This window comes from Sinohyriopsis cumingii, chromosome 3 (genome assembly GCF_028554795.1).
Source record: "Sinohyriopsis cumingii isolate HCF-2022 chromosome 3, ASM2855479v2, whole genome shotgun sequence".
In the NCBI taxonomy this organism is placed as follows: Eukaryota; Metazoa; Mollusca; class Bivalvia; order Unionida; family Unionidae; genus Sinohyriopsis; species Sinohyriopsis cumingii.
Genome location: NC_142963.1, coordinates 87854553 through 87998731, shown reverse-complemented (window position 1 = coordinate 87998731; position 144179 = coordinate 87854553). Strand labels below are relative to the sequence as shown.

Here is a 144179-nt window from a genome sequence, read left to right as displayed (position 1 = left end):
ATCGTAGACCAGCTATGGTTAGGGTGGTAAATTCACGATTGCCAGTATACAGGATGACTTACGGAAATGGATTCGGTGATGTTGTTCGGGGTTTATTCACAAGGATGGCCCCTAAAGCAATGCCAATTGCAAAACAATTATCGATGAAAGCAATGGATATTATTCGTGATAAAGCTCCTGGTGCTATTGGTAACGTTGCCAGTAAAGCGTTCTTGGCAATCAAGGACAGACTAGCACGATTAATACGAAGACCACCACCGCCAGTGAAATTACCCAGTACCGAAGTGATGTCCGCAAATGTCAGTAAAGTAATAAATCAAGCCGCAAATCAAAAACTAGCAGCGTTGATAAATCAAGGGGCTGAACAAATAAATACAAGTCTAGTGTCGGGAAGTGGTCTTCGTTTTAGACGATAACAAATTATAATAAAATGTTTAAACGTGAATCCGACACAGCGTTTGACATAGACGAACCGGTTCTTAAAAATGAATCAGTGCGTGATTTTCAGTATTATTCTTATGACGCACGAGAACCAAATCAACGAGGACGAATTGAATTGCAAGTTCAAGATACAAGCAGATATTTCTTACCCGCTGAAGCATTTATTGAAGTAGCAGGTGAAATTATAAGAGCAGATGATACAGAATACGGGGGCAATGTTAAAGTCGGTTTTGTCAATAACGGAATTATGGCCTTGTTTGAAAGCGCTGCGTATCTCATTGACGGAAAAAAAATTGAGTCAATTGAGAATAATGTTGATGTGGCTACAACAATAATAGGTTTGGCAAGATACTTCGATGATTATACAAAATCAGCTGGTCCATCAATGATGTTTGCTAAGGACACTTCTGATTTTCCTAACAATGATCAGTACAATATTAGACGACCAGGAAATAATGCCAATAACGCTGACGCTGATATGTGGCCGGTGGATCATGGTGCTAATACAGAATTTAATTTAGGTTTTCATACACGTAAATTAATGTTAAGTGTTGATCGTAGAAAATTTCCTTGTGCAATTCCGCTGTCGCATACATTTGGATTTTGTAGAGATGTCCGAAAAGTAATTTTTGGAGCAAAATATATGGTTGTGCTGTTTAGAAAATCTGATAATATTGATGCATTATGGCGACCCATAGGTGACGCTGGTAAAGTAGAAATAAAAAACTATCACTGTGGATGCCTTTAATGACTCCGGCAATCGCTGAAGAACAGCGATTACATTCTTTTATGGATCAAGGTGGTAAATCGTTGTTATCATGGCTTACAGTAACCACAGATGGTATTCAAAGTAATGATAATGGTTTATTTACATGGCATATAGCATCACAGCAGGGAGTTTCTGCACCGCGACATATTTTCATTGCTCTTCAAGATATAACACGAATAAACTCACAAACACGGAGTCATATGATATTTGACAAACTTGGTGTCTCTGAAGTATCTTTAAGGATAAACGGACATCAAGAACCATCTAAGAATATACTGTTAGATTTTAATAATAATCATGTTGCACGTGTATATCATCGTTTGACGAAATATCTAGCGCGTGATATAAATATCGATACTGGCTTGCAAATATCACAATTGGATTTTATGACATATTATCCAATCTATTACTTTTCACTAGAGCATCTTGATTTAACTAGACAATCTGTCGTTGATGTACACTTTCGAGCTAATGTGACAAGAGGGGCTATAGCTATTTACAGAACAATCGCGGTCATACTCAGCGATAAAGCAATGCTACTTGAGGGTGTTGGTGGGCGAATGAGAGTTATTGATGCACCAGTGGAAAACATGTAGACAATTAGACCAACCGTGTTTATTATAAAAATGTCATATAGTCACGTTAATGTTACTCTGACTCCTGGTCAGGCGAAAAAAATACAATCGAAAAACGCGAACGCATGTGGGACAACGATAACACTAACGCGGGATCAAATTGCTAATGGTGGCCCAAACAAGTTATCGTTGACTAAAACTCAACTAAATCACCTCAACAAAGCAAAGAAAGCAAAAACTGGAGTTCAGCTTAGTTTCGCTCCAAAAGCCATCAGCGACATGATTAAAACCGGTGGTATATTTCCACTTCTCGCAGCAATACCAGCACTGATAGCTGCTGCTGCCCCAGCTGTCGCAAAAACAGCCGCGTTAGGAGCTATTGGAACCGCTGCTGGAATGGCATTAAAGAAAGCAACTGGAAAAGGATATAAAAAAAGGGAGCGGGTCTAAGACTTCCAGGAACTCCGCCCTCATGGTATCCCAAACGCCGTTGACGCCGATATCAAAGTTTGCTTTACTCTATGCCGCTAAACAATTAAATATAAAAAAATTTCAGAGGTGTTTTTATGAGAGATCAGTTACTGAGACAACCGAATAATCCAGAAACTGGAATTATTAATCTCGATAACAGCGATGGTCCAGGAACTCACTGGGTTGCTTACGCGATACATCCACGTGGGATTGTTTATTTTGATTCGTATGGGTTAGCACCGCCAGTTGAATTTCTAAACTACGCGCAAAGTACTCCCATTCCAGTTTGGTATTCAACGCTACCAACACAAACATTAACCGATCCACCAATATGTGGCCGTTAAGTGATTAATGTACTTGACGCGTTAACAAAATCAACCAAACCGCTTCACAAAGTCGTCCACGAGTATACCGCGGACCGATTTAACATTTTAAACAATCTCTAAAGAATAATGGTTGATATTTACGGAAGATCTCTCATCGAAGCAAAGACAAAAAAAAACGTGGCGATGTAGATTTATCAAAATATGCGACCAAAGATGAAATCGACAATCTTTTAACGTTATCCGGGATAGACCCAGATGAGGTTGTTATTTTTCAGGATCGACATGGTAAGCTAAAAATCAGCAATATCAAATGGAATGACATAGTTCGCAGGGTTCTTGGAGCTACCCCGGATAACATCCCTGTATTTACTGACAGTGGAAAAATCAGAGACTCAAGTATATCGTTTACAACCATCAGAGATGAAATCATACAGAGAGTTGCTAATCGCGTGAAAAATATCGGCGACACAATGACAGGTGAACTCAACATGAACGGAAACAAAATAGTGGTTTTAAGAGATCCAACATCCGACGAAGATGCCACGACGAAAAAATATGTTGACGTTAACTACAGCACCGTTGACGATAAATTATCCACGTTGCGGGCCGAGTATGACGTTCACGTAAACGCGTTTGCAAGACTTCGCAGAAATTTTCAAAAAACCGATGAGGCCATAGATAAATTCTTTGGTACTCCGCTCACCGTTGACGCAAAACTTTCTGATATCAAAACTAACATTGACACAATCAAGAAAACGCTGGAAGATGTCGCAAGTGGAATTCCTGAGATTGTTAACAAAATTAATCTGATTAAAATCCCACCTGGTGTTACTCCCGGGCATATTACCAATATCGAATACACGGTATCATCTGGATTCGCAACATGGTCAGAACAAAATAATACTATCAAATATACCGCAACAGTCACTGGCGTGTACAGGCTGTCTGTGTTCAGTGCTGAAAAATTTGAGATATTTACAACATATCTTTGGAGGCATTCCACTGACAAGTTTTCCGGGGTTGTGACTATCATATTAAATAGCGGAACCGAAGAAACTTTTATACTGGAAGCAGCTGACAAGAAATTAACCGCAACATCTTACTGGTGGTATTTGGAATTCGTAGCTGAAACACCTCAATTGGTTACTGCGTAAAATAATAAATGGCCCCCTTAACGGAGTTAAGGACGACGATGACAGCATCAACAACAACATTAGATGCGCAACAATACAGATACGATCAAGTGCGCGAATGGCTGTCAGAGTTAAAAAATACCATCAACGAGTATACAACAAAAGTAAAAAAATACCAGAGACGTGTAATTATCCTGGATGCGTTAGTATACTCAGTATCCGCGTTAGTTGCATCCACAGGAGTAATATTATCAGCGCTAACTAAAGTAACAACTACAATCGCAGTAACAATATGCGTTTCATCATCAGCGGCCGGGGCTGGTGTTTTTAATCTAATCGCGAAAAAGATATCAACGTGCACGAGCACAAAACTGCACGACGCTGTCACGCGGCTAAACACAGCAGCAGCATACTCAAAATTGTCGTCGTTGATATCATCAAGCCTCAACGACGAAACAATATCAGATTCCGAATTCACGAACATGGCAAAGATATACGAAGACTACAAACAAGTCAGCCATTTGAAAACAACGAAAATGAATAATGACAGAATTACTTCAGCAGATAGCCGCAAATACAAGCCCCGTGAAAACGTCAATGATAACAGTAAGCTCGACCAAACCTGAATTCAGTATTAATTTTCCAACTGCGATTCCGGTAAGCGAGATCGCGGTGGCACAGTTGCGAGTATATTACAGCTGGCCCAATATCAGATCAAAATCATTTGGTGGATTACCAGCAAATAATTCGTTTGTGTTTGCAAATAAAAATAAACCAGATGGTACACCCGACTGGAACGTTGTTGGAATACCAACCGGCTCTTATCAAATCGATGAAATCAACGTCGAATAAAAAATATCACCGGGAAGGAATCCAAAATAGCAATAACCGTTCATGAACCAACGCTGTCTTCTGCAATTGAGATAAACTCTCCCGACTACGCCGTGGATATATATCAATCATCGATCAGAACAGTGTTAGGATGGCCTGAAATTCCACCGCCGACACCACCGCATCCATCTGAACCAAAAAAATCTGATTATGCCACGGATAAACAATCATATCACGATATTATCCTGTCATATAAAGATCGTTACTTGACATAAAAAATGCAACGGCTGGTGTTGATCTTATATTCGACGATAGGATTGATAATGCATCTTGGTATTTTATTTTTGGATACACTAGTGGTGGGGCACCTGAAAGTATGACTATTATTCAACTAAATGAAATTGTTGAATATTTTGCAGAAATTAATCGAGAACTTAAACGACAACAACAGCGACGACGGCAAAGTTTCCAAGAATATCTTTTTGATATAACAAGTTCACGCAGCGAAATCGTCACGCGGATTGAAATATTAAATCAGCTTGTATCCTACATGGAATATATTAACCGGCGAGTAATCGAGGTAACAATTAATGTTAAAGCGGTAAACATACCAGACAAACAAAATTTTTTAATTGCATATTCGATAAAAGAAGCTGATTTACCGAATTATAAATATAAAGCAACCGAACTAAGAAAATCAGTCAGTGATATCATCGATGAGTTCTTCCCTGATATACTCGCAGAATGGAGAAAAACGCTACCACCGGCAACTATTCTCCGGCACAACAGTGACCCAACAGGGCAAGTACGACATGTATCCCCGGAAATCGTAAATATAACCCCTGTGGTCGCGGTCAATCTTGTGTGTGATGTAATCGATGGCAGCTACAGCACGGACACGACAGTATCAAATCAAGCCCAGCAAGGATTTGTTCTTTATTCATTCACACCAAAAGATATACCACCTGGATTTCTGATTGTGCAAGAGCCGATCAATCGAGTCTATCTACGATCTCATAATCCACTGTTATTAAGAATAAATTTCAAACTAACTGACCAGTCCAGCCACTTATTGGATATTCGAGGTGAAACTATACATATTAATTTACTTGTGAAATCCTAAGGATCTCATCTTAGATTTTCTCAGGCGGATGTTAAATTTTGCACGATTCGGAAAGTAATAAGGTCGTCAAAATCATGCAAATTCAACGTTTTTCAGTAAAAAGAAAAAAATATTGAAATCTGCAAGTGCATCATAAGAAATTTATTTTTTACTGACAGACCTTGATTTCTAACTTAAATTAATCAAGCGAGTATCATATAATGTACCAACACGTGAAAGTTTTCATACACGACAAGCAAGTACTTGAAAACTACATCAAAAAAGTGTTTACACAGTTTCAAGTCGGCCCAGTTGATCTGGTTATTGATGTATACGGTAACGAAGACTTTTTATTCACACAATCGCAGTTGGATAAACTACAGCGAGAACATATTTCTATGGTCACGTGTGATAAAGATCAGATTCTAGATGATGCGCACTCTTGCATTAAATTTGATCCACTTAAGGAAATATTATCTCACTCATCAGACTGATACAAGTAAAAAATATATTGAAATCTGCAAGTGCACAAAAAATATTATTTTTTTTACTCGCATCACACGATTTTGTTAATTTCATAGGAGTTATTACTTGTCAAAATCATGCACATCGACTGATTTGCTAATTCTCAAGGGTATTTAGGTAGTCAAAATCATACGCATCGACTGATTTATTAATTTTGAAGGGGTAATTACTAGTCAAAATCGTGCAAATTATCTGATTTGCTAATTCGGAAAGTATTTAGCTAGTCAAAATCATGGAAATCGACTGAAATTCACAGGCAAGTATAATAATTTTATTTTTGTGCACGGGCAACAGTAAAAATATTTTATTTATATATATTTTGTGCACATCGACTAAATTGCTAATTGTGATAGGGTATTTGCTAGTCAAAATCGTGGAAATCGACTGATTTGCTAATTCTGATAGGGTATTTACTAGTCAAAATCGTGCACATCGACTGAAATTCACAGGCAAGTATAATGATTTTATTTTTGTGCACGGGCAACAGTAAAAATACTTTATTTATATATATTTTGTGCACATCGACCGATTTGTTTATTCTGATAGGGTATTTACTAGTAAAAATCATGGAAATTGACCGATTTGTTAATTCTGATAGGGTATTTACTAGTAAAAATCATGGAAATTGACCGATTTGCTAATTCTGATAGGATATTTACTAGTCAAAATCGTACACATCGTCCGATTTGCTAATTCTGATAGGGTATTTACTAGTAAAAATCATGGAAATCCAGCAATTGTCAGTGAAAGACAAAAAATAAATATTGAAATCAGTTTTTTTACTTTCGATTTCATTTCCACGTACTTACTTGATTTCCACGTACTTGATTTCATCAAGGGAGTCTAACTTTCATTTTCGATCGCTTCACGATCTGACATAATTTTTCTTAATTGTCTCACACGAGAATTAATTATTTTCTTTGATTCATATTCAAGAGACAATTCCGACCTAATTTTTTCAATTGCACAAGACAACGAAACCTAATCCTTTATTCGTGTTTCTTCTACTGTGGCTAGTGATTGATACATAGCCGTCTGAATTTTCTTTATAAATCTATACTGAGCCGGCAGAATATAACTTCCTTGATGTGTATCCTCTTGCAGTGTTTTAAAATCAGAAATGATTTTTTTCAGGATTTATACCGTCATGTTCTAATTTTTTAATAGCAACAATTATATCATTGATATTTCGTAATACATTATTTAGTATATTATATATACCAAATATTATATATTTAAAAGAAAAATATTTTAGACCGAAAAATAAACAGTAGCTATGATGAGCGGTTATCAGTCATGGATCCCTGCACTGGCCTGTGTGTCTTTCATGGGAGGCCTTTGTTTGAGACTTTTGTCTTTGTTTGAGACTTTTGTCTTTGTTTGAGATCTTTTTTTTTTGATCTTCTCGGCCCCCATGACCGTTTCTTTTAGCCAAATATTCTTTATGTGGGGTATCCATGTGACTTAGAGCTTATGGATCCACGCTACTGTTTATTTTGGGGCGCCAGCGAAACGAAATGTCTGTCTGTGCATGTACACACACCTCCAAGATCAAATCCCGGGGCAAGCGCAAAAGACGCACTCACCACGGTATCTGACGTGATGAGAGGGGGGTGTACATGGGGCTGCTGCTGCTGGCTCCCCACTTATATAGGAAAAACCCTATAAATCGGTACCGTCGACAATATGCCCGTTACGAGACTCGAACCGCCGACCCCTTGACAGAGTCAAGGAACGAAAGTCAGCCGCTCTACCACTTGCGCCAATGACTCTAATCTACTGATATAGGATTTTAAAATTATTATATAGTTAACCGTTTACAGACAGTTAACAATTTGTAGCTGAATTTTAATTCTGAACTGGATTTTAATTCTAAATTCTAAACATTACCCGTAAAAAAAGCCTACCTGTACAATTCTTGATTTTATCAACAGGGAAGTGTTAACCTTACTGACGCAGTATGTATACAATAAGACGGTTACGCCACGAAACTATATGGCTGTAAAAAAATAACTGTATACAGTTCTGTCGCGCTGGATAATATATTATCTGTAAAATAAGTAATAATGTGTGTTGCACAATCTCAAGGGAGTATTGCGCAATCTCATGGAGGTAATTGCATCATTGACTTTTACACAATCGCTGCAGAGTCATCTCCGTTATCTGTATCTACATAGCAAAACGAAATCCAGCTTCCAAACCGGTATGAAAACGATGATTTGGACACTTCATCTGCAACACGCTGGACCGAACGCGAGTGAATACAGAAATACTTGCCAGCCGCGCCCATTAACTGAAAAAGTCTCTCTTCGCCGGTCGCTATATTTAAAGATTGAACCCCTCTCTTTCCAATGCTCTTAAACTGACCAGTATTACCAGACTTACAATTCTGGCTTTGCGTGACAGCTCTTAGATTGGATAAAGAATTATCGGTTTTTTCACGATTGATGTGATCGATCACAAGACCGTCTTTGATCACTCCAAAGAAACATTCGAATACAAAACGATGACAGTAATAACTTTTCTTGCCCCAAATGGCAAATCTAAGATACCCAGTATTATTAGCAACACCAACTGGTTTCTTCAGCCTACAGTGTCTAACTATTCCATTACGATTTGCTTCATAATCCTTGATGATGGGATGTCTGACAAATTCTTGGTTCATTTTATATAATAAGATCATTTGTTTAAATTATAATTTGTCTGAAAACTTATTTAAATAATCCTCTTCACACGCTATAACTCTACCCCTGATTTTGTCAGGGACAGAGTCTGGTATTTTTTATCATAATATCTTTTGAGCTCCCCGTATCGCTTACCACCGTTGCTCGAACACAACTGTGTTTTTTCTCAAACTCCGACACCACATCGTAAGCAGGGTATTGGACCTAAGCTTCCATTACGAACACATTGTGAATGTTGCTCGCAGAATTCGTTTACGCAGGATTTGCCACATGGAGTCACAAATACTACCTTAAACCACTTGCACCGATTTCTTGTTTGGGATATTGTATATATAATATTTTTTATTTAAATGTTTGTCTTAATTATATATGGATGAGTTTGAGAGATTATCCAGAATCAAGCCCTGGAAAGCTTCTAGATTTCATCTTGACAGACTAACCCCTGACTCGCGGAGGCGAGCTCTGACCGATCTGATTGATATTATCAGAGGCGCCAAAAAAGAATTTCGTGATGATGGAGCATCTCACGTGTGGTCTACATTCAAAATTGTACGCGACGACTCTGTCATTGATGCTACAATGAACGGTGCACGAGCGAAAGCGATTATCGATTACCCCAATCAGAAATATCTTTTCAGAATAAAGTTTATTGTGCAAGCAGATTCCGATAGGTGGATTATCCGTGACAAACGTGACCCTGTCCTTGCTAATGGAAAAACCACTGTATTAAGTAAAAATTTCAAACCAGGAATGTTGACTGGGATTGACAGACCATATTACGCTCGATTGTATCATGTGACCGCGGTTGTTTATGGAATTTATCAACTAAATGATATACCTAACATTAATGATCTTGCCCCGATGAGATTTTCAAAGCTGAATTGTGTAGCCGAGCGAGTAACAGAACATTTTAAAAATGCCAAGCGTGGAAACGATTTAAATGATCTGCGACGTGAAAAAATAGCGAAGTGGGCTGAATTGATCAAGGATACAGGAGCGTCAATAAACGATGTCGCTGATTATCAAGTAAATTAAAATTTCCAATGGTAGTAAAAACGTTAACGGGGGAGGTCTTATATGAATCAGCGAATAAGGGAAATGGAACACCAATTGAAATTATTGATCATAACGCTCATGCTTGGACCAACGCAGTAACAATATTTCCACGAGATCGTGTTGTGAGATATTACTCGTCAGAGAACTCTGGGAAAAATTCCCGGGAAAACATATTTGATGCTATCAACCGGATAAGCAGAAACGATCCCGTGTCAGTGTGGTTGTTTAAAAGTTCCGAAGATGGCGAGTATGATCAATTTGTAACACCTAACGGTGAATTATATCGTAAAAAATCTCTGCACGAAGAAATGAGAAAACTCTCACAGAGATATTCAGAAAATACTGAGCAATTATTAACTAATTGTTTTACAGTTTCGTCAGTTGCTGACCACGCCGCGAGAGAGAGAAATTCATGGAGACCAACACGCGCTGAGTTTCTCGAAGATGTTCAGGCGAGTTGTATTGAGTATGGACATGGCGGTTTGTGGAATATCGAATATGACCACAAGGATGTCATTTCCGTGGACATTGTCGCATGTTATCCGGAAAGTTTTCTCGGGATGGGCGAGTGTAACGAATACTTTAAAAGGTTTGGTCATCCTTGCCATGAGATGGTAAGCGTATCAGTTAATGGTCCATTACCCGATTTCCCCCTGACAGGATTCGCTCGTGTAGTGTCGTTTGAATTTGCTATGAATCTTCATCCGTGCTGTTATGTTTGGTTTGTCAGACACTTCTCGGAGAAACGTTGGGCACCAATTGTGTTATTACGATATATGATTGGTAATAAAATATTGATATCGTTGACGGTCACTGAAGCGATTATATCATATCGGCCGCAGACTTCGGTTTGGTTACCAACACCGGAGCGTATCAGTCTCGATGAAGTAATTGAAAAATACAAGCAGGAATGTCCAAACGTTTCTGCTGATGTCATTGTTGTTGATGCCCCTAATATTCTTAGGATTAAACTCAGCAACAGTGAAAAAACAGCAAAGGATCTCGGTAGAAAAATAATCGGTAAATTTACTCAGGGTGGTGCATATGATCATAAACGGCATCACTCACGATTGATTATGGATGATGTTGAATTAGATTTTATAATTGCTGATGCCGCTGCGAGAAATAATTTTTGTAATCGGGAAGATGCTTACTTGTCTGACGGAACACGGTTGGGCACAATTGTTAGTTACATTAATGGAGAATCTCCTCAGTATACACATTTAAGATCTTCGATGCTAGCTTATGTTTCTATAAATTTGCTATCGATGATAAATAGATTTCCTCACACCGCAGTTAGATTTGCAACAGATTCATTTTACTTGAATAAAAAATATTTAGAATTACTGGCTCGTTTCACAAGCAATGATGAATCATGGAGTTCGTGGAGATAAAAAAGGAAATGCTACATTGTTATTGTGAATCCGCGGATGTTGCGGCTAAAGCTAGTAATCGCAAATCAGAATTATCAGAATTGTCGTCGGAGCCATCCGTGTATGATCCAGTATCCAGACACAAAACGGTTTATTTGAACGGGCTGGGTGGGTCTGGTAAGACAACTCGGGTGATCGAATTATTTCGACAGAAACGCGATGATATGATTGTGCTAACACCAACACACAGACTTGACAGGGAGATGAAACAACGAGGAGTCAATTCTTGTACTTATCACAACTTTTTCAAATACAGCGGCGGCACATGTACTCCAGATCGAATGGGAGAGAAATATATTCCAAAGATCATCATTTGGGATGAAGTGTGCACAGTGTCGTTGGAAACACTAAAAACATTTCTCAATTGGTTGTTCTTGAAAAATACAGCTGTGATAATGTGCGGAGATCACGGTCAATCGCCACCGTTTGTCGAACCATCTCCACACGATTGGCTGAAGAGTTTTGTTGATTATTACTCGGAGGTAACTGATGATTATATATCTCTTGATGCAGAATTAAACGAGTTCAAGAAGTTAATCAGACTGCAACGGAACAAAATTCAATGTGAAATAGCGCGTAAAATAATTTCAGAAACTTCTATGAATGACTTTTGGGAAACATGGAGACCAAACGATTTAATAGTGGCAGGTAGAAAGATAGTCAGAGACACACTTCAACAGCGGTTGTTTCAGTTACACAAAGAGAAATTCCCAACACTGCCAGTGCCGCTGTGTTATCGACCAGCTGATACGCGACGGCAGAATATTGACGTTGATATCCAGGACCCTTGACAGAGTCAAGGAGGAAGCAGAGTCTTGTGTTGAATGATATTGTCGCAGTTGATGTCAATGTTGCTGAGGATGCGCTGCACGCTGACCAATCTCCGTGGACGCTAGGATACGCAATGACGATTCACTCATTACAAGGACTGACTATCACTGACACAGATGTTTGGATCGTTGATGATCGCATCGAATGGTCGAACTTAGTTTACTTAGCGGTGTCCAGAGTTAGAAGATTATCTCAACTGCGAAGGATGATCTTAGATGAGTCAATGACCGATAAAATTAGCGACAATGACAAGTGCAACGACGATATATTAAGAAAAAAAATGGCTGGTTATAAAAAAAGCGACAAAAAAAAATAATCGCGACTTTGATCTTGACGCTGACTTTATTAACGCGCTGAAACAACAGCAGAATAATCACTGTGCGAGCTGTAATTGTGTAATGTTGTGGCAGTATTCGAGTAAACACCCAAGACAATTTATCGTAGATAGAAAAGATAACCGTCTTGGTCATACACGACAAAATGTGATGCTGACCTGTCTTGAATGTAATCGACGTCGTGGTGCTAGTTAAGTGATCTCGGCGGTAATTGTGTGTCTTCGGGAATCACTTGTAATTGCTCACGTGTAAATCCACGTTGAGGAGCAGATGAATCCAGTCTGTAGATTGCTGGTCTACCAGTAGATCTTGTTATGCTAGATATCTTGTGTGTCGTGATGCTCCAGATAGGATCAGTCGCTCTTTTTTTACCGCCTTCAAGTTCACCGGGTTCATATAAATATCTTACAGTGTCATTGCCCAGCACCGGTTGCGTTGAAAAATCACGTCGTTGTGCGGGTATATTCTTTTTGGTCATTACGTTAATAGGTTTCATATTGGTTGTTCGAGTAATTCCATTATTTAATGCAGTTATCACGCTTGGTAATCTTGCAACCCATTCACGAGATCTCTTGTCTTGAATGAATTCCTTCGCGTATTGATATCCAAATAACCGCTCAGCAAGTGTTCGATTAAATCGTTCAACAATTGCCTGATCACGATGAATCTCAGTATGCCCTCGTCTGATGTTGACATTATGTTGTTTCATCAGCGATGATACTGCACCCTGAAATTCTTTGCCAGGATCAACTTGTAACAGCTGTGGCCATTGTAGAGGTTCTCGTTGATAAATTCGTTTAAACACATCGGCTACTTCAGTTGCTGTCTTTGTAGACAACGGTTCTGCTTCTTTATATCTACTTGCAACGTCAACTACAGTTAGCACATACTTGTATGTTATTTGACGTCTTTGGATTTTAACGGCATCATGTGGTAGAAATAATATATCAACTTGATGAACTTCATTAGGAACACTGACATTGAAATGTGCAAAGTCAATTTGCTTAGGCGGTGGTAGGTAAATTTGCCATATTGCCTGTTTGGATAACCATTTTTTAGCAGTAACACGCGTAACTTTTCCTGCTTCAGCGAGTTTACTAATCGCTGCGGTACCCTTCCAGCATCCTCTTGGGGAATAATAAATCAATTCCATTTATAAATTACCAGTACCTAGCGCTAATTTACCTTTCATTGCAGATTTTATTAACCAACTAGCTAACCTTTCCTTGAAAGATTTATCAGTGATGGAATTTAGTGCATGAATTAATTTCACATCTGCGAGATGTCGCTGCTGCAGATTATTACTTTTATAAGCTACATCATGAGCATGACACGCTTTATCAATAGCGTTTATTGGTTCCTCTCCTGGTTTTGGTTGGTCTTGGTTGTCAAGTCTGATATCAAGTCGGGTTCCAGGCCCGCAGTAATTATATCTTGGAAGATGTTTTTCTCCTGGATATTTAACCCACGGAGTTCCAGGTAATTTTCCTAATTTTGCTGCAATATCACCTCCGTGTTGCTTTTTTTACTTGACTATGGCTTATTGCCCGAGGGAATAAATTTAAATTTTTTGTACCGCATCGTTCACACTTACCAGTAACCGCTGATCTGTTATTTTTTGTTGTGATGGTTGTTAGATCACCTGTTGGGGTACGCTTCCTGCATTTCACACAATATAAATTCATATTACTTTATATATTTTCTATATGGAAATCATTGACTCTTCTGCAACAAGGAAACGAGAACAAGTTAAGCATCATGCAGCGCTACCAAATTCTGTTCGTATGATTATTATAGGTCCATCTGGACGTGGCGAGACGCAGTTGTTACTTAATTTAATAATGAAGTGGATGAAGTGGGATAAGTTGTATTTGGTAGCACCTTCAGTTGATGATCAACGATGCTACGGTGTGATAAAGGATTTTAATGAAAGCGCAAAATCGTTAAATGAGAACGGAGACGATGTTGTTGAATTTATCACCGATATTGATGAAGCACCAAGTATTGATGATATTGATGGATTTATTAATAATTTAGTTGTTTACGATTATGTAATGTTGGATAAACAATCAAATCCAGCTAGGATATTTTCCAGAGGTAGACACAAAAACACAGATGTAATTTATGTAACCCAGCGGTATACACAAATTCCTAAAGTGATCAGGGATAACTGTAATATTCTTACTGTGTTTAACGTAGTTGATACTCACATGTTACGAAATATTCATCAGACCTGGTGTAGCGGTGACATGGACATGAATAAGTTTAAAAATTTCTTTAGTGTTGCTCAATCAACCCCGCACGAATTTATAACAATAAATTTACATGATCCTCGAACACGATATCGAGTAGGTCTTGATACGATTTTTGGATAATAGCAGCAGAGAGGGCGCGGCTCCAAATTGTCACCGACGATATCGCGTTTTTCCTTCGGGGTATCGCAAAGAAAAAACCCATCAGCGATAACCGGGTAAGCCAATTTGTCATCGACGGAGTTGTCTTACGCTGGATATCGCGGTTTTTTTTTTGTTTTTTCGCGATCTCCAAGGAAGGTGTATTTTGCGAAAATACGGGTGAACCATTTAGAGCTTGTCCACCCTCTCTGCTGCTGTTGGTAATCATCCACAATCTGAATAGTGTCGTTGATTTCCTTCCATGGAATCTGTTGTATCACGACTTATAAAGGACGTGGCATGGCAGCAAAGTTTTATACACTCTTTTTTTGAAGGTAATAAATGTACTTATTGAACAAAAGCGGCTTTACCGTAACAAAATTGTTTAGTCACTAACTCACACGCCACATGTCGCAGAGAAGTTTCCTCTCGAACCAAGATTTGTTCGTGTAAAAGATTTTGGTAATCCGCTAACTCTTCCGTTGGAATTCGGTGTACTTTGGTCACATTGTAAGCAGAATGATTGGCATCCAAACCTTTATGAATCTCGTGTGATTCATCAATGTCTAACCATTGGAACACTTTGAAATGAATCAGTCCTCTGATGCCAATCAGGTACCATTAGTTTGTTCCAACACTGGTGACGAAAAAGATGCAAGTGTTCTTTGCGTTTGACTTGTATTCTGACAAACTCTCGGTAAATGTGTTCTCTCAACTCCACAGACAAACCACGAATTGTCTCTTGTAAAGTATCCATCAAGACATTACGTCGATCCCACTAAAGGTAGGTAGTGACAGTGCGGAGACTATCTAGCATTATCCAGGTTAGCCGAGTCGTTCTGCTCTCACTGGTGAAGTGACACACCTCAACTGAAGCACTTGACTTTATCACCTTCGCCCAAGAAGACAATTCCAGTTCTGGCTAATTCTTCGGGGGTAAGTCCTCCAAAATATTTTAGGTCACTTTCCTTAGAAGGTTTGGAAATGACTTTCAAAGTCGCAGTATTCAGACAAACACACAGGGAACGAATATTCTTCTTTCACAGGCTCATTTCGAGGAGGGTACGGTGAAACCCGAAGTAGTTTGCTCAGGCATAGTATACAACTATAGGGTGGTAGCCGCATGGTTTCAAGTTGAGGATGACATTGACTATGAAAACCAGTAGAGTCCACAAAAAAGAGTGGCATTTCTTTCGCATCTGTCAGGTTTGACACGCACAGCATCACTTTCCATGGTAGGTGTTGTAATAGTAGTAGCCATAGCGAAGTTCGCATGACGTCCTACTGAACTGATGAGGTCACAGCGTACAGCATCAATGCAATCGCAAGGCAAAGCATTGCGCGTCGCACTCCACTAGAGAATCATTGAACTTGAATTGTGTCCGTTTGAAACGATTCACATTTCTCGCTTGGAAACTGTAGTCACAATGAACTATCGGTCTTAGACGTTTTCCCTTTTTATATGCTGACCAATATCGACGTGTCCGTAAGGTAAACTGAAGTCGTTGGGAAGCCACACTCGCTTCTGGTACAAGATTTGATAGTTTTTCCAACCTCGACTAACGTTTTGGTGTGTGTCTAAACGTACAATCTTGTGCGGCTTGAGTTTAATGCCAAATGTAGGAGGCTTCTAAGTTGTTCGGTGCGCGTGTTGTCGGGGTCATAGAAGTAAGCATCAGGCAAATGGGGTAAAACGGTGTGTTGATTGGCTTCGGTATTGAAAAGTGTGGCCATTTCTGTCATTCCAAATGTTTTAGGCATTCGACTCCAAGGCATGGCCAAGTTACTCATATAATCTTTAAACTGCACTTGTCCCACTAGCATGTAAATGATTTTGGTTCCATTCAAAAAGCGACTTTAAGATGTTCGGTGCTTTGTTCCATATAGCATTTCAGAAGAAATCGTCCATCGTATCCCAAGAAATCATGAGCCATCACCGTGGCATAGCGATGGCAATCTCCGTAACGTCCGATGTCCTCTTGACTCCACGTCTCCGATGTCCTCTTGGCTCTCGTCGATAGGGTTTAAGATCCATTGGGCAAAATCGGCCAGCGTGTTAGGTCCTCTAAAGATTTTTTCACGCCCTCCAGAAATCTTGCTCCAATGGCGGCAATGAATAAAGATAGGCTATTCACATTATAGGCTATTGGGTGCACTTATCGCACGCTCGATGAGCTACGCAGAAATTAGTGCACTCCAGAATTTAGCAAGACAAATTTTTTATAAATTAAGAAGACAAAGTTGTTCCTTCTCTCTCTCGTGTGCACGAGCACGTTTTGTTTTATAATTTATAAATTTACTGCAACACAAGGATAAACCAAACCACATATTACAATGAAAAGTGTTGGCAATCAAATTAAGTATCCCGTTAACCTGAAATAACGTTATGATTGTGACAGATTGCAGTTTAATAATGGTTACATATACTAATCTGGCCAGGCCCTAAGATGTGCGGGGCCCAAGGCAGCAAGCGATAAGCGGGGCCCCAAGCAAAAAAAAATTGCATTGCGGAGTTGATTTCCTGAAAGCACAGGGTCCAAGGCGATTGCCTTGTTCGCCTTGCCCTAGGGCAGGCCTGATACTAATTATTGCTACAGCAAAAATAAATCACATCTTTCATAATAAGTACATGTTAAACCTGCAATTTTTAAAGTCCTAAATAGATTTGTGCTGGTTTCTTTTGGCTTTCAGGTCTACCCTATGTCCATTGCCACAAACGTATGAGTTACAATCGTGAATGTGTGTGTGTGTTCTCCCCGTAAGGTCTATTTAACCCTTTTTGTTACATGCACGATAGTCAACCTACTCAATTTGGTACACACGAAGTTTAAAAAAAACGAAACTAATCACACAGATTAAAACCATTTATCAAGCTATATATATATATATATATATATATATATATATATATATATATATATATATATATATATATATATATATATATATATATATATATATATATATTTGTTGTTGTTGTAGGGTTTAACGCCATTTTTCAGCACATGATAGGCTATACATGGCGGCCAGTATTAATGGTGGAGGAAGAACCCAGAAAAACCCGGAAAGAACCACCGACCCACGAGAAGCTACTGGCAAGCTTTCTCACATATCCACATTAGCCGAATCCGAGACTCGAACTCACGCAGACAGAGGTGAGATGGCAGTGATCCGTAACGGAGAGCGCTTTAGACCACTCGGCCACTCGGGGCCCCATATATATATATATATATATATATATATATATATATATATATATATATATATATATATATATATATATATATATATAAGAAATGCTACCATTGAATTCTTCGTATACCTCTCTCTCTCTCTGACTATCAATGTGTTTGTTTGTTTTAAATTAAGATCTTTGTGCCATATTTGATAATGGTCGCAGCAGTAAGAGTGTAGGTCGCAGTTATACAAGTACTACAACTATTACAAATCTGGCTCCACTTGCTGATGCACATACTCCCTACCTACACATAGATACATACATATATACTTACATAGATACATACATACATACATACACCTGATTAATACAACAGGGCATCGTATGTAATCTTCGTAGGTAAAATGAACTAAGCAAGACCTGGCTGGCCCACGCGAGTCGAATCGGATTTAATTATCTGAGTGGATGGGAGCCAACTTTTCAAGGTTTAATATGTCTTCCCTTCCAGAAAGTAAAAGATGCCACTCGTGATTTTGCAGTTTGAAGGCTCTCTCTCGCGCGCGTGTGTGTGTGTGTGTGTGATTAGGATTTTTAACATAGTTTTTAAAAAAATTCAGTCATATCGCTACGATGTCTGCAGTGTGGCAGTTTACAGTGATGTCTAACACTGGGGCATCATGCCGCGGACAATTTATTCCATTTGATCCACGTCATTATTAGATTTAGTAACAGTTGTGTTTTACCAGACCCGGACGGCCCAATTATAATCATTCGGACAGAATTTGGTAGCGCTGGATGATGTTTAACCGGTTCCAGCGTTTTTGTTGCCGAGAAGTCAGTTACATCCATATACTTATAATATAGACTTATATTGTGTGAAATGCAGGGTGCGCACCCCCCACAAGTGGACTAACAACTACAACTACGAAAAATAAAAGACAAGCACTTACGAGCAAGTGTAAACAACGTGGTACAAAAAAATTAAGTTTATTTCCACTGACAAATCAACTGGCAAAGTTATTAAAAAAAGGGGGTGATATTGCCTCTTCGTTAGGACAATTACCAGGAACTCCGCGGGCCAAATGTCCAAAAGAAAAACATCTTCCATGATATAACTACTGCGGTCCTGGTACCAAACTTGACATCAGACTATATAACCAAGATCAGCCAAGGCCTGGTGAGTATCCAGTAAACGCTATTGATAAATCGTGTCACGCTTATGATGTAGCTTAAAAAAGTAAAGATCTTCAGCAACGACATATTACAGATGTGAAATTAATTCATGCGTTAAATTCCATAAAAAGTAAATCTTTCAAAGAATCATTAGCTGATTGGTTGGTAAGATCTGCAATGAAAGGTAAACTAGCATTATGAGCCGGTAATTAAACAACCGATAATTATTATAATGGAATCGATTTATTATAGTCCAAGGGGATATTGGAAAGGTCGAGCAGCGATTAGTAAGCTCGCTGAAGCAGCAAATGTTACACGCGTTGCTGCTGAAAATGGTTAGAACGACAGGCAATATGGCCAATTTTATCTACCAGCACCTAAAACAATTCAACATGCACATTTTGATGTCAGAGTGCCAAATGAAGTTCATCAAGCAGATATTCTATTTTTACCACATGATACTATTAAAATTGGAAGACGTCAGTTAACATACAAATGCGCGTTGACTGTCGTTGCTGTTGCAAGTAGGGATAAAGAAGCAGAGCCATTATCAACGAAAACAGCTGCTGAAGTTGTATCTGCTTTTGAGCGAATTTATCAACGAGGACCCTTACGATGGCCACAACTATTACAGGTTGATCCTGGCAAAGAATTTCAGGGTGCAGTATCATCGCTGATGAAGCAACATAAAGTTGAAATACGACGAGGACACACTGCAATTTATCGCGATCAAGCAATTGTTGAACTATTTAATCGAACACTTGCTGATTGGTTATTTGGATATCAATATGCAAATGAAATAGTTCAAGATATGAGATCTCGCGAATGGGTTGCAAGATTACCAAGTGCCATAGCTACATTAAATAATGAAATTACTCGAACAACTAACATGAAACCTATTATCGCGATCACAAAAGAATATACCTATACAACGACATGACTTTTCAAAACAACCAGTATTGGGTAATGTTACTGTAAGATATTTATACGAACTCGGTGAACTTGAAGGCGGTAAAAAAAGAGCAACTGATTCTATCTGGAGTATTAAAACGCATAATTTTTTTAGCTTGGTAAGATCCACGGGTAGACCCCCAATCTACAGATTAGATTCAACTGCTCCTCAACGTGGATTTACACGTGAACAATTACAAGTAATTCCTGAAGACACACAGTTACCACCGCGATTACACGCAAGACAGGCTAACATCGTATTTCACGTGTATGACCAAGACCACTATCTTTTCTATTTACGGTAAATTGTCTTGGGTCATTACTCGAGTATCGCCACAACATCAAAATGTTACAGCTCGGATAATGATTATGTTGCTGCTGTCTCAGCGCCATGACAAATTCAACATCGAGATCAAAGTCTCATTTGTTTTTTGTCACATTGTTTATAACCAACTAATTTTTTTTTTATTATATCGCTGTCAATAACATCATCAATGGTTTCTGTAACGTCTATGACAATTTTCTGCAGCTGAGATATTTTTCTGACTGGCGACACTGCGAGATAAACTAAGTTCGACCATTCGATACGATCATCGACAATCCAAACAACTGTATCAGAAATAATTAACCCCTGAGATGAATGAATTGTCATTGCGTATCCCAGAGTCCATGGAGTCTTGTTCGCGCTCAGCGCATCCTCAACAACACTGACATCAACTACGACAACATCATTTAATACGAGATTCTGTTTCTCAGTCTGTCCTGGAATATCAACGTCGATATTCTGTCGTCGTGTATCAGCTGGTCTATAACACAATGGTACACGTAGATCTGAAATTTTTTCTTTATGCAACTGAAATAACCGCTGTCGAAGTGTATCACAAACTATCTTTCTACTTGCCATTATCAAATCATTTGGTCTCCACACTTGCAGAAAATCGTTCATAGAAGTTTCTGAAATTATTTCACGCATCATTTCACATTGAATTTTATTCTGTTGTAGTCTGATTGATTTCTTAATCTCCCTTAATTCTGGATCAAGAGATATATGATCATCAGTTACTTCTTCATAATAATCTACAAAATTCTTTAGCCATACGTGCGGAGATAACCCAACAAACAGCGGTGGTTGATCATGATCGCAGCATATAACCACAACTGTATTTTTCAATAACAGCCAATCGAGAAACATTTTTAATGTATCTTTAGATACTGTGCATACTATCAAAAATGATGATTATTTAGTAATTGTGCAGTTTTCTGCGATGAACATTTCTGCACAAGAGTTTTCATTTCTTCGTGAAGAGATTCTTTACGATATATTTCGCCGTTAGGTTGTACAAATTGATCATATTTTTCATTCTCGGAACTTTGAAATAACCATACTGATTACAAGATAGTTTTTACTTATTTCGTGAATAATATCAAATATGTTTCCCCAAGAGTCTTTCTCTGTGGGGTAAAATCTTACGGTTCAATTTCGTGGAAATATTGTTACTGCGTTAGTCCACGCATGCGCATTATGATCAACTATATTTATCGGAGTCCCCCCCCCCCTTTTTTTATAATGCTTCGAATCGTGGAAAATCTCTCATCTTATCATTGCTACTTTTATTGGGAATTTCAGTGTTTTTGTAACTTAGCGACATCATTTATTGTAGCTCTGGTATCATTGACTAATTCAGCCCATTTGTTTATTTTTTCACGTCGCTGATCCGTTAACCCATTTCCACGTATCGCGTTTGTAAAATGTTCGATTACTCGTTCGGCTACACAATTTAGTCTTGACAATTTCATTGGCGCAAGATCATCAATGTTGGGTTTATCGTTTAGCGAACAGATTCCATAAATAACCGCTGTTATAGGATACACTCGTTCGTAACATGGTTTATCTATCAATACCAGTCAACATTCCTGGTTTGGAATATTTTTTACTTGATACAGCGGTTTTTCCATTAGTAAGGACAGGGTCACGCTTGTCACGGATAATCCACCCAGCCGAATCGCTAGGATTGTCTGTTTCTAATAATACAATAAACTTTATTCTGAAAAAGTATCTTTCATAGTTGAGATAATCGATACTCGTTTTCGCCCGCTCATCATTCATTGTAGCATCAATGACTTTAGCATCGTGTATAATTTTGAACGTTGACCACACGTGAGATGCACCATCCGCGTGAAATTCTTTTTTAGCATCTCGAATATTATTAATCAGATTATTTGTCGAATCAGCTAGAGCTCGCCTCCGCAAGTCAGGAGTTCTTCTGTCAAGATCGAATCTGGCCTCAGGAAACTTCGTTCCCCAAGTCTCGATTGTAGATAATCTCTCCACCTCTTACATGTTATATTTAAGACAAGTATTTAAATTAAAAATAGTATATATATATATATATATATATATATATATATATATATATATATATATATATATATATATATATATATATATATATACAATGATCCAAACAAAGAACCAATACAAGTAGCTGATGATAGGGTCTGCAACTCCTTGTAGCAAATCTTGTGTAAATGAATTCTGCGTGCATCGTGGAAGTCTAGGCCCAAACCCGTGCTTACGGTGTGATGTTGGAGTTAGAGGAAAAGCGCAATTATGTGTGCAATGTGGTGGTAAAAAATATAGAGAACTAAAACGATATTATGATTTTAAAAATATCAACCCTGTGATTGTCAAGGACCTTGACAACGATGATGAAGTTATAAGAAACTCCGAATACTATATGGCAAAATTTTGTAAAATAATAATTTAAACAAATTATTATTTAGACAAATAATATTATATATAAAATGGAGCAAAAAGAATTTGTGAGACATCCCATCATTAAGAATTATGAAGCATCTCGTGATGGTGTAGTCAAAACTGTTGGTGGAAAAAACTAGTCGGTGATGTCAGTAATATTGGTTATCTAGTGTTAACAATCGAAGTGAAGAAAAGGTATTACTGTCATAGGTTTGTATACGAGACTTTTCACGGGGTGATCAAACACGGTCTTGTGATCGATCATATTGACTCAGATCGCAAAAGTATCTCTTTGGATAACTTACAAGCTATCACAAAGAGCGAGAATTCTGCACGTGGTAATACTGGGAGATGTAGAACATTTGCAAGAAGAGTAGTTAAATCTGTAAATACAGAGGCTGGTGAAGAAAAAATATTTCAATCAATAAATGCAGCTGGCAAGTATTTCTGTATTAACCCGCGCGGGGTACAAAATGTTGCAGATAATATATACAAATCGGCGTTTTCGCAGAAGTATGAACAATGGATTTTATTTTATTATGTTCCAATCGTGCTAGACAGAGACAATGAAGAGAGATAACTGCAGCGGATATGTAACGCGGATAATAGAGTTATCGATATCTCCATTGACTCTGCCAAAAGGGATAGACTTCACAATAGTATTGGTTTGTAAATAAATATTTTTCTTTTAAATATATATTTAGTATATAATGAACTATGAAAATATCAATGATATCATTTCTGCAATTAAAACATTAAAACATGACGGCATAAAAAATATCTGATGAACTAAATCCTGTAAAAATATTTCCGATTTTGAAACATTGCAAGAACGTCAATTCGAAGGGGGATACACACTACCATCAGAATACAAATTTGTAAAGCGAATTCAGGGGGCCATGTTCCAGTCGTTGGCTATAGTAAAAGAAACTGAAGTGGGGGAATTCGACTCTTTCTCTCACTCTCTCTCTCGTGCAATAGAAAAAATTAGTTTAGAACTGTCTCGTGAATACGAAGCAAAAAAGACCATCAATACTCGCATAAGACAATTAAGAAAGATTATATCAATAAATGAAAGTTAGGGTCATTTCGTGAAAGTGAAAGTGTGAATCAGATTCATCTTTTTTAGTCGATTTGTCGGTATAAAAATATCCTCTGAATCAAGGAGGGAATTATTATGCATTTTTTCCGCCTATTTTCAAGTATGTGTTGTCCTTGACACTCTACGATTGAAAATCCTTAGGATTTTACATATAAATTTATACTTAGCATTTCGTTTCTTAAATCAAGCAAGTGGCCCTTCTGATCAGTTAGCTTACAATTTATTCTTGATAATAGCGGATTATGACATCGTAGATAGACCGGTTTAATCGGTTCTTGTACAATCAGATTTCCGGATGGTACTTGTGGTGTAAACGTGTACAAGATATACCCCTGATGAGCCTGATTTGATTTTTCAGTATTTGTCTGATAACTTCCATCAATTGCATGACAAACAAGATTGACCGCGATCGTTGAGGTTATATTTACAATTCCTGGTGATATATGACAGCCTTCACCGTGTTGATTATTGTTGTATCGGAGAATGTTATCTTGTCGAGGCGTTACCTTTTTCCACTCAGCAAGTATTTTAGAAGAAAAAAAATTCATCGATGGTATCGTTGATGGATTTTCTTAACTGGGCTGGGTTATTAACAGGGAAATTAAATGTTGGTAGATCAGCTTCTGTTAGCGAATATTGATTAAGAAATATTTGTTTGTCCTTGTTGCTTGATTTAATTACCGCCTGCACACTAGTTTGACTTAAATAATGAAAAAAGGACATAATTTGGATTAATATTTTTTTGTCCGATGATATTTTTACGATCTGATATTATGTCAAAAATATACTCTGCGAAACTCTGGCGTAATTTTTCTTGATAGTTTTTATGCTCAAGCTTAAATTCATCTAGCATGTACATAATATTTTCTTTTTCATAAGAACCCAAGCCCCCCATTTCCAATCCAGATGTGTTCTCTCAGGAACAACAGTACCGTCGTACCTGATGAAAGTCGTTAAATCTTGAGAAGTAAATGAAAACTCCGAATTAAGACGTTGAGAATCAATTATACCAATAAATTCTCGAATACTTCTGTAAAATCTAAAATATGTCAACTCGAATTCATCAGTTGTAAAATCAGCCCGTGTAGGTTCAGGTGGTACCGGAGGCGCTAGTGGAGCAACTTCAGGCCATCCTAACACGGTTCGGATCGATATCTGATAAATATCTACAGCGTAATCTGGCGAATTTATTTCTATCGCGGCAGATAATGTTGGTTCGTGAACCGTTATAGCTATCTTGGATTCCGTTTAGTTACCGATTTTATTCTACGCTGGAATTCATCAATGAGTTTTTCAATTTGTTAAAGTCCCGTGGGTATTCAAATAACCTGCCAATCGGGTGTTTCATCTGGCTTATCTTTATTTGTAAATACTAACGAATTATTTGACTGCATCCCACCGAATGACCTTGATCGGATCGGATCCTTTACTGGAATCGAGGTTGTTAAATTAATACTGAATTCAGGGTTGGTTGAGCTTGCTGATATCATCGTGGTTTTCAGCGGGGTTGTATTTGCGACAACCTGCTGAAGTAGTTCTGTCATTATTCAAACTCCCATGATTTAAATCATGGTTTTCTAAATCAATTACTTCATTGTATATCTTAAGCATTGTGTCAAGTTCAGAATCTGATATCGTTTCATCGCTAAGGCTTGATGATATCAATGACGATAATTTAGAATACGCGTGTGTTGCTGTGTGTAATTTTATAGAATAATCGTGCAATTTTGTGCTTTTGCACGTGGATATCTTATTCGCGATAATATTAAAAACCTCAGAAATCGTTGCTGATGATAAAACACATATTGTCACAGTTACTGCTACCGTTAATGGTGTTATGGCTGATAATACTACGCCAGTACCGGCAGTGATAGCAGATACCGAGTATACAACAACATCAATGAGAACCGCACGTCTTCGATATTTTTTTTTTACTTTCGTTATATACTTGTCAACGATGGTTTTTAGCGTTGTTTGCCATTCCGTACTTGGTCATATCTAAAGTTTTGAACGCTTAACTATGTTAAGGCCATTATTATATTTTACACAGTAACCAATTGAGGCGTTTCAGCAACAAATATTAGACACCAGCAGTAAGATGTTGCTGTTAATTTCTTATCAGCTGATTCTAGTATAAATGTTCTTCGTCCCCGCTATTTAACACAATAGACACAACCCCAGAAAACATATCGGTTGAATGACGCCACTGATATGTAGTGTATATATTAAATTTTGAAGCGCTGAACACAGATAGTCTATACACACCAGTGACTTCCGCGGTATGTTTGATATTATTCTTTTGCTGTGACCATGTTGAGAATCCTGATGATATCGTATATACTACGTTGATGATCTGTCTGTGGGGAATTTTAATCAGATCACTTTGTTTTACGATATCAGGAATTCCACTTATGACATCTAGTGTTTTTTTTTTTTTAACTCGTTTCAATGCTCGTCTTGATATCAGAGAGTTTCACGTCAGCAGTCAACGGGATGACAAAGAAAATTTATACGAGTGTTCATAAACATATTTACGTGAACGTCATACTCGGCTCTTAGCGTGGATAAATACGGTGCTGTAGTTAACGTCCACATAATTTTTTGTTGTGGCATCTTCGTCGGATGTTGGATCTCTTAAAAAAACTATTTTATTTCCTTTCATGCTGAGTTCACCTGTCATTGTGTCGCCGGTATTCTTCAAACGATTAGCAACGCTTCTTGCAATTTCATTTCTGATAACCGCGATTGACATACTTGAGTCTCTGATCTTACCGTCGCTGGTAAACACTGCAATATTATAAGTGGTAGCACCAAGAACTCTACGAACTATGTCATTCCACTTGACATTACTCGTTTTTAAAACGCCGTATTTATCCTGAAAAACAACAACTTCATCTCTGTCAACTCCAGAGAGGTTCATATTATCAGCGAGTTCATCCTTTGTCGCGTAATTTGACAAATCTATTTTGTTGATTTGTTTTTATACTTTTAGTAGTATCGCCGCGGGATTTTCCGTAAATATCTACCATTATTCGTTATGATGTAAACTTGTATAATTGTGCACGACTTTGTGAGGTGGCAACGCTGATTTTAATACAGCGTCGAATACAGTAATTGCTTCACGGCCGCATATTAGTGGATCGGTTAGTGTTTGTGTTGGTAATGTTGAATACCAAACCGGAATTTTATACGGCGTAACATAGTTGATAAATTCCTGCGGTGGACCCAACCCATACGAATCTAAATAAACAATTCCACGGGGATCAATCACGTATGCTACCCAATGAGTTCCTACACCGGCACTATTATCGAGATTAATAATACCTGTCTCGGTGTTGTTTGGTCGTTGCGGTAACTAATCGCGCATTAAACACCTCTAAAGTGTTTGCTGTTTAGTTGTTTGGCAGCATCAAGTAAATCAAACTTTGACATAGGTGAAAAACTATCGTTTTTCGACGAAGTGTTCCTGGAAGTCTCAGACCTTTTCCGTTTTGAGGATGAGTTCCCGGAAGTATTAAACCTTTTCCTGTCGCTTTTTTAATGCCATTCCACAGCAGTTCCAACATTACCTAACGCATCTGCTTTTGCAACGGCTGGTGCTGAAGCAAGTATCAATGCTGGTATCGCCGCGAGAAGTGGAAATATGCCGCCTGTCTTAGCAGTATCTTTAATGGCACTGGCGGAAAGTTCAGGTCGTATTCCGGTTTTGGATTATTTGGCTTTAATAAGATGCTTAAGCTGACGTTCTGATAACGATAATTTATTTTGACCACCTGTAATCTGACTGTTTGTTTAGCGTTATTGTGGTTTCGGATTTTTTTACTAATGTGGATTGTAGTTTTTTAATCTGACCAGGAGTCAGACTGACACTAACATGATTGTTTGATGACATTTATGATGATACTCATATTTTTAAATCTGCGAGCGATTACATGTTTGGAACACTGCGCATTGTTAAAAACAATGTTACATATTTTTCACTGGTGTATCAACGATTTTCATTCGACCACCAGCATCTTCAAGCAACACTGCTTTGTCGCTGAGTTTGACCGCGATTGCACTGTATTCAACACTACCAACCGTATTTACGCTGGCTCGAAAGTGAATATCAACAACAGATTGTCTGGACAAATCATGATGCTCCAGCGGAAAGTAATAGATCAGATATAGATTTTTGAAATCTAATTGTGATATCTGTAAACCAGCGTCTACGTTTTGATCGCGTCCCATAAATGGCATTAACCGATGATTCACGCGTGCTATATGATTTTGTTCATAATTCAGTAGTATGCTTTCCGTAGGTTCTTGTTGTCTGTTTATTCGTAAAGAAACTTCACTGATTCCAAGTTTGTCAAATATCATATGGCCACGAGTTTGTGAGTTTAATCGATCGTGATTTTGAAAAGCAATGCAAATATATCGCGGTGCAGAAACGCCTTGTTCTGATGCTTTATGCCATGTAAATTGTCCGTTAATGTCAGTTTGCATGCTATCTGTGGTTACTATCAACCATGACAGCAATGATTTACCACCTGAATCCATAAAAGATATTAATCGCTGTTCTTCGGCGATAGCTGGAGTCATTACCGGCATCCACAACGAAAGTTTTGTCAGTATTACTTTACTAGCATCACCAATAGGTCTCCAGCTAGCGTCGTTGTCGGTGGCTTTTCTCACAAGAGTAACCGTGTGTTTAGCTCCAAAGATAACTTTCCTAACATCTCTACAAAATCCAAAGATATGTGACAGTGGAATCGTGCATGAAAAAGCTCTACGGTTTCCTACCAACACTGCTCGGCGCGTTGTAAATCCTAGGTTGAATTTTGGATTAGCACCATGTACAACCGGCCACACATTGGTCGTCTTATATCATACTGTATGTCGCTAGGATGGTCGGAAGTGTCCTTAGCAAACATCAATCTGGGACCCGCTGATCTTGTAAAGTCATCAGAGTGTCTTTCCAATCCTACTTTAGTTGTGGCAACGTCGACGTCTTTCTGAATTGTTTCAATATTTTTTCCATCAATCGAGTATGTAGCGCTGTCAAACAACGCCATGATGCCGTTATTGACAAAACCAATTCTAACATCATTTGCTTATACAGTATCGTCTGTTTTTATAATTTCACCTTCTACCTCAATAAAAGCATCAGCCGGTAGAAAGTATATACTTATATCATGGACTTGTAAATCAGTCTTTGCATGTCGATCTGGTACTCGTGCGTCATAAGAATAAAAGTGATAATCACATACCGATTCATCCTTGAGAACTGGTGCGTCCATGTCAAATGCTGTGTTGGACATGCGTTTGAACATTATCATCTGGCGCCAGCGGGGGACAAATTCCCTGTCACCTACAAGTAGTACATTCGTACAAGAGGAATTACAAGCCATTCCCGCGAATATACATTTAGCATCCATGAACATGTTCGGTGCATGATCGTGTACATGCAAGTGGTAGTTTCATCAGGAAAAAATCATTGCTCGGTGTCCAGCATGTACAAACTTATCTTGGTGATGATTCTGCTGTGTGCATGAATTCACGTCAAAACAGAACACACTCCACGCACATGTCGTGCTGGAGATCCTTTTGCACATCCATGCATGGGACTTCTTTGGTTTTCTTTGCTTTTGCCGGATTCTCCGGATCCACCCAGGCAACTGCAAACAAGTACATTTTTGGGTTCAGTCCAACAAATTTCTTGATGGGGTTGCCTGCGTACTTGTCTTTAAATTTATCCATGACGTTTTTTGTTGGTGCTGCTGAACAGCGAATGGTCTCTTGGTTACTCGCTGTCTCAAGTTCGTAGGTAAATGATGTTGTACTCATGTCCGTGTCGACTTGCATCAGTAACGAGTCTGTGTCTGTGTACAACAGCTTGATATCACTGTATTGTGCTTTAATCTTACCATAATAAAACTGATACACAAGCAGCTTAGACAAATCCAGCACTGATACGTTAACATAAATCTTCTTTGTCAACTTCAGCTTGGTTGTTTTCCTTTATTGTGTGCGGTAATGAGTAAGTAATAAATTATCTAACTTCAGTCAAATGCCGGGTCCGCAATGAGCCTGCAAAGTTTGTATTTTTCACTGTCCCATAGAAAATCGACGCAGATTTACTTTTGTAGATGTTCAAGTGCATGAGTTTATCTAAGTCTTGCTTGATTTCGTTCGTGACATCCGTTTGCAGATCCGTATTCATCTGGATGTAAGGAGCTATCCACGCATATTGATGAAACCGTAGCACCCAGTGGACTTGCACACACATATCCAACTGCAGACACAAATGCAGGTTTCATGTTTATGCTGCTCTCTTAGGAATGCATTCTGTTTTTGGAATATAAATCGACCTGTGGAAAGGCTTGTGTGGGGAAATTTTAACATGAACTTCCACACATCTGTAAAGAGTCCATCCTGGATCTTGTCAGGCGTGCTTATCAAACATCACAAGGATCTCTAAATCACCTTTGTTGATTTCATCAATGATGACATCGGTGTCTTCGCTATTCAAGACCACAATGTCAACACTATGAAGGTGCCTGGTTAAGACTTTAACCCTGTCGTTGTTTGAGAGTCCTGTAGACGTGCATGATGTAGTCAAGTTTTCTAAAAAGAACAATATTGACCTTAAACCCATACATGGACATGAGTGTCGTTACGCCCATATGATGTGATGTTGATCTGATTCATGTATGCATGTTGAAATAAGTTCTGTGGCGTTCTTGCCTGGTTTGCTGCATGTGGGATGATTGCTCTGTAATCTTCGAAAGCACATGTTCTTGTGCAACTTTAACTCATTGGCAATGATACGCGCCAGTCTCAGTGGTGAAAGTTGCTAGGATATGTCCGCGGTTTTCTTCATCAGCATCCACACATGCAATTTCAGCGCTTTGTATAAAGTTACTTCATGATTTGACGCGGATTATCTGAAGGAAGTCCTGACATTGCAGATACATCAACTTTTGCTGCAACTCTAGGTAATCTTAATCCTTGGTTTCGCGCAAATCGTTCGAGTTTCACAGTAGGCAGAACTCTAATATAATGAAAAACATTGTCCAATTGTTTATTCAGCAAATGGATTCTTTGTTATATCCTTTTTCCTTTACCAGTACCAGAAACCGCAATCACCTCAATCCTGGATATCATTTCATTAACTTCTGTCTTTTTCTTCGGTTTTTGACCCTGACGATAACAACATTCGTGCTGACAATCTCTTGTTGGTACATACGATAATACTCGTGTACACATCCACATGGTTGGCACAAATGATTGTACGAATGAACTCTAATGCCACATTGCAGACAGTTGGATACCAGTTACCAACAAGTAACAAAAGTGAGTGTGATTCGCACTTGTATTCATAATGGCATGTTCTACCACACTGGCCAAAGAATAAACCATCACATTTGTTATGTACCTGTGCCATTGAGCTTTCTATATACATGATGATTCTTTCATAGCATTTTTGCCATTGTTTTTCTTTTGGTTGACATTATTTTATCTCCTTTCGTACATTCAGTGGTAGATGGATAAAGTCAGGTGGATAATCCAGCTGAAAGGTTGGAATTCAAGGAGTCCATCATGTGACATAGAATATTTTTGTTTTATGGTAATTTAAAATTGTATAGCATTATTTGTGTTTGCCTAGCATTATTTGTGTTTTACCTAGCATTATTTGTGTTCATCTAGCATTATTTGTGTTTACCTAGCATTATTTTTGTTTTACCTAACATTACTTGTGTTTACCTAGCATTATTTGTGTTCATCTAGCATTATTTGTGTTTACCTAGCATTATTTGTGTTTACCTAGCATTATTTGGGTTTTACCTAGCATTATTTGGGTTTTACCTAGCATTATTTGTGTTTACCTAGCATTATTTGGGTTTTACCTAGCATTATTTGGGTTTTACCTAGCATTATTTGTGTTCATCTAGCATTACTTGTGTTTACCTAGCATTGTGTTCATCTAGCATTATTTGTGTTTTACCTAGCATTATTTGTGTTTACCTAGCATTGTGTTTACCTAGCATTATTTTTGTTTAACCTAGCATTACTTGTGTTTACCTAGCATTATTTGTGTTCTTCTAGCATTATTTGTGTTTTACCTAGCATTATTTGTGTTTACCTAGCATTATTTTTGTTTTACCTAGCATTACTTGTGTTTACCTAGCATTATTTGTGTTCATCTAGCATTATTTGTGTTTTGCCTAGCATTATTTGTGTTTACCTAGCATTATTTTTGTTTTACCTAGCATTACTTGTGTTTACCTAGCATTATTTTTGTTTTACCTAGCATTACTTGTGTTTACCTAGCATTATTTGTTTTACCTAGCATTATTTGTGTTTACCTAGCATTCTTTGTGTTCATCTAGCATTATTTGTGTTTTATCTAGCATTATTTGTTTATCTAGAATTATTTTACTTAGCATTATTTGTTTTACCTAGCATTATTTGTTTACCTAGCATCATTTGTGTTCACAAAGCATTATTTTTTTACTTAGAATTATTGTTTTTACCTAGTAATATTTGTTTTACCTAGCATTATTTGTGTTTTATCTACCATTATTTGTGTTTACCAAGCATTATTTGTGTTACCTAGATTATTTGTTTACCTAACAATATTTGTGTTTACCTAGAATTATTTGTTTTGCCTAGCAATATTTGTGTTTTACCTAGCATTATTTGTGTTTACCTAACAATATTTGTGTTTACCTAGCAATATTTGTTTTACCTAGATTATTTGTTTTACCTAGCATTATTTGTGTTTACCTAACAATATTTGTGTTTACCTAGAATTATTTGTTTTACCTAGAACTATTTGTTTTACCTAGCAATTTTGTGTTTACCTAGCAATATTTGTGTTTTACCTAGCATTATTTGTGTTTACCTAGCAATATTTCAGCTTATCAGGAATTATTTGTTTTACCTAGCAATATTTGTGTATTACCTATCATTATTTGTGTTTTATCTACAATTATTTGTTTTACCTAGCGTTATTTGTGTTTACCTAACAATATTTGTGTTTACCTAGCATCAGTTGTGTTCATCTAGCATTATTTGTTTACTTTGAATTATTTGTGTTTGCCTAGCAATATTTGTGTTTACCAAGCATTATTTGTGTTTACCTAAATTATGTTTTATCTAGCAATATTTGTTTACCTAGCAATATTTGTTTACCTAGCATTGTGTATTACCTATCATTATTTGTGTTTTACCTAGCATTATTTGTTTTACCTAGCATTATTTGTGTTTACCTAGCATTATCTGTTTTACCTAGCATTATTTGTGATTACCTAGCAATATTTGTGTTTATAACATTATTTGTGTTTACCTAGCATTACTTGTGTTTTACCTAGCATTATTTGTGTTTATAACATTATGTGTGTTTACCTAGCATTATTTGGGTTTACCAAGCTTTATTTGTGTTTTACCTAGCATTATTTGTTTACCTAGCATTATTTGTGTTTATCTAGCATTATTTGTTTTACCTAGCATTTTGTGTTTACCTAGCATTATTTGTGTTTATCTAGCATTATTTGTGTTTTACCTAGCATTATTTGTGTTTACCTAGCATTATTTGTGTTTTACCTAGCATTATTTGTGTTTACCTGGCATTATTTGTGTTTACTTAGCATTACTTGTGTTTTACCTAGCATTATTTGTGTTCACCTAGCATTATTTGGGTTTAACCTAGCATTATTTGTGTTTACCTAGCATTATTTGTGTTTACCAAGCATTGTGTTTTACCTAGCATTACTTGTGTTTACCTAGCATTATTTGGGTTTTACCTAGCATTATTAGCATTATTTGGGTTTTACCTAGCATTATTTGGGTTTTACCTAGCATTATTTGTGTTTACCTAGAAATATTTGTGTTTACCTGGCATTATTTGTGTTTACCTAGCATTACTTGTGTTTTACCTAGCATTATTTGTGTTCACCTAGCATTATTTGGGTTTAACCTAGCATTATTTGTGTTTATAACATTATTTGTGTTTACCTAGCATTATTTGTGTTTACCAAGCATTGTGTTTTACCTAGCATTACTTGTGTTTACCTAGCATTATTTGGGTTTTACCTAGCATTATTAGCATTATTTGGGTTTTACCTAGCATTATTTGGGTTTTACCTAGCATTATTTGTGTTTACCTAGAAATATTTGTGTTTACCTAGCATTATTTGTGTTTATAACATTATTTGTGTTTTACCAAGCATTATTTGTGTTTACCAAGCATTATTTGTGTTTTACCTAGCATTATTTGTTTACCTAGCATTAGTTGTGTTTTACCAAGCATTTTTTGTGTTTATAACATTGTGTTTTACCTAGCATTATTTGTGTTTACCAAGCATTGTTTGTTTTACCTAGCATTATTTGTTTACCTAGCATTATTTGTGTTTTACCAAGCATTATTTGTGTTTACCTAGCAATATTTGTGTTTACCTAGCACTATTTGTGTTTACCTAACATTATTTGTGTTTTACCGTGTATTATTTGTGTTTACCAAGCTTTGTGTTTTACCTAACATTATTTGTGTTATACCTAGCATTATTTGTGTTTTACCTAGCATTATTTGTGTTTACCTAGCAATATTTGTGTTTACCTAGCATTATTTGTGTTTACCTAGCATTATTTGTGTTTAAGTACTACAAGTGTTATTACTAAGTAATGTGAAATGTCAAAATTGTTTAAATTATGCTGGTAATTTAGTTTACTATGAAATAACTTGTCCAAAGTGGTAATTTTTTCAAGGGTGGTTGATCATGTTTGCCCACTCCTGTGTCCATCTTGGGGTCAAATGTATGTTATGTGATTTGGATTTTTAATGTAGCTTTAACGTTTTTTCAGTCATATTGCTATGATGTCTGCAGTGTGGCAGTTTATAGTGATGTCTAGCACTGGGGCATCATGCCACAGACATGTAGCATGATGTCCCACCCAGTCACATTATCCTGACACCAGGCCGACCAGTCCTAACACTAACCTCTAAATGCTGAGTGCCAAGCGAGGTAGCTCTTAGTACCATTTTTGTAAGTCTTTGGTATGACTCAGCCAGGGACTGAACCCACAACCTCCTGCATCTGAGGTGGATGCTCTAACCACTAGGCCACCGGAACGGTCAGTCAAATGTCTAAATTCAATGCTTCATTGCTTTAAACACAATTTCATGATTGTAAACATATGACTAAAAGATACAAAGAAAAATAAAATTATGATGAGGAACAACAAGTGTTAAACTTCCTTACTGGCATATAACCATCAGAAATTCTCAACCAGTGAATGTTATGTTTTAACAAAAAATACTGTAAAATAAATTCATACTTCTGCCTTTTTTTTCCTTTCTGACTCACTGTTTGGTCAACTATCTTCATTTTTTGGTTCATTAATTATCATTTATATTTGTTCATTTACTTTAATTTTCATAATTTAGGCACCACACTGAAAGTATGACAACTACTGTTACTGTGATTATCCTGTTACATGTTTAATAGCAATTATTATAACAAGTGCAAACGATGTTTTACAATGCATTTTACCAATGAAACAGAGTGGAGAAACTGACTGAAAATGCTAAAAAATGTTCTAAATTGATTGCTTATATTTGCCTTTCTTTGTAGATTTAATTTTTCAAGCTGTAATAAATTTTTCTGTGATTTTCAGAAAGTGCCCCAGCAACAAGGCTGTATACCAGCATCATTTGTGTAATGGTTACTTGTATTTGTATGTGAATAGAATACTGTTCATGCAGTGAGAAGCTAAACCATGGTGGCATAACAAAGAATTCATTTACCTATTTGATATTTGTTCATTGGCTTGTCTCAGTTTTTTTTATATAAACACAGATAAATGCACTACTGCTATCAAAAATGAATCAAACGCATAGATGTTGTGAAATGTAATGGCTCACATCAAACCCAACTACTGTTATACCATCCAACGCAATGAACTAGATGATTTTGTTAATTACAACTCATACAAATAATGTGGAATTTATTTTTCTTGCTTTTATATATATATATATACATACATACATGTCTCTGTCTGACAGAAAAAGATAATTTATTTCTCCCAGCTGAACAAGTGAATTTCTGTCCTTCTGAATATGAATCAGTCTTTGAATCTTAAGGCAGTTTGAGTCCGACTATGAAAGGCCTAATATCCAACATATTAAGTTTTTAAAACATTCTCCAGTCTCCTCAGATCCACAAATTTCTAAGTAACACTAATGATTACATGAATATTATTATAGCCATAAGCTGGGGTCTACTCTTGTCAGAATAAAGTGGTGCACTGCTTTTCAGTTATATATTGTACTAAACATTGGCTGAGAGCTGCAAGTGTTCATTCAAAGCCATGTCAACTCTTTGATCTTTATAGCTAAATAAGACTTAAATAAACAGTAGTGCTAGCACTGAGTGATAGTTTTCTGAGATTTTTAGCCCTTTACACATGTTTAAACAAGTCACTGGTCAACTTCTTTGTGTATTTTGCTGCTCCTGTGAATCAATATTATTGAAAGTTCTGAGAGTAAAATAGTATCTTGGTAATTGTTTAGGAATCATAGATCCCAAAAGCCAAAAGTGTTGAGGTTTTCAATGATAACCATAACTTGCACACTGACAAAATACTTACAGAAAATAGATCTTTCAGCTACAATCTTAAAAGATTAACCACGTAAAGCTACAAAAGAATTAAAAGGTTAATGACACTGCTGGTTGGTAGTACATTATATTGTTATGACTCTGGGTCTTAAATTATGTAAATGAAAGTGTGTATGTGTAATTTGGATTATTAACATAACTTTAACAATTTTTCAGTCATATCGCTATGATGTCTGCAGTGTGGCAGTTTATAGTGATGTCTAGCACTGGGGCATCATGCCACAGACAGGTAGCATGATGTCCCACCCAGTCACATTATCCTGACACCAGGCTGACCAGTCCTAACACTAACCTCTTAATGCTGAGTACCAAGCAAGGCAGCTGGTAGCACCATTTGTGTAAGTCTTTGGTATGACTCAACCAGGGATTGAACCCACAACCTCCCGCTTCCGAGACGGATGCTCTAACTACTAGGCCACCAGAGCGGTGACAAACAAAAGTAACAAAGAAGTTTGTTTTATTTATGTTATCACTTATATAAAAACAGTGTATAGATATTTTAAACTATTGTATACATGGCTGCCAACCCTCCAGACTTGCAATTAGTGAAAAGAGGGATAAAAATTAGTGGATTTTGAAAACAATTAGTGAAAAATTATACCATGACACTAGCTCCATCCACTTTGATGGTCAGTACTGCATTATATAAAAATCCCCCCAAAAAACTAAAACATTTTATTTACACTGATTACATGTACTACTATATTAGCCAAATTTTACTGATATACACAAACTTCATGCTATTTGTCATGATATAATGCTATGACAGTCTTTAACTTCCTCAATCAAGCCATGGTAAATTTGTTTTCAAAACAGTTCAGGCTTCTTGCCTGCTGTTTAATCTTGGTGACTAAAACTGTTGCAAATTTTCAGCACCTAAGGAGGCACTAAAGTTGGTCTTATTTTTCCTTACAATAGGAAATACTCTTTCACTGTCACTGTTGCTGATCTCAACTGAGAAAGGCAGGTTATGTTCAACAAGAAAACTTACAAACATTTTTCCAATATCTATGTGCTTTTTGCAAGCTATCTGCTTTTTCACACTGTTCTGTCACATGCTCACAGGAAATCGTAAAGCTGCTTACAATTTATCTGTTATAGATGTATTATATAATATCATTATATAGTATATGTATGACATGTAAATTGTAAGCAACAATATGAGCCTCTATGCACATTCCCAATTCTAAAATTCACAGCATACTAGTGTACGAAAAGCATAATGTACATCAATGTTTGATGGCTGAATGCAAAGCCAATTTTTGGTGTACTCGAATCTATATTTCACTTTTTCTTGAAAACACCTTTTTCCGTGGAGGTGAAAACATTTTAACAGTTGTGTAGCGTAATTATGAAATGGTATTAATCCACAAGATGAAACATTAAACAATTAATGATTAGTGATGTCCGCATCCACGGAAAAATATGAACTCAAGCAAATTATGATACATGCTAATCTTTCAATATTTCATAAAATTCATACAGTTGAAAAAGCTGTCCTTATTTGGTGTTTGTTATTAAAAAAATTATAGTTGATATGAGTATGTACAAGTGCCATTAAAAAAAATCATTTGGGTCCCCAGCTTTCTTCACGAGTAATTGTAAAACTTCTGTTCTAAATATAGATTATGTCCTTTACAATGCTTGCTACAGGGCAAACTGTAACAACTGGATATAGTTCTAACATCATGACCAGAAATACAGGACCATTATGGGTATCAGTGACCACTGATGCTATTTTGAATAGCACTTTACGAGATACAATTTTATTCATGATTTAAGCCGATTGTAAAATCAGGAATTCTTGATTTTTTTTGCATGGGGCGTGAATCCATGAATCGCTATCAAGAGTCGTGAGATTCATGCCAAAATCGTGAGGGTTGGCAGGTCAGTTTCATATTACAGTCCTACCCGTTTATGTCGACATCCTCGGGCCTGAGGAAATATTGTCAACATTGGCAGATGTCGAGTTAAGGGGGGGGGGGGCTGAAAAAAGATACAAGTTAAATTCGTCAGAAAGGGGTGACCTGCTGTCAGTGAGTTGCATTTACACTTTGATAAAACAAACAATAGAAATTTTGAGTACATTAAGACAAAACCAGTGTGAAATACACTTTTATAATGACAAATTACATTTTGGTTACTTTTGTGTAATAAAATCCACAATAAAATATTGCATCAGTCACATCCTGATAAGAAAAACATTCACTACAATATTCAATGTCAGCATTAGCACATGGTTGCATAGTTGTTATTTACATGCTTCAAGTACATGTACTTAAATTGGCTTTGATTTTGGTCATTCTGTTCCCATCTTATTGAGGCTACTAAGGGGATGGGGCTATTCACAGGGAAATGAAAACCTGTCAACAAGATGGTTTAAACAGTACATGTATTTAGTTACAGAAGTCATCGTGAAAAGTACATAAAAGCAAACAAGATATGCAGCTGATATGATTAATGAAGGCATAATATTGTATACATTGACACATGCTAATGAGGTATTAAAAGAAAATGATTCTTACAATACAATACTGTAACAATGTCAGCTCAAGTGGTATACAATTAAAATACATATCGGAGATAACAAGTTATGAATTCTCTCAAAATACAAACACATGTAGCAGTAAAAGATTTGAATGAAAATACATATACATGTAATTGAGATTTTTATCTATAGCATAATCAATGAATAAAACTACAATAAAATTTAATTGAATTTATCAAGGACCCAACTAAAGCCTGTATTTTTTATATCTGGCTGCGACATTAAAGTTTGGTGGCAAGATCAACTAATTGTTGAATAAAGTACAGGTCGGATCTGGCCGCTTGCCAACATCAATGATTAGGTGGCAAATTAAAGCCTGGCAGCAAGATCAACTAATTGTTGAACAAAGTATGGGTCGGAACTGGCAGCTTGTCGACATAAATGATTAGAAAACAAAGGATCTGTTCAAGCTGAGACCATGGGCTTCTGTCGACATGTACGTCTATTTTTTTTATCTCGATGTCGACATAAACATGACAATTTTGGTAGTAATAGTAGACCAAGGAATCGGGACTTTGCTTTTTTGTCGAAATAGGCGGCTTGTCGACATAAGTGATGTGGATATAAGTGGGTAGGACTGTATATTAATATTTCTATCAGCTTAGCTGTATTCTATATTTTTAGATTTATAGTGTTCATCGCACTTATTTTCTGTTCTATTTCCACTCAATCCAGAAACAGAACCAGATCAAACTAATTTCATAATTAAGACTTTACACAGCTTCTATTTTAAAACTTGAATCTCTGTGTTCACAGACATACCTCTTTCATAAAAAATGATTTCATGCTGAAGACTTCGTGTTTTGCTGTATTAGCTGTAATGGGTGTTTTCTTCCCCAGCTGCACGTGACCGAAAATCACTCTCTCCCATTGCATGCAAATCAATATCCTTCTGGCATAATTTGCATTTTGCAAAGCTCTCATAATCCAAACACAGTTTAAATTGGCAGCCAGACATTTCAAAGTGTACAAATGATTCAAATTTAAACCGTGGCTACATCTGGGCTTCATACAATCGGAAGTTCAAAATGTATGACTGCACAGTGGCCAGATGTGGAAATTTCCATTCCGTCAAAAACTTAGCAAGAGATTGTTTTGTTATGGGGTTTTAAATTTATATTTTACTTGTTTCTTTTTATTTAACTCTGAAAAACAAAAACTATTAATTCCTTTTGGTTTCAAGAAAATCAAGGCTTTTCTAGGTATCCAGACAATATTTTGAATTTTCAAAGTGTTTTCAAGGCCTTGAGGGACAAATTCATTTTTCAAGGCTTTACAAGGTTTTCAAGGTCTGCACAGACCCTGTCGATATCACATGATGATTCAATCCAGAATGTCTTTGAATGAGTTCACAATAATTCAAGGTAGTGTGTATAAATCCAAAAGTGAATGAGCACTTTAGTTATTTCAATGAATATTTCAAAAAAATATATTCCTCTTGAATTATATCTCAACTATAAATTCTGATCAAAACTGATCCACACAGACTGACTTAAAATATGAATGAATAATTTGTTTATCAAGTCCCTATTTAAACACATTTTTGCTTGACCTTGATGTGAATGATTTCAATGGAAAATTCCAATCTAAATGTAAATAAGACTGGGCCTAGAATGTTCTGAAATCAAACGCTATGTAAAATTTCTATCAGCCCCACTCACTCGATAACTCGCGCCCATATAAATCATAAACCTGCTAATAGCACAGGGTAAAGCGTAAATCCCATTTTATAAAACCAGAAAATACCTAAAAATTGATCCTTGTTGTTGAACTTTTAAGAAAATCACGATCAAAATTGGTAACTGAATTGCTCATATATCGCTCGTTTTATGGTCAAAAATGGTAGATATAGATAGGACCTGGAAATTTTAATCAACATTATGAAATTAGCAACTTTTAATAAGAAGTCATATAATTTGTTACAATTTCTTTCCAAACAACATTCTTAGTACACCATAATTAAAGATATCCAAAGAAATTTTTATAAATGAATATGTCACTTACACCTAGTGTATGCAGTACATTAATATTTAAATACCAATTAAATAATTTTTATTATGTGAAATTTGTGTTTTAGTTCTATCATTTAGTTCCTCTTAAGTGTAATCATCATAAATGCAATGTGTATTTAAATGTAAAATGTGTCAATCTACTATAACAGCAATTTCTGCGGTTGTATGTTGGGTGAACTCACTTCAGTTGATCAATCGAACACTGTCATGAATGTTATTGTGTATGTAACATAACTAAACTACCTTAAAATAATTGACTCCTTCATAACTGTGATCAAAGATAGCTAGGCAACCAAGTGAAACAAATACTTAGTAAAATAAAGAGTTTGGTTTCATAGATAACAGACCATTGTGGGCAAACATGTTTCAGAGAATTTCTGAAATGGCACTTGGAGACATCCTCAAGAATGATAAGAAGTTTCACTATTACTTCCAATGAGAACACAACATCAATACTGTGCTAATTGAACAATACAAAAATTGAGTTTAGACATAGACAATTGTCTCACAAAATAAATGTCACTAGTTTCTAAAAAAAATATATTTGGTGGTGTATCAACAGTTAGTCTAGTTCCTTGCCATATTGGCACCCTACTTGGCACTATACTATTAAATACCACTCTGGGAACCAGACTAATCAACAAAACAAACAGCAGTGATGTAATACACATGTTTTTTTTTAAATACACGTGATGGCTGTTGAAACTAGTTGGATCAATATTAATGATCTTTCACATGTTGGACATTTTGAAAAGAAATGTAATTTATACAGAATCAAAAACAACTTCATTAGAAAAAACACATCATTAACAATTATTATCGACGTGATTGTAAAACAAAGATTCAGTCATTAAACACCCAGATCCATCCTCACCCCGTTTTTTAAAAATGTCTAGCGAATTTCTGGGAGGTCCCTCGGTAACTTGTGCCCTCGCTTACAGTGCAGTCTATGTTTGTGGACCCGATGTGCTTGAGTTATTGAGTGTGTGTGTGTGATTTGGATTTTTAATGTAGCTTTAAAAAAAATTCAGTCATATATACAATGTCTGCAGTGTGGCAGTTTATAGTGATGTCTAGCACTGAGGCATCATGCCACAAACATGTAGCATGATGTCCCACCCAGTCACATTATCCTGACACCAGGCTGACCAGTTCTAATACTAATCTCTTAATGCTGAGTGCAAAGTGAGGCAGCTGTTAGTACCATTTTTGTAAGTCTTTGGTATGACTCAGCCAGGGATCAAACCCACGACCTCCCGCATCTGAGGCGGATGCTCTAACCACTAGGCCACCGGAACGATATGTGCGGTCTATGTTTCTGGACCCTGTTGTGCACAGTTATCTAGGTAGAGGTGTACAACTTACAATCATGGACAAAAGTTAAGCATACAATTAAATATACATAACACAACAGAGGACTGATCTATATTTACCTTATTAACTTATATTTATTTAGATAAAGTAAGAACTATGTTTTTTTACAGGTGATAAAAGTGAAAACCTCAAAATGAGAATTGTTATGCATGAACCTTATTGCACTGCGAAGTTTTTATTTTACATTACAACCATAATATGTATTTATGTGCATGTTAAATTTAACCCACCCCACAATAAAGCATGCTGTATGTTTTTTTTATTTCAAGTTCTTCCTGAAGAATTGTGGAATTTAAATTTTGAACACTGAGCTTAATCTAAAAACACTTTAATAATGTACCACTAATTCTTAAAAATCTCAAAAACGGAAATAAATAAAAGCAATACAGCATATTACAAGCAATGCATTATAATGCTGATTACACAGATGATACAGACCAAAAAATTGACCCCCAGATACACAATTTATTTTCTGCATAAATCTATCAGTTATCCAGAGAACCAATTATCAGAACAAAATCTGTCTTCTTATGAGTTCAGATTACTGATGTCTGACTGTATCGATTCTCCAATTTGAAGCCTTTACATTGACACAACTTGATGCATGTTAAGAAAATTTTCTTGCCAGCATTCAAGAGGATTCTTATTGTGTTCTCTGTGAAAGCATGTTCCATAAATGAACTTTTGTTGTGAAATGTGGATGCAACTTGCAGTTGGTAAGAAGTGGTGCACCAAAACTGTGGTACTGAAAAAAAAGCTACATTTCTTTTAGGATTGATCTAGAATCCCTCTCTTTTAAAAAAAGACACAAGATGCAAAAATTAGATGTACTATTGTACAGTCTGTTATAGATTTAGTCAAATATATAATAAAATTAGAAAGGAAAACAAAAAAGCCATTCAGTGCCTGTCATGATTTCAAGAATACTGGCATACAATTAGTTATCATATATTGGGCTGGTGTTGTGTTGGAAAATGAACATAAAGAAGTTAAGAGCCTTGTTTCTGTTGCTTTTCCCAGCTGTCCAATGCAGTGACGAGGTCCTCATCATCCAATTCCCCATCATCTGTATCCTGGGCAAGCTGCTTCATAGCAACCTCTGAATCACAGGAGTCTGAAAGAAATTAAAACATTTTAATTAACATTTTAGTACCTGAAAATTTTTGTGAATTTATTATTTCAGCTTACTGGATGTCTTAAATATCAACCTGTGGCCAGTTTTGTCCATCTGCACATTTAAGTACATGTATATGCTAATGCATGCTTTTATTTTGTATGCCATATTACATACGTCCTTCTATTAAAATATATTTTCATCTTGTTTCAATATAAGTTTATTTATTTGAGTTACACATAAATACTAATGTTTTAGGTTTGTCTGAACCATTTGCAGGCTATGTGCTTTAATAATGTTTTGGTTTATGAGAGTCACATCTGTATTAAACTCCATAATCATGTTTCAGTTTTCAAAGAGGTTTCATTGTATTTAGTTTATCTCAGACCTGCCAACCCTGATGAGTCCATCTCAGTAAGGCAGTTGATTTTTTTCCGTAAGATTGTCCAGTTTTCAGTAAGGTGTAACAAAATATCATTAACTGCTATTGTAATGCTGGAAAACATAATTAAAAGTTTGATGCAATGACTATAAACATTATGTTCAAATGAAAGGTTTGTAAAGTACGTGTAGACTTTATTTACCAGAAGTACAGTTGCACAAACTTTAGTTCCAAACCCTATGCAGCTCAATGGCTTGTTGCTATCTCTCAACTTGACATAATTCTTGGAAATACTTTTTCCATTTCACATGACAATGGCAATCATATCTCCCACCACAAGACATACTCAAACTGACATGAGAGATGTCCAATAAATGTAATTGTGTCCATTCCAGCTTTTATTCACAAGAATATGAATACTCCTTTTTATTCTTCTGTGTTGATTATTAATACTTTTTTTTAAGCTTATTTTCCCTTTCGTCTTAAACATGCATAGCATTCTGGATGCCATTTAAAAAAAAAATATAATCAACAGTTTGATCATGCAAATGCTTTGCATCAACAAACAGGTGCAGTTTAAAGCATCTGTAGTGCTGCTGTAAAGTTAGTCTGGTTCCCTGATTTATTTCACTAATCCTAATATGAAACCTGGATCCATATCAAACACGGATGAATCGATTATCTGGATTTTTCAGCAACTATAATTTTTACATAATTTTTGCTTGTATGCTGTAAGTTCGTATTTTAAGGGTAATTTTCGTAAGATTTATGGCTAAATCATAAGAGTTGGCAGGTCTGTTATCCTACTGAAATTAAAGAAGGAAAATTCCATAGTCAGAAAAACATTAGTTTACTGAGGTATTAATTTTTAGATGTACTACTGTCTTAGTTTTTAACACACATTAAGTTGCATCATGATGATACTGGTTTACTAAGGTTTTAATTTTTAGATGTACAGTGTGACCCTGCTATAACACGATGGTTGTAGTCCATATAACCTGATACTATTATGTATCAAACTGTGTTATAACAAACCAAGTGAGTTAGCTGAGGAAAATTATGCATATACCAAAAAATGGCAGAGGAAGGGAGTGAGGGGGGTAATAAAAGCATGTGCTAAAATACACGCTTTTGATTAAATGAAGACAAAACTAGTCTGAAATGCGACTGTATATCGACAACTTACATTACTATAGTACAATCCATAATGCATTACATACTGTACATGTATATGAAAAATCCATGAATACAAGTATATATCACATGTTATAAAACTCATGCATCAGTCACATCTAATTAGAAAACACAAATAACATACGTAAAATAATGGTAGTCTTCATTTGATCTATATCCCATTGTAAACAAACAGTTGTACAATATTGTTGCCAGTAACAAGTGGCTATTGATGTTTACATGCTACATGTACTTAAACTAGCATTGATTTTTGCAGGTGGAGACAGCTATCATCTTGCCAAGGCTACTCAGGGGCCTTGATTTTTGTAGCTGGCAACAGTTATCATCTTGCCAAGGCTACTCAGGGGCACAGATTTTATTTGCAGCTGGAGCCAGCTATCATCTTGCCAAGGCCACTCAGGGGCCTAGATTTTTGCAGCTGGAGACAGCTATCATCTTGCCAAGGCTACTCAGAGGCCTAGATTTTTGCAGCTGGAGACAGTTATCATCTTGCCAAGGCTACTCAGGGGCTAGATTTTTGCAGCTGGAGACAGTATCATCTTGCCAAGGCTACTCAGGGGCCTAGATTTTTGCAGCTGGAGACAGTATCATCTTGCCAAGGCTACTCAGGGGCCTAGATTTTTGCAGCTGGAGACAGTATCATCTTGCCAAGGCTACTCAGGGGCCTAGATTTTTGCAGCTGGAGACAGTATCATCTTGCCAAGGCTACTCAGGGGCCTAGATTTTTGCAGCTGGAGACAGTATCATCTTGCCAAGGCTATTCAGGGGCCTAGATTTTTGCAGCTGGAGCCAATATCATTTTGCCAATGCCACTCAGGGGCCTAGAGTTTTGCAGCTGGAGACAGCTATCATCTTGCCAAGGCTACTCAGAGGCCTAGATTTTTGCAGCTGGAGACAGCTACCATCTTGCCAAGGCTACTCAGGGGCCTAGAGTTTTGCAGCTGGAGACAGCTATCATCTTGCCAAGGCTAGTCAGGGGCATAGAGTTTTGCAGCTGGAGACAGTATCATCTTGCCAAGGCTACTCAGGGGCCTAGATTTTTGCAGCTGGAGACAGTATCATCTTGCCAAGGCTATTCAGGGGCCTAGATTTTTGCAGCTGGAGACAGTATCATCTTGCCAAGGCTACTCAGGGGCCTAGATATTTGCAGCTGGAGACAGCTACCATCTTGCCAAGGCTACTCAGGGGCCTTGATTTTGCAACTAGAGACAGCTACCATCTTGCCAAGGCTACTCAGGGGCCTAGATTTTTGCAGCTGGAGACAGCTATCATCTTGCAAGGGCTACTCAGGAGAAATGAAATGTGAACAAATTAAAAAGTTTAACATCTTCAATTACCTTGATGGACAGATATCTATGGTTTCACAAGATTGGAAATTTAATTTGCACTTTATGCCACTATTGGTGATCATAAGCATAAATGTTTTTCATGAAAAAAGTAAACGTCTTCCAGTCACTTTGGAAAATGTAACAATCCATCAGATTCCATTGCTTTTATTTAGGTTTAGTGCTGACTTCCTCTGATGAAATGTGTTGTTTTTATTGAAGATTGTAGTTGCTTGCTTTGATAAAGAGTGCATGTGTTATTGAAGTCACCACTAAAAGACAACTTTAAAACATGGAGACTGATTTCGTTTTTGTGTAGTATTTCTACAGAATGAATGGCACTTCAAAGGTGTGATCCCTAAATAAACTTTTACACATTATTTTTCATACTTTTAAGAAAAAACATTTTGTATGTACAAGAAAAATACATGCAAATGAAATTTCAGGAGCCATGCCAAGATCATCTTAGATTAGAATTCATATGCAATCTCTTCCCCAAAACGTAAACGTTTTACACTTTATTTTTTGTACTATTAAGACAAAAAATATATTTTTTCATGGATGAGAAAAATACATGTACATGAAATTTCGGGAGCCACATGATGATTGTGCTATATTCATATCTGTGTTACAATGGAGTATGCCATACCAGGGTCACAATGAATTAGTGTATTAGTTGTTTACACACATTAGGTTGCATCATATATATTAACATAAATATTATTCAAATGTTCTGAATGATGAATTTGCAATGCATTAAATCAGCCTGATAGAAATGTATAATCTACAATGATTCTTTTCTGCTCTATGGGTGAGGTTATGATCAGATAAAACTATTCAAAATATGTTAATAATAGATTTTAGTGAACGACTGTCACATACATCTTGCTCTATAATCTTGAAACTGTTTGAGTAAAAAGTGTGACAGTCTGTAACTCGGATTATGAAGTCAGAATCATCAAATTCAAAGGATCTTTTATATCTCCACCAGCATGCCAAATTTCAATTATGTAAGTAAAAACCAAATATTAAATCTGATTTTTGGTTTTGAGCCTGAACTTACTCAAACAGTCTGTAGAATTTAGGGCAAGAGCTGGAGATCATAAAACTGAGTTTGAGCATCATCAGCCAATTAGAAATGAGCTTTCAAAAGTAATGTGATTTGTGAGTGGTTGAAACTAAATAACAAACTCAAACTCATGCTCAAGCTTGAGTTTTATGAATTATTGGCTGATTTTTCTGTCTCTTCTTTTGATTTTTAACCTACTGCCATGCATGTTTATGAGATCCTTTGGATCTTAAAACTTAATTTTTCAATTAGTCATGGAAAAATCCACGTCACTGCCATAAATGCTCAAACCACTGATAGTATCTGAACATCTACTCTCACTACAAGCAATACTATTCAACTATAAAAGGGGCAAAAAGGTCAAATTACAAATGGAATATTGACTTGGAAGTTTACACTTTAAAATATTAAATTACCTTTCATAATCCTTACTTCTATAAGCAAACATTTTGTGTTTGTTTCTCAAATCAGGTCAGGATTAAACTATTCATATACAGTATCACTTGTGAAGATTGTTATATCTTCTATTTCGATAGTAATGTAACATTGTCCATCTGGGGAAAACAAACAAGAAGCAGATTAGTGAATTTATGTCTGCTACATAATGTGTTTCAAACCTCTGACCTTCACATTCAAAGCAAAACCCTGGGAGTGATGTAACTAGGTAACAAGTTTATCTCTGTATCTGAAAGGGCTATAAAACTCGAAGAACAAGGTCAGTGCTTCTACTGTCAACCATGACCCTCAACATATGACTAATAATGTGATACACAAAACATCTATTCAAGGAAGCACTATTTTAATAAATTTCATCTCTACCTCAAATAGCCGTAGTTTCAGGAGGATGAAAAAAAATGAAAATGCAAACCAATGACCTTGATGTTAAAGCTGGGGCTCTAAATACAGTAAGCAGCATGTACTTTAATAATGGTATTTGCCAGTTTTGTTGATTTATCTAAAATGACTTTAGATGGAGTGGAAATAAAATTATGAGCTACTGATGGACATAGAGACAAATAAATATATAGACAGTATAGGTATTTATATAGAATACCACATGCCAACTTTTGCCATAAAAGTGGGGACAGAAAAGTCTTAAGGTGGCTACTGACTAAGAGAATCACCTCTGGCTTTTTCCTCCACATAGCTTCTTTCCATCTCAGCAGTTGCATTTAAAAGGTCTTCATCTTCCAAATCAAATTCAAAGTCTTCAACCTCTGAGTCAAAAAAATGCACTGGCAGTGCCGCCTCTGGGATAGGGTAACCTAAACAGAAGGAAAACAAAACAAAAAATGAATGAAGAAAGTGAAAACTGTCTTTATAAAAATTTAAACATGTAATATCTATCAGACAGGAAAACTAAACACAAGTATGGTAATTTGTGTCTTCTGTGAAACAATTGATGTCATGGGCAATCCATGATAGTTTTGAATAAGGGTCATAACTTTCAATCAAAAGAGAATAATTCTGACAATAAAATTAATCATGATTAAACAGTGAAATCTATCCTGAGGACTGAGCTATGAATGACCACCTGTCATTTCTGACCACAACTGTAATGCACAAATCAATTTTATTATTTAAATGTACTGTTGTGAGTGACCACCTGCAGAACATGAATAGTAACAACAATTTTTAGGCAAAATATGCCTTTTAATACTGCTATGAATGACTGCATCGCAAAAGCTGAGACAAATACAAACTGCTGATCATACAAAACAATACTGGTAAGAATGACCATATCACATAGACTGAGACAAACACCACTGACCTTTACATAATCCTTTGCAACCATGACTGCTTAAAAAGTCTTCTAAAAAAAACCCAAGAAAAACCAACTGGCTACCAGTCTTTTAAATTGACAAGTCATGCAGGTAGTGTCATTTGTTACTAACTGTAAACCACATAAAGGCACATGTCACTTACTACCATTTTGTAGTGCCAAAATAAAGTGAATACCCATTGCAATTACCCTTCTTTCTTCAAAGGGAATAATTATGGATGTACCTAGTCAGTTTAAAGGTTTGTTTTGTTTATCTTTTGTGAAAATCTGCACAACATCAATAATGTCATAAAAAGAAATCTTTTTAAATGGCTTCAATGTGGCAGTTGAGTACACTGTTTGTCTTTGGAGTTAATTTAAAATGCCTGGGGTTAATAAGTTCTTTGTCTTTAATACTATTAGGTGATCACTGTTTTCCAGATATGACTGTCATTAATAAAGGGGTTGTGTCATTTGTTGCTTTTTTATGTTAGCGTGATTATAATCCAACACCAAGATGTCATCTCTTTGCTATAACAGTCAGTAACATCCTGTTTATAGAGTTAATCTATTTGTCTTCGGTGAATTATGCCTTTTTTTTTTTTTTTTTACAATGGACTACCTTACAGATAACTAGTGCAAAACAATGATGTTTGCAAATGGGAAAGACAGCAAAGAAGGTGTCGACACTGACAAAAACCCTGACAGTCTTTACAGGCAAGTTGTGTAATCCATGATGATTTAGATTATTCAGTTTGTGTCATCTACGAATCCAATGGAAGGTCTTTGATGACTTCAGTCACCCTTCATAACTGGCTGGCAACAATCAACAATAAAATTATGAGGAAAAAATCTGAAAATTTTCCTTATATTTATTAACTGCAGTGAAGACCTGATGCTCAGTTCAGCAATGCAAGATTGGTGTTTTTGCCACCAAATAGCACATAAAAATAAAGCCTTGTGATGCTGGGATCATTCAGGCTGTAACAATGAAAAGTTGGAAGGAATTGCTACAACACTTTCTATTCCAAATGGATGAGTCTCTACTGAATATAAAAATGCTGTGATTCTTGATGCCATCGTGTGGATTAAGTCTGTGGGGTGTGTTACAACATTCAAAGATGTTTAACTAAATGTAGTATTCCTGACAGTGTTCAAGACATGAATCCAGATAGAGAGGAGAGTGAGCAAATATGCATCCCTAAATGGAAACACTTCTGAATGTCATGGTATTGGAAGACTGCTGTTTAAGAACTTCCAATGTTATCTCAACAGAGTACAATCTCCATTACTCAATAGGGAACAAGGCATAAACAATGCAGATGTAATTATAAAATGGGTTAAAATGGACTCATTCACCCCCACTTCACTTAATGTATAAGTGTTTTAGAATTTCAGCACATACAGTCCTAATATCATCTATATAGCATTTGTAAAAAAAAAAGATTCCCATAAACGTACTGATGTTCTACTGGTTGAAAAGAATTTCCAGGAATTTCAGATAAGAACATTTCTTCCTTTCAACTGCTAAGTGTCAAAACCATATCTGATATTTGTCAGCAAGAACAATATTGTGGTAGACATAATGGATTTCAGATTGGCACTATTATCAATTAGAAGCAAGCATAAATCATTAGAAGTCTTTTGGTGAACCCCCCATGTCAGTACATGCAGCCATATTGGATATACAATTGGCACCATTTTTATTTAGGATCAACTAGGTATCAAAATAAATCTTTTGGTGAAAACCCCATGTTGATATGACAATCCATTTGGAAGAAGCAGACATAAAAATATTTTCGAGATGGCCACCATGATGCCATATTCAGACTTGGTTTGTAAAAATTTTATTAAGGATATTTCATAAGAACTCTTCTGGTGGAAACCCATGTCATAATGACTTTCCATTTAAAAGGAATTGCAAAAACAAGATTTTCAAGATGGTCACCATGGTGGCTATAATGGATGTTAGATTGGTACCATTTCTATTTAGGACCAACCAGACACCATAAGAAGTCATTTGTTGCAATGGTAATATGAATAGCCATCGAGGAGAAAGAGGGCAAGATTTTCAATATGGCCATTGTAGTGGCCATATTGGAGGTCAGATTGGCACCATTTTTTTTTATAGGACCAATCAGATAGTCTTTCAGTGAAGACACCATGTTGATATAACCACTCATTAAAAAGAAGTAATGATAACAAGATTTAGATGATAACTGCTGTGTTGACCATAATGGATGTCAAGTCTTTTTATGAAAATCCATGTTGAATTGACAAACCATTCAGGTGAAGCAGCGATAACAGAATTCCCAAGATGACACTGTGATGACTATATTACATCAAGGTATGAATGTATGCTTAAAGTTTCAGGACCATCCTCCAAGCAATTTAGAATGAGTAGTTGAACAATAAAGTTGTTCTAACAGAATGGTGGACAACAGACCATCCAATAAGCTCTCCTGATCAATGATGAGCTAAACAGCTAAAAATGGAGATTCCCAAGTATGTTAATAAAATTGAATACGTAAATACTTCATATATTTCAATGAACAGTATTTATATAGGAGAAAAATCTTTTTTTTTCTACTCATACTTTTAGATTTGAAATTCTTCATCTGACAGTCTGGGTCATGACATTTCTGGTAATACATTCCATTTTGGAGGTCAACAACATACCTGAAGTGAGAAAAGTGTAGAATCAATTATCTATTGATAACATTTGCCATTATTCTAAACTCACCACTCTCTAACTTTACATTCTTTAGTATTTTCAAAATGTTAATGAGTAGGCCAAATAATCAACAAGTCTAACAGTTAGTCTAATCTAATGGCTTCAATCACTTAATGAACTGGTCTAACAGTTGTTCTAATCATAAGGGCTTCAATCATTTAATCAACAAGTCAAACGTTCTAAATCTAATGACTTCAATAATTTAATCGACAAGCCTAATAGCTGGCTCAATTCTAATAACTTCAATCTATTTAATCAACAAGTATAATAGTTGGTCAAAATCTAATAGCTTCTACCATTTAATGAACAAGTCTAATAGCTGGTCTAAATCTAATGATTCAATCATTTAATGAACAAGTCTAATAGCTGGTCTAAATCTAATGGCTTCAATTATTTAATCAACAAGTCTAACAGCTGGTCTAATTCTAATGATTCAATCATAAAATGAACAAATCTAATAGCTGGTCTAAATTGAATGATTCAATCATTTAATCTGTCATGGAATAAGGCAAGAAAATAATTTGGTTTTGCATTAAACGATAACAATGTGTATTTGATTTTGTCGACGTTTACAGAGTTAACTAGAGTAGCTTGTTTTATAACCTTGACATATAGTTACTGAATGAGTACATCTCACTGTAGGTTGCTTGTAGCGTGATGCCCATGTTTCTCAACATGCATGAGTACTTTAATCTTGGGTCTTCAGGGATGGTCCTGGCTTTTAAAAAGCTGTTGCCAAAAAAATCACCAACCTCAATATTTTGTCGCCAATTTTCAAAAAGTGTCGCCAGAACAAGTAGTGTACATTTTTTCAAGTGTTAATTTAGTCTATTAATGTAACAGGCAATGAAAATTACAAAAGATGGGTTAGTTAATACTCTAATTACAACAAGCATTAACAAAATGTTACAAAGTGTTACATGAAGATCCATCGCGATTTTAGGGCTGCCCACTTGTTGAGTGTAGTTTCAAAGTCTAATTTTTCACATCTGTACATGCTGATTCTCATTAAATTCTCGAGAGATGAGATGCAGAGTTTATTTCTGATGTCAGTTTTTATGAGGTTCATCTTACTGAATCCACGTTCACAGTCTACAGTGCTGACAGGTGACACCAGTAGTCTGTCAGCAGCCATGGCTAGCTTCACAAAGCTGGTAGTGAACTGCTTCCTAAATCCCAAGAATGATCACTGAATGCCGTATGAATTTTCTCGACAAGCAAAATAGGATCTCCATTCCCACGAATGAAACTTACATGAGTCAACACCTGGCAATATTGGACCGTATATATAAGCATAAATTCACACCCAATTTAGGGATTCTTTCACTCCTGTATTTTGCGAAATAAATAATTATTATTAATTATGCAAAACTGTTTTTTTTGTGCTATTTCTTGTTGCGGAGTTTAAGTCTCTGCAGCGGTAACACGGATTGATGGCAAAAGGAAAAGATCAATGAGTAAAATGCTGTACTGGTGACAGATATAATTGTGATTGAGATTTTTTCCATTTGCTTTGTATTTATACACAGTAGTCGGTACTTCAAAGGTTATCAGTTTTCTATGAAGGTTCAGCAAAACTATTGTATTGGTATATGTAAAAAAAAAAACAACAAAAAAAACCCAGAAGGATTAGCCATTCAATTAATTGTATCTGTTCTATTCGCGTCTTCAGAAGTCGGTCAGTTGTAGGTATAGTTCGGTAGCATGATTGACTGTATCACAGCATACAGTACTCAGCCCAGATGTCAGCATAAGCAGATTATGATGTAACAATGCACTGTAAAGATGGGGTTGTCAATACGAACAAAGGATCGTTTGTGTAACAGATTGATTCCAATGCATTGCTTAGTCAAGTTTGTGGCTTCCTTTCATTCTCCCTTTTAATTTATCCAGTCCAAATCCATGATTGTATGTACAAATTAAATAACCAAAAAGTCTGTCGTAAAAAAAATCTCCAGATGGGATATTTTTGTCGCCAATAAGGAAAAAAAAATCGCAATTTGCGACATTGGCAAAGCCCAGGACGATCCCTGGGTCTTGAACGCTTTGTTTTTTTTATATATAGTATAAATAGGAAGGTTTTACTACAAGCGGTACATCATCGCTTGGATCTTGTCACGAAGTGTCGGTTTGGAACCACAAAACTACAGCCATGGGGGTAAGTGACAACTGTTAAAATAATTTTGATTCCCTTGTACATTTATGCTTTTTAGTGTGTTCGTGACATACTTATTTTATTATTATAGTAAATTTGATAAAGCTTTGATAGATAAAATAATGTTTAACAGACAATTCACTGTTAGAATTTATTCCTTTTCACGTGTAGGACTCATAGTAGAAAGTCACACATAGAGTGCGGGTTTAATATATTTTTTTTGTTTGTATAAACCATTAGGGACATTGATATAATGTAATGGACTAAGGCATTTGTTGAGTGGATATTTATTCATTTCATATACATGTATTCTGAGTAAGTGATAGCGTATTTCGTATTAATATGCTACCAGTTACCATCTATTTGTAGCTGAAACTGGTGGAGGGCGAAGTGTAGGTAACCAGACTGGAACTGGTGGGAAGCGTTGTTGCACAAAACTGAAACTGGTGGGAGGTATTGTTGCACCAGACTGAAACTGGTGGAGGGTGTAGTTGAGCCAGACTGAAACTGGTGGAGGGTGAAGTTGAGCCAGTATGAATCTAGGAAGTTGAGCCAAAGTGGAGCTGTGATATTTTGTGCTTTTGTTTCCATTCAAAGTGGGAAGTTGAACCAGAGTGTACCCAGCGTGAGTCAGAACTATGATATTTTGTTTTGTTTCACTTTATATAGCATATCGGTTATACGAACCGTCCTCATCATTATCATTGGTAATTTCAACACTGTGTCATCATCATCTCAATCCTTGTCATTATCATTAGATATATATAGATATTTCTTTTTTTGTGAATGTGTGTAGCATGTGTGCAAGAGTCGGGTATTGCATAGATTGTTTCATTTATTATTTTGTGCCATCATCTTATCGTACAATACACAAGTCTCGTCATTCACAAACATTGTTTTATTCATTTAGTCTAATAGCTGGTCTAAATCTAATGATTAAATTATTTAATCATTGAGTTTCATGTTTTATTTCCTCCACTGCTTTTATATCCTATAATAAAATCATCTGAAATCTAACAGATTAAATATGTGCATATTTCTTTAATGAGACAAATATTAATCACTGTTAACACCCATAAAATATACCAATGCATTAATATGTTACAATACTAAAGTGACATTTTAGTTGGGTAAAAAATGTCAATTTCATGAAGAAATGTACCAATCTGTTTAATGCTGTTGTGTTTATTTAAATTTCTTCAGGTGAATATGACATCATTTTTGCGAATTTCCAAATTAAAATCCATTTCATTCACATATTCTTTCTCATTAGAAAAAGACCAATTATTTGTTTTTGAATTTGATATGGAATTTCTATTCTCTGACACATGCTCTTTAAAGTAAAGTAATGAAAACCAGTAAAATTAACTGATCAATTCTTAAATAAAAAGAGCTCAATCAATAACTGACACATGTCTGAATCAGCTCCTATAAGACATGCAGCAGTCAAATGGTGCTAGTTCACCAAAATTTGACCCAGCTCAGACATTATACCAATCTGTGTTGTTAAGTGTTTCTTGGATTAAAGTTACCTGATTAAATTATGTAAGGAGTACATCCACTACCACACAAATCCAGCTCTCCAGGGAATGTTTTAGCAGTGAAAGTGCTAAAATTTAATTTGCTAGCCAAGATGGATGTCAGGTTAAAACCTAATCCCATCAATTTGCTAGCTACTACTGCAATGGATTTGCAAGCTCCAGCAAGGATTTAGCTGCAGGGAGGGCTTGGGATGGCATTATGATTTGGTAATTGTTACTGAAGAAAGGCATTTACTTGAAAAATAGTTGGGTTTTTAAAAAAAACATTTCCTATTCATAATACATTAGGAGAATAAGGATCATAAAAACATTAGGAGAATAAGCAAGGAGTTAAATCCTCTTGCCCAGAGCTGATGGCCCTGTCTCTGGTCCCATAATGTACATGTAGCAACTCTAAATGTCATGTGAGAGGTCAGCACAATGTTATGTGAATGCAGATTGAAGAAATCCATTGGAAGCAGAGCAACTTATATCTCTGTGAAGCACTGCATAACCTTGGAAAGTAGCCTGTTGTACTGCTGATGTGTGACCCACAAGGTTTAACTATGCCTTTTGGTAGGGAAGGACTCTAAAGTAAAAGCTAGAGAATGTTAAACCTGACCTCCATCTCACAGCTTGGATGATGTCAGTTAGCAAGGAACTTAACCAAAATGTTATGCAAGTGGCGACTTCTCTAACCTTGTGAGATGATCTGTGCTGAAATTCATCTGGTCCAAGTTTAGTTCCTTATAAACAGAATAGATAACCCAACATATCCAGTACAAGCTGAAATATTGTTGCTTCCTTTTTATTCATAAGAATAAATGTGATCTCCCTCTTTTGATCGGTTTATTTCAATTCTGAGCCCTAACAGAACCCTGGAGTGAAGGAGCCAAGGACGATAAGAGGTTCAAAACAATGGACTGATTCCCCATGAGCAGAAACCTGTTCTTGACACTGAATAAAGGGGATATCATAAGTGATACTGAACTATCTTGACCAAATTTTAGTCCACAGAAAAAGGCATGTATCACACTGATCTTGCCTGCTTAGTTGAAGAATGACTAGTAAAAAGGTTTTGTAGCTAGGTAGAGTCAAAGAAACTCCAGACATTGTTTTGAAAGGTGCTTTATTCAGGTTGAGACATGCTGAAGTTCCCTGCCAACTACTACTGTTGTTGTTGTTGTTGTTGTAGGGTTTAACACAATTTTTCAGCACATGATAGGCTATACATGGCGGCCAGTATTAATGGTGGAGGAAGAACCTGGGAAAACCCCGGAAAGAACCACCGACCCGCGAGAAGCTACTGGCAAGCTTTCTCACATACCCACATTAGCTGAATCTGAGACTTGAACCCACGCAGACAGAGGTGAAATGGCAGTGATCAGTAATGGAGAGCACTTTAGACCACTCGGGGCCCTGCCAACTACTATGATGCTAAATGCTAAACTATGTCTGACATTATGAAAGGGTAACCTTCTAAAGTGATGGTGGCTAATTTCTTCTACTTGAAGGGCTAGAGGAGGAAGTTAGCTAACCAAGGTACTGAGGCTGTAAATGGAAAGATGTATTTCCCCAAGCACAAATGGAAGACTATTCACTATCACTCATGATTTTAAAAGTGGTGAGTCATTTTACCCAAATGATTTTGTCTACTTGTTCTGAGAAATGTTTTTTTTTTTTAAGGGCTTGTTCCAAGAATTACATGTGCTGGTTCAATAACTCTAGTTTTCAGTGGAACATCTGCATTCAGGTATTTGAGCAGGGAGGGAAATTTTTCTTGAAACATCTTTAAAGTTCAATCGATTATGATTGATAATTTTATCTAGTTGAGAGAAGCAATTAGGATGGGATAGCAATGATTTCTTAGATTTTTGCAAGACTGGGACCAGATGTATTGGGGGATAAATATATGCACCATGACTATCATTTTTGTCTCAGTCAACTTTACATTGTCGGAATCATGTAATATTTTACGATATTGAACAACTTCATATTGCATGCACATGCACCCAATAGTAGTATAGTGTATTGGGAACTACTATGTAAACAAATCATGTACACTCATGCAGTAGATGCTTTACGTTTTGGTTGATTAAATTCATTTCTGAATGAACTAAAGCAGATGTTTCCTGGTCTGCCACATACCAAGCTGACTTTTTTGGTAGAATATTTCAGATTTAGCTAGTGATAGATGCCAGACAGCTCATAAAATTGCTGGGGTCCCTACAAATAGCATGCACATGACAAGGTATAAACTGTCTTCTTTAGCTGGTAATAAGAATTGCAAAAAATATACTTAAAGTTTTACATCCTGAATTTCCTCAAAATGTACTTTTTTAGTTCTGCAAATCTGAATTACATGAGCTGTCATGGGTTCTAAAGCTTGATTACACATTTAAAAATTGTACTGTAATTTCAATTACATTCCAAGTGCAATAAAATCCTCCTTACTGCACTCAAAATGAAATAACATTCTATACTTTGATATTTACCATTGAAAGAATTCATTTTTCCCCACATTATAATTCCAAACAATCAATGTCAGAACAGAAACACACATGCTCAAATCAGATGTTACTTAATGTACAACTGACACAGATAAATCCAGTCCATTATCACAAAATTTAGTAGAATCAACAAAAATACCAAAATCTATCCATTCCAGACCAAACAGAGAAGTTGTTGCAATGCACATTCATTCACAATATGACTCTAAATTTCAATTATAAGTAGACAAAAACAACAATTTCTTTCAAAAGTGATGTTGAGTGCACGACTAAGTTCAGACTTAGCTGGGTAGAGTTATGTGCGCAATAATATTGTTGTTGTGTACTCATGAATCTGCGCTTGTGTATTTAGTTTGGAATACAGCATAAATTCAGTTACTTTGTTTCTTGTAGTGTATTTTTGTTTATATTATTAAGCGTTAGGTAGAATAAGAAAATGAGCATATAATTGAAAGGTTACTGCATTTGTATGTGAAAATATGAACTCGTTTTGTCAGATGGATGTACTGCATGACCTTGGGAGTGCAGGATATCTATCTGAAAAACTTGTTCATATTTTCACATACAAATGCAGTAACCTATACTACAGTTCATCAAAAGTATTTACTGCCTAGGTTTTTACATCTGGAACTGGAGAGATGACGGTTGGGAACATTGCATTCAATCTCATCACACATGTGGGAAAGAGCTTTGGAGATAGTTTACCCAGGGGTGTTTTATGCTGCACTGTTTTGCACATGCATCATATGAGAGACTGACTCCCAAGCATGATCAGTTGGGTTCTTGATGGAAGAGTCTTGACCATGTTCAAACTGCTAAAAAATAGCCATTAAAACAAAGCTGAGAATGGAACCTAAATCTACAACATTCTGAACCAGCTGAACAGAGGGCGGTTTTCACATTCCCAGGACTGCAATGTCACCAATGATAGCTAGAAAACTAGTGTGAAAGACAGGTGTATGGGTCTTGTAGAAAGTTAAGTTGAAATATGATGCAAGTCACCAATGTGACAAAAAAAGGTCATGAGCTGCCTCTTGAGACAATGTAGTATATTAATGACTTTACCAAACTCAAGTCTAATAAGTGACCATTGAAGGAACAGGTGGATGAAAGCAAAACTTTGGAGGCAAAAGCAAGAAAACCTCTATGATTCATGTATGGATTGCTGAATGCTCTCTGGACATTGTGGGTTCCAGAACTGACGGTGAACACAAATCTCTAAACATGGAAGAGCTGGTGACAAATGAACTGGTGAAGAAGGTTACATGGGATGGTGAACAATGCTGGGTGTCTGACAATGTTGGGACATGGTTATCTCCTGGTGTTTACTTTGCAAATCTTTGATGGTCTCTGACAAGTACTGAGCATTCTGGAATTAGGCATTGGTGTGGTCAGTACCAGGTTTCAAAAGAACTGGGACTGGTGATAGACCCATCTACTGCTGGTCAATGATATTTCCAGAAGTCCAGTACTGTATAGTGCAATACTGTTCACCAATTTCAGTGCTAGGTATACAAGGCACCCACGTCGGTCACCTAACTTCCACTTGACAATGAAATGACATTTTAATACTTGAGAGGGCTGGATTTGTGTGATAGTGGATGGTGTATTATGTTTGGGTAAGACAGATTTTCATGAGCTTTTGTCACTTACAACCCTGCAATGTAGTTCATTGCTTTCCTAACATCTCCGTTCTGCTATGTATTTGCTTTACTTCATGTTTCTAACATTACTCAAATAACCATGTTCATCAATTTAAAAATATGGTTTCATGAATCGTATCATTCTTGATAATAGTTCTCAAAATAATAGTTATCATTTCTATGCTACATTTACATACTATGCTACATGTATGTACTGGTCCCAATGTACATACTGTACCCAACATACAGTGCTATATGTTAAAATTGTGCCCATCTATATACGTTCATCTGTATGAAGTGACTCTAATTGTCTCCTAAAGTTTACAATGTAAAAAAAAAATCACACTTTCAACAAAATAAAGGTCATGCTATATAAATTAAATTGATGAAAAATGTTCAGTAGTTTTATTTTTAAAGATCTGTATTACACAGGATGCATATACTACATGTATCAAAATGTGTGGACTAAAAATTCCTTACATGATATTGTTACTCTTGTGCTGCCGTCCAATATTTTCGCAGTACCTGTATCTGACAATCTCATATATAAGAAGTTCCCCCTTTTGGAAGTATGTCCAGTGTCGAATAATGCCATCTGCTCCATTGTAGGTGATCAAACTCATGATGAAGTTATCAACCTCAGGATAGGGTGATTTTTGGTATCCATCTATGACTTCTGTAAGTAAATCAAAATTGTCACATTTACATGTTAAGTATTTGTGGCCACCTGAGAGCAGTGTACATCCAGATCTGCCACTGCATAATGCACCTGATGGTCAGTGTCTTTTTTGCTAATGATTTCCAGCATACATTGTACACCTGACCTGTCAGTGTATGATGTGTTTGCAAATCTAAGTCTACAGTTTGCAACTAGGTGGATGTTACACACAAATACTGTAAAATTAACAGCTGTCCCTCCCTATAAAGTGCTGCAGTATAACATAATCCCTGATATAATACAGGTAAGTTTATTCTATTTTGTTAATTCCATTTTTTTCATGTAATGTACCTTAGTATAAGATGACCACACACTTCTACTGCTTCCTTAAATGGAACTGTATTGAGGGACCATAGTAGAAACTATTTCTATAAAGAAAATTTGAACTACAGTCACTGTGTCATTTGATTGGAATATAACAAAAACAGTTACACAAAGAAGGACGTATGGACTAATACAGAAAATGCTTACTACATGAAAGTGATACCACCTGTCAGGGATACTCCAATTACAAGTATCACAAAGTAACCAAAAATTATTGACCAATGGTTCTCAATAACCTTGATCTTTCGTTAAAATATGCGACCTTAAACTAAACAGACTGCATACATTTTCTTACCAGACTATGACATTAACTTTAAATCCCAAAATTAACAGGGCTTTTTTCCCTACCTTAAGTGCTGGCTATCCAAGGATTGATCAAGAGACTTATTCTAGAACAAATGTTATTGTACGAAGCTTATATTTTTCTTCCCACAAAGACCTTGACCACTGGCCATTTGATCGCAAAATCAATAAGCTTCTTCCTTAAGTGCAAGCCTTCCACAAACTTTGGTCAAGGCATGTGGTCTCAAACTAAAGTTATCTTGCAAATAATTTTTCTTCAGTCACCATGACCTTGATCCTTGGTAACAACCTATAAGCAATCCACAAATTTTCATAAAGGTACTTTGTCGAGAACTAAAATATCTGTACTGAAACCATTTTTCATTTTTCAGCAACAGTGATGATGGCCTTTGACCTTTTCACCCCAAAATCAATAGGCTTCTTTCTTACTCTAAGTGTGAAACATCTGCAGAATTTAATCTTTGTCTGTGATGTCGCACTAAATCTATTCTCAAGGAAACCATTTTTCTTTTTTAAGTCAATAACTTTGACTGTTGATCTTTTGATCCTCAAATCAGTGTTCTTCCCTGTCCAAAGTGCAAACCATCCACAGAGTTTTGTCCAGGTCTGTGATGTAGACCTATAGTAATTGTATGGAAACCATTTCTCTTCCTTCAGCCACTGACCTTAACCTTTGACCTGACCTTAACCTTTGACCTTTTGGTTCTTAAATTTATAGGCCTCATCCTTGCCTCAAATGCAGGCTCTTTGTAATGTTTGGTAATGGTAGATGGTAAAGAATTAAATTGTTGTGGATATATAAAATAGGGAACAGCCATATAAGCTTGTTTTTTTTATTAATCCATTTTTGTTTTCTGTCAATGGCATTTCTGTTTTCTATTTCTATTTTATCAAGTCCTATTCACTTTTAATTTTTCAAAAACAATGTCCAAAAAGCTGGAGATTGTATTTCTGGATCTTCTCCATGATGTTCATTTTCTGGATAAGTGTTCCAGATGGCTTCTAATAATCTCCCAGTTACTTCCCTGTGTTCTTCTTTTCTAATTCTGCTAATAGAACATTGCATCAACATCAGCTATGGTGCATTCTGCTGGATAAATTGTGAAATAGAACCTTTGATTGCTTGCTTACGCCTAGCTGGAGACATGATTGGCTCTAAAAATATACCCAAACATTGCAAATCTAAGCCTACAGTTTGCAGCTAGGTGGATGTTACACACAAATACTGTAAAATTAACAGCTGTCCCTCCCTATAAAGTGATGCAGTATAACATAATCCCTGATATAATACAGGTAAATTCATTCTATAATACTACAATTATGTTAGTATTCAAGAATACACCACCAACCCTATTTTGTTATGGATGCCTATTTGATCGAATACATTGTAATATGTAATAATCATCGTGCCATAAGAATCAATAGAAATTAGGAAAAACCCAAAATTTACATTATGAAGTGATGCTGATGCTTGTATTCATAATTTATTAGAAAATCAAAGTGAAGCAAGATTAATTGCTGACCCAAATGTTTTAAGGAAAAAGAAATAAAATTTTATTTTGCTAATTTATTATTAGGCTAGGGAGCAGTCTTTAATTGCTGATTATCAAAGTGCTATGCAATTGTTACTACAGCTAACTATGCTGCCTCTCACTGTTTTCACATTATGCTCAGTTCTAAACACATTAAGACAGTTGCTTTGATGATTTAGCCAGTAGTTTGGTACAAATTTATACCTAAAGATTTCATGATGAAAGTGAAAAACACATAAAAACTAAATGAAGAATAATGTAAATTTGAAATTTACTTTTTATTTTTACTAATTAATTTTTAAAAATTTAAGGGAAAACAATATTCATGCCCACAGAAAACTGGATACAAATTCTGTTTAAAAATATTAATGATTGAAACTTTTGCAAACTGCTAGTGAAAACCTGTGTAAGTTTTAAGTAGGTTTCATTTTTTAATTCAATACACTTATGAAACATATATAGCTGCCAACCCTCCATGCTCACAATTAGTGAAAATAGGGATAAAAATTAGTGAATTTTTATATGAATTCGTGAAGCAATCTTCGAGTATGGGAATATTTGTCAGAACAAATGTTTAGCACGGTCTCCAGCTGATATAGGTGGATTGTGTTCAACAAGAAAACTCAAAAACAATGCTTCGGCATTGGTAGCTTGCAGGTCTTCCATTGATGGCTGTAAATATTCCACAGCTGAAATCTGCTGTGAGTTCTTAATTTTCCCAATCTCTACGTGCTTTTTGCTACCAATGTGCTTCCTCACATTGTCTCTGCCACCATGCCCAATGCTAAAATTTGTGGCACACAGCATGCAAAAAGCATGATGTATTTCGGTGTTTGATGGCTGAATGCATGGCTAATTTTTGGTATATTCGAAACTAAACTTCACTTTTTGTGCAATACATTTCTTTTTCCTTGTTGCTGAAGACATTTTCAAGATGTGATGCTGAATGGTAATTCAAATCAGTGTTTGCGGTGTGTGCTGGAGCAAAATTCCGGTTAGGCTCCAGTTTCTGTCAAACGCATTTGTAAATCTACTTTAATACATAAAGATTAAAATACGCTAAAATGCTTGCTACCGGGCCAACTGTACCAATCAGCTATAGTTCCACTAATATTGTGACCAGCAGTACCAGACTGATTTGGCAACTGCCGATGTCATAACTAGCGCTTAACGGGAAATTGGTTATTTTATTAAAGATTTAAAATAATTGAGAATTGGGGAATTCATGATTTTTTTTTGCATGTGTTGTGAGTTCGTGAATCTCTGAAAACGTTATGAAATTCATGCCAAAATCGTGAGGGTTGGCAGCTGTGAACACATGACCACAGTTTATGATGCTGCAGCCATTTCCTATTTGTTGTTTGCTCACCTACAAAAATGGGACATTTTTCCTCTACTACACAATTTTTGTGGTCTTACTTTTTGCTTCCATTACATGTGGTTCTGAACTAACATGCACGCAAGTTGTTTCAATAATGGACAATAATTTATCACTTATGTATGTTTGTAGATTTTTAAAAAAATAAACTGGTGGATTTGCAGTTCAAGTTGGAATATAACTTTAATAATAGGGGTTATGAAAAAAATGAAGAAAAAATGTTGAAAAATAACGTTTGGTGGAGTGTTTCTGAAAAATAAAATAAAGGTTACTGAGATCCTTGCTTACTGCCCTAATATATTGTTGAAAGAGACATTACTGCTGATATGCAACAATAGGCAGAGTATCAAATACATTTTGTTTGAAAAATTTAAGACCCTGGATAAAAAGAAATCATTTTAGCATTTCATTAGGTTAAAAGGCATATGATAGAATCAAATGCATTTAGGAAATACTATTAGGTCAGATCTTACAAATCAACTAAAGTAAAAGCAATGCCATTAGCTACCTTGTAATCTTGATGAAGAATTTGTGGACAAATTTTAAATTATGAGAAATGTGCAGCTTATATGCTGTATTTTTAAGAGACAGAATTTACATCTCTACCTGTGGACTTGCTGCTCTGGTTGGAATGTTTAGGCATACTTAGTCTGTTGGCTGAAGAATCATCTGAAGTAAATGTAAGCACCTTCATTCTGTCTGTGTAGCTGGAATAGATATTACACTACTTTTATTTTCAAGGTGGTGGTCCTGGATGGCTAAGTGGTCAAAGCCACTTGTATTTACAGATTATGGACATCTTACCTCTGTCCACATAGGTCTGAATTTTGGTTTGACTAATATGGGTGTGAGAAAGCTTGCCAGTACCTTCCGGTGGGTCAATGGTTCTTCCCAAGTTTTCCTGGGCTCTTCTTCCATAAAAATATACTTGCTGCTATGTATAGCCAATAATGTGTTGAAAAATGGTGCTGAACCCATGAAAAGATATTTTCAAGGTATAAACATTTCAGTTTCCAGTGATAATGATCAACTCTGAACAATGCAACCTCTCTAAGACAGCCACTTTTTGGCTTTCCTTGTCATGTTACCTTTCTATCTATCTCCATTAGCCTGTCAACTCCATTCAAAGAGCCAAAATTGTCCCAATCCTCCATTCCTTGTCTAAGTTACAGACAGAGACCGGGGGGGGGGGGGCTGGTAACTCACAAGGAAACAGAAACTAAAGATTTTTAAAAAACTTATTACTGGAGTGTGAATACATAGTGGCAATTTAATCATTTGTATTATGACTAATAATGTGTGTTGGAGAATCTCAAAACTCTACCACAAAGGCCCATTTAAACATAATCTAAATAAACATAATTAAATTTATAATCTGCATGCCTGGGTGTACAGAAGAAAAATTCAATCCTATGGTAAATATTGGTATCAGGAAAACAACTTTCTCTCCATTATCATTTTCAGAGAACATGTCTTTTGCTGTGTTGTTTTGTCTTACTCAAAGTCCTGGGATTGTGTGAAAGAAAATACCTTTGTATTATATATGTGCAGCATTGCCTGGGGGTTATATAGTCTCAATCTTGATGAGTTAAAAATACTGACTTCTGTTCACTCACTGCAGCATGCACAGAGCACTGATGGGAGGGGGGCATGTTTACTTCAAGTTCTCTAACCTTGAATTTGACCAGTACTTATGGTTATTATAGTAGGGTTCATACAAACTTTCAAAGACAACAAATGCAGATTTGTAAGATCTATTTTTGCTACATTTTGTATGCAAGTGATGTTATATGAGAAAACGAGTGCAAAATACTACAGTATTGTTTAATGATGAAATTCAAACTATAATAACCAAAAGAAAGAAACCAGGAAAACTCAACTATATCCGAATCTAACAAACTTGGACAATTTTATTTGTGATTATGAAAAGAAATTAGAACTGAGTTTATTTCAATTCTTAAATACTTTTAAAGACCTCAGGGTAATCTGTTTGATTTTCCCAAATTTTCAAGACCTTGAAAATTCTACCTCATTTTTCCCAAACTGTCAAAGACCGTAAGAACCCTTTATAGGGCTATTTTCCTTAATATGTCAAAATCCAGAAAAAAGTCTTGTTAGGATGCTGTCAACTTTACAGAAGCACTCATCAGTTGCAGAGATATGTGTGTGTTAGTGTTTTTTAAAAATATTTTTAACATAGCTTTAACAATTTTAGTCATTTATACTATGTCTGCAGTGTGGCACTTAATAGCAAAATCTGTGAAACTAGTTGCATTCACAAATAGGTCCAATGTTACACTGGGCCTCAAATCAACTCAGCAATAATATATGACCATAAAATTCAGCAAGTTTCATAGCAATTCACTCAAATCTGTGAGACTAGTTGCATTCACAAGAAGTGCAAAATATTTGTATGATAATGACACAGCGAGATGTAGAAAGAAAACTGATGAAGTATACTTCCCTTTGATGAAAAAAGTCTGATGTATTGCTCAGTCTTGTGTAAAGGCACAAAAGTGAAAAGTATTTTTGAGGTCTCTTGTAAATGCATGCTAACCAGGCACTAGTGAAAGCAGAAACTGGTTGTTTTGGTGTTAAAACAAGCCAAAATATGTGTTACAAATTTTTTTGAAAAAGGGATGGATTTGTGAGCTAGTGGATGTTCTTCTAACATATTCTGACTGGGTAATGTATTTGAAGAAGAAAAGTTTTGGAGATTAAATGAATGTAATCAGAAATACTGGTAAGCATACTTGGGTACTCACTCGACATTTGCTACAAGTGAGTCCAGGAAAACTGTTTCCAGCTGACTCTGGTTTAGTCCTACATGACTTTGGTAGGTATTCTCCAAGGAAACCACAAGAGGATTGTTTTTCTTCAACTTGCTTGATAGATATAAGCGGAAGTTCCGATTCTTTGTATAAACACCTGAAATTTGAACATTATGTACTGCTTTATGCATAAAACAAAAAAATCTTTTCCATCCAGATGATAACTGCTATTTAAGAATGAAATTTTCAAAAAAATTAAAACCGAAAATGGATAAACAGAACCGACATCAAATGTAGATTAGGATTTATAAGTACAGGCTACATCAAATATCTAATGTTCTTCCTTTCTTAATTGATTTCTTTTTCTTATCAATTAGATCACAATTAAACACTTTTCAATTTGTGAGCCGATGAACTATATGGTTAAAAGAAAACAAAAGTCTATCTTTTAAGTACAAAAAGATTACTCAAAAACATATTATACTGAATTTTCTCCTTGTGTTTGTCTGTTATTCTATAATAATAATAATAATAATAATAATAATGACCTTATTTAAAGAGGGTAACACGATTAGCTAAAAACTAATCTACCTTGAGGCCCTCATACAAAGGAATTTATTTAAGCTGCATCTGTGAAGCCACTAGATATACTGGGTTTGGAAGAAAGAAATAGAGTGGGCATTTCTAATCTCAACTGGAATACTATTCCAGAGCAGAGTTCCAGAGTATTGGAAACTTTTTTTTAAATAACTCCTTATTTGGTTTGGGAATTTTATACTGTTTGGTAGACATGGATCGCAGGTGGGGAGTATTACCAGGTAGCCTATACTGGAATAGTGATTGTAAATATTCAGGAGCACTATTATGAGATATCCTGTATATTAATTGGGCTTTTCTCAAACAGATTCAGTCTTTAATAGGTAATATTTTTAACCTACCAGCTAAACTTTCCTTCCTTTCTTTCTGGATTGATATTAGCCCAAATACTCTTTTTTGAAGATGTGCCAGCTTTGCTATGTTTTTATCATTTGAATTACCCCATACTGTACTACAGTAGTCCAAATAGGGTTGTATGTAACTGTTATAAAATCGTTTTCTGTGCCTTTCAGGGAGAAAATATCTTATCCTACTGAGAAGCCATAAACTTGAATTGACTTTTTTACTGATATGTTTGATATATTCAGTCCATGATAGGTTATTATCTACCAGAACACCAAGTAGTCTATCATGACAGACCATTTGCATATTTGTAGTATTTTTCTAATTATTAAAATAATGAGATACTGCAAACTCAATGGTTTGCCAGTGAACAAATATAAATCTGAGAAGAGTGGAACTTATGTCTAAGTCTGACAAATGTTTGGTAAATTAACCTTTATCCCACTATTTTAATGGCATTTAAACAAGTTTTAATTATTTCATACCTGTATCACAAAATAGGGTCTCATCATCGTTTTTATTTTTCACAATCAACATCTCTAAGTCTTCTTTGAAGAACTGGCTCCATAAAGCTGATAGTTGATCTTTTTCATCCTCCTTGCCCTCAACATGTTGGTTGTCCATGTCATTCTTCTCTTGGCTGTTCCTGTCACTCTGTGTTCCAGCAACAAATGTCTGAGAAGACTTTGGTCTTAAATAGCTCAATAGCTTGGAGAAAATGTAACATACAAAACTACCTAACGATTGGGAAAAAGAAAAGAAAGAAAATTTCCTGAATAATACCCTATTATAATGAAACAGTTAATTCAATATTCATGGATATTTGATCATTAATTATATTTTTTACAATTACTATTTTTAAAGGTGTTTAATCCAAAAATACTGGAACTTGAACTGGATATTCTCTAATTTGCTTGTGGGTAAAGAAAACCTATTGAAAATTGCAACTCATGTACTTTATTGACAGTATTAAACAAGAGATGCCACACAGCCTTAAAATCCAAAATACAAAAGAAGCCAAGATACTACAGAAACTTTACAATCTTATATTCCATGATACTAGAGAAGCTTTACAATCTTATATTGCAAGATACTAGAGAAACCTTCCTATCATACAGTCCATGATACTAGAGAAGCTTTACAATCTTATATTGCAAGATACTAGAGAAGCCTTCTAATCTTATAGTCCATGATATGAGAGAAGCCATATAATCTTATAGTCCAAGACACTAGAGAAGCCTTCCAATCTTATAGTCCATATAGTCCATGATCCTAGAGAAGCCTTCCTATCATATAGTCCATGATACTAGAGAAGCCTTATAACCTTTTAGTCTTTGATACTAGAGAAGCCTTCCAATCTTATAGTCCATTATACAAAAGAAGCCTTATAAACTTATAGTCCATGACATGAGAGAAGCCTTATAAACATATAGTCCACGATACTAGAGAAGCCTTATAATTTTATAGTCCATGATACTAGAGAAGCCTTCCAATCTTACAGTCCATGATACTAGAGAAGCTTTATAATCTTATAGTCCATGATACTAGAGAAGCCTTATAATCTTACAGTCCATGATACAAGAGAAGCCTTCCAATCTCATATTCCGTGATACTCAAGAAGCCTTATAATCTTATATTCCATGATACAAGAGAAGCCTTCCAACCTTTTAGTCCATGATACTAGAGAAGCTTTATAATCTTATAGTCCATGATACTAGAGAAGCCTTATAATCTTATAGTCCATAATACTAGAGAAGCTTTATAATCTTATAGTCCATGATACTAGAGAAGCCTTATAATCTTATAGTCCATGATACTAGAGAAGCCTTCCAATCTTATAGTCCATGATACAAGAGAAGCTTTATAATCTTATATTCCATGATACTAGAGAAGCCTTATAATCTTATAGTCCATGATACTAGAGAAGCTTTATAATCTTATAGTCCATGATACTAGAGAAGCCTTATAATCTTATAGTCCATGATACTAGAGAAGTCTTCCAATCTTATAGTTAATGATACTAGAGAAGCCTTATAATCTTTCAGTCCATGATACCAGAGAAGCCTTATAATTTTATAGTCCATGATACAAGAGAAGTCTTCCAATCTTACAGTCTATGATACTAGAGAAACTTTATAATCTTATAGTCCATGATAATCAAGAAGCCTTATAATCTTATATTCCATGATACTAGAGAAGCCTTATAATCTTACAGTCCATGATACTAGAGAAGCCTTATAATTTTATAGTCCATGATACAAGAGAAGTCTTCCAATCTTACAGTCTATGATACTAGAGAAACTTTATAATCTTATAGTCCATGATACTAGAGAAGCCTTCCAATCTTATATTCCATGATACTAGAGAAGCTTTATAATCTTATAGTCCATGACACCAGAGAAGCCTTATAATCTTATAGTCCATGATACTAGAAGCATTATAATCTTATAGTCCATGACATGAGAGAAGCCTTATAAACATATAGTCCACGATACTAGAGAAGCCTTATAATTTTATATTCCATGATACTAGAGAAGCCTTCCAATCTTATATTCCATGATACTAGAGAAGCTTTATAATCTTATAGTCCATGATACTAGAGAAGCCTTATAATCTTATAGTCCATGATACTAGAGAAGCCTTATAATCTTATAGTCCATGATACTAGAGAAGCATTATAATCTTATAGTCCATGATACTAGAGAAGCCTTCCAATCTTATATTCCATGATACAAGAGAAGCTTTATAATCTTATAGTCCATGATACTAGAGAAGCCTTATAATCTTATAGTCCATGATACTAAAGAAGCCTTATAATCTTATAGTCCATGATACTAGAGAAGCCTTATAATCTTATAGTCCATGATACTAGAGAAGTCTTCCAATCTTATAGTTAATGATACTAGAGAAGCCTTATAATCTTTCAGTCCATGATACCAGAGAAGCCTTATAATTTTATAGTCCATGATACAAGAGAAGTCTTCCAATCTTACAGTCTATGATACTAGAGAAACTTTATAATCTTATAGTCCATGATAATCAAGAAGCCTTATAATCTTATATTCCATGATACTAGAGAAGCCTTATAATCTTACAGTCCATGATACTAGAGAAGCCTTATAATTTTATAGTCCATGATACAAGAGAAGTCTTCCAATCTTACAGTCTATGATACTAGAGAAACTTTATAACCTTATAGTCCATGATAATCAAGAAGTCTTATAATCTTATATTCCATGATACTAGAGAAGCCTTATAATCTTACAGTCCATGATACTAGAGAAGCCTTATAATTTTATAGTCCATGTTACAAGAGAAGTCTTCCAATCTTACAGTCTATGATACTAGAGAAACTTTATAACCTTATAGTCCATGATAATCAAGAAGTCTTATAATCTTATAGTCCATGATACTAGAGAAGCCTTATAATCTTATAGTCCATGATACTAGAGAAGCCTTATAATCTTATAGTCCATGATACTAGAGAAGCCTTATAATCTTATAGTCCATGATACTAGAGAAGTCTTCCAATCTTATAGTTAATGATACTAGAGAAGCCTTATAATCTTTCAGTCCATGATACCAGAGAAGCCTTATAATTTTATAGTCCATGATACAAGAGAAGTCTTCCAATCTTACAGTCTATGATACTAGAGAAACTTTATAATCTTATAGTCCATGATAATCAAGAAGCCTTATAATCTTATATTCCATGATACTAGAGAAGCCTTATAATCTTACAGTCCATGATACTAGAGAAGCCTTATAATTTTATAGTCCATGATACAAGAGAAGTCTTCCAATCTTACAGTCTATGATACTAGAGAAACTTTATAATCTTATAGTCCATGATAATCAAGAAGTCTTATAATCTTATATTCCATGATACTAGAGAAGCCTTATAATCTTACAGTCCATGATACTAGAGAAGCCTTATAATTTTATAGTCCATGATACAAGAGAAGTCTTCCAATCTTACAGTCTATGATACTAGAGAAACTTTATAATCTTATAGTCCATCGAACCCATGACCTCCCATATCTGAAATGGGCATTCTATCCACTAGGCCACTGGAGCAGTTACGAGTAATCTTACAGCCTTATTGTCCAATATACAAACAAAGCCTTATGGCATTAAAGTCCATGATAAAGAAATGCCTTATAGCTAAATATACTAGAAGCCTTACAGTCTTATTGTCCAATATACATGAGAAAACTCACAACTCTAAAGTCCAAGTTATGTGAAGTCTTACAGCCTTATTGTCCAATATACAAGCAAAGCCTTATGGCTTTAAAGACCATGATAAAGAAATGCCTTATAGGTAAACATACAAGACAAGCCTTAATATTTGAATATATGCTGTAGTTACCTGCATGGCTGTTATCCTGAAATGTTATGCCTGGAATCTGGAAAACAAGATGTCTGCTGAACTTTGAGGTTGTGCTGAAAGCAAACAGTGTAGAGCTTGAAGAACAATTAATTTATTTAAACAGTATTTGTCAGAAATTGAAGGCATATTAATCAGTGATTCTAAATATAGGTGTAACAATTCATCAATATATAGTGATACTGTGATACTTTCTGCAATGACATGACATAGTGCATCGGTCTGTAGCACTGCGAGAACATCCCAATAAATTCTGCATTGTGTGACAATGTATCAACGAGGTAGCATCCAAGTGATATATCATATAAAGTTGAAAACAAAAAGAAAATTGATGAGCTTTATGTATCATAATTGAATCATGTTCAACATTGTTTTTGTAAATTACCAGTTCGGGAATGAAATTTGTAGATTTAATGTCATACAAAAAAATTCTGATCCTATAATGCTTTTCTAAGACCAAACTGTTGTTTGCAGATGGACACAACTTGTAGGCGAGAAAAGTGTACTATTACTATATTGATAGAAAAATACAAGGTTAAATTCAAAATTGTTTCACATATACTGCATATCAATATCGGATAAACCATAATATTCTTCCAATAAATAAAGATGAAGTTAGGTTAAAATTATGATAACAAAGAAGAGAATTTCAGACATACTCCCTTATAAGTTGTGTCTAACCGCAAAAAAAATGACACTGATCTGATATCACATAATGACACAGCAGATCTGGGTCTGTATTGTTTGTTTTACTGATTACTACTAACAAACAGGTCTGGGTCTGTGCAGATTGTGATGGTCTCAACTTATAAGCGAGTATATATGGTCCTTGGATAAGCTATTGTTGTTGTTGTAGGGTTTAATGCCATTTAACAGCACACTATAGGCTATACATGGCAGCCAGTATTAATGGTGGAGGAAGAACCCGAGAAAACCCCGGAAAGAACCACCTACCCATGAGAAGCTACTGGCAAGCTTTCTCACATACCCACATTAGCCGAAACTCGAACCCACACAGAGGTGAGATGGCAGTGATCTGTAATGGAGAGCGCTTTAGACCGCTCGGCCACTCAATGCCCCTCCTTGGATAAGCAAGTAATATTAATCCACTTTCTTGACAAGAACCAAACACTCTATTCACATACAGATACTCATGCAGACAGAAATTAATCTCTAAATGTGACCAGAACTTAAGTTCAGATACCACATATCCTTGATTAGAAGTCAGCTCCAATTGCAAACTGCATAGAAAAGCATATAATGCATCAGCAGATCTGGATTTATACAGCTTGATAGGAGTAATCAGTAAAACAAACACAGATCATTATGCAACAGCAGCTCAGAGCTGTGTGTAGCTGAAATCAACTTACAAGCGGGAATATATGGTATTTATGCAAGTAAATAAAATTAATGTACATGAAATTAAAGATTAAAAACCTGTCATTGCAGAGTTTACAGGGAAGATAGTCACCCGTAAATATAATATTTTGATTTTTAGGTGGCATTGCTACAGTGGTGGAAATAGGTTTAACAGGCAGATATCATACATTCACTTGGTGATTTCTGAGTCTGACTGACAATATCATACAATACCTTTTCTTGAGATAAACAAGAACTTACATTGTGCACTGAATAAAATGAAATATAAAAAAGATTTTTGCAAAAATTAAAATTAATAATAATAAAAAGAGGGATTTTAGCCTTACCTTGAGTCTAAATCAAGAATATATCTTCTGTCACATTCTATGCAAAAGACTTCTCTTAAGCATGCACAGACATACTGCAAAAAATGGGCAATGATTTAATACCGAAATTTATGAGTTGAACAATATCCAGGTTTTATGATTCTTTTTATCACATAATTTTTATTTCAGTAGAAATTATTGAGATATAAAGAATAATGAATAAAAATTTTTTCATTCTGACAGTCGCTGCATCTTTCATTTGTTGTGTTTAAAAAATATTAGCCCCAAACAAAGTTGAAATTATAGTAAAAGTAGATTATACTTTTTGGCAAACTTTAAATCAAAGAATAAACATCCATCTGAATAAACAGAACATTTTACAAAAGACAATATATTTTTCCAACACAGAATGTCAAATGCATGTGATGTCACATTGTTTGATATGGTACACAGTACCAGTTAGAGTAGGCCTACATCACATGATCAATGTCTACCCTGAAAAGTCACTTCACAAAAACATTACATTGTTGTGATATTCATGTGAAAGGAAGATTACTGGATGCAGAAATTCCCATATATAATGTAAAGTATTTGTGACCAGATATTGGCAGTATTTGATTAGGTAAACAAATTTCTTTTTGAGTTGGATTTGCATCACATATTTACCGCGCAAAGGCTGTGGTTAAATAAAGTTCAGTTTGTTGGGAGACCGGTTTATGTCCACAATCTTTTGTGAAATGAGGTGAGTTAATTTACGTCTGTAAGTTTACATCGGAACCATGGTTGTATATAGGGTGGATTCTACGTTACAGATGTACTGCTCCCCCCTCCACCCCACCTAATATCAAATCAGCAATACCATTTGTTTTACTTCTTCTTGTTGTTCTTGTCTTGGGGTTTTAGGCCATTTTTCATACGATGACATTGTTATTCATGATGTAACAAACCCCTGTGGGGGTAAATTGGCCATATTCAGAGATACAAAACCACTTTTTACCCAATTCTCTTTTGTGAGATGAATACAAAAAATGGACCAATCAGAATCACATATAGTGATATGTAACACGTCATATAAAAAATACAAAACTGCACATACTATAGGAAACCTATACGAACTTTGTGATAAATCTCTATTACGATCAAGAATATAATTTTTTTAAATTTTTGGACGATATTTGGTGGATTACACATTTTTGTTGTTGTGATTTGGATTTTTAACGTAACTTTTAACAATTTTTCAGTCATATCGCTACAATGTCTGCAATGTGGCAGTTTATAGTGATGTCTAGCACTGGGGCATCATGCCACAGACATGTAGCATGATGTCCCACCCATCACAATATTCTGACACCAGGCCGACAAGTCCTAACACTAACCTCTTAATGCTGAGCGCCAAGCGAGGCAGCTGTAAGTACCATTTTTGTAAGTCTATGGTATGACTCGGCCGGGGTTCGAACCTACGACCTCCTGCATCCGAGGCGGACGCTCTAACCACTAGGCCACCGGAGCAGTACACAATTTTGTACATAGCTTATAAATTACTGTTCATGAGTGTATTATATTGCATTGAATGGTGATGAATAACCATATCTAAAATGAACAACCAGTGACTATCTAATTCTGAAGGAAAATTATACACAATTCATAAAAATTAATTAAAAAACTGGCTAGAACTAGTATTAATGGGTGAAATGTAAAGGACCCTGCTCTCTAGGGCCTATAACAGAAACATTCTGTTGAAAAAGCAAAGTTTGCAGACAGGCATTCTGGGGCCATAACTCTTCCAATGAACAATGATGTGTGGAAGGATGAAAATCCAACTTATTCAAGATCTCATCACTATAATAACTGGAAAGCTATACTCCCATACCTGTCAACCAATCAAGAGGAAAACCTGTATCCAAGACCAATAAAACCCTTGCAAAAACCACAAAAAAAACGTACATGAAAAAATGATATCATAAATTACATAAGATCAACACTTTTAAAACAACAAATGCCATAAACAATCTAACTGTACCACATTTACATAATTATTTACATCTCTGAAACTTTATTTCATTTTATTCTTTTGATTTTCCATGTGTTGTAACACACACACGCATTATTATATACACATGCACCTTTTGCAGTTTTCAAAATGTAATCAGGGGTTTTAACGTCTATGCAGCAGATGTCAATGTTTATTTTACACTTTAAAAATGATGTTACTATGTTTTCATTCAGGGACTTCCTACAATCTGCATGAGTTTTTTTCATCATAGAAAAAGGTCTTTCACAGTCTGCATTGTTGTGTCGCAAGGTAAGTAGTCGTTGAGTAACTAATTTCAGATTTGGGAAGCAGATGCCATCAGTACTAATTGTCTGACTGATAATATCCAGCCAGTAGCTACAAAAAACTCCTTTTCTGGCAATCATCTGTTAATACATGCACACATTCATCAGGTAGCAAGCAACAATCCTCAAACTCATCTTTAAGTGCTTCATGATCCCAGTGTGGAGCAATTCACAAATGAAAAAAGTGTTGCTAGTAGTATAAAAAAGGACAGGTGCAAGGCATTTTGAAAAATGAATTGTCAAGGTGTAATATTAACTTCTTTGGAATTATCATGACCTCATTATTACATATTTATATTCCCTCCTACAATAGAAGACCTCGACCTGATATTTATTTTTTGGGCATCAAGGTCTTATTGCCCAATGATAGCACTGTGTAGCTTGTTCTGATGTCGATTAACTTCGGAATGATAAGTCAAATTTTCAGGAATATCTCATACACCTGACATCCCATATCAGCACTTTTCTACAAATAAAAGTTATGTTTAGTTAGACTTTACTTACACTGATGTCTTTTTCCTAATAAATTCAAATTCTCACACAAGCAAATGGACATGTCTTCAAGTTCCATTGGCCTACATTTCAGTTGGCTGGAATGCGATGAAGTTGCGAATACCGAAATTAGTTAAAAGGATTAAGAATCTTCAATGAAACGAAGCTATCTAAACACTTTCTTCAATATTAATATATTTTTATTTGTTTCATTAAAGGATACTTCCACATAACCCAATTTTGGTATTCCCATCTTCCATTGCTTTCCAAAGTATATTAGAGCTATCCCCATGCTGATTGTGCTAGCTAAAAAAGATCCTGGATTGCACTTGATTTTTAAATGAATTACATGCAGACTCCCAAGATTAACACACAAAAATATTAAGTGAATTTTTTAGAAGAAAATACTGTACAAAATGGTTGTACGGCCGTACACTGACGAAAATAAAAAAAAATAATAAAAAAATTACAGGCAACCCGTGCAAGTTGACAGGTATGTATTCCATAGTAGTTATCCAGTTGAAGCAAAGTTAGAAGGACAGTCAGTCAGGGGCCATAATTCCTCTAAACAATAATCTGGAGCACTTGCAATTAAACTCATTCAAGTTCTCAGCAATATAAAGCTGCATCCCAAATTTGGTTCATAGCTTAAGAAAGTTATGCTGTGGAAACCAAAGCCAGGAGGATGAACAATTAAGGATCATAACTCCTGGAAATAATGTAGTGGAATACTGGAAATCAGTCAAGGTGAAATGCTGCATTTTATAGTTCTCTTTGCTGGTCATCTGGTCTCAACAACCATTCTTATTCTTCCCCAAAGCTTTTCATCTACAAGTCACACTAAACATTCACAGATTTCTGCAATTGATGGCCTGTGTGTCCAATTACTAGGGTTTCTTACTGCTTTAAGCTGTCACTACAGTGTATCAACCATGTTTGCACAGAAAGTATGTTATGTAAAGACATGTCATGCATGCAGACTAATGTGTAGACATGTCTTACATTACTTGCATTTTGTATACTTGAAGTCAAAATTCACACACACACACACACACACACACACACACATATATATATATATATATATATATATATATATATATATATATATATATATATATTAAAAAGCATACTAAATGAAAAACAGAAACCTGACAAATTCAATGAATAAAGCCAATTTCCACCAGAATTTCTGAAAAATAAATTTCTAGCGATTTCTTTGAACAGGAAATAGGAAAATTTCCCCAAAAATAAAATTAAAAAACATCTGAAAACCTTAAGAGAGACCGAAGACTTATTTTAGCTATTTTTGAACAATAATAATAATAATAACAACAACATTATGTTTTTGGAGTACAGTAATTGTTGAACAAAAGTATTTGGTTGAGGAAGTACCTGAGAAAACCCCTGTTATAACCACCAACCAATGGGAAGTTATTGTCATGCTTTTCACATGCCCACACTGGTCAAGCCGAGACTCAAACCCATGCAGACTGAGGTGAGATGAAAATGATATGTAAAGATTAGTTCCTTAGACCACTTTAGGCCCCACTAACAGATCTAAACTGATTGCAAAATTGCCCTTCTGAATGTTATTTTGTTAACTTTGTACACATTTTGAGTGATTTTTGCAAATAATTTTCCCCATGGTAAGAATGATTTTGTTAGAGGGGTGAGACACTTGAATAATAGATCCATATGATTTATCTAACAGCAGGTTATATTCATCAACATCAAGGAACTGTTATAATTCTAGTGCTGTGTGAGCTATGACTTGGCAATCAGCACTTAACAAATAGTCTCCATGCTACAGAGAGCAATGAGTATCACATGGCAAAGTTATCTTTTTGTGTCTTTGTCAGTCCATGCAAAACAATTAAGATTACAGTTCCTACTTGAAGACTTTTATAAGGAAGTCACATTGTTAAGAATATCTAAGAATCCATAAAGCCCATGTCAAAAATGAACCAGGCTGTCTGAGAATCTATACAGCATACGTAACCAAGGCAAACTCAAGCTACAACTGATTTGTTTTACCTTAATTAGGATTTCTACCATTCTAGTGCCATCTCTTTCCAGATTATTTTCTTTAAAAAACTCCAAATCAAAGTAGAGCTTGCAAACAGACCCTTAAAATAAAAAGGAAAAATATTTTACACATACGTACTTATGCAGAGAGATAGTGAAAAATGCACAATGAAACTGAACATGACATTTTAATGTGTGTGTGTGTGTGTGTGATTTGGATTTTTAATGTAGCTTTAACAATTTTTCAGTCATATCGCTACAATGTCTGCAGTGTGGCAGTCTATAGTGATATCTAGCAATGGGCATCATGCTGACCAGTCCTAACAATTACCTCTTTATGCTGAGTGTCAAGCGAGACAGCTGTTAGCACCATCTGTCTAAGTCTTTGGTATGACTTACCTGGGGTTCGAACCAATGACCTCCCTTATCTGAGGTGGACACTCTAACCACTAGTCCACCAGAGCAATCTGACATGTGAATGATTCACTCTCTCTAAGAAATAGGGTTACAAAATAATGCGAAATTCAATTAGCCATTCTCTTATACTGATAGAACAAATTTCATCATGTGATGTTTCAAGAAAGTAATCAGATCCATTCATAAATGTCAAATATTTCCCCACCATCCAGGTACTAACCAATGTTTACAATAATAAAACGAGTGATCTACAGAGGTTTCATTTATCAATTTTGATTCAGAGTTTATTCGCATTCAACAAATAGGGATCAATTTTTGTGGTATTTTTCAGCTAAAAAAACATGGGATCCATACTTGACTCAGCATTACAACCGGGTTCACGAGTTATCTGGGTGTGGGTTATCAAGGGAGTGTTGTATTTACAGGGTCCATGCTGGGAGGGGGAAGGAATATGGCAAAATAGTTACCATAGATTCCATCATTTCACCTAAAGAGACCCAAAAGGCAAAGTGAACTTTGCATTGAGTTTATGACTACCCCTACACCATTTTGTTTCTATACGATGCATTAATAATCAAAGTGATCTGCATGTCTATAGTGCACACTTAATTTCTAGCCATGATTGAAGGTTGTGAAGTTTTGCCTACTGGGCTTTTTTCATGATTGAATGTGGTAAACATGCTGTTTTAAGGACATTTGGGTTCAAGGCCTAACCTTCTTTATGAACTTAGAATGTTCTGTAAGCAAACTTGTTGAAAAGCTGATGGAATTTTCCATTAGAAATGACTCACATCTAGGGTAATCCAGAATAATCAATTAGGTCATAGGTGAAGTGGGTATATATATACAGCTGATTCAATAAACAAAATTAATTTCTGTTTCATTTAAGTCTTTGGGAATCTATAATCAAACTTTATAGTTGTGTTCAATTATAATTAAGGAGAATGACTTATTTAAATTATTCATTGGAATTACAAAGCGCTCATCGACTTTTTGGATTAAAACACTACTTGGGGATTAATGAGAGCTCACTCAAAGACATTCTAGATTACATTATGGTACATCAGGACATTCAAGATTATTGGAATTCATTATGAACATTCTATACTTTTGGACTTGTGAAGGACATTTATGATTATTTGGGACTTAACTGACAATACGTTGTCTTGAATTTTCACTTTGTAACTCAGAGAAATAAATTGTTCATTGAATTTTACTTAAATTGTCGGTTTCACTTCTTTGCTGTTACTTATTTTAAGCCCTAGAGTAATAACAAAAGAAAAACATTGAGTTTTGCATCTGATTTACCTTTAAAGAGGAACATAGAAAGATAGAAAAGTTTTATGTTCTGTGGTCAGTTTTGGTGCAAATTTGACATTTATAAATACCAGAAATGACTGCTATCTACTGAACTCCAATGGAAAATTCACTAAAGAACACTGAAAAAGTGAAAAATTTAATTTTTGTTGCCCAATCTGTCACAAATTATGACACAGTTGACATATCTATGTCCATTACAAATGAATCATTTTATTCAATAAATCATAATATAAACATATCAAGAGAGGATTTCTGCTAATAAAAATTTGCATATTTTCAGATGTAACCTATTTTAGAGCCTGCTATTTGTTATTCAAAAACTGTGGTGAGACAACATATGAAAAGTTTAAATAAACTTTAATATTTCATCATTATTTTAATAACTTGACATGAAAATATGTAAAAACATTAGTCTAAAGTGACTATTCGGACTTGAAACCACTTCTACCTATTTTTCTCAACCTTGCCTATTTTGGCTAGAAAGGAAATGATGTCAGGGTTCAGCTGGGACCCAGAAATATTACGATTAAATACACTTAACAAGCTTTTGAACAATCAAGATGGTTGCTTGCAAGGAAAGCAAATTTTTAGTAAATTATATTTCTCCAAGAATACTTACCCGATCACATTAACGTTAGGAATATAAGCCTGCTACCTCTCGAATCCAGCCCTACTAAAAGACGAAAATTCGTCTTTTCGGTCTATCTTATATAGACCAAAGGGCAATAACTCTTGCCCCTTACCTCCCCTTGCCACCGCCAGGTGTCGCTAGTTTTTTAAGCTGAGCGATATATATTATACGAGGATGCTCGCATAGCGGGGTGGTTGGGAGGGTTTTTAAGTAATGTGATTGGGTAAGTATTTTCGGAGAAACATAATTTACTAAAAATTTGCTTTCTCCTTCAAATACGTTCCCCGATCACATTAACATTAGGAGAATAAGCAATCGGAGGAGGGAATGCTGAGCATCCTACCTCCACCCCGGGTACCTTCTAGGGAATGATGGCTGGATTCCCCATTTGAACGATAACCCGTTCTCCTAATTTCATCAGCAACACAGCCTAGGGTCATGTGATATGTGACCCCTATATACGGTTAAGAAGATAGTTATTGAAATCTTCTTACCTAAGAAATTTCACTGGCAAATCCAGCAAAGCTGATAGGCTGTGCTGATTGTTTTAAATGGGTCTGGTGGTCATCTGGGCTGCTGACACCGGACCTACCAGATTCAAGGTTTGCCTCTGAGAAGCCAAATCTCTGAGATAAAACTGGAGAAGGCTGACTCTGCATGCCAGCCAACAGCCGAGATTGCTCTAATCTCATGAGCCGTAATCTTCATGAGGCGACTCTGATCTTGTGAGACCTCAGAGTACGCTGAGCGTATAACCCACTTCAGCCATGAAGCAAGGGCTTGAGGAGTGATATCCCGTTCACCAGCTTTGACCGGAAGAAAGAGGCGCTTACGTGTGTCCCGACACGCCTCTGTGCATTTTAAATAGTGCTTGAGTGCACGAACAGGATCTTGCATGGCTGCTGCTGTTGATTTATCTATGGAACAGAGCGAGCGAATGACAATTCTTTGATTGCCAATGGATGGTAACCTATTTTTGGCTACAAAGCCTGGCTGCGTCAGGAGGACCACCGAACCATCTGATCTGAACTGAAGAAAGTTCGGGTCACTGGAAAGGGCATGTAACTCGCTCACCCTGCATGCTGAAGCTAAGGCTATCAAGAAACATGTTTTGTATGACAGTAGCTTTAACGAAGTGTGGCCTAAAGGTTCAAATTTGTCTGAATTGAGCCATGTTAAAACCCAGGACAGATTCCATTTTGGAAACAGGGTGAGGGATTTTGGTTGATTGAAATCAAAATTGGCTAAAAGATCTGATAGATCTTTGTTATGCCCAGTATCACATCTACCATGATGGTGGAATGTGTCTGATATCATGGAGCGGTAGCCTTTGATACTAATTGGTGCCAACTGTTTCTCCTCGAAAAGCCAGAGAAAAAAAGTCGGCCAGTTGAGGGATTGAGACACTGAAAGGGACTATGTTATTGATATGGCACCAGTCCCTGAAAACACGCCACTTTCCCTCGTAAGCCTTCAGAGTGGAGGGCCTTCTTGCTCTTGAGATTCTCTCCACAATCGAAGGTTTAAATTGTTTGTCTCGCAAGGCTGCCTGGACAAGAGCCAAGCGTGAAGAAGAAGACGGTCCAGGCAGGGGTGGAACACCCGTGACCGCGGTTGTTTGAGAAGATTTGGGCTGGTTGGAATCTTCCTGGGTAGATCTATCGCTAGATCGAGTAGATCGGTAACCCAGGACTTGTTCCATCTGAGAGGGGCAATCAGAATCATCCGACAGTTCTGACCCCTTAACCTCTGGATTATTTTTGGTACCAAAACCGTGGGAGGGTAGGCGAATGCCCACAACCCCTCCCAGCTGATTGACAGAGCATCCACAGCCCAAGCCTCTGGGTCTGAAACCGGAGAGACAAAGGTGGGCAACTTGCGATTCCACCTTGTCGCAAAAAGATCGATCATCGGATGCCCCCAAAGTGTGCAAATCTGAAGAAAGACTGACTGATGGAGTGACCATTCCGTGTGAATGACTTGACCTTTCCTGGATAGATTGTCGGCCAAGACAATGAGTCTGCCGGGAATGTGTCTGATTTGTACGTTGATGTGGAGGTTGTCGCACCAACATAGAAACTGCCAGATCAGAATGCACAGGTCTGGTGATTTGGTGCCCCCTTGTTTGAGGAGGTAAGTCACCACCACAGAGTTGTCTGACATAATGAGGACAGTGTTTCCTGAGAGTTGATCCTTCCAGAAATGAAAGGCATTGATGACAGCTCTCATTTCTAAAAGGTTGATGTGGAGAGGCCTCTCCCCTGGTTCCCACGTGCCGCTGACTGTAGCGATGTCCGGCAACAGGTGGGCACCCCAACCGTAGGTACTGGTGTTGGTACATACCGTTATCTCCACTTGGGGCATCTCCAGAGGAATCCCCGTGGACAGCCAACCTGGGTTGTGCCACTGACTCAGGAATGATCGTGTCTCGGGCGTGATCATTATTGTTTGATTGAGAAGACTTGAAAAGGGGCGCCATTGTGCCAGTAACATCATTTGTAAGGGACGCATAAAAAGACGGCCAAACGGGATCAAGTCCGCCGCCGCATTGAATAATCCGAGGAGTTGCAAGAATTCTCTCGCTGAAATCCACGTCCTGTTGGAAACGGACTCAACAAATCGACGATCCGGATTACACGAGCGCGAGGAAGCCGCACCAGATTCAGATTCCTGTTGGAAATGGACTCAACGAGTTCGACGATCTGGATTACGCGAGCGTGAGGAAGCCATACCAGATTCAGATCGGTGAGAAACTCCATACCCAGATGGACAAAACGCTGAGATGGAGGGAGATCGGACTTTTTTCAGTTCACGAGAAAGCCTAGATGATCTAAAAGTGCTAAAAGATCGTTTCTGCCTTTGAGCAGAATAGAACTTACCATATGTTTCTGGAGGATGTCATCCAAGTACACTGCCGTCCCTGTAGATGAAGTCGAGCGGAACAGGGTGACGATGCAATCCATAACCTTGGTAAAAGCCCAAGGGCTGATGTTGAGGCCAAAGGGTAGGACCCGGAACTGATAAACCGCGTCCCGGTAAGTGAATCTGAGAAATTTCCATGACGCGGGGTGGATAGGGACGTGAAAATATGCGTCGGTCATATCTAGACTGACGGCATACTTGTCCCGCCGGATGGAAAGACGGATTGATCTCGCCGTTTCCATCTTGAATTTTGGTGGTAAAATGTATTGGTTGAGGTGACTCAGGTCAATGATCGGCCTCAACTTGCTGTTTGCCTTCTGGATAAGAAACAGCCTGGAATAAAAACCCCGGGTTTTCCACAATCTCCACTGCCCGTTTTTTCTATGAGCGACCGTATCTCCTGTTGTAGAAAGGTATCCTTCTCCCGATCGGATGGTACATCCGTGAAGAGGGGAGAGGAGGACAGGGGAGGGGGTTGGATAAATGAAATCCGAAGTCCCTCCGAAATGACCTGGATCAACCAATCGTTCTGAGGAAAAAAGGTGGTCCAGTGGTCCTGAAATTGCAGGAGGCGGCCGCCCACAGGTAGGCTGTCCGCGGGTGGTGGAGAGGGTATGTCAATTTTTAGAGTTAGGAGGCTTGAAGACGGAGAAACTTTGTTTCTTACCGCCTCTGTATGGTTGCCTCCTAGCTTGATTAGACTGTTGTCTCCTGGCACTGGATTGGGATCTATACTGCACATTTGATTATAAGGATCCCTTGTCCCTGGTCCGCCAATCATCCCTCCGCTGTGGCAGGGGCTGATTTTTTCTAAACGCCTGCGAGGGCTGGGCGGCGACTTGGAGGGGCAGTTCCTGAGCTGCCTGCTTCCGAACTTCTTCAATTTTTCCTCCAAAGAGTAAAGGCGACCCAAACGGAGTCATCCGTAAAGCCAGAGTATGATGGGGCTTAAGCGACGTGGACCGCAGACATGCGTTACGTCGTATCAGGTCTAAGTTGGCAGAAGCAGTCAACGCATTAGCCATGGAATGGTGAGCTGCCCCGTTAATAACTCTAGCAATCCGGGCCGTCACTTCCCAAGCGTGGTCATTGTCGGATTTTTCTGCGAGTCGGGAAAATGGCTAATGAAGCCAAGTCTAACATTGAAGACGTAGCGACTACGTTCTGGATTAGCTTTGATATGGCATGGAACACATTTTTGTCCACTGTGTAAAACAGTGGAGCGGACATGTGAACTGCTGCCATATTTTTGTCCAGGGCCGGAAGATTCGTACTGAAGGCGTCTGAATGAGTTTTGTACCAGCGACCCGAGAACGTCGCTGGTATTTGGCTTTCTGAAAAGAACGCCTTAGCATTCCCCGGATCACATATTCGTCCTGATAGACAATCGTTGATCTCCTTAATTTTTGCCAACTGGGGAAGGAGCCGGAAGGACGGCGTCTCTTCCTCCCCATCAAGATCTACAGACGCCTTAACTTTGTAGTCTTGAGTGGCGGTAGGAGGTGGAGGGCATTCTGAATTGCCAACACCCTATAAATTTCTTCCACTGCCGCCTTGAAGCCAAACTCAGTCCGTCCATGGTTGGATCTGTGTACGGCTGATTTGCAGGAGTTTCGTCACCCTCACTGTGTGCTGAGTCGTGTTCTGTAATAGCTTGCATTTCTGGATAGAGCATACCAGGTGGCATAGATGACACGATTCCGTCATCCTTAACACTGTCACTAACTCTCCCTTGTGGATAAGCCGTGAACATATGGATGGACGGCCCTGCCGGCTGGTTTGTCTGGCTTGTGGTCGGTCTGAATGTTGGCGACGGTCCTGCTATCACCGGTACTGGCTGCTCCAATGGCCTGGCTGGACGGACAGATTTCTCACTAAAATCTCTGCCAAAGTATTGGTATGTTGCCAGTGGTACAGGTTGACGGACGGATTTATCACTAAAATCCCCGTAAGTCATGTTTGGTCGGATCGTTTTACCAATAGGGTCCCCATGCTGGGACAGTTGGACGGCTGGTGACGTAGAGGTTGCATAAAGGAATGGATCTGATGGATCCGGTAAAAACCCCATAAGTCCTAACTTACAGGCCCGAAGGCCATGCTCAGACATGCGGGGGGACTTACGCCCACTGGGCAGCCTAAAATTGGGGGAACATTCCCCCAAAGAGTCAGAAAAAGCTGGGGAAGCGAGCGAGGGAAATAAGGGTAATATCTGGCCTGATGTCCAAAGCTGCGTCGTCTTTTCCTGGACCAAACGACGCCTCTGTTCAAAGTTGGACTGTTGTACTCTGTCAACATTATTTTCCTCCATTGCCGCTGATGTTACTGTGGCTGACGGTTGCAAACGACGAACTTTAGGTGGAGGGGGGACTCAAACGTCCCCCACAAGGCTCGCAATGGAGGCTGTCTTCGGATGTATACTGAGGACATCAATGCTATCTTTCTTCGACTTATTCTGTATATCCCTCCCTTTTGCTGCCTTCTGGACTACATCAGCCCACGTTTGCTCTGTCCACATATTACACCTGCTGCATGGTATAGATGATGTACACTTGGTACATACAATACAAGAGTCATGGTTGTCTTCTTTTGCTTTGAACTTTTTGCATTTCATGCATTTGGTTGACATTTCTACTGAAACGACACAAGAAAAGAAAACAAAGCACAAATTAGCAATTCAGCATGTTATTAATTCGCTAATACCACAACCGTTACTAACGGAGTAAGCGAAATTAGTCAGTGTCGCATTAACTCTAAATTACCAATACGAGTTCCGCGATAGCGTGTGTAACATGGTTTTCAGCAAACGAAATCCGTAAGGGCGACAAAGTCACTCAATTTTGAGAAAAATTGTTAAAATAATGTATACAACCTGTAGAAGAATGATTGTCCAATGCAATAAATCCAAATTTAACTTCGGATGGTCCAATTTAACGCTAAGATGGCTTGGATTGTTTGGAGGTATAATGTACGCGTTACCAGTACAAGTGAAGCTTAAAAACTAGCGACACCTGGCGGTGGCAAGGGGAGGTAAGGGGCAAGAGTTATTGCCCTTTGGTCTATATAAGATAGACCGAAAAGACGAATTTTCATCTTTTAGTAGGGCTGGATTCGAGAGGTAGCAGGCTTATATTCCTAACGTTAATGCGATCAGGGAATGTATTTGAAGGAGAAAAGGAATAATTTATGGTTCCAATCTGGTAAAATATGTAAATGGATACAAATGGAATGAGGAAAAAAGTTCTGGCAAGCAAGAGTTATTATGTTTTGATTAGTATATTTCTAAATAAATATTCTTGGCTGCTATGCCGCCCTAAGTAATATAGTAGAATCATCCCTGGTACATGTTCAAAAGGTTTAATATACACAATTCTGAGCCAGCTAGATCCTGATGCAATAGGGCCTATGGAACTGGGATTTTCTTTCATTAAAGATCAGTTTTATTTCTCCTAAAAAAAAATGAAAGACAGAATATGGTCTTTTTTCCCCTTGCAAATCTGAGCAAGAAAATTGTTTTCAAGCTTTTCAAAGAATATTAACCCATCTCTACCTGCCCCAAATCAAATGGTCTCTAAGATACGTGACTTTAGAAAATGTTCTACAGAAATCACATCAATAGCCATGTACAACACTGTTATGAAATATGTCCATTTCTCCTTGGGAAGGTGTCATTTATATTACACAAAGCCATCTGACTTGGAGATCCCTATATAATGGCCCTTGTTATTACCTAGCAATTAATATTATCACTTTGTTAATAAAGTAATATGTGAAATGCCTTGTGTAAGGACAAACCCTAGAAGGCTGACCATCTCTAATCGCCTAAGCACCTAAAATTCTCAGTGATGGTGGGGGGATGAGGTGCACATGCTAGACAGCAAGTTCAATCCTGCCTTGAATTCATGTGTTGCTGTGCTGTACAACCCCGCAAAAAAACAAATGCATGTCAAACCATGTATACAATTTTGACGCTGCAAATGAACTCTCCCCCAAAAAATCCTGTCAAATATTTTGATAATTTTATGCATGCTGTATCCAGTTTTAGTAAACTTATGTGCATCAGGTAGTTGTCTGTCTCTGGCAATTCTGCATACAAGTCTCTCTCTCTCTCAAAGTAATTTTCAGCTGTTTTCTAGCTGATAATGAAACTGAGTTTTTAATGTTCTTTATATGTGATGTCAGCAATTCTAATTATAGGTCTCTCTCTCTCAACGAATTTTAAGGATTTGGTAAATGGTATTTTTCAGTTGAATTATAGCTGATAATGAAATCAAGTTTTGTGATGTTGAGACAACACACACCCAGTTTTCATCTTTAATCCTTTCAGTTATTTATTCTCTCCTCCGTTATTCTTGTGGTTTAACTGTACATCATTTTGCAATCATGGTTAATCAAAAATAATGAAAATCACTTTTAGATATAAATTTGTGTCCAAAACTGAGCCTTTTTCAGTGACTGCATACTACCTACTCTTTCTCTCCCCCCTCCCTGCACCCATGTTATGAACTGAGCCTACCTTTAAGTTTCTTTTTCCTAAGAAAAGATATTTGTATAAACATATTAATATACATGTAAGCAAGAATATCTTCATAAACAATCAATGCATGTGCATCAGATATACATACTTGTGAAGAGAACCATTTTAACAATTTGATCATTTTCTTTTAAAACAAGTGCATGTGAAACTTATTAAATAATTATATGCATTGTTTAAGTGAGTTTTTGGTTAAAAAATGCATATGTAGGTAAAACATGAAAATAGATTTATATGAGTTCAGTAGCTGTGAATACACTGCCTCTTCTTCTCTCACAAAAGAATTTTATGATTTGATACAATGTTGTTTCATGTGATATTTAGCTGATAGTATTGATATTCTATAAAAATTTCCAATAATTTATAAACGCAATGATGTCGATAATTCAGTGTCTCACAATGCTCTCTCTCAATGAAACTCTTTAGCACATGCTTGCTCGGGTCATGAACAGTAAATCATGTCCAATTTATTGATACCATGTCTACCCCGTCAGATCTATGAGAAACCATGATGTGCACAGATATTCTCAAAACAGACGTGACAACTCCACCAGGACATGCAGGAAGCGGGTGGACAGGCTTTTTTTAACCTTCTCCACCCCCTCTGATTCCCTGGAGAAAAAAACAATTGAGCTGTACTGTAGTGTCATTCTGTCCATCCATCAAGTTTCAAATTTAGGTCAATATTCGTTCAAGGCATTTATGTTCCACAAACATATACAACCATGTCAACCATTGCTTTGTTATTTATAATGTTAATAATAAAATAGAAACATTCCAAACATGAAAGCAACTGAAGACAGATGATTGAAGTTCGTATTAAACGGCTGCTTTTATCTTGACCAGGTATGTTAACTTGCTCATTCAAATTAACCAGCTATTAACTGTATGTACAAGGTAAATCAATGAAATTCCTTGAAAATGTTTTATGACTTTCATACCTTAGATATTTAGCATGCTTCTGGCTTTGAAAAAAAACACATCATGAATGTAAACCATAATGATAATAAACTAGCTAATCAAAATAAGGGTTGGATTTTAAAAAATACTGTCCAAAATTGCAGATTAATACCTTGCTTACCTTTTTGGAAATGCATACATGCCAACCCCTGGCAAGGAAAAAGTGTAATCCAAGTGGACAAAAAGAGTAATCAAAGCAGAAAAAGAGTAATCCACATTTAACATGATCAAAATTCAATCAGCATAATGTTCAAAATGATTTATTTATCCCTCTGGACTTTTAATATCAATTATTGCTTCAAGTTTTCATATATAACACTTTGAGCTTTAAAAAGCAGCAGACTCTCATGTTGCATTTCAAAACACTTTGTACCAGCTGAGACTATAAAAAAATGTTTTCTCCAGTGGAATCTACTGTTAATTCTGGTAATGAAAGAAGAGCACTATGACTTCGCCTTATTGTTGTCAAAGTCTCTTACACAGACCAGAAACAACCTTTTGTCATTATCACTGCTCCTGTCTGTTGCAATTCTAAACGGCCCAATTTTCATGGCTTCTGTAATTTTAAGTGAAGTTTTTTCTGCTAAACACCTAACAATATTAGATGATTTTGTTCTTCATATGCATATTTTCTGCAATTTTGGAATCAGGAACTCGGTAGATAATGCATCTGCATTTATGAAACTCATGTCCACAATTTAGTTCTGCTGTCAATAAGAAATTACCTTAGTATTGGAGTTAGTAAAACATGCTAATTCAAGGTTTCTTTGTTTTATCACCATGACCAACATTAAAATCCTTTCCACGTAGCCTGCAAGGGGCGTGAAGCTGCCCTAGAATGGAATGCTGTATTGTGTAATTCATGTATTCATCTCTGAATCAGTTTCTCATCTTTCCTTATCCATCTGTGAAATTATTTTTAAAATATTTTTGCCCTAACACACGCATCAACTAGAAAAAAATCTGACTTAACTTTTAGTGCCAAATACCTACAGACTGGTTCTGTACCAAATATGAATTAGAACAAAGAATCTGAGAGCAAAGATTAAAAGTTAGAAAACCAGTTGGTTCCCTCCTAGCTAAGCCATACAGCTGCTACAAATAGAACATAATACTGTTACGAAAGTGCATGCAAGTCTTTGGACAAGCATACTCTTATGTCATAGTTACACAGAAGCCATCTGTTCGTGTGTGTCTGTGTGTGATTTGGATTTGTAATGTAGCTTTAACAATTTTTAAGCCATATCACTATGATGTCTGCAGTGTGACAGTTTATAGTGATGTCAAGCACTGTGGCATCATGCTGCAGACATGTAGTATGATGTCCCACCCAGTCACATTATCCTGACACCAGGCTGACCAGTCCTAACACGAACCTATTAATGCTGAGAGCCAAACGAGGCAGCTGTTAGTACCATTTTTGCAAGTCTTTGGTATGACTCAGCCAGGGATTGAACCAACGACCTGCCGCATCCGAGGCAGATGCTCTAACCATTAGGCCATCAGAGCAGTTGCCGTCTATTCTAGAATATGGTCTGTGGGATTAATGGGAAGTTAATAAAAATGAGAAAACAAATTATTAATTTTTTTGGGAGGGGGATATACCAAAAACGCATCATCCAAATACAGTTAAGTGTAAGGTGTAATTTAGTGGGGAAAAAGCAATAAAGAACACCAATGCTGAGTTGAAAGATATATCAAACATTGCTCTCATATAGTCTGATTTCTATCCACAGTAATAAAATCATATTTTAAAAATTATATTTTTTTTATACACAAAATGTAGGTGAGTGGTGGGGTTCGGATACAGGACAAAATGAGAGTGGAGAAACCAGACCCATCCATCCCTACTAAACATAGAAAAACCTTGAAATGATGATTTCTCAAAGAACTGTTTAACAGAATTTAACTAAATTTTACTGAAGCATACTGACAACAAATGGCTTCCTATTTTTCACAAGTGATGATGAGCTGTTAGACATGACCACCATTACTAAAGATAGATAAACCTCTCAAAACACGACATCAGTATTTGACCAAATCTGACAGAAACCATCCTAGTATAAAGACCTTTCACTATTAGACAAATGATGCTGGCATGCCATCAAAGATAAAATCAACAGCACAGGAAGAAAGGGGTAGGTACTCTAAGAGTCATTCATGGCCCATAATCAGATTCAGATGAAATTTTATAGACAATTATATCCCTCTCTCTTCCTTAAATATGTATTAGTGGGTGGGGGAGACTTGACCTAGCAAGATACATTTTTATCCTAAATAAAACCTGGCCAAACCGGGTACCCATCCATCACTGATTCTGTAATGGCTGTCAACTCTGTTAATAGATTAGAATAATTTGAAAAAATTTGAAGTCCCTAATGATGGTATGTTTTGTCCATTTTCATAAAAGTCCACTGAATAGTTAGAGAGATGTTCTCTGAAGGTTTATCTTGAATGGCAACCATATTTGACGGTAGATTTACATCATTTACACAAACCTGAAAACCCTTTATAATGTGATACTTTCTGCCAAATTCGGACAAATTATGTTTAGCGGTATTTCAGAATAAGTAAATAAAAGTTTTATTTATTTATTTGTAATTGTGGTCCTATTTCATTGCAGATTGGCATCATTTATACATGTCTGAAAGCCCCTCCATCTTCATTAGCCAAGGTTCTGATTTGTTAACCCTATCTACACCTTGGCAGATCATTCAGATATTTTGGTGCTTTGGGTCTGTGAATTTTATTTGATGTGGGGCCACCACATTCAATCAAAATCAAGTTGTTCAAATTTGAACACTGATCCTACAAGATTGAGATAAGTGGAGCATACAACTGGAATGGACTCATAAATAAGCAATTTTCCACTGCCAGTCCATGTTTGTACAAATACATCCATTCCCTCAAATACACATGTAATGGCTTCTCCCTGGTATAACCATACTTTCGTTGTTAAACTTACAAAGTATCCTTTTGAAGTCAACTGGCTCCATCATTTTCAGCAGACATACAACACACCACTGTTGCATCCTATTGGTTAGTTGACATTAAGTACTAAGGGAGACAACTCATGAAATCCAATAGCTCTGACTAGGACAAAGCTCTGAAATATCTGTACCATCCGCCAATATGTAGATAGCATTAACACATCTGAACCTCGGCTAGCAAAGATGAAAGCCCTTCAAGACATGATTTTTTTTTGGCCATATTTGGTCAAAATTTGTTATATGGTTTTTGATAAGATATTTAAAATATATATTTTTGATGAACAGACAATAACATGATTGATCCTGGGCCACACCAAAGCTCATGTGCTTATGGCAGGATGAGCTAATGAGAAAAAATATCGCATCAACAATTATAAAGGAAAAAACCCAAACTAATCCTTACTTATCATTCTGATATTGTGTACACAGAAAAGGACTTGTTTAGAAACTCACCTTCAGGAATAATCTCATAATGATGCCTTTTTCTCTCATCTAACTGGCTGAAAAGAATACACATGTTCATTTAAACACCTACTGAAGCAAAGTCAATGGCAGTATTACAAAAACACTGACAATAAAAACAGCTGAGCAAAACTGAACCCTTTATAATGCAGATAACTCCACAATGAATCTATTCTGCATGTGCAGACAATTACAGATGACACATTCAGCACTCAAAATAGGTAGTTGTACAATTTTGACTTGTACCCAGAAATTCCTTCACAGGTACACTAGATGCAGGAAAGGAAATTGCAGACTTTAAAATTAAATTTAAAACAAGATTTAAAAAGAGTAAAAAAAGCAATAAGTGTATTTTATGTGCCATGAAGTGTAAAATGCTTGAAGCATTTTTAAAACAATAAGCATTTCAACAGCAAAGATCATCTATTATTAGACTGTGTTTAAAAATGGCACTTAGGCATAAGTTAAAGTTGAAAAATGCATAGTAAACCAGTCTCTGACATTAAAATGTTGCTTGAATAACTGACTCATTCAGATAAGGGTTCAACATTGTCAAACAATTTTTGTGCAACCTTATAAAAAAATCTGGAAAAGTGGAGGGCTTTATTAATCTTACTAAGAAAAAGTAGTTTTCATGCCAATGTCAAAAACAAATCACCTAATGAAAACAGAGTGCAATGTCTCCAAACAAGACAGAGTACCTTTTAAAATTTTATTTACAGCTATGCAGTAAAAGCCTGCACAAATGTATCGAGTGCAGGTAAAATCTTTGTTGTGCACCCAATTATAATTCTACTTAAGCACCTTGGAGAAAAAACCTGAATTTCATCTATACTCAAGAGACATTTTCATTTTATTAATGCTAAGTAAGTACAGTCAGTAAAACCTGTCTTGAGAGACCACTGCTATGAGAGACCAGAATCACCATGCACTGATTTATGGATTATATAGTGTTAGGACCCGTTATGAGACACCACCTGTCTTGAGAGACAATTATTTTTTAGCAGAAGGAGTGGTCTTTCAAGACAGGTTCTACTGTACAAGGAAACATTGCTATAAAAAATTCATATCATAAATTCATATAACATGGTCAGGGTGTGGCTTCCAAATATGCATGAACCTATCCCAAATTACTTTTTAATTAGTGCAAAGTTTTGATTTGTTAATCTGTTGAGATGTGTGCATTATTGTATCAATCAACCAACAGTTGAAAATCAATATTTCTTTGAAACAATAAAAATTCTATCTGCAATGTTTTTCCCTAAATAAGTGGTATGAGATATTTCTAAGTCTGTGTAAGTTAATCAGCAATGAAAGAAGTATTTTGATCTGAATGGGATCTAGCTGAGAAAATTTCAGAGATCTGAAATATGTAGATACCATTTAGTGATCTAAGCAGATGCAGTCTTTACATTATGTTCTTGGATGCCCAAAATTTTGCATCCACTACCTTGCAAAAATCCAGCCGTCCCAAGCCAATGAGCATACAAGACATCCACCTGAGAAGTATAAGTGTAATTATTGCTATTTTAAGTGGCAAAAAAGTGTAATTTGTAGGTAAAAAGTGTAATCTCTATATTATATGCCAGAATTACAGCATGTATGAATATAAGATTCAGTTTTACGACTAACCTGGTTATGCAGCTGGTCTAAATTCTTGTCACAAAGGGCAAAATCCATATGGATTAGAACCAGAATACAAACACAAAATATACTGAAAAATTATTTTTATTCAGTATTCATTATTCTCCATGTGTAAATTTTGCTGGATAATTGTGAACTAGAAATCTTCATTCATGAGGTCAGGTGCCCAGACTGCATTACATTACTCTTGCATACTTTTTTAAAGGTTATAAAGCAGTTAATATATGTTGTTTTTTCTGATCTGACATGTTTTGAAGTTTAAAATTTGAAAAGATCAATCTGCTCTAACACTTTCCATCATATAACATCAACAAATCACACCATAAAGCTTTTCACTTAACATCTGGTGCCATTTTCTTTACAGTACAGGCTGGTTGACAACTAGCTTATATGACATTTTTAGCCCAATATGCTGGCTGCATACTGTATCAGAGAGTTAGCCATCCAGAACAACACAAAACTTGCTGGTGTCCAGAAAACTGGCCATGTAGAGGATGTGGCTGCCGATGAGCGCTATATAAGAGACCATTGTATTCCATACTGGATCAAAGCTGAACAAAAAATGTTGCTTCCAGAGTTCTTTCAAGGTTTCAATCAAACATAAGATCACCTCATTTTTGTTATGTATATCTGATTTAATTCATATTTATTTTAATTTAACTGTTTGTCAGTTGTAAATTTTTTATTCTATTATATGCTATTATAATGTAAATTTATTCACTAGAGATGATACTTTTTCAGAAACGGGGCCCTGAGTGGCCGAGTGATCTAAAGCGCTCTCCATTACGGATCACTGCCATCTCACCTATGTCTGCATGGGTTCGAGTCTCAGATTCGGCTAATGTGGGTATGTGAGAAAGCTTGCCAGTAGCTTCTCGTGGGTCGGTGGTTCTTTCTGGGTTCTTCCTCCACCATTAATACTGGCCGCCATGTATAGCCTATCGTGTGCTGAAAAATGGCATTAAACCCTACAACAACAACCACAATTTTCAGAAAATTGTTTGACCTTGACTTAGTTTATAAACACTGTTGATCTAAATTCTGACCTTGTTTCAGAACTTGTAGCTACCTTCGTAAACAAGTTCTATTTTATTTTAAAATGATTGGTTGTTTCCAAGGTCATGATGGGACTACATGATTTAAGATGTAAACAAATTTTTTTATTTGTTATTTTTTGGAGTAAAATGATTGGTTGTCGTCAGGGTCATTTTTGGTGTAAACACGATCACGTGACCCCCCCCCCTTTCGACTTCGCAATCCCAGTTTTTTTTTATTACACACACTTGTTAGTTTTAATAGAGATGCTTTGAGAGAGATTTCTCAGTTTGGGGCTTTTTATACTGATGTCAAGTTATTTTGTTGTAGCCAGATTTTAAGTTATAATTTTCTTCAGATCAGTTGGATTTCAAAAAGGATTAATTCTTTTTTCTCTGGAAATATTTTGAGGAGTGCTCACACAGAAATTTTGGAAAGACATTGCTTACCAGTTTAATTTGGATTTCCAACAACAGAGTGCCATTATATGTATTTCTACAAGGAACAGTAGATAAGCACAGTACTGACTACAGCATATGTCATCGTCATCCATCTTGGATTTCCATCAGGATTCAAACTTTAAATTATTAGAAAATTTATTACTAGGACTTCTGCAATTTCATTCATGGATTGTTCTTAGATTATTTTTGGATTTCAATCTTAAAACCGTAAGTTCTCCTTTTTTTATTTTTTACAGAATTTTTCAAGGAAAAGGAATTATTTGTTAAATTTTTTTAAAGCTTGTTGTTTTCACTCTTTCTGTGTTACTCTTTATTCGAGCCTAAACACGTAACATTATTATGCGCAGATCTTGTTCATTGAACTCATCCCAGATTTTAATGATTTGAATCCATATTTCAGGCCTGACTGAAATCAGATCATAAAATGGACTAAAGAGTGGCAACAAACAGTTGTTGATGGATGGACAATGGATGACTTACGATGGACAACATATAATGTATGCATGACCACAGCAAAACCTCGCTTGGCTATTTGGCCAGATGAGCTAAAATTGTTTGTAGTTGCATAAAAGTACAATCAGGTCATCAACATACAAATACAAACAAGTCTATCAGATTGTATTTGTCTATTGCAAGTGGTTTTTGCCTAATCAAGATAACAGTTTCTGACATAAATTTTGAATATTTTCTATGGGACAGATTTACCAATAGTAGTGCCAGAAGACAGGATAGCTGGATACCAGGTACATTCTCTGACCGGAGTCAGAAGAAAAAGTCTCACTTTCAAAGGCAAAAACATGAAGGTCCTGAAAAATAAAAAGGTGAACACAGCACTTATTTCAAAATTATCTTCTTGATAGTATGACATCAACCTTTAATGGACTTCAGTACTAAACTATAAGCATGAAGTCAAGACATCAAAGTTTAATGGCCTTCAATACTAAGCCATAAGCATAAAACAAAGACAACAGCATTTAATGGACTTCAATACTAAACCATAGGCATACAATAAAGTGAAGCATATGATTAGTTCTGACTAAAATAAGCTTGCTGTATTCATTCTAAAAATTCACTTTGTAATTGACATGAGGATTGCTAAAGCACTCAAAAAACAATGGCTAAAAGAGACAAAGATCTGACATGATTCCAATGTAGCTCATTAATCAATGAAGAAAAATTAATTTCTTCCAGTTTCATTAAGAGATAATCATTAATATATCATGCTGATGCCCCACCTCCACCCAAACACACTAATGCCTACAAGTGTGCTATGGACCTAATTAAAAAATCCAAACAATTATAAGAAAACAGCATATATGCCATATTTCCAGACAGCATTGGGTGTTTTCAAAGACTCAAAACACACATTTCGAGGTACTAAGGTGAGTTAGTGCATATGACCAAAAAACCATTATTGTTGTCAAATGAGCATTACTTATGTTTTCAAATAAACTTACAGAAGATTACTGAAAATTCAAAATTTGGAAAATAAAAAGAAACGTACGAACAAGTTTTCTTTGAAGCATTTAATGCACTTACAAACAAAAAATAGTTGACAGATTTAGCATTGTCCAGTACCATCACCACACACATGTGCTGACATTCACACTCAACCAGACATATTTTAAAGAGAGAAAAAATATGTTTCTGTTGGGGGGGGGGGGTGTTGAAGGTAAATGCAGGTGTCATTGGTGTTCTCTTTGCACTCAATGAAGACTAAATGGTAATGTTATTAAAACTTCCCAAAGGGATCTTTTTGAATTTTTCTCAGCATAGAAAATGATCATTTTGCATCTGTATTGCTGTTAGATAGAGTCAAATATGCTGTGTGGTGTTGCTATGTCAACAGATGTACACTCCAAAATGACTGACATTAATATGGTGTTCGCAGTACAAAAAATAAAATGTCTCCCTTTGCTGCTGAACTTTACAAAGTCAAACTCCATCCAGGTTTTCCGAAATTTAGTTTTGCTGGGCTTTTAGGAATCACAGTGTCTTATACACTACTAAAATAATTGTGTTTTGCATTTTATATTGAGTAAAATCCAAGTTCAAAGAAATGCTGCTACTTACCACAAACTTGCCAATAAACTTTAATAAAAATGACTTTAACATTCTCGTTCAAGGCAATGATGTACAGTGGAACCCCGCTATAACGCAATAATTGGGGTACAAATAAATGGATTGCATTAATAGTGGGGTTGCGTTAATGTGTGGTTTTGACGGTATTTTCCTTTTTATCAGAGAACAACTCATTGGCACATATACATGTATTCATGTCTAATGTATATCATGAATGGGGTATCAACACCGTTTACTATTGTGCCGTCCTGGGCTACGGTTCATCCATAATGCATGCAATTCCACTGAAACATTGCACACAGATTTTAAATATTCAATAATTTTGTCTCAGATCATTGTGTCTGAATTCAATGTCTAATATATAGCATGAACAGGGTATTAACACCATTTATTTCCGTCTGATATCATACCGTCAGGGCTTGCAACTAATCCATAATACATGTAATTCCATTGCAAAAATTGCATACATATTTAAACTATTCAATAGTTTTGTCAAAGATCATTATGTGTCTGAATTCAATGGGAAAAATTAACAGCAAAATTAAGTTAAGGAAGAAGCACATGTACGGTTCATTATGTTCCAGGGTCTATGAATGGTGTATGTACAAATTTCATGCTAAAATTTTCTCGTATGCATTTCCGTGTACATTTATCCATTGTTAATTTCCAATAATTAATGCTTGTATGCGTATTTGTTTGAACAACTACAGCAAGAATAATTAACAATCAATACAAGCTTTCAGCGTGCATATAACTTTTAATTCAAATTTTGTGAATATCGATAGAAATGTGTGAAAACTACTATACTAATCATTGCGCAAAGTGCAGAGTACGACTTGGCATTTGTGAACTTGCTTTTCCATAATGGTAAAATATTATTTTTTTAAAAATAGGAAATTAATAACGAGTTCATAAGCAAACATCATACACATGTAAAAACCCGAGAACTAAGTGCAGTGGTCACAGGTCACTTTTATAAATTTTTTAAAGCTGAATGCATGCACAATTTCATACCCTATCAGCTGACCAGCTAATAAAGCGGACATTATTTACTGGTCAACTGACTGCGTCTGATAACAATGCAAAGCCCAGCAAACATGTTGACAGTTTTCATTTTTTGATGTTTATTAAATTGTAAGAATCTTTTATCAACCACCGCGTTGTCTGCTTCTTGGTTGAGTATGCAGTTAAAGAAGAAACACATGTTGGCTATTGTTTGAGCAATGATTGTATACAGAATTAATTGAAGATAATCACAAAGATGACTTAATGGCTTTACTCATGAATCAGTAATAAGTAACACTTCTGGTAATGTTTATTTTGGCACAACACTTCAAGAACCTGGTGAAAATGTTAAATTTCAGAAGCCATGCCACAATCATATTATATTTGAATTCATATGTGAACTCTTCCCCAAAATGAAACAAACATTTTACACACTATTCCTCATAATTTTAAAAAAATATATTTTTCCAGGTACAAGCAAAATACACGTACATATATTTCAAATTTCAGGAACCATGCCACAATCATATTATATTCAAATTCATATCCGATCTTTTCCCCAAAATGTTAATACATTTTTTATACACTATTTCATGTACTTTTAACAAAAAATACTTTTCATGCATGAATGAATATATAAAATTTCATAAGTAGCACCACAACCATGTTATATGTCAATTCGCGTTATCATGGGGCATATTATAGTGAGGTCTCACTGTATAATAACTTGTTCTTCAACATATATCTCTCTCATTGTACCTAACTTCATATAAACTGGGTTGTTCCACTTAACTTTAGCAAATTAGTCTAATGGGCTCCCCCATCGCAGTCTTTAAAGGATTTAAGACACCTTCACCATAGATATTCTCAGCCAATTAAGTAATCTGTAAAATGGTGGTTGTTATGTATGATTTTATATGGGTTATAAGCAAGAATGCTAACTTGTTCTTACAGATTACCTACTAGGGACATACAGAGTGGTGGTAAAAACATGGTTTTTTTCTTTCTCAGAACATGATAGTGAGCAAAAAATTGTTTTTCAAGTGACATGTTATGGCAGGTATGCAATGCCATGTTTACAATTGAGACCAACACATAAATGGGGGCATCAACCAGCAATTCTAGCTCATAATGGCTCCACAGACTAAACTTGGGACTAAATAGATCTAAAGCAAATGTGCTAACTAATAATAATAATAATAATAATAATAAAGACTTTATTTAGAGAAGGTAACTCAATTAGTTACAGAACTAATCTACCTTAAGGCCTTCTATCTGTTATGTACAATATATACAATATATACAACATGATGTGAAGAGTCTGGCTTGACACTAAATAATTAAGTAATTTTAAAATTCAAAGTATCAAGCCTGGAACACATGCACAGGCATCAGTGAAAACACAAAATATCATCCCGCATTGAACAATTCAGCTATGAAAATGGTGCAAAATTACAGAAAAGCAGGCAGTATTTTTTGTACTAGAACTGTTCAATTTTCTAAAGATTTCATCCATTTAAGACACTGATTATGAAAAGATGAAATACCAGGAGCCTGCCTTATGTCACTGGGAATGTTGTTCCATACCAGTGGACGAGTATATTGAAAACTTTTTTTTTAAACAATTCCTTCTTTGGCCTTGGTTTATTGTAATTTTTACTTCTTATAGACCTTAAATCTGGAGTACCATCAACATCTCTTTGGTGAGAGATATTGCTTAGATGGACAGGAATGGCTTTTCTGGATACTTTATACATCAATTTGGCCTTTCTAAGAAATATTCTTTCATGCGTTGTTAAAACCTTTATATTATTTATTGCATCCTGAAAATTGTCTATGCTTTGATCTAGAATTAAATGGTAAGCCCTCTTTTGGAGTCTTAAAATTGTTGTTATGTTTAAATTAAAGGTATTACCCCAAATTACATTACAGTAGTCCAGATATGGCCGATATAACTTTTATAAAAGATGACCCTACACTAAAGAGGAATGTATGTTTTGATTTTCCTCAGTAGCCAAAGATAAGAATTAACCTTTTTTGAAATATGTTTAACATGAATAGACCAAGTAAGATTGTTATCCACAAATACACCAAGAATTCTATCTTGAGAGGTCATATTGAGGCTCACGTTATCAAACAGAACCTGGACTTTGTCGCAATCTAGCCTTGCTCGTTTTTGTTGTGTGTAACTAGTAGGGTTTTCGTTTTTTCTGTATTTATGATCACACTGTTTTCCTTGCACCATACTTTAAGTCTGTTGAGAGCATCTTGTAAGTTATTTTCAAGTACCCTTTCGGTTTTACCAATCTCAGACAGTATAGTATCATCTGCATAGAGGTCAGTGGAAGAAATTGAAGTTCCAATCTTAAGAAGCAAATCGTTGATAAATAGAATGAATAACAGATGTCCAAGGATAGAGCCTTGTGGTACTCCACAATTAATATTTTTACTTTCAGAAAGTTGACCATTTAAAGATGCTTTCTGCACTCTATCGGTTAAGTAAGAAATAAACCAGATTAGGGAGTTTTCACTGCATTGATAGAATTTTAGTTTTTCAAGCAAAATTTCATGGTCTACAAGCTCAAAAGCTTTATGAAAATCAACCATAATAGTGCCTACCATTTCTCCTTGATCTAACGCTTTCAGCCATTTATCAATCAAAGATACAAGTGCAGTTTCACAGGAGTGATTCTGGTGAAAGCCAGACTGATTATCATAAATAAGATCATAAGTGTTTAAATAGTTGAGAAAAGAATCATGTACATGTTTTTCTAGTAATTTGGAGAGACAAGGAAGGATAGAGATAGGTCTGTAGTTATTTACATCATCTTTTTTTCCTGCTTTATGCAATGGTATAACCTTGGCAGTTTTCCATGTTTGTGGAAATTTATTAGACCCAATACTTTCATTGCAAATAAAAGCTACACACTCTACAATTGCAGGTGCAGCTATCTTTAGTAGCCTTGGTCCAACCATATCAAGTCTTGTAGCTTTACAATCATCCATTTTTTTAAATATATTTCAACACACAAATTCAGGACTCATTTCAGGAATTTCAAACTTTATATTGTTTGGTAGTATTTTTAGCACAGAAATGTTTGAGTTCCAGATGATCAGATGAAGTTTTTCAGCAATCTGAACAAAAACATTGTTAAAAATATTTGAGATGCCAGTTGGATTATCATTATAAATGTCCTCACGACTGAGGGATAAAATTTCAGCTTTACTCTTACATCTGCCTGCGGGGCCCCGAGTGGCCGAGTGGTCTAAAGCACTCTCCGTTATGGATCACTGCCATCTCACCTCTGTCTGCGTGGGTCTGAGTCTAGGATTCGGCCAATGTGGGTATGTGAGAAAGCTTGCCAGTAGCTTCTCGTGGGTTGGTGGCTATTCCCAGGGGGTTTCTGGGTTCTTCCTCCACCACTAATACTGGCTGCCATACATAGCCTATCGTGTGCTGAAAAATGGCGTTAAAGCCCACAACAACAACAACAACAACAACATCTGCCTGCACCAAACCCTGTAACAACTTTCCAGATAGCTTTGGGATTATTTTGTATTTTGGTTTTCATCAAGCACTTATTTATAGTGCGCTTGTTTGGCTTGATGTATCATTTTATTAACCTTATTCCTCCAAACTCTATATTCAGTTTGATTTCCTACTGATTTTAGTTGGTCTCTTTGCTTGATTGCTTCTAAAATTTCTGGGGAGAACCAGCCTGGTGCATGTTCACTATACTGATGAACAGATCTGTCCAACAATATCATCAATATCTTTAAAGATCTGGACTGTATTCCACGGAATCTGTTTCAGATCTTCTAGGAATTTAACAGTATCAAAGTTTTGAAAGGATCTGTAAGTAATGGATTTATGAATATTACTTTTGTTGATTTGTCATTGACTTGACATGTTAGAAAAATTGCAAAGTGGTCACTTATACCAATCTTTGGAACAATTACTTCCAAAACATTTTCTTTTGTATTAGTATAAATGTGATCTACAAGTGTTTTAGAGGTAGATGTTACTCTGGTGGGTTCATTTACTAGTTGCTCCATACCTAATGAAGCAATAAAATTCATCCAATTCACTTTTATTTGATCATTGAGAAGGTCTCTATTTATATCGCCTAGAATGTAAATTTCTTTCTCTTCATTTGAAATTTTATCTACTTGAAGTTCAAAATATTCACACCAATCAGCATGTCATGATGGGGGTCTGTACACAAAACCTACTAAATAGGGCTTAGCTTTTTCTGGAGAGATCTGTAGCCAAATGGATTCTATTTCCTGTATTTCTAGGTCTTCCTGTCTTTTACAAATAGTACCAGTTCTAACATACACAAGGAACCCACCACCGCCTGTTTTCCTATCCTTTCGATACATGTAACAGAAGCAACAAGTGCTGCTATTCATACTCTCCTTATATGTACCACAAGCATTTTATCATTTCTTGGGTGGTCACTGCCTGGATTATACTGGTAGCAGTCCTTATTACTTATCTTAACACTTTTGAGAATAATTCACCAGACAATACCTATGTGACTCTCACCTTTGCAGTTCTGCGAGCATGTTTGAAGGCATCCTTTTGCCTAAAAAATATCTCCCAACTGCCTGTGGGTCCAAGAATTCTGAAATTTAAAAAAAGTTTATGATATATTTTAATGTTATGTTCCATGAAATTGACTATGATGCAATACTTTAATCAATGCTGCTTCTAAAAACAAATAAAATTGAAAGTATTATTCTTAATGAAAATTTGTTTTCTGCTTTATCTTACTGAGGAAAAAATAAATGTAAAAAAAATAGGTGCAGCCATAAATCTGTTTTGGAGAGTACTGCCTTATTAAAACATACAAAAGTTATCATCTGCCTACAAGATGTAATAATTACTTCAGGTTTGGTCAAAAACATTTTTTTGCATCATGGCACTACACACACACACACTCCTCCATGTACATTTAGATGAAACAGCACTTAAACAAGAAGAGTGTACAATCATGTTAAAATATAAAAGAAATATTTAAAAGGACATTATCCTTCTCAAAATATAGATGTCCCAACTTAATTTGCAACTATTTTTATATGGATTTTGTCAGATATTTAACACATTTTAAAAATCAACCATGAAAAGAGCCACTGATTTTACTTCAAATTAAACATCAAATGTCATTTTAAAATATCAATGAACATAAACATATTAAGTACAGGAAGAGTTTGAATTTTTTAACTATTACTTTTAAAAAGTTAACAAATGAGTACAAATCAATAATGGCAAAGTAAAGTTACTTAATTCAAAGGACTTCACATGTAATTAGATTTTACTGCACTGCTTGTGACCACAAATTTGATAGCTAAGGTTTACTGTAATTTGTGACCATCTGGTGGCTAAAATGTACCGTAAATTTTAACCATAATTATAGAGCTAAAATTGAACCCTACTGAAAATGTAAAGGCTTTTACAGGATATAAACAAAGTAATTTGCATATCTTCATTTACTGACGTGCCTGTGGTGGTAATTTGTTGGTATTTTCGCTGCCTTGTGTCTTTTAACAGTTTCTTCAACCACCTTTTCTATTGACTTTCTTTTTCTGAAATTAAATCATGGTACCTGTATTATCGAAACAAATGGCTATTCACATACAAATGACAGCAGCATAAACTCAAAGACGACAGATCTGTAAGGTTTAAAAATCATTTGTTCCTTCAACAGTGCAACATTTATTTACATTCATGTTAAAAATAGTCACACCTGTCACCCATGGGAAAAGGCAAAACTGGCTTTGATTACTGTTGAGCTCTGCACACAGGTTCAACTTTCTTCAAGTTAGTTTTTCTTTAAAAACAAATACAGAGCAATGGATATCATTATCATTTGTATTATTATTATTATTAGTAGTAGTATTAAGTTACCAAGATTGCTTCAATATTTAACAAAATAAAATATGAGTCCATGTTCTATTTCAAATTTATGTTCCACACAAGATTGCTGTATTATGCTCACCTTAATCCATCCTAGAAAAGAAATCATCACTAAAGGTGTCAACAGGTACTCAGGTACCCGCCCATTCATAATTACCCGGGTAATAAAATTAGCTATAGGGTACCTGGTTTCCAAGTTCAAATAAAAATTATATCTGGCAAAGTCAGAAGCGAGCGAGATACAGAATAACGAGTACAATTCGTGGCTTGTGTCACTGATCCATCATAGACCTCCGTCTTCTCATCTTGTATTTTCAACGTGTGTGACCATTTGGCCATGTACATCAAACGGTCTCCTTATTTTCTTTTTATAGTAACTATATGACATGATTCCAAGAAATTAGATGGGCTTCTTGAATTTGAAACCATGTGCCACAGATTAATTATAATCTGATAAACACTCAAGTCACAGACCAGTCTATATTGAAAAAACATGGCACCAAATATTAATTGAAACAGGCTTTATTAATGTAATGTGTGGATGTTATAGGACTAAAAATGATAGAGGAGAGAGATTTTGTTAAACTGAAGAACAAGTTGCATCAGGAAAAGGACAAATCAATAGTGCTTTACAAATTTTGAAACAGGAATTCAACAGTGATGTAATATAGCATTCAGAATTTGTATACTTAACTTTAAGTTAAACATGTGATGTAGACTAGTTAAAGTGAATCTTATGTATAAATAAATTTATCATTTTGTTGTGTGTCTGTATTCTCATAATATTACTGATATATATGGAATTTGCTGATTTGTGACAAGAATTTTAACTAACTGCAGATCCAGGCAAGTAGCAAAAATAAATGTATATTTTTGATACGATTTTCTGTACTTATGGCATGTAATCTATAGATTGTGCCTTCTGCCACTTATATTAGTAATAATTATGCTTATTCCTCTTGGGGGATTGACATGTATGAACTTACAACAAAGCAGTTCAGGTTCATATGTAATATAATTTCCCTTTGATCAGGTACCCAGGTAGCCAATCATTAGGATCTATGGGTACCCACGTGACTTTTTCTTGGCATCTTTAACCATCAGACTTAAAATACCTTATTTATTCTAATAGATGCCCCAGGGGCAGTGCAATGGGGGCATTGAATACCATATATCACTGTCTGACTGAAAATGATCATAAATTAAGTTGTTTTGATTTTTCCAAACAGTCATTGGATTACTCATGTACTGTTTTAATTATTTGGACACACACACATGGATATATACATATCTATACACGTCAGTAAGATAGGAATATATCTTTTTTGTAGAAAAAATGTGGGATTCTATTAGAATAGCTATGGTAATCACCAATCATAATCTGTTTTGTACACCATGACAAAGCAATATCTTCACTACTGACTGACAGTTGCATATGACTTTAAAAACATAGGGCTCTTTGGTTGACCAACTGGTACAAGTTTCACATGGAAATAGCTGTTAATGTTTTAAAATGCCAGGATTAGACAGTTGCTCAACTTGCCAAAAACAAAAGACAACTTATGTGAAAAGTCTGTGATGTAGGGAATCAAAAGAAGCCTTATATAGCTATTCTTTGAGATATATGAATCGAAATTTCACCTGTCTTTACAGCAGTGTTTCTCAAACTTTTTTGTCTTGCGGCGCACCAAAAAGATCTAAAAATTTTCACGGTACACCTGAAAAGATTTAACAATTTTTGTGGTGAAGAACTTATTTATTTTTACATAGATATTTAATTTTAAATTTAATGTGAAGGATGTGCCTGCTTTCGAAAGCAAATCAGATTGAAGTGAGGCTTCAAAGTCGACAAACAAGCACGCATTTCATAATTAGAGCGATCGAGTTCTCCCAAAATCTTGCACAAGTCTCGCGTTATGAAAGGAACCAGTGAATGACAGACTGACAGAGATTGCATTTTTATATATGTCACTTTTTTAACTTTTGCAACATTGATTTACCATCTAATTTTTTCGATATGTTCAAGGTTTCAAAACGTTATCAATTTTAAATATTTTTCAAAACTCCCACGGCACACCTGCAAATCTCTCACGGCACACAGTTTGAGAATCACTGCTTTAGAGGCAAGTTCCCATGGCCCTGATGTTACTAGTTTATTAAACTGAACATCTCATCTTCCATTTCATGATAGCAGTAACTTGGCTAGGTACTTCTTATTCACCATTTCACATCTGAGTTATTTTGTTTCATGATGATGATTGATCCCTGTGATGTGTTTATATTCTTTTGTTACATAACAAACACTAGGACTCTGAACTAAAATCCTGTGAAGTAAAAAGAGGACAAATTATGCAAATACACACATACATATACATATATATATATATATATATATATATATATATATATATATATATATATCCAATACTAATAAATTATCTACATATACCCAAATATGGCCCAAACATAGCCGTTTTGTGATTAAATACACTGATACAGTGTGTTAGATATTGGCTTCCCTGTGAAGTTATTTCACATTTCACAAGTATATATATATAAACATCAATTTTGTTAAATGATTATCATTATTTTTCTTCTATTTTAATTTATCAATAATCAGGAGTCATTCTAGACTCATAATTTTGGGTGTCACAGGATGAAGCCTAGTTGAGATTGGACTTAATATAGTAATAGTAATAATAATAATAATGAGGACTTTGTATAGCACCTAATCTTTAGAAGCTATAAGCGCTTGACAACAGTAGACAACACCTATAAGACAAAAAACATAATAATATTATTGCAAAAACAAACACCATGAAATTAGAAAAACATTAAAAAAATTAAAAAAAACATGCTGAGAATATTTCAAGTAGGAAACATTATTAGGTCTTTAAGTTTGTCCTTGCAGTCAAAATAAGTGAGTTTTGAGAGCCCTCTTGAATGTGATCACTGTGTCTTTGTGTCTAAGTTCAGTGGGCAATTCATTCCATGTTGCTGGGCCCTGGTATGCAAAAGAACGCTGTCCATATGACTTTGTTTTCATAGTGGGAATAATGAGTATACAATTGTCAGAAGAGGAGCGTAAGTATCTTGCTGGTGTGTACACATGGGTGAGATCGGATAGGTATGTTGGACTAGAGTCCAACAGTGAAACATAGCACAGAGAACAAATTTTGTGTTTGATTCAAACCTAGCAAAGATACTAAACACAATTTTGTGAATGAGATGTTTTTTATAATGTAACTGAATGATGAATGAATCTGACACCTTGTGTGTATAAAGACCAACAATGGCTATAAGAAAATGATCTATCACCAGGGATGATCAATGTATAACAAATATAAACAAATATGAACAATGTATGATTCATCAACAAGTTAGACATATGTATAATTGATGTTCAAACATTGCAATATTGAATCACACAGACATGTCTGACTTTCTAGAAAAGTTAGAATAAATTCATAGACATTCAAGAACTTTATCACATAGAAAGGATATCAATAAAGAACACCTTTTCACACTGCACATACCTCTACAGCTTAAGATTACTTCTGTTAAGGTGGACAGCTTCCTGATAAAACTCATCTGTATTGTGATAATACAGTGAGAATTTACTCTATAGGTTCTCTGGTTATGGTCAAAACCATGACCAGGGAACACAAGGTAAATAGGTTTCCCACTGCATGTACTTTGTGCATGCAGCAGTGGGTGAATTTTACTAAAGCTAAAAATGTACCACTCTTTGGTACATGTAATTCAGCATGAAGCAATGAATCCCATGTACATTTTCATTCATATATAATGCATAAACACACAATTCCATGACAATGGGTGAAGTAACTTCTCCCTCTAGTGCAAATAGGGCAAAGTGATATGAAAACATAAAAGATCTAGCTGTCAACTTTTTTATTGGTACATATGCTTTGCAAAAACTGACATTTAATGGGTCTGAAAAGTAAAAGTACTATAAAAAAAATAAAGGATCATGTGTTATAAAAGTATTAAAAGCTTTCTATCCTGAATTTTAAAAAAATGCTGCATAACTTTGCAGTTGTTGTTGTTTCAGGATTTTCAGTGCAAGATACATGGTAGTCAGTATAACTGGTGGAGAAAGAGTTCCAGGTTAGCCCCAGTAAGAACCACCAACTCATGGGAAGGTACTGGCTATTCACATACCCACACTGGCCGAGCCCAAGACTCAAAACAGGGAGGAAAGAAGAGATTATAATGATCAGTAAACACAAACATTTTAGACAACTTGGCCACCTGGGGCCCCTTTATAACTTTGTAAATAGCACATTAGATGGTAACCTTACAAATATGTAGCTTTCCCTAACATAGGTGCCCAAAGCCACATCAGCTCATAGCACTATGTTGTTAGGTTGAATATTAAACGAACTCATTAATGTCTTCATAATGTTTAGTGTGTTTCAATGGTTATATACATAATATCTGCATTTTTGTATAGGTTTGAGTTATATGGGTATAGTGTAAATTTTGGGTCATATTTTGGACAGTATTTAGGTATATTTGGACAGTTTTATATATAAAATCTTGATGTATTTGGGTGAAACCTGGCCACAGACCACAAATATTCAACAATAAGAATTATTCTAATGGAAGACATTCAAGATCTTAGTCTTTACCTGATGTTATGACTACCATAAAAATTCTGTATGGTAAACATGGTCTTTTCTTCTGTTCCATCCATCTTCCAGAGTATAAATAGCACAGTACATGTATACCAAATTACTGGAAGTAAAAAGACATTGATAGATAATACTGTAGTTGTACATGCAAAGTTTCTATTCATATTTCTGCATTTTCCCTCATTACAATGCTTTCTCCTGAGTGCCGTATAGTATATGACCTTACCGTGAGACTGTTTTGAAATAAATTGTGTAAGACATAAATTTACTATCACATAATAAAATGGGATCCATTACCGTACCCACCTTATAATAAGAACTGCATTATAATTAAGGGCTTTACAGTAAGGAAATGCTGTACTAGCATTGCGTATTGTTGAGGGTATATGTAGTTTTGTGTCATATACCATATATACTCACTTATAAATCAGGTCCAATTGCAAACAACAAGTACCTTGATCTGCCATCACCAGCAGATCATGGACTATGTTGTTTATTATACTGATTACTCCTTACAAACTGTTTTTTTTATATGACAGCAGATTCTATGCAGTGTTATGTATATTTGATTTAATTATATCTGATTTAATATATATTTATTTCAATTTAATTGTTTGTCAGCTTTAAACATTTTCATTTTTCATTACATGATAGTGTAATGTAAATTTATTCACTAGAGACGATACTTTTTTTTAGAAAATAGTTTGACCTTGACTGTTAGTTTATAAACACCAGGTGTTGATCTAAATCCTGACCTTGTTTCAGAATTTGTAGCAACCTTTGTAAACAAGTTCTATTTTATTTTAAAATAATTGGTTGTTTCCAAGGTCATGATGGGACCTTGTCTTTAAGATATGAACAATTTTTTTTATTTGTTATCAAGCTGAATGACTCAATAGCAAATAATGCTAAGAAAAACAAATGAGAATTTTTTGTGCAAAATTAGAGTTATTGAATCATAAAATGTAGATCAGTGACCAAATTTTGTCATGGTGGTGGTGAACTCTAAAAGCTGCATCCATACACAAAGTTGCATGCTTTTGTAGTCAACAAGAGATATCAATCTAAATGTGATGTGATGTAATTTGGATTTTTAATGTAGCTTTAACAATTTTTCAGTCATATTGCTATGATGTCTGCAATGTGGCAGTTTATAGTGATGTCTAGCACTGGGGCATCATGCCGCAGACATGTAGCATGATGTCCCACCCAGTCACATTATTGAAACCAGTCCTAACACTAACCTCTTAATGCTAAGTGCCAAGCGAGGGAGCTGTTAGTACCATTTTTGTAAGTTTTTGGTATGACTCAGTCGGGATCGAACCCACGACCTCCCGCAACCGAGGCGGAAGCTCTAACCACTAGGCCACCAGAGTAGTCAATCTAAATGTAAAACTAAAGCATGCAATAATTATCACATTATCCTGCTTTTGGTTAGATGATGTTGCAGTAATGCACATACATAAACCACTCACTCTATAACTTGTGCCTGGATAACTCACAAACACACTTATAATGTGGGGTCAGGCATGGATCCCATATGTTTGTAAACCAGAAAATACTCCCAAATATGGATTCCTATATGTTGGGTGTGAAGAAAATCATGATCAACATTAGTAAATGAAACCATCACATATCTCTTGTTTTATCATTAAAAAAGTGGTTTGTGCTGGAAAATTTGAATCAACATCATAAAATTCTCAACTTTTAGTAACAAGTCATTTTGTTAAATTTTCTTTCCAAACATTCTCAATACACTGGTAATAACAATAGTTGACAAAATTTTGATCAATGAAAATGTTACTAATGCGTAATGGTGGCAACTCTTTAATAAATAAATACCAATTAAATAAGTTTTGTCAAGTGTAATTTGTGTTGTAGTTCAATCTTTTAATTTAGTTTCAGTGTGTTCATCATAAATGCTCTTTTCTGTGATAAACTAATTAAGTGATGACCACATTTTGATCTCAGACTTGTAGAAGTAATTGTTTTACTGTTACACTCAATTAAAATTAGATCTGCTTTGTATTATCAAGTTAATTACATCTTTTGCATCAAATCAAATAAAGAAGGTGGAATAGAAGAAAAGTTAAAGGCATGCTAATTGTGTCTGCATAAGAGCTAGCAGCTCACAGGGGCTTGTATCATTGCTTACAATATCTATATGCAATACATATAAAAAATGTTATTTTATATTTAGTGCATATAAGAATTATTGGTTAAATTTAAGTAATGATACATGCCCCTGTGTAGCAGTAATGGTTGTGTTAACTCATTTCATTTGAGATGTCATTGTATATATTACTGTGCAAGTAGTTTTATACTTAAGCTACTTTAAATTAGCCGAATCATTCATAAATGTGATCAAAGTTAGCAAAGCAAGCTAATGAAACGAGTTTTTGGTGAATAAAAAGCTTTCTTTCAGACATACAGGTCAGTGTGGAAAAGCAAGTTCCAGAGTTGGTAGTGAACTTCAAATTTCCACTAAAAGATATCCTCAGTGATAAGAAGTTCACTATTACTTGCAATGAAATTAAGAGATCAGTATTTTACTAATAGAAAAATATTTTAAACAGTAAATTTAACATTGATGTGTTGTTTCATTAAATAAGTTTCTGCAAAAAATGGAATCTTCTTTGAGCAACAAAAAGCAATGACATAATACACAATGTTTATATATACATGTGGTGGTTGTTGAAACCTCCTGGAAAATGATAACAATCTTTCAAAGGTTAAGTTTCCTGAAAACTAAGGTAATTTATACAAAAAAGCAATCAACTTCATTAGAAAAAGCCCTTTTGTTGACAATTATTGCCAATAAGGTTATATACTGAGCATTTTGCCATTAAATATCACTGTTATCCCCCACCCACTTGAGGTCCCTTGGTAACTTGTGCCCTTGCTTTTAGTGTGGCCTATGTTTTTGTACCTGTAGTCCACAAGTTATCAACTGCTCAATGCATCACGGACAAAATATTCATAACGTTTATTCTGCTAAACATAACACATATCCATCAATGCCAGTACAAATTTAGTTGGCCAATTTATCAGCCAACACCATTAAAAAGGAAACTGTTCCATACTGTCTTTTCCAAATGGTGTTCATGTACTATTATTTACAAAGACTATTTGCATGACTGCCAAAAGTCACAATGCCACTTGTCTGGATAATAATAGTTATAATATGGTGTGCAAACAATTAGAATAGTCCATAAATTAGTGGGTTTCCCCAACAGCAAATGTTCTCATAATTCAATTTTATTATAACGGTCCAAATTGTTGTTTTCAAAATAGTGACATAGCATAAGCAAAGAAAAATCATTTTCCAATTTATCAATCATTGTAGTCAAGTGAAAATACGTTGGACTGCCAGGCAAAAGATCCAGGACTGAAGCAAACTCTATTATTATTATTAGCATATGCTTTTTTTAAAATCTTGCATTAAGAAACAATTATGTTACTCAGATTTATTGTGCACATCTACATAAAACAATGCAAAAAATCAAAAGTAAACAGCTGACACTACCTATGAAATCTACTACGTTAAAACTCCTAACATATTTTACCTAGCCATCTCTTTGGTGTGTGTGTGTGATTTGGATTTTTAACGTAGCTTTAACAATTTTTCAGTCATATTGCTACGATGTCTGCAGTGTGGCAGCTTAAAGTGATGTCTAGCACTGGGACATCATGCCGCAGACATGTAGCATGATGTCCCACCCAGTCACATTATCCTGACACCAGGCCGACCAGTCCTAACACTAACCTCTTAATGCTGAGTGCCAAGCGAGGCAGCTGTTAGTACCATTTTTGTAAGTCTTTGGTATGACTCGGCTGGCCATCTTTTATGAGTATAAAATATGTTCTAAATTAATAAAGTAGAAACTTCATCAATCAAGCAACACTACTGATATTTATCATCCACAAAATTCAATATTAATTCAAAAATGTACTGCTATCGAAGGTAAAGGTACATGGCACAGTACAAGTTTTAACAACTTGCAAATATGGAATTTAAAAAATAATTAGCTGCAAATATTTTGCAGATTATGTATCCCACAGCTGTTCAAATAGCTTTAAGTAAATTATAAACCAGTGGCAATGCAAACAGTCTTTCCAGATGTGATTAACAATGGTCATGTGAATAGTCTTTCCAGACCAGGTTCACAGAGGTCGTGTGAATAGTCTTTCCAGACCAGGTTCACAGAGGTCATGTGAATAGTCTTTCCAGATGAGGTTAACAATGGTCATGTGAATAATCTTTCCAGACCAGGTTCACAGTCAATATTTCCCAGTTAAGATGCATAACAATCACGTGAATTGCCTCGGCCATGTGAGAAATTAGTATATACCCCTTTCTTGTATTCTTGCAGGTTCCTTTAAGTAATGGGATTTGACTATTTCCATTCTAAACTGATATCAGCACCATCTGTTCTTTTTAGCTGTAGTATTGTTACACAGAAGTGTTTGTTCTTAACAGCAACATATTATTTCAACAATGCTTCCGTTTTTGGAAAAATATAAGAAAATAATGAATCAAAAGAAAATGGATCAAGGATATGCTTTCCCTTTATCCCAAATGCAAATGTTGTTTTTGTGGGTTTAACACCATTTTTCAGCACATGATGATACATGCAGGCCAGTATATCTGGTGGAAGAACCTGGAAAATTTCGGGAAAGAATCACTTACCCATGGGAAGCTACTGGCAAATTTTCTCATATACCCACACTGGCCGAGCCTGAGACTCAAGCCCACATGGATAAAGGTGAGTTGTTTGTGATCACCTTAGACCACTTGGCCACCCAGGCTGTACCATCCAAATGTACATCTCCTACAGCTGATACTGAAAGCCAAATCAGGCCCCACATGGCTGAATAAAGCCACTGATTTGATGATGGTTTATGCAAATATATTGACCTTGATTACACATGGCTCATTTTCATAAACATGGTAAACAAGGTCATCATACTGAAACTTTGACATAATGGAATGATGCAATCATATATGACTGGTGACTGAACTGTTGTTGTTGTTGTTGTTGTAGGGTTTAACGCCATTTTTCAGCACAAGATAGGCTATACATGGCGGCCAGTATTAATGGTGGAGGAAGAACCCGGAAATCCCCGGAAAGAACCACCGACCCTCGGTGACTGAACTGATGATATGCCAAAATATATAAATGAATTATGCCAGTAATTCATATTAATTATGAGACAATTTTTAATAAATATGTATAATGGACAAATAATTCTAATACTTAACAAGAGTGAAGTCAAGGACTGAAAATCGAAGATCAATGTTTGCAGAAAACATTATAACTTCCTTGTTGAAAGTATATAATCATTCCTTTAATAGCATGTCTATAAAAGATGGACAAATAACACCTTCAACCACACAAAGAATTGAGATGACAAAATTATGCAAAGAAAAGGTGTCCTTTGCATGATGCTTTCATTAAATAAATAAAACTGATTTTAAAATAAACTAAGGAAAATCATCATGCCTTTGGACAAACACTATACCAACATGTATGAGAACAGGAAACTGTCAACAGGTGCTAATCCTGAAGAGCTTATTAATTACAAACAGCTGATAATTGTAAATTTGGGAAAACATGGTGGACTTGCTATAGTTCAAATAAAAGCATTTACAGAAGGTGTCCACATCATTTCTTCAAAGAATAACTCAATATATAATTGTATACACTCATGTGGTTTGTTATTGTCAACATGCTCATATCATATCCTGTTTAGTCCTCCATACAGCGATTGTACAAGATTCTTGTTTTATATGACAGCAGACAGTATGTTCCATTGAATGTTGTTTATTAAAAAAAATTGTATTATTTACATTATTGAGGAGAAGCTACAGCCACATGACCGGTTGGTACGCAAGCTCAAAGTGATGGTCACCTCTTGTTGTTAGTTACCAAGTTTTTTTCCAAGTTTTTCCAGTAGTTCAGTGTGTCCACTCATGTTTCAAGATTCCGGTTAAAGATGTCACAATTTTGGGAAATTTCTACCGGATACCCATCAGTCCTAACGATCAGTTACCCGTGTACCCGATAAAATGGGAAATTGTATTAAATGTGAACCAGAACTGCTTTGTTGTAGGTTCACGCGTGCCAACCCCCAAGAGAGGTATAAGCATAATTAGTACTTATATAAGTGGCAAAAAAGTGTAATCTAAGCATAAAAAGAGCAATCTATTTATTATATGCCATAATTACCGAAAACTGTATGAAAAACATTTAATTTTGCTACTTACCTGAATCAGCAGTTACAATTTCTGTCACAAATCGACTAAATTCATGTGGATTAGTAGTTAGTACAAGAGTACTGACACAAAAGAAATTGATAATTTATTTATGCACAACATTCACTTCAACTATACTACTCAGTACAGTAACTTTTGCGAATAGTCATTAAGTCCACAAATGATGAATGTCGTATTATCCTCGACCTGCCATGGTTCGTCCCTTAACGACGGTCCGGTGCAGCATGTTTTTAAGTTTAACAAAGTCCCACTCCTCTAACATTTTTGTCATAAAACATTCAGTCACATCGATACATCTGTTGTTTTTTTTTTATAATTATCATATATGGCGCTATTTATTTTCAATTTAGACTGGTACACTACCTAGTCAAAATAGAATAAATCTGGGCCATTGAGATTAAATTTCAATAAACCCGTCTGTTTTGTTGGCACTGTTTCATGTAAAATTTATGCAGAAATTACCAGATTTACATGAGGTGAATTTTTATTAGTTTTTTTTTCTTTTTCTAATTGTATTAAATAACAAAGATTTTTTTAGCCAGAGAAAAATTTCATTCAGTATAGTTGTCCATTTCGTTCATTTTTTCCTATCGTAGAAGTGTATGTTATGGTAATAAAGGTTTTGTGTTGCCTTTGCCATGACAAAAAATGTCTTGGGTTTCCCGCTAGAAGAAGGTCCCGTAATCAAACATGAACAGCGACCCTGACTTGAACAGCTGACACTCACTCCAGGGCAACAAACGTGAGGCAAAAATAGCATTAGTTAAACCAGACATTTCTAATGTGCTTTCTTTTATTTGAATTAAAATATGTATTTAAATTTTATTTCGTTGAATATTTCTTAATCAGTATTTACTATCGCTATCTCCGCCATTGCCGGTCCCAAGCCCGGATGTAAAAGGAAGAGGCTTGGGCGTGAGGCTAGCAACCAGACCCTGTAAAACCCAACTTGCTACAAAAACGCTAACAGAAGAAAAAACCAGAAACTGAAAGCCTGATGGAGGAAGGGTCTTCTTCTGGAAGACCTATGACGCTAAGTAGTGAAATCCGCAAGCCCGCGAAAGCCATAAAGCAGACCGCCATTCTATCAAACAGGAGAATTAACATCTCCACATGGAACGTGAGGGCAATGCATGAGGCAGGAAAAACAACACAGGTAGCAGCAAAGATGAGGAACTAAAACCTATCCCTACTTGGCATTGGCGAGACAAGATGGTTTCAGTCTGGACAAAGAAGACTTATGATATGAGATATGCTACCGTATTCAGGGCATGAAGAGGATGACGTGCCTCATACTGTCGAAGCAAGTATATAATGCACTGATAGGATGGGAAGCACACTGGCCCAGAATCATCACGACAACGTTTAGGACGAAGAAGGAGAAAATAAAGATGAACGTCACAGAGTGCTACGCTCCAACAAATGACGGCGAAGAAAGATAAGGACCAGTTTTACAACAGACTACGGAACATAGTAGAGAATTTTCCAGACAAAGACATCAACATCCTCATGAGTGACTTCAATGCCAAAGCTGGGTCAGACAACACAGGGTACGAACAAACTTTGAGGATCCGCGGCCTTGTAGAGATGAAAGAAATTGGAGAGATTCGCAGACCTTTGTGCACTGAACAACCTGGCCATCGGGGGTACCATCTTTCCCCACAAGAGAATCCAAAAGAACACATGGATATCACCAGACCATGTGATAAAAAATCAGATTGACCACATCTGCATAGCCATGAAGTTCAGAAGATCCTTGCAAGATGTGAGGGTGAAGAGGGAAGCAGATGTGGCATCTCAACACCGCTTAGTTGTCGCAAGGTTGAAAATTAAACTTAAGGCTGAAACTTAAGCTGAAGCAGAACTGGATGGGCACAAAAGAGAAGAAAAGAAAGTATAACATCAGCCTGTTGAAAGATGCAAAAATTTAAGAATACAGACTGACGTTTAACAACAAGTACCAATTCCTACAAGAGCTTTTTGAAGGTGAGGAAGACAATGCGAACAACAGATGGCTGAAAGTTAAGGAGGCAGCAAAATCAACGCCAAGAAGCATTGGGCAACATGAAGCACCAAAAGAAAGAATGGATTTCAGCCGAAACATTGTGTAAAATCCAGGAGCGGAAACAGAAGAAACCAACAGTAAATAACAGTAGGACAAGAGCTACGAAAATAAAGGTACAACAAGAGTACACTGACGCACACAGAGAAGTGAAAAGAAGCATCAAGACAGACATGAGAAACTACGTTAAATGACTGGCAGCAGAGGCAGAAGAAGCGGCTGGAGGTGGAAACATGAATAAGCTGTACGATATCACCAAGAAGTCCGGCAAGTACAGCAAAACAGAGAGACCTGTAAAAGACAAGCAGGGAAAGACCAAATCAAGTACAGAACACCAACTGAATACAATGCAGAACATTTTGAAGAACTGTTGAACAGGCCAGCACCACTAAATCCCCCAGAAATCGACCCAGCCAACGCAGATCTCCCCTTAAGCTGTGATAATCTCAGCAGAGACGAGATCAGGAAAGCCATCACGCAGATGAAGAACGGCAAGGCAGCTGGACCTGACGGCATCCTAGCAGAAGCCCTCAGAGCAGACCTAGAGGCTTCAGTGGAAATGCTATCCCCCTTTTTGAGAAGATATGGGAAGAAGAAGAAATACCGACTGACTGGAAGGAGGGATACCTCATCAAGATCCCAAGGAAAGGCGAGCTCAGCAACTGCTCCAACTACAGAGGAATCACACTCTTGTCAGTACCAGGGAAAGTTTTCAACCGGGTCCTCTTGGAGAGGATAAAGGAGGCCGTCGACTCACAGTTAAGAGACGAGCAAGCGGGCTTCCGGCAGAGCAGATCGTGTACGGACCAAATAGATACTCTTCGCATCATAGTCGAGCAATCGGTGGAGTGGAATTGTTCGATTGACATCAACTTTGTTGACTATGAAAAGGCATTCGACAGCGTGGATCGAGAGACACTCTGGAAACGTCTTCGCCACTGCGGTATCCCAACCAAGCTGGTGAACCTGATCAAGAACGCTTATAACGGAATGTCCTGCCGAGTCATTCATGCAGGACAGCACACAGACAGCTTCCTAGTGCGGACTGGCGTGAGACAAGCCTGCTTGTTGTCGCCGTTTCTCTTTCTTCTCGCTATCGACTGGATTACGAAGACGTCCACCAATGGGCAGAGAAATGGGATCCAATGGACATTGTGGAGACAACTTGAGGACCTGGACTTTGCAGATGATCTAACGCTCTTGTCCCACATTCAGCAGCAAATGCAGGACAAGACCGACATACTGTCAGCCAGATCAACAATAGTTGGCCTCAACATCCACAAAGACAAGACCAAGATCCTTAAGATCAATTATGTCAGCAGCAACCCAGTCACACTGCATGGAAGCCCCCTGGAAGAGGTGGTGTCCTTCACGTAACTGGGCAGCATTATCAACCAGCAGGGTGGCACAGACGCAGACGTCAAGGCAGGATCGGAAATGCGAGACCAGCTTTCATACAACTCAAAATCATCTGGAGCTCCAAAGAAATTTCCTTGACTACCAAGATCAGAGTGTTCAACTCCAATGTGAAGTCAGTCTTACTGTATGGAGCAGAGACCTGGATAACCACCATGTCGACCGTAAAGAGAGTTCAGACCTTCATCAATAGCTGCTTTAGAAAAATTCTTCAGATCCACTGGCCATACACCATCAGCAAACCAACCTGTGGCAGAGAACCTCCCAGCTTCCGGTAGAGGACGAGATCAAGAAGAGAAGGTGGGGTTGGAAAGGACACACCCTCCGTAAGCCGCCAACCAACATTACCAGACAGGCATTGAGGTGGAACCCTCAAGGCAACTGGAGAAGGGGCCGACCAAGAAACACCTGGCGAAGCGACCTTGTGGCTGACATCACTAAGATGGGTCATACGTGGAGTCAGATCGAGGGAATGGCACAGGACAGAAGCCTCTGGCGATCTTTTGTGGGCGGCCCATACCGCGGCAGGGGCGACGGGCAAAACTGACTGAACTGATTTACTGTCGCTGTTTATGAAAGATATTGACTCAGTTAATGTCATCAGGATCTTAAAACAAGCAGGTTTAAGTCGAGAGAAAAATGGCGCATGAACCATGGACAGGAATGAAATTAAGACAGTCAAGTTTGAAATACCAGCATTGATTGTTAAATAGGTCGCGCAAGAAAGGATTTTATTATTATATTATTATATAGTACATATATGACGAGTAAATTGTAAGAAACCAGACGAGAGCCTGTGATGATGAATAAATGCACACGACACAAGCGTCAAACTGGAATCATTATTCTGTTTCTCAATCTCAACTCGGAAAACTTTTTTTTTTTAACGGGTACTCGGTTCTTCATTTTATTGCCCGGGTTATTATCAATCTACGGTTACCCGAGTACCCGTTGGAATCTTTAACTCTGGTAGAACACAATCGCACTCGAATTAGCACCGTTTCCTTTATTTTGGGCACTATATATGCAGCGACTAAACATCAGATTTTTTCAGTTCACTTGTTAGTTTTCAGTCCACCTGTCAGCGAGCCTACCAAATGATTTTGTAATGGCGGGTCATCACAGACCATAGGATTTCATTTTTGTGGGAAATACTAGAACTATATCCAGTGTTGATATTTTTCAAAACCCCAAAGGGTATGTCTTTTCCACCTCAAAATGTCCCCAAAGTAGGGCACGTTTTCCACAGCTCAAAATCACTCCGAAGTTCGGGATGTATTTTTCAGCTCAAAGGGATCCCAAAGTTGATACCATATCAAGATCGGATGAAGTACAGGCAGCAAATACAGATAGATCGAGTTCTAAAAGCAAGCAAGCTATTTCAGAAGGAAAAGATGAGGCAGCTGATCATCCGAGGAGAACTTTGAAGTGGCGGGCCGTTACTCTGATGTTATACAATGGGACAACACCCTTGATGGATTTATCGTTCACTTCGAGATGTGTTCAATCCTAAATTCTTATTCAGAAGAAGAAAATAAACTGAATTTAGGTGTTGAACTGAGAGGTCATGCACATCAGTTGTTGGCTGAACATGAGAGAAAGTCTTGCGTCGAATTGGTTGAGGCTCTCAAACATATTCTCATCACCGAACCAGACGTAGTTATAACGAGTTCAGGTAAGGAGTAGGGTTCGCAAGAATGGAGAATCGTTAACAGGACTTACGCAAACTATACAGTGGCTTACTACTTCAGCTTGCCCGGAGGTGATAATATGTTTTGTTTGACACGGTTGTGCAGGAACAGTTCATTGATGCCCTGGACGATTCTGACATGCACTTAAAGGCACAACATAGGAGACCCACTATGATTAACGATGTGGTACAGATAGCTGTCGAGTTAGAGGCATTTCATAGAGGTGAGCTACAACGACGGGAGGGAAAAAGGCATGTCGGCACGGGAAGAAGAACAAGAGTCAGCATTCAGAGAACGAAGAGAGCAAATCTTGGAGCTGATAAGATTGGTTGCTGAGCCTAGGACTGAAGTAAGGAATACCAAGCAACTGATACCAGGCGACGGAGAAACCATGACGAACTTGTTTGTTACTGGTACGGTCAGCTAGGACATTTCAAGAAAGATTGCCTTGCTAGGAAGTTATGCAACAATAATTTGCAACCAACCCCGCAGTCAATGGGTCGCACGAGATATGACAGAATTGAAAGGCAAAGATGCATGAGGAATAAAGCAACTATCGACATGGAAAACGATCGTTGGATGCTGGCGTTGGGTTGTATGTAGCAGGCACAATTGAAGGAACCGGTGTCAATCTCCTGATTGATACTGGTGCTACTGTAACTATCATACTGGGAAAAAAGTCTAAACCTGATTTCTGTGAGATTTATCGGTTAATGGGGAGGCACATTTTGAAATAAGCCGATATGGGGTTCATCGACAAAAACAAAAAAAAAAAGCTGGCTGCTGACATGCGGCAGATGCAATTCATGGACGAGACATTACTTAAGTTTAACTCATGTCGACTCGATGTTAACAAGATTCGCCTTTTCATCGGAAAAGAGAATTTAAAGGACACGTAGAATGCGCCAGAATAATTTTCACTTAACAGTAAACAGGGATGCATGAAATGATCGTTCCAAGAAAATTTGACAAGCTGTCATATTAACAGTGCTGAATGGTAGAACAGTATCGAAGTTTGGAGAACGCCAGAGTATAATAGTTTCAAGGGCGCTAGTCAGAGCCAGGGAACAGAATCTGCCAGTATGGATACTGAATGCAGTTACAGATAACCAGACGCTCCATGATGGGGCAAATATTGGTGTCTTAGAAGTAGTCGAAAAAGTCATCGACTTGGAGGAAAGTGAGACCGTTTATTGTCTTTAAAATAAGGAGTTTCAGCTTGGAGTACCGATTCATTTGGAAGAACTGGCTCAGGAATCAAAATAATCACTCTCTCAAGAACAGGCAAGAAAGGTGGATAGGTTTCTATGCGGTTATCAGTCACTCTTTGCTGTATATGGTGTTGATCTTGGAAGAACTACAAAAGCTTGACACAAAACTGAAACAGGAAGATCTAGACCAATAAAACTACCCCTAGAAAGAGTTCAGATTAACGCCAGGCACGAATTTGAGAAGCATATGAACAATATGTTGAAGAAAGGAATTATTTCACCATGTTCCAATTCATGGTCATCGCCAGTTGTTTCAGTAAAGAGAAAGAATGGCACAACGATGTTCTGTGTTGACTACCGTGCCTTGAACGAAGTAACTGCGAAAGATGCATACCCTCTACCATGGATGGACGATTCACTTGATTCGCTATCAGGAGTAACTTGGTTCTCAACCTTAAACCGCAGGAGTGGATACTGGCAGGTAGAAAAAGGAGCCAGAGGATCTTAGAAAATGACATTCACGACTAGGCGTGGTTCATACGAGATCAAAGTTATGCCGTTCAGGCTCTGTTATGCACCCCGGATCTTCGAAAGACTTATGGAGACAGTTCTGGAGGTGCTGCCGTGGCAGATTTGTTTGGTGTACTTCGAGGACATAATGGAAGAGGCGGTGGATCATCTGCAACAGGTCTCTGACAGGTTGCTTGAAGCGTGTCTGAAGCTTAAGAAATGTCATTTGTTCACAAAAGAAGTCAAGTACCTGGGACATACGGTATCGATGGATGGGATACGTCAGGATCCAGAGAAGGTGTCCGCCATTGTCGACTGCAGAAATCCAGACAGAACTTTGCAGCTTCTTAGAAACATGCTCATACTATAGCCAATTTATAAAGACATTTGTTGATATTTCAGTTAGCATACACATACTGACAGAAAAAGGGAGACCTTATGTCTGAACTGCGAAATGTCAGTCTTCTTTCAACAAGTTGAAGAGGTGATTGATGATGGGCCATATACTAGCATTTCCAGACCCAGGAAAGACCTTCATTCTTGACAGACACAAGAGAGAGTGGACTTGGAGCAGTCCTGTTGCAAGTTCAAAACGGATGCGAGAGGGTTGTAGCATATGCTGGCCGATCGCTAATAAAAGCTGAGAGAAGATACTGGATGACAAAAAAAGAGCTACTAACGGTCGTATTCTTTGTGAAATACTTCAAGCATTACCTGTATGGAACATGTCTCTTGATTAGGACAGACCACAGCTTCCTGAGGTGGTTATTGCATTTCAAGAACCTGGAAGGACAACTCGTAAGATGGATTGAAGTCCTGTCCCAGTATAGTTTGAGATTCAACATTGTCCCGGAAAATTGCATTATATTCAGACATCTTGTGGTAGCGACGAATTTATCAGAGATGTCGCAATTGTAATAAGATGGGTTGAAAGCAAGTAACAACCACCATGGAAAGATATGGCGTATTGATGAAAAGCCTCTGGGTTCAGTGATACCAGCTAAGGATAAAGAAAACCATACTCTGTCACAGAAGGGAGTAACATGATGGTGGGTGGAGAAATTAACATGCAAGCTATTGTTCCACAAGAAAAGAGAAATGGCTCAGATTCGAGCAGTGGATGACACCTTGGCATCAGGAAAACTCTATCGAAGATCAGAACAGGATAGTACTGGGTTTGACTTCAGAAAGATGTGCGAATATGGTGCCAGAAATGTGAGGACTGTGCAAAGTGGAAGTCACCAGGACTGAAAAGGCGAGCTCCATTGCAGCTGATTGCATCATGTGTTCTGATAGATGGTATAGCTGCCGACATCTTAGGCCACTTCCAAACACCAAAAACGGAATCATTTACATTCTCGTGATCGCTAACTACTTTACGAAATGGACTGAGATATTCCCAGTGCCTTGCAAGGAAGGTACAAACGTTGTAAAACGGATAGAAGAGGAAGTCGTCACGTGTTTTTGGTGTGCCAAGACAGATTGGCATGGATCAAGGCAACAGTTCGAGAGTGAACTCTTTCATGAAATGTGTCCACTTCTCGGAATCAAGAAAACTAGGACCAGTTTGTACCATGTGCAAGAAGACGGCATGGTGGAAAGGATGAACCGAACGCTTGAGAGCATGCTATCTGCTTTCATCGAAGAACGACAAAGCAACTGGGATGAACACTTCCTGTATCTAGTGATGGCATACCGTTCTGTAGTGCATGAAACCTCCGGTTTTACGTCCAATTTCATGAAGATGGGAAGGGAGGCAGATTTGCCATCAGATGTGTTTGGAAAACCACCCAATCAACCTTACAACAGCTCCCATGAATGGATTAAAGCATTGGAAAGATAATAATATCCCATAATTTTGCCAGAAAGAACTTGCAATGCAACACCCGGCAAGAGAAGCACTATTATGATAGCATGATAATATAGGATTAATTTCAGACAGGCGAGCTTGTCTGGTTATTTTCGACATCAAGAAGGGGAATTTAGCATACATAACAGGCATGGTAGTATGGGCCCTACAAAGTCCTTGAAAGGCTGAGTGACGTCAGTTACAGAGTTAAATGTGGTAGACACGGAATGCCTCTCCTTGTGGAGGTGGATTATTTGAACAAGTACCAGGGATGTAATGAAATCAATGAAGAAGCGAGGGAATTGGATTCTGAGGGCGGAAAGTATTGATAAAAATGAAGGATATGATGCCCTCGATGATACCAGTCTTGTTGCACCTTACCCCATTGACTCCACGACAGAAAAGATCCCAGTGAACAACAGCGACAATGGAGAGTCAAGAACAGCTGGCGAGGAGCGACTCGGGAGACTGAAGAAACTACCCAAGAAGATGGATGAATTCTATGTTAAACTTTTCTGATCAGAATAGTGAAGAAGTGTCATGATGGCTGGAATGAAGTACTGTTAAATAATGACTGTCATTCGAACTAAACATTAATTACTTTGTGATTGTTTCATGTTGTGTTTTACTGTAATTTAACTGTGAATTACGTGATTTTTGGAATTTTCTATAACATCTATTTGTATGTATGTGGAACCACATAGTAATGAAGGCTTGGGTTCTGTAATGATAAAAACCTATGGACAGTAATTTTCATACTGTAAACGCTCATTTTCATTTTGTTAAAGTTTGTTTGCTTTTAAATGTTAGCACCGTATAGCATTTTAGTCAAGGTCACGTGATTCTGCCTGCTGGGTACATATATGAGCCAGCTATGGCTGCAATGGTGGTGTGGTGTGTTATGAACCAGTATTGTGTTAATTTGTACCGTTGCAAGCGAGGCCGTATAACCACCCAGCAAGAGCAAACACATTTGATCGTAGTTCACCAAACAAGAAAGGGCAAGGCCGGGGAATCTAAAAAGTGTAGGGACAGGGTCTTTCGTCAAGCAGAATACAGATGCTACAAGGCTCGTCTGAGAAGCTCAAAAGTCTTGGAATAGAACCTTGCAACAATACACATTTTAACTGAAGATAACTCTTTCATCATTTCGCACTGTTCATCTCTCTCCATAGAGTGAGTAATGACGCTTGACTTCGACCTTGTTGATGACCCAGATGGACAACCCAGCTGACGACTCTGCGACCAAAGGACGACCCAGTCGGTGACCCACTTGACGACTCAGCGACCCAGAAAGATGACCCAGTCGATGACACAGTGACTCACTTGATGCCACAGTCGGCGACCAAAGAATGACCCATTTGGCGACCTGGTCTACGCCTCATTGGACGACATATTCTGTGTCAACAAGCCTGAAATAAGATGGTATCCTGCTGGGGTAGAAATATGTCTCACTCTGGTGCGTCAGCCCTGAGGCAGACACAGCGGAGTATCACTCCAAATACAAAGACCTATCCTAAAGAACCCAAGAAAGCGAGACTCGGGGTAGTGAAGCCGAGGGAGTTTCTGCTACAGTATGAGAGGGTCCTATGTCAGAACCTGTCATGGGGTAATCTGATGCAATTTTGTCACTCATTATATTTTTCCTACATGTTGTTGCTTTTTTTTCAACCTTAAGTTCACGTCGAGCGCCTGTGTTGTGTTGTACCTGCCCGGCCTATCTTTTGTTTTTTTCCCACCTAATGATTGTAGAAACAAAAGCATTAAGAATTAAAATTAAAACGCCAATTAGTTGACAGTGTTAGGGACCCTCTGAGGACAAGTTAGAATTATAAATTGATAAACAAAATGACGTGTTGTGCATATTTCATATCCTTGATTATTTTCGTTTTTAGGATCGGTACGGGGATTGGGTACAAATGAACATGAGGGTGTGCGAATCCTATAGCACCTGTGGTAGTATCCAACGCAGTTATATCAATATATTTAGTGTGATAATATTACTACTAGACAAGTCAAAAGACTAGTAACTTAAAGCACAGGAGTCTGACGTTTTAGCAATAAAGTACGATTAAATCTCTGACAACACGAAATCACCTTATCGGTTACTATATATGAAAGCGTGACCCCAACCATCCGCCCAATTCGACTTTTCTCACGCGTCTTTCTTCGCTTCTGTATCGCAAGAAGACTGAAAAACTACGCATATCCATTCAAAAGACAGTAACGTACCAACGCATAACTCTCAGACGACCATCGCATGAATCCAGTCCGGCGAATTAACCTTTATTTTCACCATTACGGCCATAAACTATTTCTACACGACTCCATCAGGCGGAAATACAGTATTATTTAATACAGTATTTTATAGTATTATTTTATACTGTATGACTGATATTTAAATTGAAAGCAACACTATCAGCCCCTGTGCTCCCACCATGTGTTAAAACTTTTTTGGATGAATTTAATGGACCAGAACGTAATTTTCATTTAAGATATATAAATGTAAAATTCGTCGTTTATAAACGTAAATTCAAAATTTTCAAGAATAATAATAATTGCAGTAATTTTGTTAAAATATTTACGATCATTTTTATATTGTAACATATACCATCCATTAAAAATTATCAATGTTAAAGCCAAGATTCTAACACTGACCGCACTCAAAAATTCAACGCGGATTTTCGAATTGACCTCGACACTGTCAGGTATCAGGTTCACCAGCATTTTTAGTGATTTTTAAAATTTTATTATTCTAGTTATTATCTGCAGTTCGTGTTTTTCAATTAGACAATATAAATTCTCAGTAACCATCGAAGTCTATGTATGCAGCAATCAAGAAAAGAAAAAGAAAGTCAAATTTTAATAAGTATACAGCATTTTTTGTGGGGAAAATTAACTAGTTTAGCCACCTCTTTTCAGCAAAGTTGTACGTTTCTTCAAAAATAATCTAAATTAAAAGGAAAATTTGGAGAAAGCATATCTTTATGTATGGAAACAAGCCGTTTGTTTATTTGGTGACAGTCATTAAATCTGCACGATTAAAAACTTTTTTCAGTGAGACATTTATTAGCGTTTTAAACATTGGGGAAAACCAAATAAATATTTACATTAGTCTAATCAAGCCTAGCAGCATGGATGGTGAACAGGCCATTTTAGGAGGGTTTAAAAAAAAAAAAAAAAAGCTTCCTGCGAAAATGAACAGAACGCTAAATCAAGGCCTCTAACCGGGTTAGCGCACTTTTGTTATTTTTTTTCACTGCGACAAATTTTTGTGTCCTATTTCACCGACCTGTTGGTTACCCTTTGTGTGTGTGTAAAAGTGCGGTCAGGTGGCGTAATTAAATTAATATTAAATCAATAATAATAAGCGACTCTGCGCTAAACTAGCTCAAGAGCGACTATATGCAATTAAGTAATATCTCCCTGTTCGTTATTCTGTCAAGCAACAACTATAAGTGCGCCAGGAGGCTCGGGTGGAATTTGCAGAAGATGCAAAAATGTATTTAAGCCGATTACAAAGGCTACCGACGGTCTTCTTCCCACGTTAGAGCAAACCGGTAAGGCAACTGGAAAAAAAGCAGAAAGAACTAAAAAAAAAATCTACGAGATCTTCCAGTTGAAATAACTGCTGTTCAAACACAATCATTAGAAGAAATACAACAAGTTCTTGAGGGTATTAACAAAGTTCACGAGGAGGTCGGCGATATGAAGGCTACTATTGCATCAAAACCAAAACCAAAACCACGAGCCTGATTTATCGAAGATGGTCGTAGACTACTTCGAGTGAGAACTATAGCGGTTGCCGCAACAGAATATTCAGATCGTGATAAATTATTAGATCCAAACACCGCCAGTGTTTCAGAAAACAATTGGGTTCCTTTTGTATTTCGAAAGTCCCGTGGTATATCTAGAATCACTGATAAATATAGCGAGGAATTTGCAAATTTTGTGAAACAAATCGAAGAAGTCAAAAGATCACCATTACTCGAAGATATCTTATCCCTCCAAAAACGACATTCAGACCACCTCGTGTTGAGGAAGAAGAAACAGTTGGAAGTGGTCTCATCGCTCCTGGTACAGGTACCAGGGGAAGTGGCCATAGTACTCCATGTCCCAATAACGTCCTTGCCGATGTTGATAGACTAGAAGTTCTGATTGGCGGAAGACGAGCCGGCAATAATTCTCCAGAATTTATTTTAAAGAAGCAGCTACTATTTGTCAGAGATTATTTACAGGCAGTATCACGTGCATTAATGTTTATCAGTCCCTCATTGATAAAATCGTTGATGATTACCGCAGTGATGGAAGCAATTAGATCAGTGACAAGAAAATAAGATGATAATACATAATACTCAACGTGGACTTGTAATGGTCAGGGTGATCAATTCGCGATTACCAACATATAAAGCTACCTACTGAGATGGACTCAGCGATGTTGTGCAGGGTTTATTTAGAAGGATAGCCCCAAAAGCAATACCGATTGCTAAGCAACTATGAATGAAAGCTATTGATGTTGTTCGTGATAAATGTATTGGTACTGTTGGTGATGTTGCTAGTAAAGCATTCTCAGCAATCAAAGATAGACTAGCACAAGTAATACGCAGACCGCCACCAGTAAAACCGCAGCCAGTAAATTACCCAGTACTGAAGTGATGCCTACAAACGTCAGCAAAATAATAAATCAAGCTGCAAATAAACGGTTGAAATAATTATCTGATGAAAAGCTCGGAATATAACTGTAAGTCTGATAGCGGGAAGTGGTCTTCGTGTTAGATGATAGCAAATTTAATATAATGTTCAAGCGTATATCTGATTCAGCATTTGACATAGACGCACCAGTTCTTAAGGATGAATCGGTGCGTGATTATCAATATTATTCTTATGATGCGCGTGTACGCGACTCACATGGAAGAATCGAATTACAAGTTCAGGATACAAGTAGATATTTCTTGCCTGCTGAGGCATTCATTGAGATCGAAGGTAGACTGTTGACGGAAAGAATATTGAATCATGTCTCGAAAATGTTGATGTTGCTACGACGTTACTGGGCCTTGCAAGATACAGCGATGATTACTCGAGGTCAACTGGTCCGTCAATGATGTTTGCGAAGGATATCACTGACCATCCCGAGAGCAATAATGTGAGCCCGAACGCCGCTGGAACTGAAGTTGCATCAATGTATGAAAATGTTATCTTGGGGTTTGCATCACGTCGATCAATGTTAAACGGTGATGCAAATGTTTCATGTGGAATTCTACTATCACATACCTTTGGATTCTGCAGACATGTTATAAAAGTTATTTTTTGGCGCTAAACACACCATGGTACATCTGAGAAAAGCCACCGACAATGATGCAATATGGCGTGCTTTGGGGTTAATACAGGTAAAGTAATACTAACAAAATTTACGTTGTGAATGCCAACAATGACTCCATCGTGGGATGAAGAATAACGGCAGCTCTCTTTCGTGGACTCGGGTGGTAAGTCAACTTTGTCGTGTGTGACGATAATCACAGACAGTATTCTAAGTAATGTTGCTGGGTTATTCACATGGCAGATATCATCACAGCAGGGGGTGTTAGCACCACGACATATATTCATATTGTTTCAAGAAAATGCCAGAATAGATTCGGAAGAACGAAATCCAATGGTGTTTGACACGCTTGGGGTTAGTGAAGTTTCTATGAGAATAAACGTACACCAAGAACTGCCTGAAGAAGTGTTGCTGAATTTTGATAATAATCATAATGCACGTGCTTATCATCGGTTGATGACACTTATGGAGCGTGATCAGAATGTCGATTCTGGTTTGCAGATATCTCAGCGGAATTTCACAACATCATATCCGATCTATTATTTCTCACTGGAACACTTGGATTTGTCCAGACAATCAGTCGTTGATATACGAGCTCGTGTAGCACGACTGTCCGCTGTTGGTTATGAAGAAATCAATGTTATACTGTCAGACAAGGCAATGCTGCTTGAAGGTGTTGGTGGACGAATGAGAGCCATTGAAGTACCAGTGGAAAATATATAACTAGAGTGCTTAGCACTCCATCACAAGTGAATTGATTAAAACAATAGGATAATCTATGTTATATAAATGACATTAAGAAATGCTAACGTAACATTAACGCAGGTCAAATAAAAAACCAGCAAGATCTGCACATACATCTGCCGACGCGAGCGTAAGAATACTCAAATATAATCTTACTGGCTAGCATCCAACACCGCTAACAGCAAACCAAACTGACTCGTTACAGCAGCGCATTACAGCGCGGAACTAGTATGTTAATTTGCTTTTCCATTGACGTCGTAAAACCGGTGAAATATTTCCATTTTTGGCCGATACATGCATTACCTTGGAGGGCGAATAAAAAAGGACGGGGGCTAAAGACTTCAAAAAGAGGCGGGGTCTAAGACTGCCAGGAACTCCTCATTCGTGGTACGGTCGAGATCTGAGACTTCCCGGGAAACTTCGCTAAACTTAACGGGTTCCGACCTTCCCTTGTCAATAATGAACTTGCTGATCTTTTTCGTCTCGCTGATGTTGACCAAAATGAAGGATTTGTTTTTCAAGACCAGTAGAGACGGTTAAAGACAACCAATATCCCATTAACAGATATCATTCTGTGGGTTCCAAGGGCGACCGAAGGTAGCTTAGTAGGGTTTGCTTAAAATGGTAAAATTAAAAACTTGGAGGACTCACTTCTAAAACTCGTGGTAGAGATTACTGGACGTATCAAAAGAATTGGTCACATTATGTTAGGCGATCTCAACATGAGCAAAAAATACAATTATCAGTGTGAGAGAACCAAAATCAGACGACGAGGAGGCGACAAAAACTACGTGGACAACAACAAAAAAAACCGTTTAGAACTGAGATCAGTAAATACATTGCTAAAACTGGTGATGCAATGGCTGTCGATTTTAATATATCTAGTAATACAGTTACTGGTCTTGGAGAACCAGAATCAAACGATGAGGCTACAACAATTATATACGTGGATAACAGCGGTATCCCGATGATGAACTCGTTAATGACAATCAATGATAGATTGACCACGTTTATACCTGAATATACCAATCAAACAGACTACCGATGGTGTAGTTCATCGTACAAACCCCAATTAACGCTGTATATTCAGTAGCGTCTGGATCAGCATTATGGTCCCCACTAAATAACTCCATCAAACATGCCGTTGAGGATACCGGTATATATAGGTTCTCAGTACAACATTTACAATATCTACCACAATTTCACGGTGTTATCCAGTTAATGGGTCCTCTGGATCTATGTTAGTGATATTGGAGCAAAGTGACGAGGAAGAAGTTATGGTGGAATCCGAAGATAAAAACCCGTGTTGTACTATTGGTGTCTTGAAATCGTCGCTAATATACCACCTACTTAGAGTATTAGTAATCTACATAATTAATCACCCAATTGACGTTCAACGTTTCAGATACGAGCAAGCTTTAGTTGTGGCAACTGAAAAATATCGTTGATGCGCATACAGTAAAACAAACTAAAAAATAATTACCGTCGACGTATCGTTGTTACTGACAACTATATACGTGACATCCACCGTAGTCGCTGGAACAGTACCTATAATCGACACATTATCATCCACATACATAATATCACCAGTAATAGGAATTAGTATTTTCGTTATAACCGTTGTTGCTGGTATTCTTAATATCATCGCAAAATAAAACTATCGACCTGCGCGACTGATAAATTACACAAATATACAACGTTGCTCTCAGCGCCAACACGAGCACACTTTAAATTATCATTGTTGATGGCATCAGGCTTCAACGAGTAATATCAGATCAAGAATTCGAAAAACTGATTAAGGTTTGCTATGAAGCAGTTGGAACGTCTAAGGACAAAGACTCTCCGTCGAAGATTTTGTCAAGATCTTTGTCGGTAACTTAAAATCAGGATTTAAATAATAATGTCTCAAGATCGATCGCTGCGATTGCTAGAACAAATCGTCGTTAATAAAACACCACCAACAACCACGATGATATCAGCGAGCTCAGCCAAGCCTGAATTCGACGTTAGCTTTCCTACTGCAATCCCAGCCAAGGAAATAGCGCTTGTACAAATGCGAGCATTTTACAGCTGGCCAAATATTAGAGCAAAGTCATTCAATGAGTTGCAAGCAAATAATTCACTGGTATTTGCGTATAAAAATAAATTTGATGAAACACCAGACTGGAATGTGTATGTATACCTGCGGGTAGTTATCAAATCGAACAGATCAACAATGAGTTCCAGCGCAGAATCAAATCTATCACTGGAAAAGATTCAAAGATCGCTGTCACGTTCACGAGCCAACGTTATCAGCCGAGTTAGAAATTTCAATGCCTGACCACATCGTTGATATATATCAATAGTCGATCCAAACTGTGTTTGGGTGGCCGGAAGAACAACCTCCAACACCTCTAGCTATACAGCCTCAACTATCCGATTACGTTTTGGACAAGAGAGCGTACTTGGAGAAAATTCCAAATCCATGCACGTGGAGAATAATATAAAATGAAGTCATATTTAATCTTGATGAGATTTATGTATTTAATCCATTAGAAAAACTCAATAGCTTGACGTGGAGTCGTGAAAAAATTCTTATGAGGAACATGAATTCAAGTGTTATTCGATACAATTAAGCGCGTGCATAAACGAGTGACATACAAACTGTGCTAGTCATTCATTTACCATATCAACAATTATCGGGCAAATAAATCATCGAAAGAAAGAAGCATCAGATTTTGAGATTTTCCATCAAAAAATTATATATGAGGTAAATGAATCCACAGGTGAGTATAAACAATTTTATCTGGACAAACATAACATTACTGAGGTAGCTCTGCCAACGTTTAAATTTGCGGATTTAACATTGGCGAGCTGAAGAGAAATGTCAATGATATCATTGACGAATATTTTCCTAAAATCATTCAAGCATGTAGAAAAATATCGCCTTCTCCAAGTATTCTCAACCATAATAACGATCCAGACGGCTGTGGTAGTCATACATCACCAGGTGTTGTCAATATCGCATCAACTATAGCAGTCAGTCTTGTATGTGATGCAATCGATGGAAGTCATCAAGTGGATCGTGAAAAATCCAGGCAGGAATCCCAAGGATATATCCTATGCATATTCACTTCAGAAGTTCCACCTGGATATGTAATCGTGTCAGTACCTGTTAATCCGGTTTATCTACGATGCCATAATCTGCTGTTGTTATGCACGCATTTTAAACTTACGGACCAGCGCGGATACCGTCTTGATTTAAGGGATGAATCCCTCACGATACGTTTGTATGTGAGATCGTAGTCAAGGAATCGCCCGGGTGGAACCTTACAGCGATAATAATAAAAAAAATAAGTTGTGCGGTGTTATATAATGCAACAACACATGAAAGCTTTTGTATACAACAAAGCGGAACTCGAACGTGCCGTAAAAACAAGCTTGACACTTCCCCCTTCATCACATGAAGCAGAAAAGTTTAGTGTTAATGTAGTTATTGATGAATATGGTGATAAAATAATTTTTGACGCAGGAACAGTTAAATGAGCTGCAACGAGAACATTTTATTACAGCTGTATGTAAAATGGATCAAATTCTGAATTACGCACATTCTTGCCTTAAACGGATTGCCGGACAATATCGTCTGTTTGCTTTTTTATTATCACATATACACGCTAGCGATTGTGTCATTGCCTGTTGGAGTAGTTTAATAAGCCTGTATTCGGCTGCAAGCGTGTATCTTCCTTCAGATTTTTGTTCTTGTAATATTTAAAATCTTTTGTGATTTTTTTTCTGGCTCAAGTTGATCAGAAAGTTGTATACGGTCATGTAATTTTTCATACACAGAAATAATAGCGTTAATAATTTTGGAATTCATTATATAATAAATATCTGTTTAAAATATAATTTAAAAATATTTATTATATAATGTATGGACAGAACAAAAGGAGATAGCTGGGTCCACTGATGCCCATTGACAGTATTTCTTGGGAGTATATAATTTATGTATATACAAACATAAGCTGATGGTGTTCATATTTTATTTTACGTTTTGATGAGTGCTAATTTAAACGAGGACACAACTCCCAGTGTATCCGTAGATTGCCAAACGACGTTCTAGCAGGTCTAGAGGGCGATCCGAGCGACCCGACCTCCCTGGAATTATGATGCTTAGTCAAGCAATTAGCACTGATCGACCACATTTGGATTTCAGATTATATGCACACTATCTCAGGTAGTCCCGATTTCCTCTACTTATATAGAAAATTATTTTTTGTCGTCTGTGGAGATTCGAACTTATATTAATTTAACTATGTGATCGCTAGTCAGAAGCGTTACCGATCGAGCTGTGATTCATGTTTCCTTATACATGTTTGGAACTCATATATAAAATTACACACAATAGGAAAACCCACCAATACAATCACCTTACTAGTGCAGGTATAATACAACAGCAATGTTAAGTTAAGCCTGCCCACTGAATCATTAACTTAACGGGAGTTGTTGCGACGGAACGCTGATTTCCTTCCTGGGAACATGCGAAAGATAAACATGTAGACATACGAACATCAGACACTTACAAAGACATCATAGCAAAACAACTCACGTTTTGATTTCCTCTCCCAGGAATATGTGAATGGAGACTAAAGTCTCTGCACAGATAAACAGACAAAAAATTCAAAACAATATATTCACGCTTCCATTAATTTGACTGACTGAGCGATGCTTTAATCTGTATTATATTAATATACGGAAGCGTGGCTTAGGAAGTATTTGAAGCCGAGTAGAGTTGCTGTTCTCTGTTTAGTTCCTACAGAGTTATCTCCCTTCACTAAATTAAAAGAGTATTTTCCTTTCTACTTCATCGTAAAATACAGGAATCATATTCTTAAAATATTATGTTTTCTTTGTTTTTCTTTGAAAATGCTGATTTGGTTATATTAGCGGCGACATGTTGTACCGAAGCTGGGAAAATGCAAACATTTTTGGCAGCTGCTGATGTCGATGGAAATTCTGTTTCTCTGCATGTCTCTGTATTTACAGATTTGATTGGTCTTGGAGATTTATCATTTTTGCCAGTATTCCCAAGTTTACAATTCTGACTCAGTATAATAGCCTGAAGATTATTTAAAGAATTATCGAGTTTTGACCGTTAATGGGTTCAATCACAATATCTGCTTCGATCAGGCCATAAAAACACTCATAAATAAATTTGTGCCAGTTATACCATTTTCCCCGGAGTCCCGAGTGGCCGAGTGGTCTAAACCGCTCTCCGTTACGGATCACTGCCATCTCACCTCTGTCTGCGTGGGTTCGAGTCTCGGATTCGGCCAATGTGGGTATGTGAGAAAGCTTGCCAGTAGCTTCTCGTGGGTCGGTGGTTCTTTCCGGGGGTTTTACGATTTCTTCCTACACCATTATTACTGGCCACCACGTATAGCCTATCGTGTGCTGAAAAATGGCGTTAAACCCTTCAACAACTACAACCATTTTCCCCAAACAGTAAATCAGAAATAACCAGCATTATCAACAGAACCGACTGTTTTTTTAGTCAACAGTTCCTTATCACACCAACACGCGATGCATCATAATTTTTAATGATAGGATGAGTTACAAATTCTCTTTGCTCCATTTATATAGTTCATATTATTTGCCTAAATTATTATCTTTCTTACTAGAAAAAGTATCCGCCGACTACTTAGATCCCAAAAATTTAGCGAGGTAGTCTCCAAGACTTCAGCGGTTTTATAAATAGGAGATTTAACGTTGACGTTGATAGCGTCATTTTTCTTTTCATAATACCGTTTCAAAGCTCTGTATTTTCTACCTACACATTGCACACATAGTTGCGTTTCCCCATCCCAATGTTGCTGTTTCCGTTTGACAAGCCTTATTACACGGATTTATAGATCCAATCATCAACCACTTGCAAAAAATGTTTGCTCGAATCATTGTATATTATAAATTAAATTTTACTTTAAATATATATTTGCTTCAACTATAATATAGAAGAAGTTACAAGATTATCAGCAATCAAGCCTTCTCAAGCTAGATTTGATCTTGAAGAATAACCCTTAACTTGTCTAGGCGATCTCTTGTTGATGTTGATTTGACAAATAAAACTTTAATCAACAGCATCCGTGAAGCCAAGAGATAGTTTCGCAACGATAGCGCGATTCATGTGTGGTCAACATTTAAAATTATACAGGACGATTAAACCCAGATTAATGCTACAATGAATGACCAGCGAGCAAGGATAATCATTAATTATCTGGATGAACAAAGATACCTTTTAAGAATAAGCAATTTTTTAGAGTCAGACGATGACGTAACCTGGATCATCCGTAACAAACGTGAATCACATCGCGCTTGAAGTATGGTAACGTTAAGTAAAAGTTCCAGACCAGGAATACTGACAGGTATCGACAAACCATATTATAAGCGAGCATACCCTGCGAAGGCAGTTGTTTATGCGATATATCCGCTGCATGATAATCCTAGTGTTAATGATCTTTTACCAATGAGAGTTTCTCGCTTAAACTGTGAAGCTGAGCGAGTTATGGAACATTTCACAAACGTGATACGGGGTAACGGTTTAACAGATCTAAGACGCAAAAAAAACATGAACAGGATGAGCATTTCAAAGAAAATGAAGCCACGATCAACGACGTTGCTGACTTGGAAAAGAAATACAAATTTCCAATATGGGTGAAATCTCTAACGTACAAAATTTTGTACGAACCAAAGTAAAAATCAAAGGGAGCCCCTGTCGAAAGTGTTGATCATAACGCGCACTCGTGGTCGTTAGACGTAACATTATTTCCACGAAATAGAACTGTTCAATTTTATGACGATGATATGTTTGATTTTATCAGGAATATCAGTAAAAGCGATCCTGTATAGTTGTTTCAATGTTCCGAATGTGGAAATTATAATCAGTTTGTACTACTTAGTGGATTTATTTATCGTGCAGAATATCTTCATGATGAAATTATGAAGATTGCGTTGAAATACACTAACTATACTGATATCATTGAACGATTAATCAGTAAACGCTTCACCGTTCTGTCAGTTGCTGCTCACTTTGCTCGGGAGGAAAATTCATGGAAACCGACCAAATCGGAATTTCTTGAAGATATACAAAGCAATTGTGTCGAATACGGACACGTTGGATTATGGTATGTTAAATACGATTGTGGAGGCGTTATCTCAGTTGATATGGCTACATGTTAACCCGGAAACTTTCTCAGAATGGGAGAATGTGCAGAACAGTTTAAGCGATTTGGACATCCAACACACGAGATGACTCGAGAAGCGCTAAATGGACCCTTGCCAGATTTCGACTTAACTGGATTCGCATGCATTGAGTCATTCGAGTTTCATTGGAAAACCTTCATCTGATTGTGTATGTCTAGTTTGGTCGTCATTTGAACGAGTACGGTTGTGTTCCAATCGTTTTATTACGATATATGCTTGATGCGGAAATTTTAACATCGTTAACTGTAAGTGAAGCAGTAATATTGTATCGTCCACAAAAACAAGTCCGATTACCAAAACCACCTCCTGTTGCTGAGATGACTGTTCTCGACCAGCAAGGAAAATACGTTAATGTCAAAGTAATGTTAACTTATTGGACGGAACCAAGTTAGGCACTATTGTGAGCCATATTGATGAAGATTCACCAAATTTCACTCATTTAAGATCTTCGACGTTAGGGTATGTTTCAATAAACTTCTTATCGATGATAAATAGATTTTCTGATACCACGGTCAGAGTTGCTACAAATACATTTTGTATCGATAGAAAACATGTCGGATTGTTAAGTGAACTGCAGATCAGAGTTGATGCATCGTGGGGCGAATGAAGAATAAAACACGATAAAAAATACTTAATTGTTCTGAATCAGCCGATTATAAATTTGGAGGGATATGTTGTAAAAATAGTCAAATGTTACAATTATCATCAGCACCATTCCTATATGGCCCTTTGACCAGACATAAAACCGTTTATCTCAAACGGACCTAGAGGTTCTGGTAAAACAACACGTGCGATTGAATTATTTCGGAATTTTGACATGGTTGTGTTAACTCCAACTCATAGACTCGCCAGAGAGATGAAAGAAAGAGGTGTCAAATCTCATATGTATCACGTTTCTTTCAATGGAAAGGAGATGCGTGGACAACTGAATGAATGGGCGACAAATATATTCCTAAGATCATTATCTAGGATGAGATATGCACGGTATCCCGGGATGTGTTAAAAATGTTTCTTGATTGGTTATTGATTCAGAATACTGCTGTTATCCTGTGCGCGATCATGGTCAACCACCACCTATTGTCGGTTCATCTCCACATGACTGGCTGAAAGAATTTGTAGATTATTATGAGGAAATACTTCATGATCATAGAGCTATTAATGAATCGCCGAAAGAGTTCAAAAACTTAATCAGACTGCAGCCGGACAAGATTCAATGTGAAATAATGCGTGAGATGATTCAGGAAACTTCTATGAATGATTTTTGGAATTCGTGGAGACCTGCTGATTTGATAGGTGTGAGTCGGAAGATAGTTCGTGATTCTCTTCAGCAACAATTATTTCTGTGACATAAAGAGAAATTTTCAGATCTACCCGTGCCATTGTGTTATCGACCAGTTGATACGCGTAATCAAAATACTGATGTTGAAGTTCCTGGAACATTAACTAAACAAATACATGTACTAAATCATATTGTTTTAATTCCGGCTGATGCTGTTGAGAAAGCATTAAATGCAAGACAATCGTGCTGGACTTTAGGATATGCAATAACAATTCATTCATCACAAGGATTAACTATTTCGATACTAATATTTGGATTTTCCATAATCGTATTGAATGGTCGAACCCAGTTTATTTGGCAGTGTCGAAAATCAAGAGAATGTCCAAGCTACGAAGAATTATTCCTGAAGTTATTCAAGATAACTTCGATATTGTAGATAATAATCAGAAAAATAAAAAAAATTGGTTAATTATCAGCGGTGTGACACCTCCACCCCCACAAATTTGATACTGATGTTGAATTTTTAATGACGCTGAAACGACGACAAAATAATCATTGTGCGAGCTGCAACACAGCGATTTTGTGGAAGTGTTCTCCTAGCGACGTAAAACAATTTACCGTGTATAGAATTAATAGTTGTCTCGGTCATACACGCAAAAATGGAATGTTGACATGTCTTGAATGTAATTGACGTAGATGCGCTGGCTCCGTTCCAGCGAATAATCCTTCACAAGAGTGAAGGCGGTGGTAATTGCGTAATTGGGTATCTTCAGGAATTACTTGTATTTGTTCATTTACAAACCCACGTTGAGGAGCAGTTGAATCTAATCTGTAAATTGCAAGTGTACCTGTGCATCTTACAACGCTAGGAATTTTATGCGTGGTTACACCCCAAATAGGATCAGTTGCTCTTTTTTACCACCTTCAAGTTCACCAGGTTCATATATTTATCTGACAGTCACATTACTTAGTACTGGTTGTTTTGAGAAAGAGTCATGTCCTTGTACTCGTACGTGTTTCTTTGAGATGGTATTGATGGGTTTCCTAGAAATTCCATGACTAACTTCATTATTTAACTTTGTTCAAGGATATTTCCTACTCGTATTGATATCCAAACAATAGCTCAGCAAGTGTTCGATCAAATCGCTCAACAGTTGCCTGATCGCGATGAATTGCGGTGTGCCCTCGTCTGATTTTGACGTTATGTTGTTGCATCAACGATGTTACTGCACCAAGAAATTCTCTGCCATGATCACCCTGTAGCAACTGTACCCAACGCAAGGGTCCTCGTTGATAGATTTGTTCAAGCGCGGATTCAACTTCAGTTGCTTTCTTTGTTGATAGTGGTTCTACTTCTTTATATCTACTTGCAACATCAACCACAGTCAAAACGTATTTGTATGTGCGCGATTGACGTCTACCAGTTTTCATAGCATCATGTGGTAAAAACAAAATATCTGCATGATGAACGTCATTGTGCTGCCGACATCAAAATGTGCGTACTGAATGTTTTTTAGGTAGTGGTAGATATATTAGCCATATTGCCTGTCGTGCTAACCAATCTGCAGCCACAGAGCATACGACACCTGCTGAATCAGCAAGTTTACTAATCGATGCTCTACCCCTTCAGTATCCTCTTGGGCTATAGTAAGCTGAGTCCATTAGTATATAATAATCGGTAGACTAATTACCGGCCCCTAACACTAGTTTACCTTTCATAGCAGATCTGTATTTTAAACAAAATTAACAAGCGATTATCTGAGAGATTTAGTTTTTACAGACTTTAGAGTGTGAATTAACTTCACGTCTGCAATATATCGTTGTTGCAAATCTTTATTTTTATACGCAACATCATGAACTTGGCACGCTTGATCAATAACATTTATTGGATCTCTCCAGATCTTGGTTGATCTTTCTCGTTAAGTCGGATATCAAGTTGGGTTCCAGGACCACACTAATTATATCCAGGAAGATACTTTTCGCCAGGATACTTAGCCCATGGAGCCCCTGGTAATTTTCCCAGTGAAGCAGCGATATCTCCACCTGTTACACGAGAGACACATTTATATTTTTTTCGTACCATTTTTAACGCACTCATCTGTACGTGCACGCGCACTATTCCTCATAGTTATTGTTTTTAATCCTCTAGTGATGCTGGGTGCTCTGCATCGAACACAATATAAATTCATATAATTGTTATATTTCTACAACATGGATGTCATTGATTTTTCAGCGACACGAAAGCAAGAGCCAATCCTCAGCATTAAGAGGTTAGTGTTAGGAATGGTCGGCCTGGTGTCAGGATAATGTGACTGGGTGGGACATCATGCTACATGTCTGCGGCATGATGCCCCAGTACTGGACATCACTATAACTGCCTCAATGCAGTCATCGTAGCGGTATGACTGAAAAATTGTTAAAGCTACGTTAAAAATCATAATCACACACACACAGACACACACACACACACACACACACACACACGCGCGCGCGAGCCAGTCAAGCATCATCCAGCGCTACCAAATTATATCAGAGCAATTATCATAGGTCCATCTGGGTCTGGTAAGACGCAATTTTTTCTTAACCTGACAATGAGATGGTTAAAGTGGATAAGTTGTATTTGGTGGCTCCGTCAGTTGGTGATCAGCGATGCTACGACTTACCTTAAGATTTTAATGAAAATGCAAAGTTGCTGGACGAGAACGGGAATGATATCATTGATTTTATCACCGACATCAGCGATTGCCGTTGGTAGATTATCGTGATGGTAGTATTAACAATCTCGTGGTATGCGACAAACAATCAAATCCAACTTGGATATTTTCCCGAGGCAGACACAATAATGCCGATGCTATATATGTTACTCAGCGATATGCGCAAACACCTAAAGTGATCAGATGTAACTGCAATCTTTTGGTTGTTTTTAATTGTGTTGATATCCACTAACTAAGAAACATCCAGCAGACTTGGTGTTCAGAGGACATGAATATAATTAAGTTTAAAACCTTTTTCTCAAAAGCGCAAGAGATTCCTCTTGGATTTATCACAATAAATTACATGGTCCTCGGTCGCAATATGGCATAGGTCTCGATAAAAATTTTGGCTGAGACACCTGCCACAATTTTTTTACACACACTGAGGGTAATCAATAGGTCGGTGAACAAGGACGCATACAAATTTGTCACAGAGATTTTTTTCTTCGCTAACCCGGTTAGAGACCACGGTTTAAAGTTCTGTTCAGGAAGCTTTATTGTTAAAAAAAAAAAAAAAAAAAAATGGCGTGTTCACCTTCCCTGCTGATAACCTTATGTATGACATTTTCATTCTGTTTATAAAAGTTTTAAATCCTTTACTTCAAGATGGTGGTTGATGTAGTAACCATATTTGTCATCAAAACCCAGGGTTTTAAGCAGGGACGTCCTTTCAACTTTTTTTTTTGGGAGGGGGGGCAAAACTTGATGGGGGGGGGCCTTGACGGGCTTGTTAATTTTCGTATATAGGCTACAGCAATTTTACAGCACATGCAAATTCGGGGGGGGGGGGGCGCAAATGTCCCTTGCTCCCAATGACGTCCCTTGTTTTAAGTCAGTTGCTTGATTTTGTTTTTCTGTGTTTCTTTGCAATATGTATTTATCACATTACCGAGTTATTAACAGATATTTAGTTGGGGATTGACATGGTAACAGAATTTCACACTATGCACTTTAATCTTGCATATTTTAGTTTTAGAGACTTAGCGATGCTGTTTTAGTAATGTCAACTTTTCCAAACAGGCTTCAGTTTCCGCTGATGAGATAACGTGCACTGTTGAACAACACCATGACTCCATTAGTAGTTATGTGGGATAGGATAGCGACAATGAAAATTAGCATTACAGGACCCCTTGGGAACATATAGCGACAATGGAAATTTAACATGGAGAAAAATCGTGGGAACATATAGCGACAAGGGAAATTTAACATGGAGAAAAATCGTGGGAACATATAGCGACAAGGGAAATTTAACATGGAGAAAAATCGTGGGACTGTTGAGCGACAAGGGGATTTGAACATGGAGAAAAATCGTGGGAACATATAGCGACAAAGGAAATTAACATGGGATTTTTTTTTTAAATTTTAAAAAAATAAAAAAAGGGGTAGGCAATTCAAAGACTATCTCTTTTCGAGAAATATGGCTGGCCCTGAAAAGGGCCTTTGGTTTATGTTAATATGCCCTTAACATAAAGGGCATTTGCGACATCTTCTTGTCCTCAAACTTCGTCTTACAGCAGGGCCATACATCAGAGTCCTCTTGAGGCAACCTTGTCTCTCTATATAGACTCTTCTTATCCACAGGCTGCTGCTGGTCCTGTGGACAACGGTCCACTTGGATCGGACATACATGAGTATGTCCGTCCTGAACATCATTGTTGACACAAGGGTTGAAGATTCAACGTCGGTCCACATGTTGAGGCTCCTACAATAGGTGAATCAATGCACTGAACTGCGCTTATTTATAGGGACAGGTAGGATTGAAACGGATTGAGTTCATTCACCAATCCGAACACGCGTTACAGAATTCAGTCAGCCCGCATCCAATCCGAAGAGA

General features: G+C 36.7%; 1 protein-coding gene and 1 long non-coding RNA gene across 2 annotated transcripts; both read right to left on the bottom strand.

Moving 5' to 3' along the window:
- Nucleotides 1–38766: 38766 nt before the first annotated feature.
- On the bottom strand, nt 38767–104383 carry LOC149803253 (DNA-directed primase/polymerase protein-like). The gene is made up of 14 exons (XM_089953907.1): nt 104370–104383; nt 103975–104053; nt 97044–97144; nt 93190–93236; nt 78975–79066; nt 74130–74203; nt 72406–72479; nt 68522–68773; nt 67092–67254; nt 64933–65033; nt 60552–60747; nt 52106–52188; nt 48872–49012; nt 38767–43777 (listed from the first exon to the last, which is right to left on the bottom strand). The coding sequence occupies exons 1-14, from the start codon at nt 104381–104383 to the stop codon at nt 43653–43655; spliced, it is 1542 nt and encodes a 513-aa protein (XP_089810033.1). The 3' UTR covers nt 38767–43652.
- A 553-nt stretch (nt 104384–104936) lies between these two features.
- On the bottom strand, nt 104937–116582 carry LOC149803252 (uncharacterized). The gene is made up of 3 exons (XR_016419953.1): nt 116269–116582; nt 109998–110103; nt 104937–105014 (listed from the first exon to the last, which is right to left on the bottom strand). It is a non-coding gene; the product is annotated as an uncharacterized LOC149803252 (long non-coding RNA).
- Between the last annotated feature and the right edge of the window lie 27597 nt (nt 116583–144179).

Bases quoted from the DNA above. Each gene is read 5' to 3' on its own strand.
- LOC149803253 (XM_089953907.1), bottom strand. The intron at 93,237-97,043 runs GTAAATCTGTCC...TATTCTTTTCAG, and splicing joins GTCTTCTGGCACTACTATTG to CCAGTTAGATGAGAGAAAAA. The intron at 74,204-78,974 runs GTAAAACAAATC...CATTTTTTGCAG, and splicing joins TGGTAGAAATCCTAATTAAG to TATGTCTGTGCATGCTTAAG.